The 121896-nt window shown below is 38.7% G+C and overlaps 3 protein-coding genes across 3 annotated transcripts; 1 reads left to right on the top strand and 2 right to left on the bottom strand.

Moving 5' to 3' along the window:
* Positions 1 to 638: 638 nt before the first annotated feature.
* On the top strand, positions 639 to 11782 carry rpain (RPA interacting protein). Its single transcript, XM_039756789.1, has 8 exons — positions 639 to 681; positions 773 to 853; positions 2501 to 2689; positions 3741 to 3813; positions 5608 to 5722; positions 8117 to 8180; positions 9088 to 9216; positions 10884 to 11782. Exons 2-8 carry the CDS (start codon positions 782 to 784, stop codon positions 10911 to 10913), a joined length of 672 nt encoding a protein of 223 aa, XP_039612723.1. The 5' UTR covers positions 639 to 681; positions 773 to 781; the 3' UTR covers positions 10914 to 11782.
* A 2563-nt stretch (positions 11783 to 14345) lies between these two features.
* On the bottom strand, positions 14346 to 21461 carry LOC120531402 (complement component 1, q subcomponent binding protein). The gene is made up of 6 exons (XM_039756788.1): positions 21057 to 21461; positions 20400 to 20550; positions 18423 to 18513; positions 17631 to 17726; positions 17170 to 17295; positions 14346 to 15239 (listed from the first exon to the last, which is right to left on the bottom strand). Exons 1-6 carry the CDS (start codon positions 21319 to 21321, stop codon positions 15090 to 15092), a joined length of 879 nt encoding a protein of 292 aa, XP_039612722.1. The 5' UTR covers positions 21322 to 21461; the 3' UTR covers positions 14346 to 15089.
* A 14087-nt stretch (positions 21462 to 35548) lies between these two features.
* On the bottom strand, positions 35549 to 73464 carry dhx33 (DEAH (Asp-Glu-Ala-His) box polypeptide 33). The gene is made up of 12 exons (XM_039756787.1): positions 73069 to 73464; positions 63799 to 63959; positions 61230 to 61451; positions 58666 to 58836; positions 52178 to 52363; positions 50189 to 50300; positions 49557 to 49716; positions 44916 to 45004; positions 44557 to 44684; positions 42163 to 42366; positions 41269 to 41355; positions 35549 to 37529 (listed from the first exon to the last, which is right to left on the bottom strand). The coding sequence occupies exons 1-12, from the start codon at positions 73274 to 73276 to the stop codon at positions 37221 to 37223; spliced, it is 2037 nt and encodes a 678-aa protein (XP_039612721.1). The 5' UTR covers positions 73277 to 73464; the 3' UTR covers positions 35549 to 37220.
* Positions 73465 to 121896: the final 48432 nt, after the last annotated feature.

The raw sequence follows: 121896 nt of genomic DNA, 5'->3' as shown, positions 1-121896 counted from the left end.
GATGATGATGGTCATGTAGACTTCTAGCTTTTAGTCCATCAATGTTGGAGCATCATGATGCTTTGAGTAGGAGGTAGTGGTGCAGGAATCAAGAACTTTATTTACATCCTAAATCAACTGAAACTGCTACGGACTGTTCTGTTTGCTTTTGTTTATTTTCATTAACTTTAATAAAATCAGACTGTTTCAACTCAATGGTTTACCATGTACATATGCATAGTATATATTTATTTTTATATGTATTAATTAGATCTGGTTGTTTTACTGTTAGCCTTAATGTATAAATATTTTAATTAGATAACCTTTTACTGATAAGAGTGAAGGTTTATTTCGCATTTTAGTGGTTAAATTTTACTTAACAATACCTGGTTGATTCCTTATTTAGTATATTTACATTAAGTAGAAATTATCATAATATTAATTAATGATGACAATCCAAGTAAATGTGGTATATTTTTGTTTTTGTTGATTAATCTGTGGAAAGTACCATGAGTTGCATGTAAATGTATAATAAGTGCTATATAAATAAAGTTATTATTATTAAATCCATAAAGGCTAATTAAATCGAAAGTAAAAGCGCCTTATCTAAAAACAGAACACGTCGCTTTTATAAAACATACAAAAGCCTACATCACCCACAATGCACTGTGGCAAGTGTTGCAGAATCTCTTCCGGTCAAAGGTAAATGCTTTGCCGTCCGTCACACCACGCTTAAAGTCCTGAAGTTTAAGTGTAACAGACGTGTTATTTGTCTTTTTCTTTTTCTCTTTAGTGTTCAGGCATGGATACTTTCCAAAAGCATCGGTCTCTGTATAAAGGAACAACTCCACCATGGAAGGAGACTTTTAGGAAGGTAAATATATTTTTTCAAACGTTTTCGCACTAATATAACGAAGCAGCCGCAACTTTGATTTTTTTAGCTTAGTTTATGATTCAGACTGCAAGTTATGGCATGTTTATTGCGCAGTAACTTTATTGGCGATACGGAATGCTGCTCTCAAGAGAATTAATGCAGTGTGCGAAAGGACTTCTGCTTGACTATATCAAGAATGTTTTACGTTAAAGGGACTCGTTATGTCTGTATTGTTTATGGCTTGGTCCCCTTATCGGGTGAAGGCTTAGCAGGTGTTTTGTTACTGCTTACACCCACACAAAACTCCAGTCGTTTCATTTCAAGACAAGACGATATTACGTAGAGTCCTCGGCTAGAAAACGGTCATTGCACTAATGACAATGTAAAATATTTTTTTTGTAACTGACATCGTTGTGGATAGTGGAGGTCATATTGAATTATTTTGGTGATGCCACAGGTTAAAACTCCAGCCGTTGTTGTGCCTAATTCACCCGCTCTCCCCTCTCTAAAATTTCCAGCGTTGCAGCTACAGTCAATTAAATTTGTAGGGCATCGTATACAGGCGAATAGGTGACTGCACATGAAATCTGAAGTGATTCTGACCTTTCAGTCTCTTGGGATTATTTCGGCAGGGGTGACATCGACATTTCTAAAATTCAATAGCAGCTACTAGTCGAATACTATTGCCAAACCTGAATGCAATAACACGCTAAATATACATAAATGTGATCTTACTTTCCCTATTGCTTCTCCTAATATGATGACAACATCAATCAATAGCTTACGAAATTACCAATTTACCTTACAGCAGCTAAAAAAAAAAAAATTTCTCTTGGATGTCGCTCATACACGCGAAATGGAGGTGAGGAGGCCGGGTATTCAGCACGACATCTGCAACATTTTGCGAGGTAATACCACGTATTAATGATATGAACGGTGTTTCGTTAAACCGGTCTATCTCAGTTATTCCTGCCCTTTAATTTTATGGATTACTTTTGTCCACAGTAATTCAATTAAATGTTTGTTACTTTTTAAGTTTATGGGTCAGTTGCAATTATTAATTTTTTTTTTGTGGTGACAGAACTTAAATTTAAAAAACGGATACTCCTAGGATGGAGCATTCCCCTATGTCCTTGAGCGGAGTTTGTGTGTGTGTGTGTGTGTGTGTGTGTGTGTGTGTGTGTGTGTGTGTGTGTGTGTCATGCATATTGCTACGAGCACGTAAATATAGGGAATTGTTTTGCAATTTCTGGTTTTATAGACCAATTCTGTGTATTTGGACATAGTTTTTATATGTCTATAGTCCTTACCAGTAAATAGTTTTAATTTTAAAATGCAAATACAAAAAAACAAAATACATAATATGCTTGCTCAAGACACAAATCAATGTTGCTAAAATTTACAGGTTTCTCAATACCTGCACAAATAGCTGAATACAAGCTGAAGTAATTTGTATTTTTTTTTTGTTTGATTATTTGAGTCATAGTGGTTATGTAAGTGAAACATTCCAGAACTTTTTAGTATGTATTCTTCATTTATTTCAGCAAAAGGTGTATAACTTATAAGCACATATTCTTAAGTATGTAATAATTGTAAATGCTATTAACTTGAATTTTGCTCAGTCTTTGTCTCTTACATTATCTATAGCGCTGTGTTGAGCGTTTGAGGAGCAACCGAGCAAGGCTCCTGGATAAGTACAGGCAAATGGGTGAAAGCATACCGTTCAGAACCCCAGGCTCGATCTTGGTACAGGAAGTGATGGAAGTGGAATGGTCAGAACTTAAAGCAAATGGTAACAGACTTCCTTCACTGTGGCAAAAAGATTCCTTCAGTGATGTGAGTGCTTTTATATCATAACATTTTTCAACCTGAATATTCAGAAACTGTTGAAGTGTTAAAGATCTATCATTTAGTCATATGTGAATTTTAAATAGTTGTGTGGGAAAATGTGTAAAATCAGTTTTTTTAATTAAATTTTTAGAAATCTTTACATGTGTGTAACGTGTACAAAGTAATTTGTGTGAGGACCTGTTGCATGACATGTGAAGCCCTATCTTTTGCTTTGAAATTGTGCATTTTTTATAGGGTTGCATAATATGGATGAAAATGCCTCTTGTGAATGTATATTGCTACATGTTATGTTTGGATTGCTGCTTGTTGTAATCCCTGGTTAATGTCATCTTCTGTGAATTGCAAGCAAGACAAACATTTTCCATAGTATTTTCTTCTGGGAATCTTAGTATTACCAGTTAATATTATTAAAAAAATTCTTTAAGGTTGTAAAAATAGACACATTTGGAATAAGCTTCATGTTGTTGGAAAAGTCTTGTGTGTATGTGTCAGATTCCACTGCCATACGATAAATATGCAACAGAGAATTTAATAAGACAGGAAAAGTGACACGCTATAAACAATGTGTCTTTTGTATACATGAATAGACCGGAACAGTGAAGGGAACTGGTGTCGAAGGCAGAATTTTGCGATTGCATTATTATTTATGTTTGATTACACTCTGTGTGCTTTGTAGATGCTTTATCCTTTTCCTTTCACCCACTTTAAATATTATGTACATTGTAGCCTTCTACACAATAATTTGAAACCTTCCTGATATTTAGAACCAAAGGAAGGTATTAATCTTGCTGTTGGCTAGTTATTTTTTTCATATTTTAAAAAAAGAGTACTTACACCATTTTTAAATTTTAATTTTATTTATGTGCATTAAAACATTAAAGACCAAAGAAATGTGTATTACATGACATAGATGTCAGAATTAAAGGTTGATAAGCATAAGGGACAAAGCATAGAACATGTACTTTTCTAACTTTTTGTTTCTGTGGTAGTAATAATAATAATAATGTCATAGTGCCATTGGCTTTATGATTTCCAGGTGTTGACAGTAATGAAAGAAGATGATGAGTTGTCTGTTTTGGAAGAAATTCAAAAGGAGCTTATCTCCCAAGGTCAGAGTTGTTTTACTTTAAAATCTTCAGCCTAAGCTTTAATTTGTTTCCAATTTTTAAATTCAATATTAAGATGCATTCTTTAGGCATTAAATAAGAGACTAGTTACAAACAAGACCTGTACCCACTGTGACCTTTCAGGATTTGCTTGAGTATTCAGAGGACCAGCAGTGATGGAGAAAAAAATGATCACAGTAATAGCTTTTATTTTTTCTATATTGTATTGTTTGTATCGCATCACCACGTCTGGGAACCTCTGGAGTGTCTTCCCTACAAAAATATGAGGTTAAACTGTAAATGTTATTCCAAAAAGGAAGAAATTACTTTCAGAAGTATGCATACGTATGGTCCATATTTTGTCTGAATACATTTTTATATACCACTTACTCCAAATATTTAGACAAGTTAATATGAGTTTATTGAATATTACATTTGCAAACTACAGTCCTGTCTTCAGAGTATAATTTTTAAGGTTAAGGAGCATCAAGTCTAGTCTACGAATGTGATTTGCATGTTTGGCAGCCTTTTTAAAAATTGAAGGCAGAAAAGTTTTGAATGAAAGGCCAGGTTTATACTTCATGCGACACATGCTTCAGCAGACACTCCTGCTACGCAAGTGTTTTACTGTTTATACTTGCACGCGTACATTAAATTCCAACGACACCTTACCGCAATATCTCTGAAAATGATGTTTAATGATTAAATCCATCAATCCAGGGATGTGTCCATTCCAGCTAGCATTGAGCACGAGGCAGAAACAATCCTTAGACGGGGCATCAGCTCATCGCAGTGTGAATACAAACACTCGCATACACTAGCCTCATTTTAGTGTCGCCAAATCTGCATATCTTTGGAAGGAAACCAGAGCACAGTGTGGAAACCCAGCAGGAAAACCTGTACACTCCAAGGAAGGGACAACAGCGACATGACTCCCTGCGAGACAGCAGTGCTACCGCTCCACCACTGTCACCCCCATGTGTGTAATTATTAACAGTATTCATTATTTAAATGAAATTAGCGATTTATCTGTAAAATGTAGCATACATACTTTAATACATTTCATCATGAAAGTGATATTAAGTTTAAATCTAAGGATTCTAAATGTGCAGAGAGTTGGAATATCATACATTTAATGTGTTCTGTGTGGTGATCTATTGCTGTTTGCCGCTGCTGTCGGGTCAGGAGGAAGACCCAGAAATAAAAGACGAAACAGAAGATGGTATGTGAGACTTTTAAAATGTATTGTGTCATTACGATCGGGAATATGCAATGCTTGAATAATAAAGCACCACAAATGCATCTTTATGTCAGCATTTTGCTTCACCACATTGAACCATTCATCAAACATCTAAGTGCGTACATCAATCCCGTAGGATCCGCATAGAGGCTTTATGTCACATGTAGATAGTAAACTGAGACTCTGATGTCATGTTCCGACTTTTATCACACTGCAAATCCCCCGTCCACCCACCCCAAAAAAACAAACGCATTTTGCTGGTACTTCAACTTGCGCACAAGCCACATTAGTTTCTGAGGACCTGCTCAGAGGACGCATCAAATGAACGCTGGGAACGCATGGCAGCCATGATGTGTGCACGTACGCGTTCTGAGCATTAAGTATAAACAAGCCCTTAGAATTTAATGATAACTTAAAAATTCCTAAAACAGTTGACCAATTTTCCTTAATAATCCTGTTTTTTTTTTATAAATTGTACAGTGAATTTTCTAGAACTCAAAATACGATTCTTTTTCCCCAATCTTATGTTAACATTTGTGATTTCTTGTGCTTTGTAGAGCAAGCTATAATTGAGGAGTATGAACGGAGTGTATTTTATGAAGAGCAGTGTTTAAATGCCATGGTGGAAGGAATTGATTCCAGTGACAGTCTAATTTGTCCACTGTGTAGCAAGTAAGTACTCTCTTGTACGTTTTCAGTGTATGAACCTGTGGAGCAGTTTACATTTTTGGACATAATACCAAGTTATGAAATTTCTACTCTCACTCCCAATCCTTTGAGAATGAATGATTTAACAATTTTGTGGCACCCTGAGATGCAAAATGGCACTCCTAAAGCCATTTTGTAGTTTCCTTGGAAATCATATTGATGCTTTGCAGTTCTGTGTTATTAACATTAAGACTTCACCATGATGATGATGATGATAATACAGTAATAATATTAAACATGACATGGTTACTTTCAAATAAAAGAGTGAGTCAATAAAAATCCAAAGAAGTTAATTAGCAGTAAAAACAGGTCACTAATTAAGAAAAGGGTTAAAATTAAAACTTACAGCCCTCCAGGGCCGGAGTTGGGGACCCCTTTCTACCTGTTGGGGGAAATATGTAAACTTGCTTAATACCTCACTTGTTTAAAAATTTGAGAAATGGATGCTTATAACATGCCCAAATTATCACTAGGATTGAAAAGAAAAGTTTATTAAAGCTGTGTGAGGAGTAGTATGCACATTTGGAGTGAGAATGGTCAGTTTAGATGGAGTGGAGCTAAAAAGAATGGAAATGAAAATGTGGAGCAAAAGGTAGAGGATGGTTAGATGAATGTACCAAGATGGTGATGGAAGGAATGAGGCCCAGAGAGACACCTTGTTAAAAGTGGTTTCTTTTAATGTGGGAAAAATGGGTCTTGCCCCAAAGGACTCGGGGACCACAGAGCTTGTAGAAAAAACATTTGGGAATAAATCTGAAAAATCGTCATTAAACCTGTGATCATGATGACCCAAAATGTTTCAAACTGACAGGTACCCAGCCAAAATGATAACATTTGTATTTTATCTTTGTTTTATTTGTCATGTTTTCTTTTTTAATTTTATTTTTTCCCCCACTACCTCTCTGTCCCTTAACCTATTTCTTGATGCTTATTTTTACAAATTGTACAGGCACTCTTGCTTTCTTGATAGTTGTGTTTTTTTTTTTTTTTTTTTTTTACAGTCTTCTTCACCTGTGCATGAATCTGTCATTATCTGGCCTTTCTTCCTTGTATCATAATCTTTATTAATTATGTTGTTTCTTTATTTGTGCTGTGTATCTTCCATATGTTGCGTTTAGTATTATTTTCCAGTTACTGGACAGCAGCACATTGACATAGAGGTTAGCACTCATTCCGCACATGTCCAGTTACTGTGGCATTTGCACAGTCTTATAACTGTGAGTTTTCTTTTACATCCCATCCCAGTGATGTGCATGTTAGTTAATTGGTGGCTCTCAATTTTTCTACACGAGTGAATGTGGGCTTTGTGACACAAACATTGTGTGTGTTTGCTTTGTGATTGTCTGGTGTTTCATATATGTTTAATTCATGCTTTGTGTTGATTCTGTCAGAATACATGGATGTGTGTTTGGTTTTTTTATTTTTTTATTTTTAAATATTACAGTACAAAAAAATAAGTTGTACCAGGGAGCAATAATACCTATGAATTGTATAAAATACCTTTATCTTTGCTATTGTACTTCAGTTCATTAATTATAATATTTAACTGAAAACTTTAGTTTGTGCTCCATGAAAATATAATACAATTCAATCCATGCAATATTTTTGAGGACCTATGGAATTTGAAAAAAATATAAATCAGATGTGTGGGAGGCTCTAGAGACCACCACCAACTTAAATTATCTTGAAGTTGCCATCACTGATGTAGAATGCACACAGTACACAAGTATATTTGATTTTATCAAGAAGGCTGTCCAATAGTCTCCCATCAGCATTTGCCAACTTCTATAGGTGCACAGCAGATTCCTTTCTTACTGGCTGCATATCATCCTAGTATTTAATGTGCTCATCTTCGATTAGAAAAGCACTGCAGAAAGCATAGTCGATTCCAGAGTATTACTGGTGCAAAGCTCCATTTTATGCAAGACATGTATGAGAAATAATACTTATAGAGGCCAACAATGCTATTAAAGATCCCTGCCATCCTGCAGTCCAGCCCATTAGCCTTTGCACCAATAGATTTAGCAGATAATATTCAACCACATGGGTAAGGAATACACCAGGTAATCGGATTTGTTTCCTTTCAAGTACAATGAAATTATCTGTTTTAATGTGGTTCTTGTTTATCAAGGTTTAATAACATCTTGTTTACCAAGTAGCGGTGTGTTGTATGTTTGTCAATTGTGTAACTAAGAATTTAACTGTGGCCTGTACAATTATATTAATTGTTGGTATTACTGCCTCTCCAGACAATTATGCTGTTACTACTCTATGTGGAAAATGTATAAATAAGATTCTTATTTTATCTTTTATACCTGATAACCACTTTTAATTTGTTTACCATTTGTTTTTCTTTAGGAATCACTTGACCATTACCAGTCAGTTTATTTCTTGTCGATGTGGAACTTATATCAACACTCAAGTAAGTGCCATTTTCAGTATATTTAATGCAACTTGTCACAGACTCCCAAGTTTCCTAGGCTCTGCAGAAATTATTTTCCATATTTAATGCAGAAATAAAAAATCTTGTCGTAACTTCTTTCGTAATATACTGACAGGTCAGGTTGCAATTATGTTTGTAGTTTATCGGTGTTAAAAGACTTGGTTTGACTAGACTAAGTCTATATGACAAGTGTTGACCTTAATATCCTGCAGCAGTGGTCTTACAGGCTTTTATTCCAGCAGGTTTCTTAATTGAATGTCAATTATTGCCATTAAGCCAACATATTTTTTTGGTGTTCATCTTAACTTACTTAGATTGCTTTAATTTTTTTTTTTTTTTAACCTGATGTCACAAGTTTTATTTGCTTCTTAACATTCTGCTGATTAATCATGAGATGCAAGTACTTTGTAAGAATGTGCATGGCACTTTGTCAGTTAATTTTGTTTCTAATTTATTTTTAATAAATTTGCAAAAATTTCTAAAATCTTGTTTTCTCATCGTCATTCTGGGATATTGAGTGCTGCTTGGTGGGGTGAATCTAGATGATTTTAGCACAGGGCTGTAATATAACATGTGAAAAGTGAAGGTGTCTGAATGCTTCCTCAATCTGCTGTATTAGATGTGTGTATTGAGAGAATAGAAGAAAAAGCCAGTAAGGCCAAGAGATAAATAGTAGCTTTCTTTAATAGCAAGAACTGCTTTTTAATTAAATTTAATTCAGCAAGGGAGACCTTGTCTTTGATTCAAGAGCCTGGCTTCTGTCTGAAAATACTTCTACTGAGAGAGTTTGTGGCCCAGCCTAACATTTTTAAATCTGCCCATGCACATTTTAAAATATGGAACCTTTAATTAATGAATTACTTATGTCCATGGCTTTTATGTTCAGAACAGAAACATCTCAAAGGCGGACCTCCGCTGCCAGCTTGAGAGCCGGGTCAATGAACATTGCGAGCTGTGTCCCCATCCTCCGATGTTCTTTGTAGAAGGATCATTCAGTCTGCTAATGTGTTGTCAAGTGAGTAACTGTGCTGTTTGGTTATTTTTTTTTTTAAGATCATTTTTTTTTTGTTTGTTCCAAGTATGACGATTAATGTGTAGTCCATTTAACCACAGATGAAGGTGACAGTGTTTACAAATGGCACAGAATCCACTTGGAATGTCATGTCATTTTAATCACATTTGTTTTATCTAAGTGTTTTATCATTTGTTTAATCTAAGCATTTGACACTGTCAGACATGACATTCTACTGTCCAGAATGGAGAACATGCTGGGTATCTCTGGCAATGCCCTCCAGTGGTTCAAGTCCTATCTGACTGATAGGCAAGAGTTTGTTAGTCTTGGCAACCACAGATTCAGCTCAGCGCCAGTCACACAAGTAGTTCCTTAGGGCTCTGTCCTCGGCCCTTTTCTCTTCTGTATCTGTATGGTTCCCCTTGGCCATATTATTCGCAGCTATGGACTGGGTTATCATCTTTATGCAGATGATACTCGACTCTATTTCAATGTTAAAAGTGGAACTTCATCAGAGCTTTCTCGGCTCACAACCTGCCTTAGTGAAATTAAAACCTGGATGGAGCAGAAATCTTTAAAATTAAATTGCAACAAAACTGAACTCCTGCAAATTGGGACTAAAATGCAACTCAATAAAATGAGCTCCTTCACAGTCCATTTTGACAGTGATCTCATCAGACCTGCCTCTACTGCAAAGAATCTTGGTGTCATTTTTGATTCCTCCCTCTCTCCTATTCCGCCAACATAAATCACATTAAGAAACTTTCTTACTTTCAGCTCCGTAACATATCCCGTGTTCACTCCTTCCTCTCCTTTTCTAATGCTGAGAAATTTGTCTATGCTTTTATCACATCCCGCATCGATTATTGTAACTCACTGCTGGCTGGTGCCCTTTTTAATCTTATATCACAGCTCCAGCTTATTCAAAACTCAGCTGCAAGAGTCCATACTCAAACCAGCAGCAAGCAAGCACATCATACCCATACTGCTCTGTCTTCACTGGCTCCCTGTGTCTTACAGAATAGAATATAAAATCCTACTAATAACCTGCAAAGCCTTTAATAACCTCGCACCAGAAACATCAGTGGCCTTCTCCATCACTATGTGCCTTCCCGCCCACTAAGGTCCTCTGATTCTGGCAATCTTGTTGTGCCCCACACTAATCTACACTCCATGGGTGACGGGACCTTTAGCTGTATAGCGCCCAGACTCTGGAATGACCTACCAAAATTTATCGGGTCAGCTGACTCCATGAATTCTTTTAAAAAAACTAAAAACTCATCTGTTCAGGAAGGCTTTTAGCTCTGCCTGACTTTTTACCCTTCTCTTAGTTTACCTCTCTGTCAAGATGCTCATGTAACCTGTGTGTGTGCGCTAGACCATCAATTATGTTGTTAGGCTTTTCTCTGAATTTACTATCTTAATCTTCTTTATTTGGTTTGTACAATGCTATATACTGTATACCCTGCCATTTTTTTTCTTATATTCAGTAAGTGCCTTGAGCATGGGAAAGGCACTATATAAATAAAATGTATTATTATTATGGGAAAGTGAGATTTTTAGACATCCCATAATTTGCATATTTAAGAGGTGCCACTAGTCATAATTTATTTTTGCCATTCTTACTATCATTTTTTTGATACTGTGTAATTTTTAATGTCTGCCCTTAGGGTTGTGATCATCTGGCTGTCATTGTTTAATAAACGAAGAAGGAATGGCTTGTGCGGAAGGGTTACCTCTCTGATACATTGAAGTTTTTTTAATCTTCCAAAGCTAAATACTTTTTCTTATTATAATTTGGCAGAAAATATTTATTTTTATATCCAGTTTTAAATGTTACCTTGTAATAAAGTGTCTTATCTAAACATCTTGGCTGGCTTTACAAGATTCTTCTCATGTGGCCTAATGACAAATAACAGAATTTAAGTAGTTGTGAATCTCAAATGACATTTTGGGAGGATAGTGTGGCTTTTCTGTTTTCCATTATGAAACAGGCTTTTAACTAGTTTATTTTAAATCGTCCAAAAAAAGGGATTGCAAGTTCTTATTTAATGTACAATTATGTCAACTGGTCATTTTCTAACTCGCTTTGTCTTGAACAAGATTTTTTTTTTTTTTTTTTATAAAGATGAGGGTTGAGAAGGAGTTTGAGATAACCACAGTGGAATATGCTAATATTAAAATCGAGAAGGTTTCAAATGTTTCTGTACATCTCATAATGCATTCATACCAGTGATTTGTTTAAATGCTTACAGCCCTCTTCATAGTTGTATTTCAGAATGGCTGGTATAACACATTTGCAGGGATTATTACTCGTATGGTGGAGACACCAAAATACACGTGGTATTACACATGCAGTATTTTTAAGACGACCAAAAAAGACACCCGCCTCAGGACTATAGGGAAGGCCAACATATCACTTTGTGAATCGAGCATCAGCCATCAAACTTTGGAGTCTAATTCTTCATTTAAACCCCCCTACACTTTCTTTTAAAAAGGATTCTGATATTTTAGCTTCTTTTCTGTATCGCCACAAGTTTAAAAAAAATAAAAAATAAAAATGAATGGAGCACAGTAGTGTTTGCACATGACTTAACAGCCAACCATTTAGTAACCATTTGTAATTGACGTGGTTTTGTTTGACCATTTTGGCCATTCTCACTTGTAATGTTTGGTCTCTCTGATGTGTTTGACTTCAGTGTCTCTCAGAAGTGATGAGCTGTTTTAGAAAGCATGTGGTCTAATCTCAATCCACACCACTGCTAAAGCTCATGCAAAAGCTGATGTAACAGGCACATTTTGGGCATTTTAATAGTGCTTTGACTTGGCGGCTGCAACTTTTTCAACTCTGTGACACTTGTGGCATTCATTTTAAAGAGAGAAGTATAATCAACAAATTTACTTTCCCACCAAATCCTATAAAGAAAATAAGAAGGCTAACTGAGAATATAGATTTTTGAATTAAGGTAAAAGTTGAAAATAGATTATAGAATGCAACGAAAAGAGCAAAACGGCTTATGATTATATTTTGTGATTACTTCAAAGGAATATCTTGGAAGTAAACCTGCCTCAAGTGTCAGGTGCAGTTTATAAGTAGGCTGTAGGCATGGCTTTTAAGCTGCACCGTGATAATTTATGCAAAAATTAGTGGCTTGCAACAAAAACATTTATACTTCCTTTGAGAGGAAAGACTACCAACTCTGACTTATTTTACAAAATTATATTAATTGTAAAAAAGCTACCAAGTCCAAAATGAGTGCAACAGTGAGGTGACAAAGCGGTAATATGCTTAAATTCAGCAAGTAAGCATCATCACTAATGATTTCTTCAGAATGAGTTAAGATGTTTGCAAATGTACAGGAATGGTGTAAATGATTGTTTTGTATGCAACTAGAATACATTAATCCGGATTACGACTAAATGTACCATAATATGTTGTCATGTTAAACAAGTAAATTACGGACTTGTGCAAAAATCTTGGGCACCACCCAAGGGAAAAATATTTTTAAAGCTAGGAATAGTGGGGTCAAGGTTTACTTTCTCAAACACTATATAACATTTGAATAAATACAAATGATCATTCATGCAATAAAATCTATTGATGGCAACCGAAAATAATACATTGACTCTGAGATGTATAGAAATGGCTAAGATGACACATTTTACCAGAGAAAGATCATTGTCCACAAGCAACAGCATACTCGCCTACATTTTCAAGATGTATTTAAACACGCAAAATCTAAAGAAACTGGGCAACAGTGATGTAAAAAAAAAAAACACTGGAATACCTGTCCACTTCCTAAAAGGGGACAGGGAAATTTAATAAAGTTCTTTCTTGTATCTTGAACTAATGTGTACTCTTTTTGATTATAAAAACAAGTCTTGAAAGAAATGGTCTGCAACTAAGAAACCATCCTTGTGGAAATTCAACAAGCACAAGCAGACCAGTAAAGTGTGGACCAATAACTCCAAATGTGATAGTTTTGGATCACAATGACAACAGCATAGCAGAACAAAAATAAATTCCTGTCTGCAGTTTCTCATGAGGCATGGTGGTGGCTTTGTCATGAACTGGAGGTGCGTTGCAGCTTGTGCTATAGGAGATTGGGTAAAAATTGCTGAGAAAGGTAAGTAGATTCTAATCTATCATATTGTATCTTTAGGATAGCAAAAAATATACTAACAACCTCTAGACCAACTGTAAACACAAGACCTACTGTACTTAGAACAGGTGTTTGCAGATGGGAGACTACTTGATGAGACTGTCCCAACCCCATGCAGTGAGTGAAACATAAAAGGTGATACAGGGTAGAAAACAAAAAGCAAAAGTAAAAAAAGTTATGGCAGTATTCATAAGAAACTTGGAAACATCACAAGACTAGTTGGGGGAAAAAAAAACAACAACAGGGAACCAAAGGTAATTGGTTCAGATATGCATTTTAAGGGAGACCACACAAACCACTGACTTGTTTTAAAAACACAAAGTTCATTTTTATTATATCAAGTGTTTACTTATGTTCTCATTTTTACTGTTTCTTTCAAAAAGCTGTTGTACATAGTGAAGCTTCATGCAACCAATTTCACTGGGCATATCGCAGCAGTTCGGTCGTATAATGCCATATCATGCATCAATTTCACTATTTGTGCCAACATTTAATGACCACTTAACATTGTCCGCACCATTGCTTGATTTTAAGCAATGATTCAGTTTGTGCTAAAACTATCTTTATGGCTTTTAATTTGCCATTGTTTTTTTGTTGAAGGCTCCACCCTACTTATGAATATTGATGAATTACAGTAGTATTACCATAAAGTGGCAGAAAGCATCAGATTTTCTTTTGGCAACATGTGATTTCATCCACTAGATGACAGCAAAATACTGTCCCAAGAGTTGTTTGGCATAACATTACATGCGACTTTAAATCACTTAAATGTCTTGTGTTGTACATTTTTCACAGTATGAATCATTTCCATCCCTTTTAGTTGGTTAACTATTTAGCAAAGGGTAAATAAAGTGCCATCTGCATTCATAGCACATTTTGCAAATAATAAATTGGCACTGAGATTTCTTATGTTTATTTTTTCAGATGTCCATATTAAAACAACATTGTTACTGGCATGTTTATAAAACAAAACAGGTCTGTTCACTAGACATCTCCGTATATTCAAAAGGCAGTTCTTATTTTTAAGTTATGTGATAGGAATCTGTATGTTGAAGGAATCATCATAAGAAGCACAAATTGCTATGGATGTTTGTAAAACAAAAGTAAACTGCACCACTGACTTTGCAGAGTTCTGCACAAAACACATCTATGGTACACTTAATTTTTCACAAGACTTTTTTTTTTATTAAATCCACTGTTGATCGAATAGAATAGCAGATGTTCACCTGGAATACAAGATCAATTTATTCAGATGTTACACTCCAATCATTTGTCCCCCAGTACAAAAATAAACAGAACTGACACTACACTATTTAGAGAGCAAGTGTGGTGATATCATTGCTTAAATCTGTTTGGACTGAAGATCAGGAAATAGTACCAAATGTCATGTCTTTCCAGAAACAGTTAGGATTTTACAAATGGCCTTCAAAGTATACCTTACATTTTAAATATTGTATTTAAATTAAAAAAAAAAAAACTGTAACCCCCAGAAATTGACAGTCAAATTGTCAGAACTCCAGGAAACACAAAACAAAGTCCTGGACGATTTCCTCACAGTTAGGAACATGATTGGCCTGTAAGCCTTTTTCCAAATTAAACATTTAGGCAATAAGCAGTTCTGATCCCTTAGCATACAGTGCTAATTTTCAGTTCTGCTTGGTTAAATGGGGAAAACAATGGTAAATTGCTTGAGAAGGACTACATTACTTGGACTTAATGACACTTGACAAATCTGTTCAACTCTTCCAGGAACTTGATATACTCCTGGTGCTCCAGAGCTGTGCTCAGTTCTACCAGTTCATCTGCAAAAGTGTTATCAACTCCTCGGTCAGCCAGGAAATCCATAAGGTGATCATACAAAGCCTAGGAAGCACAATATAAAAAGTTTTAATATAGCACATAATGAAGTATACAAGATTTGTAGAGAACACACAATATAATCCAAATGATGTAAAATTATGGAAAAAGACGCTTAAAATTTTACTTTTCCACAATGGTGTAATAAATAAATATATTATAGAAGCTGTCCATTTTTCTGGTGGTCTTCTCTCAGAGACACATGAATTTCTATGGTCATATAACATTAATGAATATCAATTTTTTTACATACGTGGCAGGTCTGAATTTCACTCTGGGTGAAACAGAAGTATGCAGTTTATTTAAAAAAATGTGGCTATGAAAGAGCAAATCTCATTTTTGGCGTATGAATGTTTATTCTTAAAAGTCCTATTTGTAATGAATCCCAATCCCCTTGTTAAAATAATCAAAACCTAAGACAGGTTAACTTGTACTACATATGCGGTGTAAATACAAAATGAATAAAAAGTTGCTGTGCAGCTTCTCTTGTTGAAAGCTGACAGAATAAATGCAGTTCTAGTTACAGGACATTCATGTGCAAGACAAGTGCAACATGTGTAGAGATATAACAGCTCTAAACTGAAAAATATTTAAGTATTTTATACTTTTTCAGAATCTGGAACAGTTTGAAAGAGTTTTGATTGGATACATTCCTGGATATCCCATTGGAAGTTTTGGTTTTGTTCTTTATTTCTCATTATACAATTTCTTGTGTAATTTATTAGTTTTCGTATACCCCTTGGGGTCAGAGCGCAGGTACAGGTTAATGGGTCTTGCGCAAGGGCCCATCAGAGTAGGATGTCTTTGGTAGCGACGGGGATTTGAACCGGCGAACTTCTGGATACCAGCACAGATCATTAACCTCAGAGCCACCACTTCGCACTTACTTTGCAAGTCTCCTGCAAGTGTGACAACCATACAGTTACTTACAAGGAGATAACCCACTTAAGGGCAATGTTGGGGTTTGAGGGGGGTGGGGGGGAGAGTTGTGATGCTGGGACAAAAACATAAAAACACAATCATTGCATGTGTTCTGCTTGTGTGTATCCAATGCCCGATTCATCCCCAAGGTGTGTAAAATGCAAAGCATACATTTTGAATATATTTGTTTTCCCAGTATCCTATGATACACAAAGGATACTAAAATGTGACAGGGCTTCTAATAATTTTTAAAAAGGCAGTCAAGCTTCCTACAATTTAGAATGGGTGTGATTATTGTGCTTCCTCTTAGAAATGCAGGAGGCCTACAAATGATGTTGTTTTTACAAGGAAAACATTTACCTACAGCTGTGCAATCAGATGTAAATGCAGAAAATACTCTCTCTCTACTATAAAAAAAAAAAAATTTTTGGAAGGAGACGATACGTGATTTTCTCTTAGAAACTTTAATGCCCCGCAAGACAAGGCAGTGACACAAAAGGACAGCTGCTGTACAGGCTTTTAAATGATTGCAGTGCGACAAGCAGAACGCACAGCCCGGCGGCAGCAGCAGCTGATCCAACCTCATCTCCTTAGCACGCGATCAATCCGACAACAACGTGAGTGGCAGAGATTTGAAGTGGCTGGCATGTAGCGCGCCCCAGGGGGACGGAGGGTTTGTTAGCAAGCAGGGGCAAAACCCCCTAGTATTTTATAAAATGAACCACAATTACTTGCTGCTCAATCCAACATTTTGCTTTTTATTATAATTTAAATAGTCCACAGCAAACTGTCACTGTTGACATCAAACATTATGGCAATTTTAAAAATGGATTATATATGGGGTTAAAATGTGAAACTATTTATTTACATGTACAGTTCTAAACAATAATCTCAAAATGGAATGTGAATGTAACTGTCTCATTCTGATTTATAAAAGATTAGGCTGAAATATATTTAAACTTCAAATCCACATCACCCATTACATTCCCATAGATGTACTGTATTTTGCACTTACCCAGTCAAGTGAGTCAGTGGTCAGTGTGTAGCTGGTTTCCTTCCAGTCAGATTCTCCAGGAGGCTGAAAGCTGACCTCTCTAATAGTAAAAATATCACTCTCCTCTTCTTCCTCACCATGGCCAACCTGGAAACAGACTCAATATTTTATTTCTATACATGACATCTTTATATGTCTATCAGAGTAAGGAACATTTTACTGTAACTTGAGAATTAACTTTTTTGCAGTGCTTTACAAATACTTGTTGCACAATACTCAAATTCTGACATGTATTTTGCTCTCAGTATAAGCATTTCAAATTGCCTTAGTCTTGCTATAAAAGCTTGTAAGACTACTGAGTTGAAAAAGCATCAGTCATATTTTTAACTAAATACAAATATTTTTTCACCCTAATTTTTATTATAATCTAATTTTACACAGTTTACTAGTCAAAGAGACAAACGGAAATAAATAAAACTTACCTCATCTTCAGGGAAATGACAATCAAAAACCAAAGACTGATTTGTGGCCTGCTTTGTTACCTCTACCACAAAGTTGGGAGTTGAAACAATTTCAGGCTGAAGAGAAAGAGAGACATACCAAGAAGAGTCGCAAAGAGGACTGTTAATATGTTAATGATTTTCATAGATTACAATGACACAACACATCTGACTGACGAGTTACTGCAATATTAACAAGCATGAAAGTTTACATTCAATGACAATGGGCCTTTTTCAAAAGGTCAGTATGTTCCTGCACATTTATAGAGTGGGCAGTATCACCATAGATGACCTTATCTCCCATCTAAAATAATAGCTAGCTAATGGATAATCTTCCTCAATCACATTATTATTATTAGACCATAGAGATCTTAGAGACCCACTGGTTACTACCAGTTCACTTTACTCAATTCATATACTCGTTTTTGAGTCATGGTTCAATTTGATTTTCAGATTTACAGAGAGGGTTCTAAGGGTGAATAAATTTACTATTAAAAAAATTGTATTGGCAAATATGTTTCTACTACCTAAACATTTCCCAAAGATTTAATTCAATTACTAGCCCTGTACATAAACCCTCACAGCACTAACATGAATGTGATAAAAACCAATGTGAAATATAATCATTGAAATGCAGAAATATAGAAGGCGATGTTAGACAATGAGCAACCTATTTTATATCAGAAATTTTAGAAATGACCATTACTTGCAGTAACTTTCAAACCACATTAAAAATTTTAATTCTGCCCAATCGAAAACAGGTTCAGATCTCACCTCATTGTCAGGATTCTTCTGACCATCTTGGGTTTCCTCTTCGTCAAATGATGGCGGAATGCTGTTGTTGATATTGAATGAAACAGAAATTCTGAAAAAGATGCCCATAAATAGTTACTTGTGAGAAAACATTTGCTATGTTACAATATTTAGTTATAAGACTAATTAAAAAAAATAAACATTACTAATTCCAAAAACCCCAAAATAATTTATTACATATTAGAGTGCATCATTTATTTTTGTTTAACAAATACTTTTGTCGCATGACTTGCTAGACAAAACTATTTTGTGCAGTAAAATACAAAGTGTTAAATTGTTTTTACCTCGAGTGACTTTTTTTTATTTGTGCAGCAATTCCCAAAAATTAAGCGGATATCAACAAGCTTAGAGTATTAAACCAGACTTGTCATTTTTCTATTATTCAACACAGTAGTTTCAACAAAATGAGACCTATCCTAAAAGCAACCAAACATCGACTCAAATTCATGTAAACTATAGGTAAACAGTTAACATAATTTAAAGTAAAACGTTCCATAATTAGATGCCTCACTAACATTTTTTTATTATTTTTGTTAGTTGGTAGCTACAATAAAAAAAAATTTTGTGCACTGTATCATTTGACTAATGTGCACGTCTGCCATAATCCTTATTTCCATCCTAAGTGACAGACTTAACTATTTAAAATTTTTTATGGTTCTTTACTGAGAAATATATATTATTTACTGTGTTGTATCTTGTAATTAAGAGTGTCTTTTTTACTCTTATGTACTAATATTTAAATGTTATCTGGCTGCGCTGGAGAGAAATGCCACCATTTTGTAAGTTTGGACTTTTAAAAAAAAAAAAAAAAAAACGGGTTTCTTACTTCGTTTGATCAGACAAGCTGCAGTAGACTGTGGCTGAACTGTGAACTTTGTTTCTCCCTCTGTGAATTTAAACTTTTACTCATGAAAATTATATATATGCAGCAATAGTCTTTGGGAATTGGCATTATAGCTTGACTTATTAATTCTAGGTGAAAATGTGCAGATGATTATTTTTTTTTTGTTTCAGTTTGAAAATCGCATGAAAACCTTAAAATCAAAGCCCATGTTGGAAGCCAGACATGTAGAAGATATGATGTTTTGCACATGCATTAATAATCGAGGCTTATTTAGGCCAGGCTGTTTATTATCATAGTAGTAATCCAATTATCTGTGTGTAAAATCATGGGGTCTGAAACCCCACATGGAAAGAATGGCATAAAGGACAATTTGCTCAAAGCTATAAAGGATATCCCATCCATATGGACGGCAGACATGCCATCTATGTGGCAGCCCGACATCTGATTAGAGCCGCCAGACAATGCAAAATTGTCCTCATACAGATGCATCTTTCATTACTACTAAACTCAACTTTCATATCCTTAGTGAAAGTATTTTTTTTCTACTAATTTGATGTATGACGCTTTTTGCCTTCAAGACCTGGGTGTATGGTTTTTTAAGGGCTTTATATTCAGACTTTGCTACTGTTCATATTTAATAAATGTTACTTTGCATTTCTTTACTTTGTCTGCACATCTTGAGTGACTGAAGTAATAAATACAGGACAACTGGGGTGAGCAGAGTTCCATTTCTCTCCCACTGGGTTACAAGCCAAGGAGGAAAGCCTCTAATAATGGGCAGCATGGGAAGAAGTAAAGCTCTGTTGATGACAGTCTCTAGTCTCTATCAGCTTGGAGACACCTATGCTAGCGAGTCCCTACCTTGAACACCAAAGGAGCGGTAGGCTGTGCAAGCACCACTCAAAACCACTGTCTGCACGTGTGTGTTAAGCTTAGGGTGCATGAGATTAGGCCAACTAATAGCCCATCTAGTGAGTCCTGTTCACTCTATGCGAATACACTTGGTAACACAAAAAGCAGCAGGCACAACAAAGAATTCCGATGTACTTGTTACAACTGGCAAAGAAAATCAACAAAGACAAAAACGTACTCACTTTTCTCCTCCAACGTGTCGTAAAATCTTGGCTTCTGTCCCGTTCAGTTCCAGCTCCCAGCCACCTGACATCTTGGGAAGGGATTTGTGCTTTTGGATCTTGCGCTCCTCTTTAATCTCGTCAGACAGGAATTCTGCAAAGGCCTTGTCTCCTACCCAACAAAGTTTGACAACCGCGTGAAATATGCGTCTCCAGATAATACAAAATACTGTACATTTGAATTACTAATAAATTATGTTTCGTATCGAACACACTTCACTGAGGTGTGTTCATCCATTTTACAAATAACGATTTTGTCAAACTCGGGGAAAGAGGATGTTTCTAAAATCAAACCCATTGTTAAAGAGTCATTCTCAAATGACAAGTGGATGGAGACAAAGACAACTAAAGACAGGCCGCATTACCAATGTACACAAATTTAATCTTTAAAAAGTGGTTAAATAACAGGAGATCTACCTGATCCTTTTTAATAGGCACAGTTAACATGGCTTCGTGTTGATGGCTGTCAAACCAATTGACCTTGTGTCTTTTACAGTCGGCATTCTACTCTCAAAGTTACTAATAAATTATTTTTACAAATAAATCCTTAAAAAATATTAACATAGATGCTGAAAACCAATCCAAAAATAACCAAGTCAATCAGTGAAGCTTCGTTACCTTCCGTGTGTAATCCACCACAGCCGCACGATAAATGCGGAGTCCTCCGTGTTGAGCCAAGCAGTCCCTGTCTGGGACCAGCCGTGGAGCCGCTGCTACACAGCATCCAGATTGTGCGTGTGAAAGGCCATACTGCAGGCGGGCAAGGTGCGATGAGGGCGGGCCGGAGAAGTTGTTCCAGTCCCCGGCACGTTGATGAACGTGGGGCTGTTTTGGATGTGAGCCGGCCCGCAGCATACAATGCACGACTGAAACACTTCAGCATTCTTTCCAGTTACACCGAAAATATGATGACAAACTCCGTATTGCAGTACAGTTGTACTTGAACGCGCTCCGCACAACAACCCTTTCAGAACACACGTGTGGAGGAAAAGGACACTCTGCCCTCCCAGATTCACGATGAACTCCCACCTCTGACCTAGCAATGACGCAGCTGGACGAGGATTTAGGAAGACGGGGCACCTCACAACCTGATGAACTCGTGTAACAAAATCATTTGTTAGCTCATTCGCTTTCTAAATACCATTTGGAAGGCTTTTATTTGGAAGAAAAAAAAATATAATAAGAATCTCTCACAGACTGGAGGAGGTCAGTGACGTAATAAAAGTGCGCCGCCGCTGTCTCTGTGGTTTACACTCAATTAGGACTCCAAGAAGCGTTTCAAACCGTATTTATATGCCCATTTTAGTTGTTCTGGTGTCAGATTAAAAAAAAAAAAACTTATATGCGCAGAAAAAGATGCCTGCTATGTGCATACATATTTGTAAAAGGAAACTAGACGAAAGAACGTACGTATATTTTGGGCAACTCTGACTCATCCGTACGCAAAATAGAAATTGGGGAAATGAGGACACCCACGATCAAGAAGGGAAACGCAGCCGAATGGCGACTCAGGCGCGCAGCAATTCATATCACCGAGAGTCGACGTGACAAACGTATTAAACCTCAAAAGAGTCGACGTGACAAACGTATTAAACCTCAAAAGAGATGACAATGATGTACAGACTCTATTGTAGTTGCCATTTAGGAGGGCCAAGACTGAAAAATAAACAACGGGGTTGTCCACTTTACTTGCATAATTTAAGTTAATGTAACTTAAGATAATAATGTGTGTTGATATTGTGTTGCATTTTCTAGTTATCCTCCTTAATTAAAGGATAAGTGACTGTGTATGTATCCGGTTGATATGTGTCAGTCATTCCAACAGATGATGCATTAAAAACATTTACACTGCTTTTATAAATCCCTCGCCAAATGATATATAACAGAGGCATACCCATTGCATTTGTCATTCCAATAGATGGTGTATCACAAACATTTGTAGTCATTATGACACATACAGTGCATTTTTTTCTTTTACTAAATACATTCAAGTAGATGAACACTGAGGTTTGCATTGATTATTAGATTGTAACCTGTCTTAGGTGGGTAGCACAAATAGTATTGACATAATTCTCTTAAATATTTAACACAGTTATACAAAACTATAAATTATTTTCTTTTAACAGAAGCCTAAACAGCTTCTGGGGTTGTCTTTGCTCGCCTGTTTTAAGTTAATCAGAAAGACCACTTTTATTAATACTCAATACATGGTATGCATATTTTCATAGTACATGGTTGAATTAAGTTAATTTAACTCCAAATAAACACATTTTATGTATGTGACTATCATGTATTTGTATAAAAATCTTCCCCTTTTGTTGACCTGTGGTTCCAGAGATCCCCACACCTTTGTACATTTAGAAAGAAAGGTAAAGACTTTTAGTAAATTGATTTTTTTTCTGAATGCCATGGGTAAATTATGAGTTTCTTTTGATATACTGGTAAGATGTTGCCCACCCTATGTCAGAAAAACATCTTTTCGTTGTCTCCTATAACAATAGAATTCTTAGTTTAAGTTGAACTGTTAATCTGCGGTGGGTTGGCACCCTGCCCAGGATTGGTTCCTGCCTTGTGCCCTGTGTTGGCTGGGATTGGCTCCAGCGGACCCCCGTGACCCTGTATTAGGATTCAGCGGGTTAGAAACTGGATGGATGGATGGATGAACTGTTAATATTTCTTATTTATCACTTTGAACATGATCTGTAAAAAGATTTAACAAATGATAATCAAGTATAACAGAATACCACAATACGTAATAGCTAAGAAAATGATGTGCATTTTCTTAAAAAGGTTAGGAAATAAATTATTAAAATTTTATATTTTATTGATACAAGTCATGTTGGTTTAGTATAATATAATTAACAGAACATGAAAAAAAATTACATAAAATATGTTGTTTCAGTATAGATTCAGTATTTTAAGCATAATTAAATAATTTTTGATAAAACAATTTTATGTTCTTTTTTATTTTAATCTAACATGCCATTTTTTTCAGTTAATGTTGCATATTTGCACTGAAGAACTTTTCTGTTTTTATTTTTTTTCATCAGTTTATCTCGGCTACTTGTGTCATTTCCTAGGGAACTGGCCGACAGCTCAGGAATATCTCAGCCAAGCCACACTCCTTCATGGCCACTATCCTGGAAGCCATTAACTGACAAATACGGTACAGATTTCAGTTTCAGTATGGTGTTTGAAATGTTTGCAGTGTCATTTAAACTTTTTTGTCATTTGTGGAAATGTTGTTGCATGTCAACTATTTCTTTTGACAGTCACATCACTTTCCATGACTCCTCTTTGCCTGCACATGTCATATAAGGGAATGAGCTGATGAAAGCAACATCTGGACTGTCCATATACAGTGGAATGCACTCTGGTTGAACAGCATGACCAAAACAATTGATGATAAACAAGTAATAAAAAACATGATAATCATTAATATACCGGTTTAAAATGTTAACATCTTAAATGTAATTAAATTATTGTCTTATATGCAGTGACACTGAGATATAAGTCATACTGTAAGGAAAACAGCAGTATTCCCTTTAACTTCAAAGGCCGTGCTGTGTAAGGTTTTTGAGATTTTATTAATTTTTTTAGTACCGTAATGGTAAGGGGCACATATAGGGGTAATATTGGAATAGTATTTTTAACATATAATTGCACAATAGTTAATGCTTCTGCTCTATGGCTGAAGGAATCCTGCATTCAGGTCTTGGCCGACATACAGTTATCTTTCTCTTGAAGATTAAATGACAATCTATATAATGTATACTCCACCAGATTCAGAATAAGCTTTTACAGATTTTCTAGGATGATTAAGTGACCCGGGCGGCATGGTGGCACAGTGGTAGCACTGCTGCCTCGCAGTTAGGAGACCCGGGTTCGCTTCCCGGGTCCTCCCTGCATTTAGTTTGCATGTTCTCCCCGTGTCTGCGTGGGTTTCCTCCGGGCACTTCGGTTTCCTCCGGGCACTTCGGTTTCCTCCCACAGTCCAAAGACATGCCAGTTAGGTGGATTCTAAATTGGCCCTAGTGTGTGCTTGGTGTGTGGGTGTGTTTGTGTGTGTCCTGCGGTGGGTTGGCACCCTGCCCAGGATTGGTTCCTGCCTTTTTCCCTGTGTTGGCTGGGATTGGCTCCAGCAGACCCCCGTGACCCTGTGTTCGGATTCAGCGGGTTGGAAAATGGATGGATGGATGGGTGGATGGATTAAGTGACCCATATGACTTGTTCACCCACTCATTCTCCAAACCCATCCTCTCTGCCACAGGATGGGTAAATGTATATTAACAAAACATAGCTACAATTATTTATTTGTTTATTAAGCTCAGCATCCATATCAGTCTTTACATACACACACACACACAGCTACACTTATCCACTAAACAAAGGTTTTAGTTCTGGCTGCCCTGTGACAAGACTCTCCACTTCACACCTCTATTTGAAAGCCCGTAAATGACATCATGGAGGACTGCAGCCTGTGCACAAAATGTAAAAAATATAATAATAATTTATCCTGAGCTCACTAAAAGTTATCAGCCTAATAATGTAATGCACTGCTTTTAATCAGATCTGATTCCTATCCTCCAATACAAAAAGGCAAAGCAAGTCCCAAAATGTAAAGTCATACTATACAAGTACTGTAAACAAAACACACCTACCATCACTGTAGAAACTTAACAGAATGTGGAATTTAAATTTGGAATTATGTGAGCTGTGGCATGTAGGTCTGTTCATCACAAATATCCTTAAAACATGTTATTATGCCATACTGAAGTGGCCTTCTACCTATTACTGCATACACATTATTACTTGGCTGATGACTTTATTCAAGACGACATACAACATTTGACAGATACAATTGGTTGCATTTATTTTTGCTTTTCCATTTGGAGTACAAGCAGATGAAGTGACTTGCTTATGGTCACAGAGTGTCAGTATCAGGATTTGAATTTAAAGTAGTGATCAAAACATCACGTTATTTACAGATGTTAATGTTTGCACACTTTAGAATGACTAGTCATGTATTAGGTGCCCTACGACTTTTTCTCCAATGTATAATAACTAGAACCTTTCCGTTTTGTGACAGTAATATGCTGCAAAGTTTAAAGGAACCATTCTGGTTATTCAAAAATTCCATGTAAACTGTTATTCCATTTAGAGAAACTGGGTTAACAGAGGTAGATTTCTCCACCAATAACCCAGTTATGTGGCCTTGTACAGTAACGTGAAAAAGAAAGTACACTCTCTTATAGTTCTTCGGTTTTACGTATCAGGACATAATAAAAAAAAAATCTGATCCTTACCAGGTTCTAAAATTATTTTAATCTAACCTCAGGTGTAAAACAACACATTGCACTGTGTCATTATTTAACAAACATGAAGCCAAAATGGAGAAGCCATGTGAGAAAAACCAAGTACACACCATGATTCAGTACCTTGTAGAACCACCTTTAGCAGCAATAATTTGAAATAATCATTTTCTGTATGACCTTTATCAGTCTCTCACATTGTTGTGGAGGATTTTTGGCTCACTTTTCTTTACAAAGTTGCTTCAGTTCATTGAGGTTTGCGGGCATTCATCTTTACACAGGTCTCTTAAGGTCCTGCCACAGCAGTTCAATCACATTGAGGTCTGGACTTTGACTGGGTCTTTGCAACACCTGTTGTAGATTTGCTGATGAGCACATGTACATATATAGTGCAGATAGTGCAAATGGCTCATGAAGTAGTGCAGGTTGTTCAATATTACAACTGTAGTGCAAGTTTACACTGAGGTAATTGTATTTATAATTACAAACAGTCCTACAAAGAGCACTTGATGGACTGATTGAGTGCATTTAGAGCTCTTGGGATGAAGCTGTTTCTGAGCCTCGAGGTCCGTGCAGGAAAGGCACTGAAGCATTTGCCACATGGAAGAAGTTCAAATAGACTGTGTGCATGGCTGAGGCAGCGAGTAGTGCACTGAAAGTAAGAATGCTATAACAGCTGTGGTATTTTGAATAGTTTGGCCATTCCGTGAACCAAGATTACAAGATGATTGCAATCAGATGCCTTAAACCAGGGGTCGGGAACCTATGGCTTGCGAGCCAGATGTGGCTCTTTTGATGGCTGCATCTGGCTCGCAGACAAATCTTTAATAGAAAAATAATAATGTTAAAAATATAAAACATTCTCATGTATTTCAATCCATTGATTTCCTACCGCTCATGTTCATGGTTGCGGGTGGCTGGAGCCAATCACAGCTGTCCTCCGGGACAACACCAAATTGTTATTGGATAATGCGTAACGTACACGGGTTGTTGTGAGGTCAGGAAGAAAACTTCCCCCCTTTTAATCAAGTAGTCAGCTAGCTAATTGCAGAAACCCTTTTATTGAAGAAGATGGCTAAAAGAAAAAAAGATGAGGAGTATCGTACTTTTCAGCTGGAATGGACAGAGGAATTCGCCTTTGTGGAGAGAGCAGGTTCTGCAGTGTGTCTAATATGCAATGATAAAATTGCATCTATGAAACTGTCAAATATAAAGCGGCACTTCAACACACGCCATACTACATTTGCATCGAAATACCCTGCGGAGGACAGCAAGAAGAAAGCATGTCAAGAGCTACTGTGCAGAGTGCAAGCTAGTCAGCAGCAACTCCATGTTTGGACCCAACAAGGTGACTGGAATTCGGCTAGCTTTGCTGGTGCTTTAGCAATTGTGAGAAATGGAAAGCCATTCACAGATGGGGAGTATGCCAAAACATTCATGCTTGATGTTGCCAGTGAACTTTTTGACGACTTTTCGGATAAAGACAAGATAATCAAACGAATAAAAGACATGCCTCTGTCGGCAAGAACTGTTCACGATCGTACGATCGATGATGGCAAATCAAATTGAGGCAACACAAGTGAAGGACATAAATGCAGCACCATTCTTTTCTCTTGCTTTGGATGAGTCAACAGACGTAAGCCATTTATCCCAGTTCAGCGTGATTGCAAGGTATGCTGTAGGTGACACACCACGTGAGGAAAGTCTTGCTGTTTTTCCTATGAAAGGGACAACAAGAGGGGAGGATTTATTCAAGTCTTTCACTGAGCTCGCTAAACAAAAAAATCTACCAATGGATAAACTTATTTCGGTGTATACTGATGGTGCTCCATGCATGATGGGGAAAAACAGGATTCGTAGCGCTTCTTCGTAATCATGAAAAGAGACCCATCCTAAGTTTTCACTGCATCCTACATCAGGAAGCGCTTTGTGCTCAGATGTGTGGCGAGCAGCTTGGTGAGGTGATGTCGCTGGTCATTCGGGTGGTCAACTGTATTAATGCCCGAACTTTAAATGATCGCCAGTTTAAAACACTGCTGGATGAAGTTGGGAATAATTATCCTGGTCTGCTTCTGCACAGCAATGTGCATTGGTTGTCAAGAGGGAAGGTGCTCAGCCGTTTCGCGGCTTGTCTGAGCGAAATCCGGACTTTTCTTGAAATGAAAAACGTCGAGCATCCATGAGTTAGCTAACACTGAGTGGCTTCTGAAGTTCTACTATCTCATGGACATGACTGAACATCTGAACCAGCTCAATGTGAAAATGCAAGGCGTTGGAAATACAGTCTTATCCCTTCAACAAGCATTGTTTGCATTTGTAAACAAGCTAGAACTCTTCATCGCCAACATTGAAACAGGTCGTTTACTACACTTTGAAAAACTGGGAGAGTTTAAAGATGCATGCACAGCAAGTGACCCTGCTCAACATCTTGATCTTCAGCAGCTAGCGGGCTTCACATCTAACCTCGTGCAGTCATTCAAAGTGCACTTTGGAGAATTTCGTGAGCGCACTCGCCTTTTTAAGTTCATTACCCATCCACACAAGTGTGCAGTGGACAGCGCCGACCTGAGTTACATCCCCAGTGTCTCCGTCAGAGATTTTGAGCTGCAAGCTGCTGACCTGAAGGCCTCAGACATGTGGGTGAATAAGTTCAAGTCACTGAATGAAGATTTGAAAAGACTTGCACGACAGCAAGCAGAGTTGGCGAGCAAACACAAGTGGGGAGAAATGAAAAAACTTCAACCCACGGACCAGCTGATTGTCAAAACTTGGAACGTGCTTCCCGTCACATACCACACACTGCAGCATGTGAGTATTGCTGTACTGGCAATGTTTGGCTCTATGTATGCATGTGAGCAGTCTTTCTCACATCTAAAGTACATTAAGACCAACCTACGATCATGTTTAACGGATGGCCTGCATAAAGTTTAACCTCACCAGGTATCAACCAGACTAAAAAGCCATCAGCAAAACCATGCAGCACCAGAAGTCGCATTAATGGTAAGAAGTACTTTATTCATCATTGGTTAGCAACAGCATAACGACATTATTAAAAATAATTCAGAGACTTATTGTACTTTAAAAGTGTTGGTCTTACATAAAATGCACACATTATTTTTATTTAGTTTTAAACATATTGTATGGCTCTCACGGAATTGCATTTTAAAATATGTGGCATTCATGGCTCTCTCAGCCAAAAAGGTTCCCAACCCCTGCCTTAAACTAATAAACGATATGCGGTTATTTTCAGTGTATTTGATAAAGCTGTGTCAGAAATGTGAATCTAAAGAACAAAGAGAAACCACACAGGAACAGTAGCACTGCTTTGACGCTGGGTGCCACCAGTTTGCAAAACCAAGCTGAAAACTTCCATACGCAATCGACTTAAGCTGGCTTAAAAATGGCTTTTGTTTTGTTTTTATACATTGAGGTATAAGCATGGAAACAGGCATACGCAACATTTCTGTGCATATGCACCGTTTATACTTGATGCCCCAGATGATTTTTTTTATTATATCCTGATATATAAACCCTTAGAATTGAAAGAGGGTGTACTTTTTTTTTTACATGACTGTAAACCCTTAACCGGATTATGTTTAAGGATTTTGTAGTTTACGTATGCTTGTTGGGTGCTGTTCACCTGCTTATCTTCACACAAGTTTTTAATAGCCACAGGCAAAATTGTACACAAAGATGAGTTTCCAGAGGCAAATCCTCGGGTGATCGCATTATTCCTTCTCCTTCTCAATAGTTCAGACATCGCTAAATTTATGTTGATGAAATAAAGATTCAGTGCTAAGCTCAACAGCACAATCTCAAGAACAGTGATGCATTAAAAGTAACGTGTGTTATTTAGTCTGATTACTTTTTAAAGTGATGAGTAACCAAATGCAATTCTTACTTTATTAAAGTAAAATACCTGCGTTATTATAATAGTAGCAGAAACTGGTGTAAGGCAAGAAGCAAATTTACCAGTAAGCCTCTCCTAGGCAGGTGTCAATCACACAGTAAAACAGAAAAGAATGTACTGCGTGCAATCTGGTAACAGAAATATATTAACAAAGTGTCAGATTAGTTTTCATTCAGCTACTGTATTTGCTATAGATCTGTTGAAATAGTGTAATTAGTTCACACAGTGGCCATTTTTCATACCGCAAATCTTCAGGGGCTCAGGTCAGAGATGTAAAAAGGGAAAGGACTGTGGAGGCTGACCCGGACACAGACAGGCGGACACATTCACGTCACCCACAACACGTTTATTATGCATTATTTACAGTGCACACAAACCCCACAAGTCCCCAAAGTCCTGGCCACAACAACACTGCCTTGCTTCTTTAGGCCGCCTCTTTCTCTTCTCCAGAGCTCCGTTCTACTCCACTCCCGACTCTTGCCATCGTACGAAGGGAGGCGGCCCCTTTTACAGCCACCAGCTGACTGACTCACTCACTCACTGAACTTCCCGTGTAGGTAGAAGGCTAAAATTTGGCAGGCTTATTCCTTACAGCTTACTTACAAAAGTTAAGCAGGTTTCATTTCGAAATTCTACACGTAACGGTCATAACGGTCGACAACGTCCGCCATGTTGAACTTTCTTATTTATGGCCCCATCTTCACGAAATTTGGTAGGCGACTTCCCTGCACTAACCGAAACCGATGTACGTACTTATTTCGATGGTATGACGCCACTGTCGGCCGCCATTTTGAACTTTCCAGCGTCACTAATTTTCCAACTTCCCGTGTAGGTAGAAGGCTGACCCCATCTTCACGAAATTTGGTAGGCGGCTTCCCTGCGCTAACCAAAACCGATGTATGTACTTATTTCAGTGGTATGATGCCAGTGTCGGCCGCCATATTGAAGTTTCCAATGTCACTAATTCTCCAACTTCCGGCATAGGTAGAAGGCTGAAATTTGGCAGGCTAATTCCTTACAACTTACTTACAAAAGTTAAGCAGGTTTCATTTCAAAATTCTACGTGTAACGGTCATAACGGTCAACAACGTCCGCCATGTTGAACTTTCTTATTCATGGCCCCATCTTCACAAAATTTGGTAGGCGGCTTCCCTGCGCTAACCGAAACCAATGTACGTACTTATTTCGGTAGTATGACGCCACTGTCAGTCGCCATATTGAACTTTCCAGTGTCACTAATTCTACAACTTCCCGTGTAGGTAGAAGGCAGAAATTTGGTACTTATTTCGGTGGTATGATGCCACTGTCGGCCGCCATATTGAACTTTTCAATGGTCTTTGTTACTTATGAGCCCATCTTCAAGAAATTTGGTACGCGGGTTCCCAATGCTAACTGAATCCTACTTACGTACATATATACGTCCATAGCCTGCAGCTCGGTCACCGTGTGAGGCGGCGTTGGGTCCCCCATCCCAACACCTCCCACGTTGTTGGCTGCCTGCCTATATAAGGCCGTCCGTCGCTCTGGTCTCTACATTCCCTTCCTTGCATTGCCACAGGATTCACGTCTCCCTGCTGATAACTACAGCCTTTTTATTTAATCCACGGCTTCTCTGCTGTTTTATTGTTCGTTTATTACGATTATAGTTATTGTTTAGGTATTTTAGACTTACTTTACATAGTTCAGGTACCCATTTCTGTTATCATTCCAACCGTACCCCCATTAACATGTCTATCGAGGTGATCACCATTGATCAAAGAACTGTCAAAGAACTGTCACTTACCGAGTGGTTTCCATGCCCGGAGATGGCACCTGCCTTTTCCATTCTCTGTGTTACATATTGCACGGCCATATCAGGCTCACTCTTGATATCAGGAGGAACATTGTGTCTTATGTATTGAATGACTGGGAGAGGTTCAAGGTGTGGACTGATGACGGTACAGGAGATAATTATACTACACAGGAGCACTATAAGAGTGAAATGCTTAAGCCCTTCACCTATGGTTCTGCATGTGAGTTGATGGCTGCCGCTGAATTGTTCAGTTGTCGCTTTCAAGTGTACCGGAATGGCCAAATATTTTACACCTTTCGACAACTGCCAGTGCCTCTTAAACATCTTAGACTCACAGGTGACGATTTCAGTAGTGGACACTTTGATGTTTATGAATGTTTAAAATATCAAAAGCTGGATGTGAAGTTATCGATGAAACCGGTTGTATGCTTACAACGCTTGACAGATGCCGAATGTCTCTTCAACACAAGTCCTACAAATAACGTCGTAATTGAAACAAACCATGAAACTCAAACCGATTATGACAGCAGCAATCCAAGCTGTGAGATTTGAGACAAGATTACTGTTCACATGGCCAACTGTACATTGCATGCTCAAGAGTAAGCTCAGCGCACAGCTTGGTCATATTACAACTGGAAGGCCGAACTCAAAATGTGGTATACAAAGAGATCCTTAACAAATAATTATTGGTATATTTTTCTTCAGTTGAAAAGGGTTTAATTTTCTTCTTAATAAAAATTTTAAGGTAGTACTTCGCCGCTGCGAAGCGTGGGTATTTTGCTAGTTTACTTATAAAATGCAAGAAATCATAGGCTTCATGCACGTGTTCAGATTCACAGTGGCCGATGATGACTATTAACTGTTTTTTGTGCAATTTAATGAAGTTGGAGCATTTTGACAAAGGAGAACTCCAGAAAATTACTTGCACATGTAGACATGGATTTTTAAAAAACCAGGTTCCTTCCATATCCCACTTATGTGTGCATTTAAATGCACAGATTTTCAAGGAGCAAAGGCACCAAATGATTAAATAGAAATTCTCTTTTTCGCATACCCCAACTTACTCAGACGTTTAGGGGCAGAGCCCAGGGTCAGCTATTTGTACAGTGCCCCGGGGCAATTGCAGGTTAAGGGCCTTGTTCAAAGGTCCAATGGAGTAGCATTCCTTCTTGTCCTGCCAGGATTCGAACCAGTAATCTTCAAGTTACAAGCCCATATCCTTTACTCACAGATCCACACCGTTATTCTAAAATGTTATTAATTAGATCTTGCCATATTTTAAAAAAGTTTTGAACAGATCATCCAGGTGAGAATTTGATTTTTTTCCAATATCAAACAGTATAAAACATCAGTTTCCCACTGCCTTAACAGAGGTGGGTTAAGATTCTTCCAGCTGAGCAAGATAAATCTACGCACCAATAATGAAGTAAAGGCAAATGCACTTTGTTTGTCCTTCTCCACTTTAAGCCCATCTGGATGTACACCAAATACAGCTGCTAATGGATTAGGAGGGATTGTGACACCAAGGCTGTCTGAAAGGCATTGAAAGAGTTTGTCCAAAATGTTGTTAATTTGGTGCAGGCCCAAAACATGCGGCCCAGTGAGGCTGCAGCTCGATTGCAACATTAACATTTAGTGTTTTGTTTTGTGCGTGGGCACTTACTGTACTTGTTTTGCCACTTTAAGAAAGAGCAGTGTGACGCCTTGCAAAGTACCATACCATACCATTTTGTAACTAGAACATGTATGAGGCAGAAGCCTATCGCAGCAAGCTTAAGCATACAAGGCCATCACAGGATGAACACACACACACACACACCACAAAAACACTTGGGCCAGTTTAATGTTGCCAGTCCACCTAATGTGCAGGCCTTTGGACTGTGAGAAGAAACTAGAACACCAATATGAGGAGAACATGCAAACTCCATTCAAGGACGACCCAGGATGCGAGGCCTGGTCTCCTTACTGTAAGGCACCAGCACTACCACTATGCCACAATCTTGCAATCTGTCAACAATAAAACATAAGTACATATAGAGTTAAGAAATAAAACTTCTTGTTAAAGATTGGCCAATGTCTATGCAATGTTAATGTTTGGCTATATATTACCTTTCTAGCAAGAGTTCATTCACGGCTTTAAACATGGTATGTGCAGTGTTTGGGAAAAGGTATTTCTTGGTGCTTCATGACTGCCATATGTGTCTTTGTTGATGAATGTAAGTTATTTCGCTATAAGTTCAGTTAATTGTTACATGTGTTTTATATTTTCAAGGACGGGTTGATAAATTTGTCAATACCAGTTTATCTCTTGCTGTCAAAGGCAGTCTAAAGATAATTGTACTTTACTCAACATTTGGTGTAGTCTAAATGCTCCATTTCATTATTTATTTTATACCACACATACTAATAAATTTCCTCGGACCAAAACACTGGATTTCTTCATACCTAAAAAATTAACAATAAAAGGATTAGTTACAATGCCACGCTCTGTGCTCTACTCTGTGGCTCTCAGACTGGAGTCTCAGTCCCTGAGGACTATCACCTCTATATCTGGTCATGAGCAACATTCTGTAACGACCTTTGAAGAAACCACGCAAGATACCCGGTAATTCTTTCGGTGGATGCCGGGGTACCTTGCTTTGTTAAAGGATAAGATTAGTATTTTTCAAGGTAAAGCCATTTCTTGAAAATCACTGAATATATTAATTTGTCACAAAAATTCTGTTTTGAAGTTTTAATTATTTTTTTAAATTTTAAAAATTCCCTGTCTGTTGTTATAGCTTACAATAGGGCTAAAGGGTATACGGGTCCATAGGTGAATGAAAAATCTTTAATACTTACCAAATATGTCGACTTTGAAGCAGCAATGATTTCACATTAAGAAAATATGCCTTATGTGTTTATGAGGTACCCTTGTGATAATAAAAGGAAACTAGAAATAATTATTTCACCATGGGTTCTTGGAACTGTTTTTCTTGAGGTAAGAATATGTTTCCCTGTTGGCTTGTCTGCTCACAGCAGCCACCATGGGTGAAGCGCCCAGTGTTAAGCTATATTCTGCTTGTATAATTCTTCTTTTGCTTCTGTAATTCTGTTTATTCTACATTTAGGTCCTCCCATGGCTTGTAATAATAGAAGCATGCTCACATATATTTTTACTTAATGGTGCTTACATTTTGCCCATTAGATTCTGTCTGGTTATTTTACAATGCCTAACAACAAAGTGAGATGCAAATCAAGTGGCAGCATAATGAAAAGAACACATGAGAGTTTCATTGCACTTTGTACAAATAACTAAATCTGAAATAAACAGACTACACGGCACTGTATTTTAATAATAGCCTTAATTTTTAGAAAGAGCCAAGCCACCTACATGTCACAGTTTCTGTGGTTTGTGCAGCACATGCATGATTAAAAAAATTAAAAAGGCAGAGTATGCAATAGAGTTGATTGAAGCGACACAAACCAATTATCTACTTTTTTAATCCATGATGAGTCATTTTTCTTGCTGAATATATGGTAATAAAAAGAACTTAGGAGAACATGTTTGAGTGAGTAAACTCACTGACACTCACTGCACTTAATCTGTAAATACATAGGAAGCACAAGTAAAACTCGTGCAGACCCAGGCACTGTGAGGCAGGAATGACAGCCCTGCTCTATCTGGAGAATCCAGCATAAACTTTCTTTAATGCAAGTTTAGTTTTTAAAATAAAAAAATATAGAACTCCTCAGGATAATGACCAATCTATAGAACAATTCTGCTATATTTGTCTCTACCCTGATAATTAATGAGAGGCAAGGCACAGATGAGCTCTAATATAGTACTACAGGAAGTAAGGCTGGGAAAAAGAATAACTCAAGTGATACAAAACTATTACTCAGTGCTGGCCCAGAAGGACCTCTGTGCTTCTCAAGTTTTTTACATTAACCAATTTTGTAATCAGATGGAGAACTCGGCATTTGTAGGAATTTCTTTAATTAGATTGCTTGTTTCTGGTCACTAAATGCCCAAGTGGGTTGGGAAATACTTTTTAGACGTATAGAAGATCTGTGCATGTGTCAGTGTTTGGCACACCACCACAGATTATGTTTCTCATATTAATTGATTCATTTGTTTATTTCAAACCATTATCTTACACAGATGTATCCACCATTGAATACATAAACAATTCCTGAAATTCTTAATAAAAGAGGCAGCTAAATAAAAGGAGGCACCAACATGCAAAAAACGTTAACACAAAAATATTAGTGCATTAGGAACAATTGCATTAGTCTTACCATACAAGGTGTAGTTTATATTCTACAGTACTTACTGCAGAAAATAAAGGAATTTAATCATTGAATAAAAAAAATGTTAACACAATGAAAAGCCACAAGAAAAATTGCAAAGAACACGAAGAAACACAAACTGATTCAATGCAGATATCTAGCTTACGTCTGTTACCATGCCAAGCCATGTTTAATACAAAATTCATACTAAATGACAGTGGATAACAGAAACTACAGTAAGATAAAGCAGGGAGATATCAGTGTGCTTCAAATCATGGAAAAGGATAAGTTTGGTGTTTTTAAAGTCCAAGTTATTTCTTTACAATTATATTTAAAAAAAATACCCAGCCTGCTCTTGTGTCTTATACTAGAAGTAAACAACATCAGAGTCCAATATGAACACAAAAACCTTTAAAACTTACTAAATACCTTCCAGCTTGAAGCAGCAAAAGTGCCTTCTGCATTTCTGAGGCATGCTTGTGAAGTAACTTTCCCATGAAAAATGCTTAAATTATCCTTTAAAAGTATGGTTTGTGTAGAGTTGGCACCGTCTCCCTGTATATTCTCCAGGTTCCTCCCAAGGATGTGTATGTGTTAAGTTGACTGATGACTCTAAACTGGATCAGTGTGAGCAAGCATATTCCACAAAGGACCTGTACCCACCCTTATTCAAGGCTCATTTCTCGTGCCCAGTGCTGCAGGGATGGGCTTCATTTACCCACTAATTGAGATTTTAAAGGCTGAGTTCAGTAAATGAATGGATGGATGGATAGGAATAATCAATAAAGAAATATAAATGATCATGCTCCACCTAAGGGTATTATTTATTAGATAGAGAAGTGTCCTCTGTGAATTGAGGGTAATAAAAGTAGAGCAATTATTGGTATGGATAAAATTTTACAGTGTTGACAAACAAGCATGGTAACAATACATGCATATTGTGGCAAAAAATAAATAAAAATCAAAATGACAAGTGGACTCTGTTCAGGCTTGCTATACCCATAACCCACATTTGTGTTCCTTTTTGTACATGAAGCACATTGTAGACGGTCAACGAACAGAGTCTTAATGCCATTAATCTATTGCTGTTCAGTTTACAAAGAAGTACATATGAATCATCTAAATAAACATTAAATAAGCAGTTCTTCTTTTGATTCTGCTGATTACCTTTGGACATATGCATTTCAACAAGTAAAACAGCAGAAACAATAATTGTTTAATTACCGTAATTAAACAGCATTTTTTAAAAAGTAAAGAAAGTCTTTTACATTATACTGATCTCCTTTTTAAATCAATATTACCAATTGTTAGTTATAACTGTTACTCTGTATAAATTCAAGAAACATTCTAATTACAGAAAAAATATATTCAAATAGTCTCCATAAAACTTTAAAAAAGTAAATCCAATTTTCTCTTGATAAACAAGGCATACTGCAACAGCAGCATTACTCACAATGGTTTCCAAATATCAGTACAAGTTGTGAACTGGTGGACAACTAGCTTTTGACCACACGCAGTTTTCTTCTAAAGTATTCGGGTGCTGCCTGGTGTAACCATTCTGCATCTACCAAACACAAGTCCCTCATATAACATTTGGAGGTGTGAAGCAGCTCATTGTATATGACATAGGAGGGTTTGCTGTTGAAGAACACGGAAGAAGGGTGAATAGCAACAGGCTGATGGGAGTCAAGAGCAAGATAGCTACCGTCGGGCTGGAGCTCCGCTGCATTCATGAAAAGGCCGTGTGCCAGGCAGCGACGGACATTTCCCGTGTCCATGCGGGAGGACTCCAGCGTCATTCCCAACTGTATAAGAGAAAGAATTTAAAAATTAAAAATAAGTATTTTCTAAAATACTGCACATTAATGTTGTGTGATGAATTACAGATTATATAACATGAATGACCGGGTATCTAAGTTACATTTTCTACTGGTAATAAACACAAAATATTCTTAACAGTTTCACCCACTTTAACTCTTTCAGGGCTAATTATCTTTTTTTTCTTATTTTGGCCCAAGGCTGAATATTTTTTTCAAAAAAACTCAGTTTTCTGAAAAGCACACAAAGTAATGGTTTCACACATAAATCAACATGTTTATTTATGACAAATGTCCCAGTGTTTTACGTTCCATAAGCCTCAGCACTATGTGAATTCACATACCTGTTACACATAGTCCTGCAAAGACATGGTAACATTAGAAGCAGCCAATGGCATGCATTGCCACATTACACTGCTTGCAGTATGTGTTACACTGGTGCTGCATACTGTGACTGCTGTGGCAGCTGGACAAAGTTTCAAGCAGCCGTCTTCACACAGATAGCGGAGGCCACCTTTGCACAGTCAGTGGTGACAGTGGTCACTGTATGCAACAACAGACACGTGAAAGAGCTGCATCACTGCTAGCAAATAGAGCCGAATTATAACTTAACAGTGGGTTTTTGACAACGTTTACAGTTGGTTTCCACCCTCTACCCCCCAGATGTTGATTAATGTCAACATCTGTCTTAACCCTATGTGTTGGCATAAGTCGACAGCTATCCTGGAAGACTTAAGACCATTAAATGTTTTTTTTGATGCTCTGTTAATATAATTGTGTTTAACTTCATTAAACTGATGAGAAATATCTGTCCACCACCTTATTATTCATTAAGGTTCACACAGTATGATTGTATTCATTACTGGCTCTTCTCCCTATATTTTTAAATTCTATATATTCAATATCAAGCAGATACACTTTTTAAATTTTGTCAAAATAGCTAAGATACCCAAATTCAGTTTCAACTACACCAGTAAGTCAAAAAGCATCCAAACTGTTTAAGAACAATTAATACAGGAAAAATGTATAATTGAGCATTGCCTTTTAACATTGTCTCCTAGATTATTAAAGGGTATGTTTGGTCATTTTCAAGTCAAAAGTTATTTTTTTCACAACCATTGTGCATATTAATTTGCCCCATAAAATTGTGTTCTAAAGTGGTGCTTTTTTTAAAAAAAAAATACATTTAAAAAACACCTTGTTTGGCCTTTCATCTTCCAATAGGGCTTAAGGGTACTCAAGTCCAAACATGGGAAAAAAAAAAAGGCTTAAACTTATAAATTTTGTCTGGGTTATCGGGTATTATTTCTGTGTCTTAAGATTGTACAAATATTGTAAAATATTGAATCTATGTTGCTTTATAAAGGAATGAAAAAAAGGACACAAACTATTTGTGAAGTTCTGACATTTTAAAAGAAAACTGGCTCTGATCCTCAACTTGCGAGTGAAACTCCCTCTGTGGTAACCTTTCAAGCCCCCAACAGTGTGGTTTACTCTAGTTTATTTTCATTTTGAGAAGGGACTCCTTATGGGTATGTTTTCATTCAGGATTTAGACAATAATATATAATAAGCAATCATTTTAAATCAGTAATATGTCCGACTATGAAGACAAGGATGCATTTAGCATAGAATGATCGAATGAACAGCATTTATTAAAGTAAGTTTGCTTATTGAACTTATTTTTGGAAGTGTTAAATGCTTATTTAGTGTTAACTTGTGAGAGATCCAAGTGACCTATGGAGATTGGAATTATTATTTATATGGATAACAGTCAGGCACACGATTCAATCCCATATCGGTAGATCTGTGAAGCAACATCAGTAACTACTGTTCTACCTTGCTGCCCTATATAAGAGCTACCCATCTGTACAGTATTCAGTTTGCTAGTAATACACACAACTTTTACTCATTTTAGTTTTCTAAAAATTAGGGTGCCTATTACACAAGAGATTTAGTTTTAAAGCAATAGTGTCTCACATAAATAAAAATAAAATGTTTGTTGCTGCGTGTTAGCTGTCTCTGGATGCAGCAGCAGCCATACTGTTTTCTGAAGAGCACACAAACCAATGGTTTCTCACAAAATTAAAGTAAAACATCTGTTGTTGGTTCTGTGGCCATTCTTGCTGCATATTCACAATCTGGCTATAGCAGCAGTGGCGGAGGTCACAGTACAATGTAATCTATGAGCATCACCGCACTGTGTTCAGGGACCGATCAGCTGATGCTGGTACCTCACTTTTGTTTTCAATATTAATCTCTAGATCACTTACAATAATAAAATGTACAGAAAGCGTCATCCACCGAGTATTTTGCTTTGCGCATTCACTTAGCTCTCTTGCCAGATGTTGATGCCATTTTTCCGTTGTTTGTTCTTCGCTGCTCACTCACACAAAGAAAATTTTGGGCTAAATCAGTGTGTACATTATAAACAAGTAAGAGCACATTATATACAAGATTTTGCAGTATTCTACAGCCGTACATTCGAGCCCACTGTAGTGCTCACAGCTGCTGTGAAATGACTCACCTGAAATATGTTTTTAAACTGCAGTTGGCTTCACTAATGGGCGATCAGGATGGAACATGTTTTAAATTTGTTTTCAGCTTCAAGTAGTCATCCATGGAGAAAAAGCACTGCACACTCACAGGAGGTTGATGGAAGCTTTTATTTACATCCTGAATATGTGCATTTTCGAACCATTTTCTCTACAGACAAAGTTGCTTCAAACACGTTTGTTTTTGTGCTAATCAACATCCGTATTTAAGTCAAAACTCACGGTGGTGGCTGTGAGCAGACAAGTGAATATCTTCAACAACAAAAAAAAAAACTACAATTCTAAGAATCTGTGTTAAAATAATATCTCTTTGTTTGTTTTCATAAGAATGTCACAAAAATGCAAAAGGCACATTTTCTCGAATTCAGACCTTTGCTGCCTCAAAGTGGATGTATTTGGTAAGTTTTAATTTTTTTACTATCAACTATTGGCTTCTGTACTCTTCAGACCCATTGTAAGCTGCAAGGACAAAGTATTTTTAAAATGTTTAAAAAACATTTCTCTTTACAACACAGTTTTATTTGGTAAATAAATATATTCCATGATTCTGAAAAAATAACTTTGACTTCAAAAATACCCAATTTATCTTTTAATATACTCGGTCTACTGGTCACATGCCTGTTTGCTAGGACCACATGACAGGCAAATTCAATACTGTCAGCAGCAGTGAATGAATGACCTCATAATTCTTCAACTGTGATGTTTCTGAGGCCACTCCTGAACTCTTTGTTGTACTCACAGACATTTTGCTGAAGCAAAACAAATGTCAACTATGGATTTGTGCCACTGATAAATAATTATCCCATTAAAAGCATGTAACTGTACACTTGTCATATTTGGTGCATATGTAAAGAGGGGTGGCAATTTTAACAATGGTATAACATTCCAGCAATTGACAAAACCAGTTTGGACCTGTGTTATACCAATTTAAATAAACAGTGCTAACACACAACTACTACTGCAGCCAACAGTGCAGAAAGTTAAAACACTACTCCTGAATCCTTTTTGACTTACCCTTGCATATAGGTTCTATGTAAGGAAAAGCTAGAAGAAACATTCTTAAAGACAAGGAGGTATTTATTTAACTTAAAATTGTAATCTATAAATGACCAATTTAGGAACATTATTTTGAAGTCTGTTGCCTAATTAGATGCTACATTAATGTGTACAAACCTTTAAGCAAATGTCCCTCAGCTGAGAACGTATCTCTGTCACTAGAGCCATGTTTCTGCTGTTCACAAAATTCTCCCTGCACCAATCCTATAACAAAGCATACTGTTAATATATGGGCATGTTAGGAATTTAAAAAGATTTGAATCATTGTACTTTGTGTAATATTTTGCAGCTTACTTGTAAACACTGGCAAAAGCTTGTAATCAAAATCAATTTTCTTACCTATTCAGCATCACATGTAATCAGTGGTTGCCAGTATGGACTAGCTAATATCAACTAGTGGCAATATTAAATTTGGAAAGTTTTTATATCTTGGTTTAAAAACTGTGAAATAGTGGATATTATTTATATTTTATAGAGTACATACATACAAAAATGAATTTCTTTTGTTAGTTTTTTTTTTTCTTGCTAAGGTACCTCTGAGAAATACTTCATATTTTTGAGTCTCCCATCTCTATTACAGTCAATGTGTACATGAGTAATAAGTAAAGAGAAGGAGACCTATGTTAAAGGACAATCATCAAGTGCTATCCTTTTTCATTTATACAAGAACTTCTGGGCTGAAGGGTAGCAACTGTCTCCTCACCATCAGATCCCTGTGACTGTTAACAATCTAAAATTGTTGCTGGGTGTCAATAAGTCATTTGGAAGTTCCATGTATTTAAAAAGATATAATATTATCCAGGAGGTGGGGATGCAGAAAAACATCTGTTGAAGAATAAATACCTAAATATTTCACTGCCTCTTCTATTATTATTCTAAAGAATAGTTAATAAGAAATGCACAATTACAAAAACATCACAACAAGCATATTAACTTTAGGCCTCAATTGCCATTGTGTAAATGGTAAGCTACTGTATAATTCCCATGTAAATGTAAAATTCAATACTGTACCTTATTTGCATTCACATTTTTGAAGGCCCGATAGATACTGAGAAGGCTCATGTGGTCACCTTCACTTGAGATGAATTTTCTTCTGGCAGAATGTACCTCATCACGTCGATTGGGTGGGTTGTAGAGGACACTGTCCACAGATAATAGTGAAACAATAGTCAAGACTTCCTCTGTGCAGTGAAATTCAGGCGATAACAGAATTGCCTAAACAGATGAAGAATATTTATTACATAGAGGGCAATTTCTGCACAGTCAATAACAATAGATAAAGAAATCTAATATTGAAGGAAAATAAATATACACTCAGCCACCCACCCAGAGTTAATTGGTATGTACAATTCCAGCCACATACTATAGATATAAGTTAATCTGTCTACAAATATTTTAGGTATGGCAGTAAAACAAGGTATGTTTTCATAGAAAGCACCTCTGCGTGGCAGCAAATAATGCAGTTATAGCAATATTATGGCAAAAAATTGTTATATAATACTAAAATAATCAAACACTGTATTACGTTCACAAAAGGGTAAATACATAAAGTGGGAACTGTGAGGAAAATGTTTCAAATTCAAATTAAATGCATTCAAATTCTGTAATGTAAACCACACAATATTTGTGATATAACATCTTCTGGAATGAAAAATGTAATGTATTACAAAAACCATTCCAATAGATGGTGCAGTGCAAATGTTAACATTGAATATGTCCAATAGAAAGCTGCCAGACTGCCAGAAACCAGCTTATTCTTTCAAATAAAAGAAAATGTGTATGTGTGTCTATATATGGATGTATGGTTGCTAGGGCTAGGCAGAAAAATTGAACAATTATCAAAACATGTAGACTTGGAAAAAAATATAATAAAATAACTTCATGTGATGGGCAATGGACAAGTGACAATAAACCAAGACACACATCAGGAAAACAAAGATAACTATTCCAACAGTGGATGTAGAAGTGGTCCACTCCTACAAGTACTTTGGGGTTCACTTTAATGAAAGGTTACACTTGTCTCGGAACACAGAGAAACTAATAAGAAAGAGCAGAGAGCAGTTTATTTTTCCTTATGAGATTACATTCCTTTAATATGGGATGGGACATTCTTCACACCTTCTATCACTCTGTGATGGCCAGTGTGATTTTCTACAGTCTGGTGTGCTGGGCTAGTAACATCACTTCAAGAGTGGCTCATCGAATCAACAAGGTAATTAAAAGGGCAGGCTTAGTTATAGGATGCACTGTTGACCCACTGCAAATAGTAGCAAAGGAGAGAATGGAAACAAAACTGAGAAGTGACATCATGAACAATGCTACACATCCTCTCTCTGACACACTAACACAGAGGACTTTCAGCCAACAACTTATTCAACAGAAGTGAAATGCTACTGGGACTTCTTTATAGCAACAGCAATATGTCGGCATAATGCCTTACTGTGACTGTGACCGCCAATACAGATCTTTTCTTTCTTTTTAATTTTCTTGCTTTGTAGTCACTCTGGTGTGTGCTCAGACCAAAGTGTGTGTGTGTGTTTATTTATTTACTTACTTACCTGGGGACAAACAAAGTTCTATCTATAAATTATACTCCATTTTGCAAAACCGTGTTTCATACATTATGCATGTTACAAATCCAATAGTCAAATTTAGTAGTCTTTAATTCTCTCAACAATTTAATTCCTCCAAATCCAGTTTTCAAGGCAGGTGTTTACCCCCAGAAAAAAACAAGTAAAAAATTTAGGATTTTTTTCAACAAGAAAAAATGTCACTATGTGTAATAGAAACATATAAAATAATACAGTATCAATATAAATAAAACAGGAAAGGCAAGTCTAGTGTCAAGAACTGTACTGAGGCAGATTTAATTTAAATCCTTCATGTGACATGTTTTAAAACAGTCACCATGCTTAGCCCGACATTACAATGGGGACAGTAGAAGCGTGTTTCTTTGCCCACTTTTCATATGTTTTTTTCCGTTGCTTTCATATGAGTTGATAGAATGTCAGTGCTGTATTATGAACGGTGCCTAGGGGCTCACATTCTTCTTGTCCTTCTACTTGATTGCAGTCATGTTTTGCCACATAGCTACTTGTATCACAGTGAAGCTTTATGCGGCCAAATTCACCACCCATATCGGATGGTTCAGTCATACAGTGCCATATGCATCAGTTTCACTATTCGTATCAACTTCTGATGAGCAATTCACAGTACTATTGCTTGATTATTACTAATATTTTAGTTTTAGTTTATTCTAAAACTGGCTTTACAACTTTTTATCTACACACCATTGTGTTTTGGTTGAAGGCTCTGCCCTACTCATGAATTTTGATGAGATACCTGATAGAAGCAAAACACATAGAAACATTCATGATTTTTTTGCAGACAATCCACTTGTCTGACCTTTGAAAATTTTGGTTCCAGAGGAAAAGAAGCCATTTTCTTCCCCAAGGCAGTTAGTATGACCTGATTGTCCTTCTGTTCTACAGCACCTAGCAAATCCAACTGCTCAATGGCAGCTCGAATAGAATCTGTTGGGAGGGAAAAAAAAATTAAATATATTAAATATAAAACATACATATCTTATACTGTATATTACATGTACACACAAAAAAAAAAGAAAATCTTCAATGGATTTGAAATTTGAGTTATAGAAATGCCCATAATAATTGGCATTCCAGTAGTAAAAGATATATATATGAGAATCTACTAAATTCCAGTGAAAAGCACAACCCTAAAAGAATAATAAATCAAAAATTCACCTGGAGATGGTTTGGAAATGAAGTCAAAAGCAAGGACATTTGGAACTCTCAGAGCCAATAGTTGTAATATCACACTGGCCAGATTGCACCTGACAAAAAGAACAGCAAATAAAAGATTTCTGTTTCAGTGATTTTTAAATTGTGACCTTTTCATGTGGTCATTTCTTCACACATCTATATTAATTGTTTTTGCTCCTTTTAACATTATCATTTAGTTAGACTGAATATTTTAATTTAAACACACCATAGAGAACTTGAGAATCAAGAGTTATACAATCTTAATGACAGGCAAACCTTATGTGTAGGCTTACTTTTGCTACTACGATTGACAAACATGAACAATACAGGCTACATTTCATAATACAACCAAATCTTATTTTACTTTAATCACAAAATTATAGTGTATGTGTCATCTGTTATACTGTTTGAGTATGGTTTTCACACGCATAAGTGATTGAAGAACACGAATAACAAAAAGTAAAAAACAAAAAATAATTTAAAAGAAAGTAACTCTGCTATACAGTATAACTCTATGAGTATTGCTCCTCTTCTGCCAAGGAAGATAGTTCAGCCACTAAATGCATTAATCCATTGCTGTAATGAGCTCTCAATTCTTTCATCTTTCTTTCTGTTTCTCTCACACGCAAACTGGTTTTTGTCCATTTAAGCTCACTTTCTGACCTAAGGAGTTAAAGGGTCAGTAGTGGGTCTAGAAAATTGCAGGGATACCAAGCCATAGTGTCCACTGTCTGTCCCAGGCATCACTACACTGCTATGCCTTCTGTAGACATTAAGGGGCCAGATCTCACTGGTACTCATACAGCCTTCAGTTAACAACAACAGCAACAACTCAGTCGACATTTGCATCCTATAGACTAATTAGTTAGTTTGAGGTTATAAAAAAAAAAGCTTGACACTTGAACAAAGTATAATTATATTAAAATGAATTATTTTGGTTGAAATGTGAGAAGATAAATGCATGCAAAGAGGGAGACAAAAAGCAAGACAAGACACATTCCAAGATGCTAAAATGTTGAAAGATCATTTCAATTGAAGAACACCGAAAGAAACTGACAGTAAAAGCTTATACTGATTGTCAGGTCAACATAAGTCTTAAGTGAATAAAGAAAAGATAATTAAAAAAAATCACTGCACCAAACAAAATACTCTAGAGTTATAATAATGTATAAACACAAATATCAGGCTTATGGGTCATTCCATGTCAAATCAGCCAATGGCACTTCAGACTCAAGAAATTCTGGAAAAATTACCAGGTGTACCCACATTAGTCAGGAGACACCCTGTAATTTTTTTGATGTATGATCAATACTTTCCAAGATACGGCCAGTTTACTGAGGTGACGATTTTATCCAGCCTCATTTTTTCATCAAAATTCACAAGTCCTTAGCTCAAGAACTAAACCACAGTCACATGCTCAGACTTTGCATGCTGCTATATTAACTGGCATAGTATGTGACGAAATTAAAACATTTGGTCCAGATGATCCTGCATGGTCAAAGCAGCCCCTTGAAATTGACCAAAATGTAATTAGAGTTTTTAGTTTAGCTATGTTTAGGCCTCAGAAACACATAGTTGTAACCAACACATAATTTGTTTTTTTTTCTTTGTTCATTTAACTATATAGGCTCTCAGAAAAGCAATAAACAGAAAATCAACCGTATCAGGGTTTGAACAGCGGACCTCTCAAATCCAAGAGTACCTGAATGGCATGTTGGAATGTGCAGATAATTTTTCAAATACTTTTCATTTATTCTACATTGTCCCTTCTTTCTCACAGCACAAGCCCTACTTTTTTGATCGTTCACGTTTATTTTTTATCCTAAACACAGGCTGAATGTGGCATGTGCCAATAATGGCAATTATTGTGTTTTCAATCAGTAAGTTATCAAAAATGTCAAACTTTTATTCATATCAAATGACAATGTCCTATCTCACGTTTCTGAACAGAGAATGTGATTCTAAATGGCCAAAACAGCACTTGGTACTTGAGAATACCACTGTTACATCCCTACAGAGGATGGCAAATTCAAAAGCAGCCGGATATGTGGTGAAGACAGTCAATTGAATGTCCAAATATTCACCACTGAAGCAGCAGCTGAGATTCGGCCCTCTCACAATCACACACCTGATGGATCAGATATGTCCCCCACATTAGACCAGAGTGCTATAGGAGGCTATGTTGGGTGCATGTATGATGAAAAATGTTGGATTGGTTTTATTTGTGACAAGAGTGAAGTGGAATCAGACATTCTGATAGGTTTCATGCATCCAAACTATCCTGCACAGTCTTTCCATTGGCCACCAAGAGACAATATTTGTTGGATGCCATTACAGTGTGTTGTTCCACTGCTTACTGCACCTACAATGGTCAGTGTCAGGCAGTACCATCTTGATCTCAAAGACAAAGATGCCCTACACTGCACTTCAATGGAAATAGAAATAAAATGGGTCACATTCCTGCTGCAGCGATCAATCGATCGATCGATAGATAGATATAGATAGATACTTTATTAATCCCAAGGGGAAATTCACATAATCCAGCAGCAGTATACTGATACAAAGAAACAATATTAAATTAAATAGTAAAAAAATGAAAAAATAAATAAATAAATAAATAAAAATAAAATTAATGTTAGCAATGAAAAAAAATAAAAATAAAATTAATGTTAGCAATATATATCAAGATGTTTACATTTCATTATAACTAGTATTGTATTTAATGATATATCAAACAGCTTCTGTTTGTGTGTTGGGCTTAATGTGCTTTTAGTGATTTCTTTTTTTCCATTAATCCTATACCCTTGTTAGTGATGAAGAACTTGATAATTATCATTACTGACAAATGGTAAAATTAACCCATGTTTAGAATGGAAAATAAAAAGGAAGGATTCACAGAAGAAAAAGTAAAGACTTGCTTTTTTAGAAAAAAGGGACCATGTAGGTACAGTAAAAATAATTTAAAAAATGTCTGGATATTATTCCCATAGTGCATTAAGCTGGTCTGAAAATTAGACACAAAATTATTTTTTTCACATTTGAGAGGTCTGCTGGTCAAACCCTGATGCAGTTTCTTATTTGTTTATAACCTTTTGAAAACTCTTTGCAGGTATCTAAACATGGAAGAAATTTCAGCAGGCTGTATTAGTTAGAGGTATGTTTTCTGAAAGACTAAACATGGCAAAGCCAAACCATTTTTGAAGATCAGCTCTTACCAAGTGGTGGTATGTGTCCCTGGACCAAACATTTTGATTTTGTTATGTACTATACATATGCAAAATTTGATCCTGCTGGGTGGTTTAGTTCTTGAAATATGGTCTTGTAAAACTGATGAAAAAATAAAGCCTTGTCAAATTTGACATCCCTCTCCCCATCTTACATCATAATAATTTTACAGGGTGTCTCCTGGATAACATGGGGAAACTTGCATTTTTTTCAGAATTTTTTGAGACCAAATCTTGGGATTTCTGGAAAAATTGGTTGGTTTGACTTCGAATGACACTTCTAGTAAGGCTGCCTTACTGTTTTATGTACATAATGCATACAGGCAACCCTCAAGTTATAGACAAATTCCATTCCTAACAACATTTGCAACCCAATTTTGTAGGTCGGTTGGAATTTACACTGGACATGTCCATTAATGGAAATCAGAAAAAATGCTTCATTACTTACTTTATTGAAAAAATTATTGAAAATGACTTTGTGGCAATAGTGCTGCAGTAATTATTAGAACTAATAAACCATGTGTAACTGTAATATGATGACCTCATGTTTAAACATTCTGCAGTTTATCATAATGAAACAATACACCTCATTGTTGAAAAGGCATAAATAAAAACCACCAATAAAGGAAGACTAAACCTCGGCAGAGACTTATGTCACTTCCACCCTCCAGAAGTTACAATTCCCAAGATGGCATCGCTGCCTGGTGTACTTAAGATGCAGGCGAGTAAAAACAGCAGGTCTTTCCTGTCCTCAGCTAAACAAACAGTTGCCTATCTAGCTACATAACTGAGACAAGGATTATTGTGTGGGACGCAGATGACACGTGCTGTCTTTGCTGAACACTAAGAGTGTTAACTTCCCCTCCCAGTATCTCTAATTACCTGAAACAATATGGCAGGGAAGTGAACTTAGGATCCTGTGAATTACAAGCAGCACTTTCTACTGTTAAACTAAACAATTCTGCTGAAAAAAAATTTAATTTACTTGCTCATTCATATCTGCAGAATTGTAGTTACCTAAGACCAACCATTAAGATTTTTATTTTTTCTACATGCATACTTAAAATTTGATTTTATTCTCAGCCTTAGGACAACTGAGATTTAATGTATATTCTGTTACATCTTGAACTGCACATCTTTCTACCTTATGATTATGAACTGCACAGCTTTCTTATGTTAGCCATTTGTCAGAGGTAATCATGATAAAGTTAACTCTCTGTTATAGTGGACAAAGACATATATTAAAATAATAAAATGTAATATTTTTCTGTAATGCGCCTCTGTGACAGTCCTCTTGCAAGCACATTTAATCTTAATGATTTCCTAATACTGTTTATATACTGTAGGAGATGGACATTTTAATTGTTGCTTAAAAGAACCAGAATGCATTATGACTTACCGCTGTATTTCTGGCACTGTCATGCTGTTGAACTTCTCAAATTCTTCCTCTGTGTACAGACGATAACACACTCCACTGTCTTCGCGGCCTGCCCTCCCAGTACGCTGCCATGCCTGTGCTTTAGAAATCCTCTGCACAGCCAAAACTTCAAGCCCACTGTCTATAGTACAAGAGACTCTATAAGCAAAATTGTAAACAGACAGTACCACACTTCCAAAATAACTAATACAGTCTATCTCTACAAAGGATAAATTTGATATTAACTTAAAATTAATGCCCAATGTTGAAGTCTACATTAAATCTGTTTTAATAAACTATGAAAGCACTTCCATATCCACTCCCTATTGACTAACTAAATGAGACATTATGTGCTCCTTTATTTCAACTACTCAGTGTTATGATTTTTCAAAATGGTTTGAAAAATCACTTTAAATCGTGAAAGTGCACAAAATATGAAAAGCACCAACATAAAGATGACATTTTTTGATAAGAAACAAAACATTTTAAACAAATCACAGCAGAGAAACCATTTACAATACTAATCTTTGCTTCCATGACTGCTGAACAGCAGTGCCGAGTTTGGTTTTATTTATTTTTTATCCACATCAAATTGAAGGACATAAATGACACACCTGGATTATAGCGCTTTGCCTTCACCATCCCAGTATCAATGACAAATTTAATCCCAGGAATAGTAATGGAGGTCTCTGCAATGTTTGTTGAAAGGATGACTTTTCGACAGCCCTAAATAGCATTAGGTACCAGAATAAACAAAAAGTTAGGTCTCCTCAGTCACAACTAATGAAAAATTACATACACATCATAATATATAGTAATTATGGATCATACTGTTTAAAATTCTGCATAAAATATTACTTCAGTGCAATATTATTGTTATCCTGTTGTCATATTAAAAAGACACCATTTTTATAAATGCATTTGCCATTATCTACTACCTTGAATGTTTCATTTGCTCCTGAGCAGGCCTAGACAACCCTCCCCGACACTCACACTGTAATGCAGGTTTCATTAGGAATTTGCCAGTAAAGTCCCAGGTTAAGGGCAAATTTGAATAAAGCATGAAAAACCTGACTCAGGGGAAATAAATGACAGGGTCTGCTTTTGTGCCTTGGCAGCTTTCAAGAATACTAAAAATGCAGTACCATATTTCTTCTGACCCGTACTGCTTTGAATTAAGATCTTCTGTTTTTAGTTTCCCATCTATGGTATTTCTTATATTTTCCTTATTTGTTCTTGAAGTAGGCGGCACGGTGGCGCAGTGGTAGCGCTGCTGCCTCGCAGTTAGGAGACCCGGGTTCGCTTCCCGGGTCCTCCCTGCGTGGAGTTTGCATGTTCTCCCCATGTCTGTGTGGGTTTCCTCCGGGCGCTCCGGTTTCCTCCCACAATCCAAAGACATGCAGGTTAGGTGGATTGGCAATTCTACATTGGCCCTAGTGTGTGCTTGGTGTGTGGGTGTGTTTGCGTGTGTCCTGCGGTGGGTTGGCACCCTGCCCAGGATTGGTTCCTGCCTTGTGCCCTGTGTTGGCTGGGATTGGCTATAGCAATATAGAACACATAATGGAAGTGTCTATATTAACCCAAACAAGCCAATATGTAAATAGCATATTCTAGCTTATTTTCTTAACAAAGATGCTTTTTCTGTTTTTGTTTTGTACTCTGTATCTGTAAGAATAATGTACACTAAAGAAAAGTGACACAATTTTAAACACAAAATGTAACTGAAGACTAACATAAGAAAGATAAGGTTGTAACAACACATAGAAGAAACACTTTTCCCTTTTTTATTGTGTGTGTTTGTGATGTTTTTCATGAATTTTTTATAATTTGTACTGTGAACGTTCACATAAGTATTTAAAACAAACTCCATTAGATTGTGAATTTTTCTTTTGCTCCAGGGGTGGTGGGGTGGGTATGAGCCTATCCCAGTTAGCATGGGGCACAAGCTTGAACAAAGAGAGGGGTACCAATCCATTGCAGGGTGAAAAAACACACACTAGGGGCAATTTAGCTTTGCCAATTCATCTAACCTGCAAATCTTTGGACAGTGGGAGGAAGCCCACACAGACATGAGGAGAACGTGCAAATTCAATGCAGGGAGGACCCAGAACATAAACCCTGGTCTCCTTACAATGAAGCATGCGGCACTACTAGTGCACCACCCAGCCTACCCTGGGTTAAAATTTGCCCAGTAAAATTAAATAACATAAAGATTAAACAGAATACTACTACAGCCTAAAAAGTAATCTCTGGAAGAAAATATAGAAGTGAAATGGATTGTACATATGATGAGAAGTATCCCTTTATAGATGGATCACATAAAGTCTTATGTTGAGGCTACATGGACACATCTCTCTCTTCCTCTCCCTCTGCTTACATGAAAGAACATAGAAATTATTCATCCTACCTGAGAAATAAGGCTGTTTTGCAGCCAATATAAATTTAAACATGAATAATTTTTTTATAAAAAATTAAACTTCTTTTTTCCATGCTCTTACAGAGAATGAAGAACAGTTCAGGTACGTCTGTACCAAGGAATAATATAAGAAAACATTTGCTGCTGTGTTTCTAGTATAACTTCTTTAACGTTTATGTTTATTTACCTTTGCAGCAACTTGGAAAACTTTCATCTGCTGCATATAGGGAAGAGAAGCATAGAGAGGGACGACAGTCATTTGTGGACAGCTATCAGGTAGGTGTTTAGCAATATCTCGGCATGTACGGGCCATGGCTTCAATTTCTTCTTGCCCTGTCAGAAACACTAAAATGTCATGCGAAGAAGGAGCCTCCTAAAATAAAAATAAAAAAAAGATTAAAAACAACATAACCTACCAAAAATAAAGTCAGCTGAATTAAATTTAATTACAAAATTGTTATTGTTATTTACAAGAAGCAGGGTCTGCTACACTATATTCGCAGATTACCCGAGTACTAGCACTAAAAGCTTAGATTTATCTCTGTGTTACATTCAGCTTTCATATTTATAGGTAGGCACCATAATATTTGGAAGTTTTCCATTAAGTATGCGTATGAAGGAACCAAGATGCTCTGTATATACCTTCCACATGTAATAATTCTTCTGAACAGTTTCATGCTGCCCCGCAGGAAATCACTGCAGACTGTGGAAGTAGCATGCGGATGACAATTTAAATTGGCAGAGAGATTCAAGTGGAGCAAAGAGAGTTCAGAGTACAGCAGTTGATTGGCTGCCATTACACACACAGCACAGATAACAGTATGGGTCCCCTAGATGAAGCAAGCTGATCAGTGCAGCCCAGAGTGAATGCAAAAAGGTTTGTATTCTGCCAAATGTTAGGACAAAAACCAAGTAGAGCATGCATAATAATAAAACTTTAAATCAAATAATTGGGAGTGTGAACATCCTGTCACTTAATTAATATCATCAGTGTTTGCATCAAGAGCAAAAAAATCTAATAATCAAAACTACAATCATTTTTATGTGTTTTATGTTGTGATAAATAGAAGGGTGGACAGATTGGAAACCTAACATGACATAAAGATAGGAATCAAATAAAGAAGAGTTGTGGACCTCTGGAACAAATTACGTATAGTTGAAGCAGAAACCTTGACAACCTTTAAGAAAAATCTGGATGACCACTGAGACAGCTTAGCTATTAGCTAAACAAACAAGCTTGATGGACTGAATAGTCTCCTCTTGTTTGTCAATATTTTATGTCCAAAGAAAGAGAGAAGGCTACAGAAATGTTACAGTTAAACTAACCACATTTAGTTAAATCTTAGTACAGTCGTATTTTCCAAGCCTTACTCTGTACTTGTGTATCCTTTCAATCTCCAGTAGACGCTTATGAAGAAAGAACCTTATTAGTGTTTCTTCATGTTACCTCTGAATAACCATCATATGGGCACAGTATTTTGACTGTATCATACTCTCAGAAAATACCTGTCGTAGATTGGCAGTGTAAAAAAAACACAAGAATGGACGATACAACATATAGTAGTGGACAGGCGTGTGTTTGAGTAGCTCATTGGAGTAATTTTGTTTTTTCTACTTAAATTTCTCCCAAAGCCTAAAACAAACCACTTAATCAACAAGAATATCTCCTAACAAACCTTCCAGCCAGTTGTAGAAAACATCTCACACTGAGGTGAATGAAGGAAGATGCATTGCAGTCTAACATATCAAATGTCTCCAAAGATAGAAAGTTTTTAATTAAGCTATTCTTTGAGCTTTCTTTTTCATTGTTTTCTCTTTTGGAGTGATTATATTATTCCTTTGGTTCCAGCTTTGATTTTTGCAATTATCCACTACAGGTATCCCTTGTTTAACGCGGTTTTATTAAGTGCGGGTTTTGAATAATGCTCTTATTTTAAATGCAAAAGTCCCTTGAATACAGCGGCTATTAATTTGACTAGTGCGGTTTTTAAAAATTGCGCAAGAGTGGAAAGGAGAGGTTGTGACTGAACGTGCAAGTGTCTATGGCAGAATGGACGTTTTCGTTGCATATTTTCGCCAGTTGTTCACTTTTTTATCCTTTTTTTTTGTTTTGTTTTTTCTTCAAAGCACTTGCCCTTTCCAAACATGAACAAGCAAAGGCAGAAATCCTCACTGGAACGTGAAAAGAAGAGAAAAAAGCGTATTACTTTAGATGGAAGCTTGAGATAATTAAAAGATACCATCGTGGCGAAACAAAAACAAACATTGGCAGGGAACTCGGCTTCAATGAATCGACTATCAGGACAATTTTAGCAAAGGCAGATACCTACCCACCAAGGAAAATTGACATCAAAGACTGCAAGCATGCAATCATTGCGTAATAGAACTTCGATTATGATTGAAATGGAAGATCTCTTAACCACATGGATAGAAGATTGCAATCAAAAACAAATTCTAATTTGTACAAATAACATAATGGCTAAAGCTATCAGTCTTTTTTCAAGATTGAAAGAAATGAAGCATAAGGATAACACCACAACATTCGTTGCCAGCAAAGAATGGTTTGAAAATTTTAAATCTAGAGCTGGAATGAAAAATGTTAAGATAACAGGAGAAGCCGCCAGCGCAGGTAAAGTTGCAGCTATAAAATTTCCTAAAGAATTACAAAAAAAAAAATCACAGAGGAAAATAATTATGACTATCAACAAATATTTAACGTTGATGAGACAGGCCTTTATTAGAAGAAGATGCCCTCTAGAACCTTCTTGACGAAGCTTCGCAACCTGGCTACAAGGTGTCAAAAGATCGCATAACACTTTTGCTCAGAGGCAACGCGGAAGGGGACTTCAAGTTGAAACCGCTTTTGGGGTATCGAACTCAGACACCACAGGCATTAAGAAGCTGCAACAAAGAATTTTTACCAGTCATATGGCGAGCTAACAAAAGAGGATGGGTTACAAAAACAATCTTTGAAGAATGGTTTAAATCGTATTTTTGTCTAACTGTTAAAAATTATTGCAGCAAAAACAATTTGATGTACAAAGCGCTTTTACTGTTGGATAATGCCCCTGGGCATCCTACATCACTCAATGATTTATGTGAAAACATAAAAGTTGTTTTTTTGCCATCAAACACAACTTCACTGTTACAACCGATGGATAAGGGTGTCATTTCAACCTTCAAAGCTTACTTTCTAAGGAAAACCTTTGCACAGGCAATCGAAGCGACAACTGGAGAAGAAACCATCACTCTTCAAGAATTTTGAAGCAATTCAACTTTAAGCATGTGATATTTAATATCAATGAATCCTGGAAGCAAGTTACATCTCACTATATGAGGTCTGTTTGGAAGAAAGTTTTACCCGAGTGCGCTATCGATTCTTGCGGCTTTGAAGAATCATTGATGCAAGTGATTGATATTCACCCTTGGAAAAAATCTTGGGTTCAACGATGTTGATGCTGAAAACGTCAGTAAATTACTGGCGTCACATTCAAGTGATTTATGTGATGATGACTTGATTGAGATAGAGCATCAGAAGGCTTTGCAAGAAAGTGAATCAACTGAAAATGAAGGCGAAGAAACCTAAACCAAATAAACAACATTGAAACAATTTGATGCAATGGTCTCTACATTTGAAACCCTTAAACATCAAATTACTAAAATGGATCCTGATGTTGGCAGAAGTGCGCTTGTCTGCCGCAACTTAGAAAGTCAAATTGCTTGTTACAGACGGATCTACGAGAGCCAGAAGAAAGAATGAACAGTCCAAACGACCCTCCATAAATTCTTTTCTAAAACATGATGTTAGTTTTAATTAATAAAGATTTTGTTTGCATTTTGACTTTTATTTTATACACACAAATACAAGTACTTTTTCCATGTAGATTTATCCACATTTTAAATGATAGATCAATTATATTTTTTCCCTTTAGTTTTTATATTTAATTATCGCGGTTTTGCATAATGCAGCAATATCAATGGATTAATTAATCGCGCTAATCAAGGGATACCTGTATTTTGAACTTCACTGTATTTGATCACCACCTTTCTTTACCATCACTGATTTCATTGGACTCCTGCTTTCTACCTGCATTGCCAATCTTGTGTAACTACAGTTGCTGTATTTTGGCAGGGTTGCAGTGTTCTGCTTGTCCTACCTTGGGCGTGCTGCGAGTATCCAGGTCTTGCGACTTCAACCGGCTTGACCTCCTGGAGCCAAGTGCTACAAAGCCTTTATGTCCACTCTGTGCTGTTTACATCCATGTTTATTACTATGTTATTACATGTGTTTATTATGCTGTATGGCCAAAAAGGGGCAGGAGTTTTGGAGGGGAGGGGAGGGGGAATCCATGCTTGTGTAAGACATGGGGTGAGGTTTTCAAATGTTATGACCACTTGGGTTGTACCAGAAGGCATACAAGTGTGGTGAATTTGTGAATTTCCCCTTGGGATTAATAAAGTATCTATCTATCTATCTAATGGGTGCTGATGAGGCTATTAGTTCTGTTTTGTTGATTAGTTTGGGGTTTTATGGGTGGTAATCATATGAGTAATTCTTAGTGCTTGGGCTACTTTGATGGGAAGCTGTAATGACAAAGTCATGAACCACAATAATTTCTTGTAAATTCCCCCCTTAGTTTTTACTTCTGCTTTGTCACTGGCCACTCTTATGGATAAATTAATGGTCACTTCCTGGAACATTTGTGTACTGGCTTTGATGTTAAAAGATTAGGCTTATCTCTGGCAGAAAAAAAAACTCAAAACAATAGACTTTTAACTAACAAAGAGGTGCTGCGGTCCACTTATTGCCCAATCCATTAGTAGTCTTCATTCTTACTAAATCTACCTAGTTAATTTTTAGGTTTTAAACACTTTAAAATAATTCTTGGTATTTGCAAAAAGTCCTATATGAATCCAATAGTAGATAAATTTCCTGGCACCATCCATCTGATTTAAATTTGATGAACTCCTACAACAAATAATTTTTGTGTAGCTAGCTATAATAGATACCGGTAAGTCTTTCTGCTGAGCTTCTACCAGCTTTCTTAAATTGGGTATCCACTGTAACCCATTTTTCTAGATGGTAAACATTCCCATTACAGCGAAAAAAATAAATCCCTCAATCTGGCAATGATCACATTTGTTTTAAAAATCAGGAAAGCATCCTTCTAATTTACACTACCACCCAATTTGTATGATAAACACATATCAGGCTGCTGGCAAAAACTCTTACAGGCATTTACAATTTAATTCACCCTAACCACGCTGGTTTTGTTCAGTCCAGTCAAACTGTGGAAACATCCACTGTCTCCTTTATGTTACCAGTACAACTTAATATTGAACCCCTTCGGCTACTGTATTCTCACTAGAAACAGAGAAAGCTTTTCAGCCTATGTATTGAATCTTTCTTTAGCAGGTTCTATATGTAATACGGTACAAGATTTAACTATATGATCAAGGCTCTTTAATTTCTCTCCTTCAGAAGTGATTTCACAAATCAGATATTTCCAAATCATGTCACATCTATTCTGGTACGAGGGAAGGCTGACCTTTATCCTTTTTAATTTTTTGTCTTCTTATTGAGCCTCTAGATTTTGCCTTTTGTAAGCTGGATTTGATCACTCCATTTAATATAGAGGGTGTGTCCCTTCAAAAAACAATATCCTGCATTTTTGGTAGTGCCCCCTCAAATGTCCCCCACATCCCTATTTGTTTAGTTCTTATAAGGTAGTGTCTTGTTATGATCTGGTCCAAATCCACTCTTCTACTCTTACGTAAACCTAGCCAGCAATCCTCTCTTCTGCTACCCTACTGAGAATTTAATTAACACATCCTGATGTAGACAGTTCCCGACTAGCACTATTTTAAAGAGTGCACAGTTATCTGTTTCCTGTTAGTCTCCTATCTTTCTGTTCTTGTTTAGCTATTATTAAAAATGGATACTGTTCCCCCAGTTAAATATTTTTCTGAAGTCAGATCCTCTCTCTCCCATTTTTTCTGAAATTCCAAAAGACCTTCCAAATATGCATTTTATTCTAATTGATAACAGGTCAGACAGGATGGAGTGTCCTTAGAAAATTACGAACTGTATCAATGGGTGTAAACATTCTGTCCAATCTACAGCTGAACTGTTAGTCCAACGCAAAGCAAAAGAGTTATAAATTGTGAATCAATTAAAAATGTATATGTTCTTTTTCTGGGTATGCTTTACTGTAATTTAATATTAAAAATCTGTATGTATTTCTTTTTTCTGTAAAAAGCCATTCCTCACATTATTTATTGCTATTATTATATATTTATAGCTGCTAATGTGATCAAAATATAAGGCAAGATTGACTTTCATGTTTTGTAATTCTTGTGACAGTCTCAAACATGATAAGTAATGGTAGGATTATTCTAGCTCTTCATTTGTTTCTGGCCTAACACTAGGTGAAAACAACCTTCGTTTCAAAGTGGAGGTAAGAGCCTAAAATATTTTTAAAAAATGATGGCACCCATTACACCACTGAGATATAAGCAACATTAGGAAACAAAAAAAAAAATAAAATCAGAAATGTGCATACAAGTAGAAACTACAAAATAAACAGCAGCAGATATCTGCACAATGTGAGAAAAAACATGTTTTAGACAAACTGTTAATGGTTAACATCAGTTTAGCACAGCAGAATTATTTACCTGGTGAATCTGAAACACAGATATTAGTGCTGCCTGGAGGTAGTCTGACTGAGTCTGCTTGGTATAAAATATCTGGATGGAGTGCTGCCTGCCTTCCAAATACAAAACCGGTGCGTTATTGAAGTACTGGGAAAACAGGTCTACATCCATAGTAGCTGACATAATGATCACCTAGAGCAAAAAAATAAAAATAAGAAAGTAAATATATTATACAAATGTAAATATACAGTAGTGCTTGAAAGTTTGTCAACCCTTTAGAATTGTCTGTATTTCTGCATAAATATAACCTAAAAAATCATCAGATTTTCACTCAAGTCCAAAAAGTAGATAAAGAGAAATCAGTTAAACAAATGAGACAAAAATATTATACTTGGTCATTTATTTATTAAGGAAAATGATTGAATATTACATATTTGTGAGTGGCAAAAGTATGTGAACCTCTAGGATTAGCAGTTAGTTTGAAGGTGAAATTAGAGTCAGGTGTTTTCAATTAATGGGATGACAATCAGGTGTGAGTGGGCACCCTGTGTTATTTAAAGAACAGAGATCTATCAAAGTCTGCTCTTCACAACACATGTTTGTGGAAGTTTATCATGGCACAAACAAAGGAGATTTATGAGGACCTCAGAAAAAGAGTTGTTGATGCTCATCAGGCTGGAAAAGGTTACAAAACCATCTCTAAAGAGTTTGGACTCCACCAATCCACAGTCAGACAAATTGTGTACAAATGGAGGAAATTCAAGACCATTGTTACCCTCCCCAGGAGTGGTTGACCAACAAAGATCACTCCAAGAGCAAGGCATATAATAGTTGGCGAGGTCACAAAGGACCCCAGGTTAACTTCTAAGCAACTGAAGGCCTCTCTCACATTGGCTAATGTTCATGTTCATGAGTCCACCATCAGGAGAACACTGAACAACAATGGTGTACATGGCAGGGTTGCAAGGAGAAAGCCACTGCTCTCCAAAAAAACATTGCTGCTCGTCTGCAGTTTGCTAAAGATCACATGGACAAACCAGAAGGCTATTGGAAGAATGTTTTGTGGACGGATGAGACCAAAATAGAACTTTTTGGTTTAAATGAAAAGTGTTATGTTTGATGAAAGGAAAACACTGCATTCCAGTATTAGAACCTTATCCCATCTGTGAAAAATGGTGGTGGTAGTATCATGGTTTCGTCTGTTTTGCTGCATCTGGGCCAGGACGACTTGCCTTCAGTGATGGAACAATGAATTCTGAATTATATCAAAGAATTCTAAAAGAAAATGTCAGGACATCTGTCCATGAACTGCATCTCAAGAGAAGGTGGGTCATGCAGCAAGACAATGACCCTAAGCACACAAGTCGTTCTTCCAAAGAATGGTTAAAGAAGAATAATGTTAATGTTTTGGAATGGCCAAGTCAAAGCCCTGACCCTAATCCAATCAAAATGTTGTGGAAGGACCTGAAGCAAGCAGTTAATGTGAGGAAACCCATCAACATCCCAGAGTTGAAGCTGTTTCTGTACGGAGGAATGGGCTAAAATTCCTCCAAGCCAGTGTGCAGGAATGATCAAAAGTTACCGTAAACGTTTAGTTGCAGTTATTGCTGCAAAGGGGGGTCACACCAGGTACTGAAAGCAAAGGTTCACATACTTTTGCCACTCACAAATATGTAATATTCGATCATTTTCCTTAAATAAATGACCAAGTATAATATTTTTGTCTCATTTGTTTAACTGGTTTCTCTTTATCTACTTTTAGGACTTGAGTAAAAATCTGATCTTATGCAGAAATATAGAAAATTCTAAAGGGTTCACAAACTTTCAAGCACAACTGTAACTGAGAAAATAGAAATAACTATTACAAGTGTTAACAAAATTACAAAATACACAATAGAATAAGAACATCTCCATTATTTTTAATCACTCTTAAAAAAGTACAAGTTACCCATAGTCTTCTTTTTGCATGCATCATAAACAATAAAAGTTGCAATGTTTGAATTTGCATGGTAACTGGTATAAAAGAACAAGTTTTGGTTTTAAAATTATTGTGAAATGTAATTAAGTATTTTGTGTGTGATCATTCTGAAGACTCTGCAATAGAATATTTCAAGGTAACACAAATGGAAGGGTTTGATGCTACGCTGGAAGTCACATGTCTCTCAGATTCCATCCCAACTATGAAAGTGCCCCGGTCTAGCGACGTCATCATCCCGCCCCACTCGCCACCATGTCAGGGCACACCGGTTTAAACGAAGGCCAGTGATCTTAACAGTCCATCTTAAGGATCAATAGCTTTTATACCACTTGTGAAAATACATGGAGGCCAGAATGATCTCCAACCTTTTTCCCTGCTGTTTCTCTTCTTTTCAATTTCTAGATTTCAGACATTGAAATTTGTGTGTTCCACAATACCAAATAAAACATGTAACATTATGCAGTAATAACCATGTACGGAATTCATCTTTGTTGTAGTGCATTACTTACAAATGAAAAAAGATGAAAATTCTGTCATTTTCAAAGACACTGGAGTGTGTAGGGTGCAATCAGAGTATAAAAATAAAAAAAAAAAAAATCACCTCTACCTTTAAAGGAAATTTGTCCTTCCGCCTCTCCTGTGCATTTTTTACCACTCCAAATAGAACATCCGTGTGAAGAGTCCTCTCATGAGCTTCATCAAGAATTACTATGGAATATCTTTGCAAAAGCCGGTCCCCAAGTGCTTCCCGTAACAGCATGCCATCTGTCATAAACTTCACCTTGGTTTCAGCAGAAGTAACATCTTCAAAACGCACGGTGTATCCTACCTGAAATGGAGACAAAGTACCAAGTGAACCTCACACTTCTAATTTATACACAGACAAAAGTGAACAGTTAAAATCTTGTCAGTCATTTTGTATCTAGACACAGCTTGACCGAACTGAAGAAATCAAACACTAACTTTATAACACATCCCATTGATCATCCTCTGAAAATACTGTTAACGATACACAAACAGGAGATATGCCCATTAGACTTCAGGCAAAAGTTCTGGCTGACCTTTTTGAGTGTAAAATGCCATTCCAGAATACTGAGTTTTGGAAAACAATTGGGTATCTATTAAAATGCAAATTAATCCAAATAAAATAAATAAATTGGCTGCTCGAGAGGAGTCAGATGAGGTGGCTCGGGCATCTGATCAGGATGCCTCGTGGACGCCTCCCTGGTGAGGTGTTCCGGGCACGTCCAACCGGGAGGAGGCCCCGGGGAAGACCCAGGACACGCTGGAGGGACTATGTCTCCCGGCTGGCCTGGGAACGCCTTGGGATTCTCCCGGAAGAGCTGGAAGAGGTGGCCGGGGAGAGGGAAGTCTGGGCCTCTCTGCTTAAGCTGCTGCCCCAGCGACCCGACCTCGGATAAGCGGAAGAGGATGGATGGCTGCTCTGCCAATTTTTGTCTGTAAACATTATTCTTGAAATATAGTAAACTACAGTATATTTTGTGCATTTTGGAAACCCCTTTGATAAAAGCAGTTAACATTTGCATAAAACTGTGCTAAGTAGTTAATAGTCCGATTGTCTTGAATTACTTGAGGAAGTGCTCTGTGGCAGTATCAGTGCATGTATACGGTTTCTGTTGATCACCAGGGAAATTCATTTGTATCTCTTAAGATGAAAGACATTAATTTCTTTCTTCTCTAGTAGTCAAACACAATGATATGTTGCATGTAGGTTGTTTAATAAATAATAAAACTTGCTTTGAGACGGGTGACAAATGACTATTAATTACTATTCTCAAAACTTCGTAATTAAATGCCACTAAGTGCTGCATTCAGACTGGTTACTTCAAGTTAAGACTCAAGTGAGAACCACATTTAAAAATGCACACAACTACAGAGTAGCTATCTACACTCACCTAAAGGATTATTAGGAACACCTGTTCAATTTCTCATTAATGCAATTATCTAATCAACCAATCACATGGCAGTTGCTTCAATGCATTTAGGGGTGTGGTCCTGGTCAAGACAATCTCCTGAACTCCAAACTGAATGTCAGAATGGGAAAGAAAGGTGATTTAAGCAATTTTGAGCGTGGCATGGTTGTTGGTGCCAGACGGGCCGGTCTGAGTATTTCACAATCTGCTCAGTTACTGGGATTTTCACGCACAACCATTTCTAGGGTTTACAAAGAATTTTGTGAAAAGGGAAAAACATCCAGTATGCGGCAGTCCTCTGGGCGAAAATGCCTTGTTGATGCTAGAGGTCAGAGGAGAATGGGCCGACTGATTCAAGCGGATAGAAGAGCAACTTTGACTGAAATAACCACTCGTTACAACCGAGGTATGCAGCAAAGCATTTGTGAAGCCACAACACGCACAACCTTGAGGCGGATGGGCTACAACAGCAGAAGACCCCACCGGGTACCACTCATCTCCACTACAAATAAGAAAAAGAGGCTACAATTTGCACAAGCTCACCAAAATTGGACAGTTGAAGACTGGAAAAATGTTGCCTGGTCTGATGAGTCTCGATTTCTGTTGAGACATTCAAATGGTAGAGTCATAATTTGGTGTAAACAGAATGAGAACATGGATCCATCATGCCTTGTTACCACTGTGCAGGCTGGTGGTGGTGGTGTAATGATGTGGGGGATGTTTTCTTGGCACATTTTAGGTCCCTTAGTGCCAATTGGGCATTGTTTAAATGCCACGGGCTACCTGAGCATTGTTTCTGACCATGTCCATCCCTTCATGACCACCATGTACCCATCCTCTGATGGCTACTTCCAGCAGGATAATGCACCATGTCACAAAGCTCGAATCATTTCAAATTGGTTTCTTGAACATGACAATGAGTTCACTGTACCAAAATGGCCCCCACAGACACCAGATCTCAACCCAATAGAGCATCTTTGGGATGTGGTGGAACGGGAGCTTCGTGCCCTGGATGTGCATCCCACAAATCTCCATCAACTGCAAGATGCTATTCTATCAATATGGGCCAACATTTCTAAAGAATGCTTTCAGCACCTTGTTGAATCAATGCCACGTAGAATTAAGGCAGTTCTAAAGGCGAAAGGGGGTCAAACACCGTATTAGTATGGTGTTCCTAATAATCCTTTAGGTGAGTGTATAATGCAAAGACCAAAACTAAGAATAGAATAAAAACTAACAAACCAGTTTTCCCAATTCACTCTTTTTTTCTTCCGATACCCTGGCTGCTAAAGAGATGGCTGCAACCCTTCGGGGCTGTGTGATGGCTACAATACCCTGACGTCCAATGCCAGCTTCATACAGATATTGGGGAATCTGCGTTGTCTTCCCAGAGCCAGTTTCTCCTGAAAAAAATGGAAATTACATTTGCTAAGACAATATCCACACATATCTCATGCCACCAAAAAGGAACTTACCAAAATTTCTTAAGACTTTCATCATATCATCATATATTTTTTTTACAAAGATTCAAGAATAATGTAAAATGGAGAAAAAATTCCAACCTGATCAACAAGCCATAATAACAATAATAATACCGTAATGCTCAAAACTGGTTAAAATTGGATTTTTATTTCTTAAATGCATTTCAGGGATCCCAGCTCCATTGCTTCCCTATTGTGGGATTACATTTTTTGAGTGTCAGCTAGGGCAAAGAGTTTAGTATGAATGATTGTATATACTGTGATGGGCTGTGATTATTAGTGCCTTGCACCCAGTGTTTGCTGGGATCGGCTCCAGAGAAGAAGGTTTAGAAAATGGATAGATGGATGGATGATTGTACTAAACAAGAAGATGTGTGTGAACATGTACTACTACAAACTCCAGTTCAGTTTGGCTTATGTGTATGAGGATTACAGAAGCAGATGTGATTTCCATCACGCAGTAATGGACTAAGTAGGTACAGAAAACAGACAAATTCGTTGTTAGATTGTTTTTAAAGAAAAAAAATGTAGAATTTTAGCATTCAATTCCTAGTACACTGCTATGGAGGTCATTTTAATTCTGTTTTAAATAAACTCAACAAAATAAATACACCAATATTAATACATGGGTTCACAATCTTTATTAATATTTTAATTCACACTTTGATTAGCTAGCCTTCAAGTAAAATATTATATATGTCTGACTGGAGTTAAAGCTGTTGAATCAGAGAACAGGCCCTGAGACAGTGGTGTAGGATGAATTAGGACCACCATCATGCTAATAATACAAACCAGATTCCAGAAAAGTTGGGACACTAAACAAATTGTGAATAAAAATTGAATGCAATGATGTGGAGATGGCAAATGTCAAGATTTTATTTGTAATAGAACGTAGATGACAGATCAAACGTTTAATCCGAGTAAATGTATCATTTTAAAGGAAAAATATGTTGATTCAAAATTTCACGGTGTCAACAAAACCCAAAAAAGTTGGGACAAGTAGCAATAAGAGGCTGGAGAAAGTAAATTTGAGCATAACGAAGAGCTGGAAGACCAATAAACACTAATTAGGTCAATTGGCAACATGATTGGGTATAAACAGAGCTTCTCAGAGTGACAGTGTCTCTCAGAAGCCAAGATGGGTAGAGGATCACCAATTCCCACAATGTTGCTCAGAAAGATAGTGGAGCAATATCAGAAAGGTGTTACCCAGCGAAAAATTGCAAAGACTTTGCATCTATCATCAACTGTGCATAACATCATCTGAAGATTCAGAGAATCTGGAACAATCTCTGTGCGTAAGGGTCAAGGCCGTAAAACCATACTGGATGCCCGTGATCTCCGGGCCCTTAAACGACTCTGCACCACAAACAGGAATGCTACTGTAAAGGAAATCACAGAATGGGCTCAGGAATACTTCCAGAAACCATTGTCAGTGAACACAATCCACCGTGCCATCCGCCATTGCCAGCTGAAACTCTACAGTGCAAAGAAGAAGCCATTTCTAAGCAAGATCCACAAGCTCAGGCGTTGTCACTGGGCCAGGGATCATTTAAAATGGAGTGTGGCAAAATGGAAGACTGTTCTGTGGTCAGATGAGTCACGATTCGAAGTTCTTTTGGAAATCTGGGACGCCATGTCATCCGGACCAAAGAGGACAAGGACAACCCAAGTTGTTATCAACGCTCAGTTCAGAAGCCTGCATCTCTGATGGTATGGGGTTGCATGAGTGTGTGTGGCATGGGCAGCTTGCATGTCTGGAAAGGCACCATCAATGCAGAAAAATATATTCAGGTTCTAGAACAACATATGCTCCCATCCAGACGTCATCTCTTTCAGGGAAGACCCTGCATTTTTCAACAAGATAATGCCAGACCACATTCTGCATCAATCACAACATCATGGCTGCGTAGGAGAAGGATCCGGGTACTGAAATGGCCAGTCTGCAGTCCAGATCTTTCACCTATAGAGAACATTTGGCGCATCATAAAGAGGAAGGTGCGACAAAGAAGGCCCAAGACGATTGAACAGTTAGAGGCCTGTATTAGACAAGAATGGGAGAGCATTCCTATTTTTAAACTTGAGAAACTGGTCTCCTCGGTCCCCAGACGTCTGTTGAGTGTTGTAAGAAGGGGAGATGCCACACAGTGGTGAAAATGGCCTTGTCCCAACTTTTTTGGGATTTGTTGACACCATGAAATTCTGAATCAACATATTTTTCCCTTAAAATGATACATTTTCTCAGTTTAAACTTTTGTTCCGTGATTTATGTTCTATTCTGAATAAAATATTAGAAGTTGGCATCTCCACATCATTGCATTCAGTTTTTATTCAAGATTTGTATAGTGTCCCAACTTTTTTGGAATCCGGTTTGTACTTTTAATAATTACAATATTTTGGAAAAAGACCACTATTTACAACTTCAAAGATTTGTGGGTGTGCAAAGCATGGTAAATAACATGAACGGTGGGGCTCTTTGGATTATGATATGGGGATTAACTCAACTGTTCCCGTTGCTCCATTTAGACTCGATATCCAGCAAGTTTTTAAGCATTTTTCCAGTTTCTTGCATCATTTTTATAATTTTTGGGAATTATTTTTGTGCCTGGTTTAATTTCTGCCTTGCACCCAATACTGGTGGGTCAGGCTCTGAAGGATTAGGTGGATTCAATCATTAATGGATGGATGGATGGAAAATGTTCAAAAATTAAGTATACTTCTGGCGAACAATAATTTTTGCAATACAGAGCTGTAATTTGAGGCAATTCTAAATAAAGTTTGAATACACTTTTACTTATCTAGTTGTACACAATACACTTTTAAAAATGTACACTATTAAATTATTTGTGCAATTTTTTTTTTAACTTACAGTAATAGGCAAACTTTCAGTATATCTATTCAGCTTAATACACAAGTAAGTGAATGAATGAACTGGTTTATGCCTTAATAGTTTAAAAATGTCATTGTAATAAATACATTTTCAAGTGTGTGCTTTAATGCATACAAATTTCAGAGTAGTGTGCATGGGGTACCTGGTGTTAGAGTGAACACTGCTGTTAACTGAAATTACATTGGTCAAAAAACCAACTTGGCTGCTGTCCTCTCACCTCAAACAGTTGAAAAAAAAAAAAAAAGACAGAAACTAATGTCTAGGAGACTGTAAGAATTACACGCCTTCATAAGATACTGTGAAGTGTTCGATCCAAAGCTTAAAATGCCCAGCGCTGCCAGCATAACAGCCTGTATCTTCTACAGATCCAAATTGCTACAATACAAGTGACAAACATTTTATAACACATACAAAAGACAATGCTCTCTACAGCTGGCTGGAACAAAAAGTTTTGTTTTTTTTTTATATATAAGTACATCTGTGCCTGGGGTACCTTAGTTACCCTTGGCAGACCCAAGACTGAATAAAGTGAGGAGGGTTAAGGTTGGGCTGGTCCCCCATCCTCATAAAAACTAAACTAACTATGGAAACAGACATTGATGATGCAGTTCTCAACAAGATCACTATAGCCTCAGCTGGTTGCAAACAGCACCACAAGGATACTTGTGGTGCGTGACAAACTTGAGCCAAAGCCGAAAGGAAGTTCAGGGTCCGATTAGTGTGTTTGCAACAACCACCGGAGTGTTTCCAGCTTACAGAAAAACCAAAGTGGGTTGCTGGAACGTACAAACTCTCAATGCACCTAGCAAATGTGCACAGGTCATTTCTGAAATGAAACACTACCATCTTGATGTCCTTGGAATTGGCGAGGTAAGATGGACTGATGCCAATAGGCAGGTTATCGATGGAATTACGGTATTACATTCCGGCAGAAAGGATGGCATTCACAGTCAAGGTGTTGCACTCCTCCTGCCAAATGCAGCATCGAAGGCCTTGTCACAATGGGAACCTGTCAACGAACAACTTAACCGTGCGATTCATCACAAGGCATGCCAAAGTATCCATCATCCAGTGCTACAGCCCAACTGAAGATGCCGATGAAGTATCAAAAGACACATTCTACTGTACCTTACCACATGCAGTAAACAGAATCCCAACAGCACAATATCAACCTGCTGATTGGCAATCTGAATGCCAAGGTCAGTTACAACAATGTTGGCCAGGACAGGGTGATGGACCCACACAGTGTTGGCACTCAAGATGCAAATGGAGAGCGATTTATGCAGTTCTGCCAAGTAAACAATTTGGTTATTGGTGGCACTAAGTTCCTGTGTAAGCACTGCCACAAGATCACCTGGAGATACCCAGACGCTAATTATGAAAACCAAATAGATCACATTGCCATTGGAAGGAGATGGACACGTTCATTACAAGACGTCTGTACATACCGTGGGAGCGACCATTACCTATTAGCACCCAAAGTCAAGATTCAGTTGAAAGTGAGCACCAAAGCAACAGCAACAACCAGATACGTTGTGAAAGGGCACAAAGACCCCTGTACCATGGCAGTATTCCATATAAAGACATCTAATCACTTCCAATTCCTCCACAGCTCTAGAATCACAATGTTCAGACTTTAAGAAGTTGGTATACAGAGCTGTCACAGATGTTCTTCGCACTACCAGTCAACTGAAAGAAGCATGGATCAGCGACACAACATGGTCACTCATAGAGTCATCAGAAAAATATCCACCTGCAACTGATATCAGAATGTGACTCAAATCATCAACAGGCCCTTCTCCAGGATTACGCAGACTGAAAACACGTCAAAAACAGTGCATGAAATAACAAACGGCAGTGGGTAAATATAACCAGGTAACCAAGGCTCAAAAGGCAGCATCGTGAGGAGAATTGTGCACCGTGTTCCAAGTCGTCCACACATCATCTGGTGAACAGGATTGGCACAATATCCCAGTCCTTGACAAAAATGATAAGATTATATTGGACGAGAAGGGGAATCACAGCAAGATGGAAGGAACACTTTTCCAATATCCTAAATAGACTTAAAACCAACCTCATCCCTTATAGATCTGGAGCTTAAACAGGCACTTTGGCCTTAAGTTACATCCACAAGTCCATTTATCATCAACTGTGATCCATTTACACTAGCAACTTACAAAGGCACCAGTGGCTATGGCGTTATTTCAGTGCCACTATTCTGAGCACACGTAAAAAAATATTGAGCGCACGTAAAAAAAGATTGCAAGTGCAAGTGTTGCATTTTGAAGAGAAATTTATTTTGAGCGCACAAAAGCTGAATTTGAGTGAACAAAATTCATTGCTGCGTGCAAAAATGTATTTCAGTGTTTGCGCTTATCCATATATACACACACAATAGCACCCTCTCGCCAGTTTTTTCATTTGCGCTTGCTCGCAATGTGTTGCTTGCGCTCACAACATTCTCTGCTGCTAGCGCCAACTCTCTGTACACCGTTATAAGTGTGCCACAAAACCAACCAATCACAGACTTGGTTTCAAAAATTCTGATTGGCCCTTACGGTCTCCAATCAGCTCGCTAGCTGCTGCATTCCGGACACCGGAAACACTGTCCACTCAGCCTCGCTTCTTGCAGATAGAGGGAGTTTTGATTTACTCTGCAGCCAAAGAAGAGATGGCAGATGTAATAATAATGTACAAAATGATTTTATATTACTTACATGTGGCCGGGACATGTTGTTTTCGTGCTGCTGTTCAGTATTCGACGACATAAAAGAGAGCTACTCAAATATAATTTGAGAGTCAGTTGGCATGGTTGTATAATGCAACTACATTATACTACACCAACGATAGTCTTAACAAATAATATATTTTAAAATAAAATAATTAAAGATATTATCCGCAAATTGGGGTTTAATTGAGTTTAGCTGGATTTAGCTACATTTCGGACTGTTTCCGGAATGCAGCAGCTAGCGAGCTGATTGGAGACCGTAAGAGCCAATCAGAATTTTTGAAACCAAGTCTGTGATTGGTTGGTTTTGTGGCACACTTATAACGGTGTACAGAGAGTTGAGCGCTTGCAGCAGAGAATGTTGTGAGCTTAGCAACACATTGCGAGCAAGCGCAAATGAAAAAACTGAGCGAGAGGGGGTGCTATTGTGTGTGTGTATATGGATAAGTGCAAACACTGAAATACATTTTTTGCACGCAGCAATGAATTTTGTTCACTCAAATTCAGCTTTTGTACGCTCAAAATAAATTTCTCCTCAAAATGGAACACTTGCACTTGCAATCTTTTTTTACGTGCGCTCAGAATAGTGGCACTGAAATAACGCCATAAGTGGCCTCAAGAACAGAAAATCTGCTGGCATTGACAATATTTGCGCTGAAATTCTTAAATCCATCTCCTCTGAGATAGCGGAGTCCTACATGGCTGCAACAACTGGAGAGGCACTTCTATCTGTCCCAAGAAAAGTCTTTAGCAGAATGATTCTTAAAAGACTCAAAGAATATGTTGACTCAGTCCTCAGTTGTATCGTAGGAGCGATGTTGTGCCAAATTAGACTTTCAAAATTCATGCTGCCTACGATGAATAATGCACGTGCAATGGCAAGAAATGACCACTACAGATATAGTCTGGACAAGAACTGCCTATCAGTCTCACACTACAGAAAAGACGCCTGGCTTGGTTTGGTTATCCAATATGTGTGGACAACAGGAGACTACCCCAACAGGCCATGGAGTGGACCTTTCCTGGAAAACACAGACCAGGTAGACCCAGAACGACCTGGGGCACAAAACATTAACAAAAACCTTCACTTATTGGGTATGAATTGGACAGAAGCATAATCAGTAGCCCTTGACAGATCTGTTTGGTGTCATCATATTTCTGCCTTATGTACCACTGGGCCCAAAAATTCATAAGAGACACGTGTGTGTATGTGTATATACACTCACCTAAAGGATTATTAGGAACACCTGTTCAATTTCTCATTAATGCAATTATCTAATCAACCAATCACATGGCAGTTGCTTCAATGCATTTAGGGGTGTGGTCCTGGTCAAGACAACCTCCTGAACTCCAAACTGAATGTCAGAATGGGAAAGAAAAGTGATTTAAGCAATTTTGAGCGTGGCTTGGTTGTTGGTGCCAGACGGGCCGGTCTGAGTATTTCACAATCTGCTCAGTTACTGGGATTTTCACGCACAACCATTTCTAGGGTTTACAAAGAATGGTGTAAAGGGACAAACATCCAGTATGCGGCAGTCCTGTGGGCGAAAATGCCTTGTTGATGCTAGAGGTCAGAGGAGAATGGGCCGACTGATTCAAGCTGATAGAAGAGCAACTTTGACTGAAATAACCACTCGTTACAACCGAGGTATGCAGCAAAGCATTTGTGAAGCCACAACATGCACAACCTTGAGGCGGATGGGCTACAATAGCAGAAGACCCCACCGGGTACCACTCATCTCCACTACAAATAGGAAAAAGAGGCTACAATTTGCACGAGCTCACCAATATTGAACAGTTGAAGACTGGAAAAATGTTGCCAGGTCTGATGAGTCTCGATTTCTGTTGAGACATTCAAATGGTCAGAATTTGGCGTAAACAGAATGAGAACATGGATCCATCATGCCTTGTTACCACTGTGCAGGCTGGTGGTGGTGGTGGTGGTGTAATGGTGTGGGGGATGTTTTCTTGGCACACTTTAGGCCCCTTAGTGCCAATTGGGCATCGTTTAAATACCACGGGCTACCTGAGCATTGTTTCTAACCATGTCCATCTCTTCATGACCACCATGTACCCATCCTCTGATGGCTACTTCCAGCAGGATAATGCACCATGTCACAAAGCTCGAATCATTTCAAATTGGTTTCTTGAACATGACAATGAGTTCACTGTACTAAAATGGCCCCCACAGTCACCAGATCTCAACCCAATAGAGCATCTTTGGGATGTGGTGGAACGGGAGCTTCGTGCCCTGGATGTGCATCCCACAAACCTCCATTAACTGCAAGATGCTATCCTATCAATATAACAATATTTTGATCTGTACCATGTATAATTAAAGAAAAAATACTATTGATGATATTTATGAGTAATATGAATGTCACAAACAGCATATAAAGATGAAGAAAATATTACTACCATCACCATTAGAACTGAAGAGAGCGTACCACCTATGTAGATTAAAAACCCTTGGCATCCATTTAGCCTGTTCTGGCCCAGTTTTACAGAACCATCAATAAGAACAATCTTTGATGTCTTGCTTCTTTAAAGCAGCCTGCTGTCCATGACTTGGAAAGATTGATCACTTGCCACCTGTATTGTTTTAATAACATAAAACAATTTCAACATAGAACAAAAGGAGTTGGAAAGATTTTCAGTTGTTCTTTTCCACCCTGATCAATAACCAATACTCAATTTTCAAGCCCATTAATTTTTTGGGGTTTGCTGGCTGCCAGATTCCTCCGTATTGGGCACAAGCCAGCCTCAGATTGGGTGCTAGCAGATTTCAAACCACACATACGCTTTTTCTTTATTCTTAGTTGAACAGATAACGAAAATGTAACATCAGTTATTATTTGTTGTGTTGTTTATCACTAATCTGACTTTAGGACTTGGTGAAAACTAGGTGATTGCTAGTCTGTTCATCTGAGACTAAAGTCGGAGAACAGCGATAAGCCACCTACTTAAAATGAAGGATTTCATTAGTTACAATAATGGCCATCAAAGTAGGAAAACTGCCTAAAAAAATGCCAGCAGTCAGTAGGACTCTCGAGGCAACGCCAGGCGCATCTGTTTTCACTGGATAATTGGGGATCGGCAAATGGGTGGATATTAAACGGGCATTTAGTACTTACGACACACACACGTTGCTTAGTATGACGTCAAATATTACTTCAGAATGGAACAAACGAGTGTTTCCACGATATAGTTAAATATAATGCTACCAATGCAATAAAACAAAATGAATTCGCATCATAAACTGACTGTCTGAAAGATGGGTCTTTATACTGTTTCCATTAATACGTCTTGACTTTCAACTTAAACGTTTATTTTTATATTTTGCTTATTAGCTTAAGACTGCACCCCAGATCGCAATAGTCATCAGCACGAGGCTGACATCCCCCTGTACTTACCTATGAGAATCGTGTTCTGAAGCTGCCTTAGCCGGTTTATAAGGTGCGTTCTGGCTTGATAGATTGGAAGATGTTTACGCTGTACCTCGATGGGGACCGAAGAAATTCCAGTCCTGGGAAGCAGCATACCAGGCTTTTTATTCAAAGCAAAAAGAGGCGATCCCGGCTTGAACTTCTTTGCCGGTGGAAGGTCAAGTTCTAGGGGCATGATCTGAAAAGGCAATACTTTGTTTCTCTACTCCCGACGACTCCCAACATTAAGTGAAATCCACATTGTTTAGAAGGGAAGCAAAACCAAAACAAAACTCCGAATTTCTGCTCCCCCCCATGTGGCTTCAGTGGCCTATTGGCGCAGTTCAATGACGTCATTTGAAGCGCCAACTTTATTTAAATGTTCGCGTAGTGTTAAACTACAGAGACGCGGTTAGTTGCTATTTAAAAGTGATTATTCCAGAATGTTACTATAGTCTGTCCATTTAGAAAACTAACGATGTGATTACTTCTAACAAAGGATACGTATCAGACACGCTTGCGACACAATCTCTGTATTACTAAAGTAAGTTAACAAAATGTGCCAAATGAAGTTGTCCGTCCATCTTTCCATCCATTAGCCAGCATTAGTCTCGGGGGTCCAGAAGTGATTCTCAAACGTGCGTGGTTAACAGTGACAGATCCTGCACTGCAAAGGCTACACCTGCTGGGCTTCTTCCAAAACACCCGCCCCTCATTCTCCAGTCTGTGCGTTTAAACCGCGTTTAAACCACCGCAGCGATACCGGGAAGAGAGCAAAAGATACTGCAGAAAAGACATAACACAGAGAGGAAATAACAATCTAAAATAGGTGTCATCCATTCAGGAGTTTAGCAGTAAAAGGTAATGGAGATATGATTATTAATGTGCACATTATCCTGGTGGGCCGCCATGACTGCAGGTTTTCATTCTAACTCTTTTCTTAATTAGTGACCTGTTTTTGCTGCTAATTAGCTTCTTTTGAGTTCATTTTAATTGACTTGCTCTTGAAGACACAGAGCCCTTCATTTTTTCTTTTTCCTTAATTAGAATTAAAACAATAATGAGCCTTCGGTTGGGGGGACGGGTCCTAAGTGTTGTTTGTGCGTATGTGCCGAACAGCAGTTTGGAGTACCCAACCCCCGAACCCCCCGATCTGAACCCAAGTGGTGTTTTGTTATTGGACTTCTGTGCTCATCACTGATTGTCCATAACGAACACCATGTTCAAGCATAAGGGAGTTCATATGTGCACTTGGCACCAGGACACCCTAGGCCTCAGTTCGATGATCATCTTTGTGGTCGTGTCGTCAGACTTGCGGCCACATGTCATGGACACTTGCGTGAAGAGAGGGGCAGAGCTGTCAACTGATCACAACCTGGTGGTGAGTTGGCTTCGATGGTGGGGGAGGATGTCGGTCAGGCCTGGTAGGTTCAAACGTGTTATGAGGGTCTGCTGGGAACGTTTGGCAGAGTCCCCTGTCAGAAGTAGCTTCAACTCACATCTCCGGCAGAACTTCAACCACGTCCCGAGGGAGGTGGGGGACATTGAGTCCGAATGGGCCATGTTCCGTGCCTCTATTGTTGAGGCAGCTGACTGGAGCTGTGGCCGTAAGGTGGTCAGTGCCTTTTGTGGCGGCAATCCCCGAACCCGTTGGTGGACACCGGCGGTGAGGGATGCCATCAAGCTGAAGAAGGAGTCCTACCGGACCCTTTTGTCCTCCACCGTCCGGCATCTCAGGAGGGGGAAGCAGTGCAGTGTCAACACTGTATATGGTGGGGATGGGGTGCTGCTGATCTCGACTTGGGACATTGTGGGTCGGTGTGGGGAGTACTTTGAAGACCTTCTCAATCCCACTAACATGCCTTCCAATGAGGAAGCAGAGCCTGGGGACTCGGAGGTGGGCTCCCCCAGCTCTGGAACTGAGGTTACCAAGGTGGTCAAAAAACTCCTTGGTGGCAGGGTCCCGGGGGTGGATGAGATACACCCGGAGTTCCTGAAGGCTCTGAATGTTGTAGGACTGTCTTGGTTGACACGTCTCTGCAACATTGCATGGACTTCGGGGACAGTGCCTCTGGATTGGCAGACTGGGGTGGTGGTCCCCCTCTTTAAGAAGGGGGACAGGAGGGTGTGTTCCAACTACAGAGGGATCACACTCTTCAGCCTCCCTGGAAAAGTCTATTAGGGGGTTCTGGAGAGGAGGGTCGATCGGATAGTCGAACCTCGGATTCAGGAGGAACAGTGTGGTTTTCGTCCTGGTCGCGGAACAGTAGACCAGCTCTACATCCTTAGCAGGGTCCTGGAGAGTGCATGGGAGTTTGCCCAACCAGTCTACTTGTGTTTTGTGGACTTGGAAAAGGCGTTCGACCGTGTCCCTCGGGGAATCCTGTGGGGGGTGCTCTGGAAGTATGGGGTACCGGAACCCCTTATAAGGGCTGTTCGGTCCCTGTACAACCAGTGTCAGAGCTTGGTCCGCATTGCCGGCAGTAAAGCCACTTTTCCACTGCATAGTACGGCACGACACGGTTCAGTACAGCTCACCTTGGTTCGGCTCAGTTCAGCTCGGTTTGCGTTTCGACTGCAGTTTAGTACCGCTTTAGAGTGGGCGGGATTATTCACGTGTCGTTATAGTTGCGCCGCCTCTACTGCAGTGACACCGTGGAACTTTTACAACAACACACAGACAACGACAACACTTTAGCTCGATGACGCGCAAGGTTAAGCATCTAAAAAAAGTACATCACTAGCTAACTTTTATCACTGTTGCAAAGCATAAAATGAACTTAACTGCCAGTGTAACATTAAAATGCTGATTCTGTATATTACAGATCTTCCACATTTTGCAAAAAAGTCGCCGCAACAGACCATCTGTTTGGACATTTAACCGTGCTTCAGAGTGGTGGGATGTGATTGTTCCCGGTTTTACAAACACTCAGTGGCTGGAGAACTTTCGAAACTTCCGCGTGTCTGTACCTTTAAAGAAAAGAATAGCCAGTGACGCAGTAATGACGATTTTCTCCGGCCAATCAGTGACCAGCAGAGTTTACACGTCACATTTTGGTAACGGTTCGGCACGCTTGGAACCTCGGCTGAGGTGGTACTAAAAAAAGGACCAGGTACCAGGTACTGTTCCCAGTGGAAAGCCCCGCAAAAGTGAGCTGAACTGAACCGTGTCGTGCCGTACTATGCAGTGGAAAAGCGGCTTTAGTCTAACCCATTTCCAGTGAGAGTTGGACTCCGCCAGGGCTTCCCTTTGTCACCTATTCTGTTCATAACTTTTATGGACAGAATTTCTAGGCGCAGCCAGGGTGTTGAGGGGGTCCGGTTTGGTGGACTCAGGATTGGGTCACTGCTTTTTGCAGATGATGTTGTCCTGTTTGCTTCATCAAGCCGTGATCTTCAGATCTCTCTGGATCAGTTCGCAGCTGAGTGTTAAGCGGCTGGGATGGGAATCAGCACCTCCAAATCCGAGACCATGGTCCTCAGCCGGAAAAGGGTGGAGTGCCCTCTCAGGGTTGGGAGCGAGGTCCTGCCCCAAGTGGAGGAGTTCAAGTATCTTGTTCACGAGTGAGGGAAGAATGGAGCGTGAGATCAACAGGCGGATTGGTGCGGCGGCCGCAGTGATGCGGGCTCTGCATTGATCTGTCATGGTGAAAAAGGAGCTGAGCCATAAGGCAAAGCTCTCAATTTACCAGTGGATCTACACTCCTACCCTCACCTATGGTCATGAGCTATGGGTAGTGACCAAAAGAACGAGATCGCGAATACAAGCGGCTGAAATGAGTTTCCTCTGCAGGGTGTCTGGGCTTTCCCTTAAAGATAGGGTGAGAAGCTCAGTCATCCAGGAGGGGCTCAGGGTAGAGCCACTGCTCCTCCACATAGAGAGGAGTCAGATGAGATGGCTCGGGCATTTGATCAGGATGCCTCCTGGACGCCTCTCTGTCGAGGTGTTCCTGGCACGTCCAACTGGGAGGTGGTCCTGGGGAAGACCCAGGACACGCTGGAGAGACTGTCTCTCGGCTGGCCTGGGAACGCCTCGGGATTCCCCTGGAAGAGCTAGACGAAGTGGCCGAGGAGAGAGAAGTCTGGGCATCTCTGCTTAAGCTGCTGCTCCCGCGTCCCGACCTCGGATAAGCAGAAGAGAATGGATGGACAATAATGAGATACAAAATGAGCACAAATATGACCAGCAAACTGTGTCCATCATACAATATGTGAAAATAAAAAAGATGAAGGTCTTAGAAATGTTGATCTGCTCAGGTCCCCAAAACATTTTAACAGTGCTCTTAGAAAAGAGAAAATCAGCCATTTCAGAAATGTATGCAATTGCACAATGAGAGTAGCAATAAGCCATGGAATTAAAGATAAGTTTAATTAACAACAGAAATTGGTGCCTAATTAAGCAACTGGCTGGAGTTTGAGGCCCTGACTTAGTTGGTTTTCTGTTGGCTCACTCACTCACACAGGTTATTTCTGTTTGGGTGCCATTTAAGGAAAAATGAAGCAATTTAGAGGAACGATGAAGAAATTCAGGGGAACAAATCTTAAAAAGCAAGTCAATTAAAATTAATCCAACAGAGGGTAATTAGCAAAAACAAGTCACTAATTAGGAAAAGGGTTAGAACGAAAACCTGCAGCCACGGTGGCCCTCCAGGACTAGAGTTGGGGACCCTGTTATATAACATAACAACAGTAAATAGCGTTTAAATAAGCATTGTGGTCTAACAGGTTAAAATGCTGCAGTTTTTTTGTCACGGCAGGTTTGTATTTCCAGTTAGGCAGTAATGTTACAGTTCTTTAGTTATTCGCTTAGATGTGCATTCAGAAGGTGGATGTTGTGTAGCCTCACCTGTGCACTTGCTGGTGTTGTTAGGCAGATTAGTTAATTTGGGTGTTTTGAGTTCTGAAATCTGCATCTTCTGTGGCTCTTTGTTATCACATCTCTTAACAGCAGTTCTTTTGAAGGAGTGTGACACACCATTTACTTCAAATGTATATTTTGCAATTTATATTTTCAAGAATATAGCTGCCAATTCTTTCAAGCTTACATTGACTCTTACACTGTCATCGTGATGCTGGACAACAGAGAGCACACACGGCACCTGTGGCAACATATTGTTCATGTTTACCATTCGGCCATTGATGCCATAGATTGATAATATATTATCTGATGCTACAGAAAGATTTTTTTGTTGCACCAAGATGTTTATTTTTGAACAGGTTATATTTATTTTGAAAATGTGCAATGTGCTTTCTGCACACGTGACACACATTTAGATAGTCTAATAGGTTTTTTTTAGGAGTCTTTTCTACTGTAGACAGTTCATCGTAAAAGAAGCTTGCTCTTTGTCAGACCATGTTAAGGAGTGCACCTCTGATGCTTGTAGTTCAGAATCACTGCTTCTTCTTTGAGTTCTGCTGTCGTGAGATGTTGGATTGGTTTAGAAATGACACACTAAATGAGCCATCAAGTTCAATCATGGTTATCTCCAGATGTATGTATATTATACGTCTGGCTTCAGTGAGACTATGTGAGAATAAAATGGAGTAGACTTGAAAAAAATACTACGAGTAAATGCAAAATATTCCTGCTCCACGCAGTTATAGTGGTCTGAGAATCTGTAGTGTATTGGTTAAAGAAAATGTATTTTTACCTCTGAGAAGCAGGAACATTTGAATCTGTGTAAATGTCACTTTCAAGTGCTATGTACAGTATAAGGCACAACAAATATAATCAATAGTTAGTATTCCAATGTGATTAATATCTTAACTGATTCTGCAGGTATATAAATAACTTGTGTTAAAATTACACATCATAATACCAGACCAAGGAGTAAGCCCCACAGGTGAGGTCCATGCAGCAGATGTGATGATTGGGCATGGAAAGGTGCCAGGGCAGCAGCCTAGCAAGACAGGGTTGCCAGGTCTTGGAGTGGGTTTGAAATCACCACCATGGGGAAGAAAATGGGAAATGAGTTTCATGGAGAAAATAAAGGAGGATAAAAATATAACATTTTTTAAAATGAGGGATTTTTCATGTAAATTGCTTTCCTATGGAAATAGGTTACCATACATTTTGTATTTTTCTCACCCCCAAATGCTCAACAAAATCATCATGCTGCAAAAACCAACATACTGAACATTGCAACAGCCTCCTGTCTTTGCTCCGCCCACCCACCTTGAAGCTCGTGTGTAATTGGTTAGGGGTTGGAGTAGTTTGGGATTGATGGTCATCTGATAGGGTCATTCTGGTAACCGCAGCCCACTCTGTACTCATTCTGTTAATTTTTCTGACTCTACTAATAAGAATTAGAGCTCCAGCTAAGCATGACATCAGTACCTTGAATTTGTTACTTTAACAGGCATTTCCTGTAACGTGCACAACTGGAATGTTTAGCAAGTGTTTCAAGTCATTGTCTTCTCAATGTTTAAACAAAGTCTCTAAATTGACATTTATCTACATTGGTGTGTGTCTCATTGCTATCATCCCGGTGCTTACTATACTGGTTTCAGAAGTGGGACAGAAGCAACTAACAACCCCAAGATGGAAGATTGGTTTAGCACAAATTCTGGTGGATTCTATGACCACACTCTTGATGGCTCACTTCAGACTGGTCAAACTAGCTTGTCTGGCATCCGTTGAGTGGAGTTTGTGTTACTTTTGAAGATGAGGATGTGAATAAGGGGGCAGTGTAGCGACCCTGGGTCCAGACCTGACAAAGACATGTTCTCCAGGAAGCCATCTACTGTATATAAGTTGCCCTTGCAAATTTATTCTTTATTAATGAAACCTATTTAAATCAATAATATAATTGCAGATACACAATTAAAAACATTCATAAGTAAATGGGAATATCTACAGTTCAGGGCACAACACATTTCTATATAACACAGCAAATTAATGAGTAGGCTAAGGAGGTAAGAAGAAGTAAGCATTATAAAAGAAATGAATTCTGTTTGTAATAAAACTATCTTTAAGTGAAAATGAAAAGCAAAAACCAATTTTACTTTGCAATCTACAGGATATTGCCATTTATATTAATAAAGTAATAAAGCAAAAGGATTAAATATTAGATTCAATTAAGTGCAGTTTATTATTGTATAGTTTTCTTTGTGCAGATGCAAGAATAATGCAACTATAATATGCAAGTATAAAATTTACAAATCACTAAATACAGAATTAGTACACATAAAAAGACAGATTTGTTAAAACCCACAGAGAACAGTATTGAAACTCATTAAAATATATGTAAACCAGCAACATCTCTAAATTAATTACATGTTGAACTGAAGAAAAGAGAAAAACAAAAACTCCTATGGGGAGTCCATGGTCAATTATAAGAGAGAAAATAAAAGACCAAGTCCGACACATTCACACTCCTAGAGACCTCAGCCAGCTGGCTACCTACCTCTCCTGGGCATTCTACAGTAGAGTCTGTACTGGGCCGATAGTCTGATGACTGATGTAATGATGTAATGATTCCAAGGCTCCAGTATCTGAGATTTTTCCTTGGGCAGAAGAACAGTTTGGCAGTAGAGCAGTGGAACCACAAGATACCAAGAAGAGAGATTAAATAGAAGAAGGACACTTAATGTTTTATAAATATTGTGTTACTTATATTTTTGTACACATGACCAACAAACATCACCATCAGCAACTCTAATCAGAGCATGCTAGACTAAAGTAGTGAGTGTTAAGCCTAGATTTGAAAAGTGAGATGGAAGGGGCATCTTATATAAGCAGGTGACCCTTCCACAGCTTCAGAGCCTGTAGCTAAAACTTTAACCTCCCACTGCTAATGTATTAACCCTTGGAGTCTTAAGTAGGTTGGCATCTTGAGATATTAATATGCACTCTGGTTTGTAAGTAATGATAAGTTCAGATAAGTAAGCAGGGCCTTGGCCATTTAAGGCTTTTGAAATCAGCCTAAACCTTAACTGGGAGCCAGTGTAAGGACTTGGGAACCAAAGTTAGGTGTTCATACTTTCTACTTCTTGTAATGATTCTTGTAGCAGCATTTTGAAATAACTGAAAGCCACATGCACAATTTGAACAGCCTGTGAATGATGCATTGCAGTAAATTGAGAGGTATGTGGCTAGAAGGTGGTGAAAAATGCTCAGCTTACTTATGTCGACTAAAAAAAGACAACAGAATTTTCCTGACTCAAAAAGTGAGACAATATTTTAGTGAGGAGGATCAGGAGCATTAGACAAGTCAAGTCAAGTTGGGGAGCATGCACTGGTAAAGTATGTTGCCGCACCCACTACAGGGCAAAACAACTCCTGATCCCAGTTTGCAACCCCCCCACGCAGACACGCGGTTCATTCCCACCCTTCGGAAATGACCCTCTATCTGCTGCAGTCAGGTGTTACGTGGGCGACCACTTGGCCTGGTCCAGCCCTCTGGGAAATGCACCACATGGCCGTAGTGCTGTAACTGATGCTCCCTCACTATGCAGGTAATGTGCCTCATTCGGGACTCCATGAGCAACCGCTCGTTCGACACAAAGTCAAACCAACGGTACCCAAGGATTTTCCGGAGAGACACAGTACCATAGGAGTCCAGTCTTCATCTCAGGTCACTGGATAGCATCCATGTCTCGCAACCATATAGCAAGACAGGAAGCACCAGGACACTAAAGACTTGGACCTTTGTCCTTTTGCATAAATATCGGGAGCGCCACACGCCCCTTTCCAGCGACCTCTTGACCCCCCATGCTCTCCAAATCCATCTACTGACTTCACAGGAAGAGTCACCAGAAACATTAATGCCACTGTCAAGGTAAGTAAACCTCTCAACAAGGTCAAGACTCTCTCTGCAAACAGACACACTGCTGATGGTCGTGCCCAAGAGGTCATTAAAGGCCTGGATCTTGGTTTTTATCCAGGACACTCACAAGCCCAGACACTCGGACTCCTCACTCAGTCTCTCAAGTGCCCCGATCAGAGCCTTCATTCACTCCGCGAAGATCACAGCATCGTCAGCAACAGACGCGCCCACAGTCGCTGGACCCCACGACCTTGCCCAACACCCAGTCCATACAAGCATTGAAAAGAGTAGGAGCAAGAACACACCCCTGACAGTGTACAGGCCGGGCATGATATCCAGCAACTTCGAGGGGATCCCGCGAACCCTCAGGATGTCCCACAGGACAGCTCGATCAACTGAGTCAAACACTTTGTGAAAATCGACAAAGGCTGCAAGGAAACTCTGCCGATATTCGCGTTTGTGCTCCATGAGAAACCTCAGTGCCAGGATGCGGTCGATGGTAGACTTCTTAGGCATAAAACCACACTGTTCCGGTCGCTGGTAGGTGAGCAAGTGATCATGGATCCTATTGAGGACGACCCTAGCAAGGGCCTTACCCGGCACCAAGAGCAGTGTTATACCCATGTAGTTCCTGCAATCCAGGTGATCACCCTTCCCTTTCCAGATAGGGACGACAGTTGGGATGATGCCAGTCTCCCAAATGGAAGCAAAGATTGCTTGCAATGCCAGGAGGACAGCCTTACCACCAGCCTGGAGAAGTTCACCCCAGATACCACAGATCCCTGCAGCCTTTCCCCCCCTCAGCTGCTGGTTCACCACCTGTGCAATCTCAGTGAGATTGGAGGATCAGCCTCAAGAACCATGGACTCAGAGATATCCAATCCTAGCTGGAGGATAAGCTTTGAACAAATGCTCAAAGTAGCCAGCCCAGTGGGTCACAACTGCAGTGTCATCCATAAGTATCGTTCCATCAGCCACCCTGACTGCGACACTCCGAGGAACAGATTCAGATGTGCGTAATGCTTCGATTCCTCTGTAAGCAGGACGTGGGTCACTAGACCATAGATGGTGTGTCACTTGCTCATAGATTCCTCTAACAAACACCTCTTTATCTGCCCTTAGAGCTCTCGCAGCCGTCCTTCTCAGCTCCTGGTACAGACCAGAGTTGCCATTGAACCGTGCGCTGCAACTCCTCCCGATGATATCCAGGGTGCCCTGTGAGATGAAACACCTCCTTCTGGGAACACCGGTAACACCAACACAACCCTCAGCAACCTTCAGGGTCTTGTCACAGAAGGTCTCCCACATCACATTAGGATCGGCAGTCATACCCAAATCTGAAAGTTCCTCACACAAACTGCATGCAAACTCATTAGAAACAGCCTGGTCTTGGAGCCTGGCCAGGTCCAGGCTCATTTTCCTAGTAGGTGGTAACCTACTGGACCTAAGCTGGATCCTAAGAGTAGCAACAACAAGTCTGTAGTCAGAATTTACGAAGTGAGCACTTCTGTAGACCCTGCAGTTTTGCAAGAGCCTCCAGCGTCTGCCCATGAGGATGTGATCAATCTCCTTCACCACACCACCAATATTGGAGTACCAAGTCCAACGATGCGGTTCAGGGCACTGGAACTCAGGATCCAGCGATTCGCAGCCCCTGACCTTTTGCAAAGTCACGAAACATGGAGCCACTTTCACCACGGTCACCAGACCCATTGAGGCCAAGACAATCCTCATAGGAAGCCCTGTCAGTGCCAGTTGTTGTATTGAAGTCACCCATGACCAGAGGAGTGTCACTTCGTGGGCACCCATCAACCACCGAGCAAAGCTGCGAATAAAATGTCTCCCTCGCCGAGACATCATTCACCGCGGTCGGAGCATACACTGAGACAACAGACAAGGCACACAGGGAGTGCCGTAATCTGAGTCCCATAATATGCTCGTTGAAAGGAGTGACATCGGTCACCATCGGAAGAAGCCAATCTGCTTCAGCAACAGCTACTCCCCGAGTATGAGAGCCATCAGAACGACCAGACCAATAAAAGGTGTATCCACCTACAGAGATCTGGCCAGTCCCTGGTCTGCGCACCTCAGAGAGTGCAGCCACTGAAATGCAGAATTTACGCAGCTCCTCCGACAGCAAAGGAGGATGATAATTTTGCCGAAGAGACAAGACATTCCATGCGCCCACCCGTATGGGCCGCCTCAAATTGGGACCCGAGTGCTGCCGTGCAGTGGGCAACGCCTTAGCACCACACCAGTTCAGATCCCCAACAGACCTGACCCTATTGGCTCTCCAACTATTTCGGCTCTTCTGGGGATGGGGCTCCCGAGGGCTTTCCCCCATCCCCTGCATGATGCAAGCAGCCTTCCTATGGGCGGCTGCAGCAGAGCTACTCCCACAGAGAGCAAAAAGGAGTCCTTACTGTAGTCTCGGAGCTTTGTGAAGTTTTTTTTTACGTTGGCTGGAGTGCCAATCCTGCCACCAACCCCTATGATTTCCCTGCAAGTTGGAGGACCGCTTGCAGGGCCAGATGCAGTTTAACGTCATACCCAGGACAATTTAAGCATAAGACGTTGTCAATAAACCAGATCACACTATTAGCCCAAAATTAAAACCCCAAAATCTTAAACAAAATACATAGCAAAAAAAGTTAAGAACCAGCAAGAATATAAACATCAATAGCAAATGGAGTCTTTTAGGAAATATTCACGAACTGACCGTCAATAGTGACCTTTTAAGTCTACGACCTGCATGACCACACCCCCTGGTGACGAGACCCACATCATGGCACCAACTTAAATGCTAATCTAACTGGTACAAAAATAGTTTCCAAAACCTTAAATACATTTTTGTCATAATTTTACTTAGATATTTGAAATTTTCTCATAAAATGCTTTTTTTATTGGAAACGTGATGACCATGATCAGATATTGAAAGAACTTTTTCCTTTCTTCAGTAAATTAGAGTGTGCTGTTCTTCCTGTTATTCTTGTGAAGATGCTAACTCCTTCTTTCTGCACATTCAAAAGTGGATTCCTAAGATAGAGGCGGCTGACAGAGGTGCCTGTTTCACAGATTCGTTACTGTAATTCCTCTGCATTCAGTGAAGGCTTTATTGTGCTTAGTCAGTTTTCATGTACCTTGAAGCGAAATGCTTGTTGGTCATTCTTGAGTCAGTTAATGAACATGTTGATGACATTATAAAAAACATTTTTTGGTCTGTTTGTCATTGAAATTCCTGTTATCAATTTTACTGAAGGTACTTTTAGATGCAAACTGATTTTCATAGATGACCTACAGCATGAATGTTAAATGTTACTTCCTGGATAATCAGTAAAAGTTACGTGATTGGATACAACCTCTTGTGGATCTTCATTAGAAAATGGAATAATTTAAGTGACACAGCTTATTCATTTGGAATAAAAGCAGAATGACTTCTGCACTACATGTTGCATAAGGAATACGTTTGACAGGATATGAGCAGATTAAGGTGTTTGTGATGTGAATGACTGGGTGATTAGATGAGAATGTCTAGGAATGGACTGGACTATAAAAATCTTAATAATTCCAGTCTTCTTTACCTTGGCAAAGTATTAAATTACACCCTTCTTAACCGTCTTATTCCAATTCAGGGTTGTAGGAGCTGGAGTCTAAATTTATTAAATTATGGAAGTAAGTTGTAGTCTAACATCTTCAGTCCTGTTTATCTCAGTCATGGCTCATTATTAACATTTACACTGACATATACTGTATTATGAGTTTGATCGTAAGTAATGTTTAATGCTTTTCTGTACAGTAGTAAGTGAGAGCAACAATGGTGGGTTAAATGTGGCAAGAGCTAAGGCAAATATCTGTCCATCCATTGACTTAACGTATTCTCTCTGTCCTATTCAAGGTCATGGGGAATTGAAGCCTGTTCCTGAGGCATTAGGTTCAAGGTAGGAACCAAACTGGGGTTTGGGGGTAACTGATATCCATATAACTGCTTTTTATTCTTAAGTCTGGAGTGGAATGGAAAAGTGTAGTGACACAGTAGCTTGTACTGTTTCCATCTTGGCCCCTGTCACTGCCTCTGTGGAGTTTACACATCCACCCTGTGTCTATGTGCGTTTTTCCCTGAGTACTCCACTTTGCCTCCTGTACTGTATATACTTATTAGGTGAATTACACTTCTTTGAATGCATGAGTGAATATTTCCTGTGAAGGGCTGGCACCCAGGGCCGGTTTTTGAACCTAAGCTGTAAGAAGCTGTAGAGGCCTGGCTTGGCACAGAGAACAAGGCTGTGTACCATCTGAACTGAGAAAGATTGAGACGAATTCAGGGGAAACATTTCTCCATTAACACATTATTATAATCATGTACAACTGTAAATATTTTTTAAAACATTGAAATTTGGAGTGTCTTTCATAATGTGAGACTCTATGCTTGTTTAGCTTGGATCTAAATCTGCCCCTGCTGACACCTCATTCAGTGTTGTGGGTTCTGGTAAAAAGTCCAAGCAACCTGTGACCCTAATTTTCATTAAATTGTCTAGCAATGGACAAATACTTGGAAAGTATCTATTCACTGGATATCAATTAATGATTTACATCTTTAAACTGGTTGCTTACTCTGACCTCCAAGTTGAATTGTACAGTTTCTCTTTGCCAGTTTTCTAGTTTTGGTTAAAGTCAGATAGATATTTTATTAATCCCAAGGGGAAATTCACATACTCCAGCAGCAGCATACATAAAGAACAATATTAAATTAAAGAGTGATAAAAATGCAGGTATAACAGACAATAACTTTGTATAATGTTGACGTTTACCCCTGGGGTGGAATTGAAGAGTTGCATAGTGTGGGGGAGGAATGATCTCCTCAATCTGTCAGTGGAGCAGGACAGTGACAGCAGTCTGTCGCTGAAGGTGCTCCTCTGTCTGGAGATGATACTGTTCAGTGGATGCAGTGGATTCTCCATGATTGACAGGAGCCTGCTCAGTGCCCGTCACTCTGCCACGGATGTCAAACTGTCCAGCTCTATAGGGTGGTCCAGATCTAATTATGCAATTTTCATTAAGCTATGTAACAGATAGGGGGTGCTATCGCTCCCTTGAGCCCTTGTCCAATACGCCAGACACCAGATAAAAGTCCAAAAGTTGACTTTATTCATATGCAACAGTGAACAAAACACCCTCCTCTCCACAATACTCATTAAATAATCACAATACAATCACTAATCAATCCTCAACTCCTAGACGCGTTGCCACCCTTCCACCCAGCTCAGCTTCCCATCTGGGAGCTCCCACAATCCTTTTATATTCCCTGACCCGGGTATTGGCCGGGATGAATGGCTGGCAATCTATCACAGTACTCCTCCCCCAGCGACAAATTATCTGGGAATTGGAGTTCTTTGGGCTTGAGGACCGGGTTGCCTTTTTCGGCGGACTGCGATCTGTTTTTATCAATTTATTTACAGCCTGATCAGTCTTTTCCCGGCCCTCCTTACCTTTTTGTGGGGTGAGCGGTGCTTCGCTCGCCTCCCCCTTCCCCTTCGGAATGTCCAAGTCCGTATGTTCGGCTACAAAAGCGCAGACAGCGGGACGCGGACCTCCTCCTTCCCAGAAAACACCGGGGTTGTTTACGTGTCCCTCGTTGGCCGCTGACATGCGGAAGTCTTCTTCCATGCTCACTGGCTCGAACAGGAGCGTGCCATTGTCTTCAGGTAAGTCTCCTTTCTCCTGCGGAGTCTCCAGGTGATCATCTCCGAGGTACATGCACGGGATAAAGTGTGTTATTTTAAACAGATTATCAATGACAGTCCCGGCATGTACCTCAGAGCGATCGTTGGTCTCTGGATGCTTCTCTAGACTTGTGAGGCCGCTCCGTAACTCCTCCTGAGCGTTGGCCATTACAAGCATGGCTCTCCCGCTGGCGATACTGCTCTGCTTACCCTTCTTCCTTCCTATTCCGGACTTGGTGAAGGCAGGTTCTGGCGTTGTTGCTGCGTGTCCAAACGTTGTCTTCTCAGGGTTCTCTGACCACAGAAAATTTAGATACAGGTCCTCTGCAAATGACGCTAGAGAATCCTGCCGACTACACCACTGTGACAGATAGGGGGCGCTATCGCTCCCTTGAACCCTTGTCCAATATGCCAGACACCAGATAAAAGTCCAAAAGCTGACTTTATTCATATGCAACAGTGCACAAAACACCCTCCTCTCCACAATACTCATTAAATAATCATAATACAATCACTAATCAATCCTCTACTTCCACCCAGCTCAGCTCCCTGTCTGGGAGCTCTCACAATCCTTTTATATTCCCTGACCCAGAAGTGTTTCAATCCCCAGTCCATGTGATCTCCTATCACTTCCGGGTCAGATAAAAAGTCCTTTTCTTCACCCCGGAAGCACGTCTTTCACCTTGTCCATGTGACTCGGACGTACTTCCGAGGCATAAAGAAAATAGTCACTGCTCCTCCCTGCAGTGCCTTCTATCAGCCACCATGGTATCAAGCAGGTCTGTAAAGGAAAACTCCAATGTCCATAATTCCCTGCTGGCATTTGAGGCCCCTACATGCTGCAGGGAGGGCTCTACCTGGCGGCGTGAGGGTATTGGCCGGGATGAACCATCTATCACAGCTATAACGTATTACGTTTATTACATAGAAAATCACCCGAAAAATCCCAGACCATCAAGAAGTGTGCGAATTGACGACATGAAGAATCGTCCCCGCATAAATCAAAGTGATCCAGACGATCTGGACCTGCATAATTAGATCTGGACCACCCTGTACATTATAGCAAACTGGCAACATAAAAACTAACGTCTGCGTCTGAAAGGATTGTTTATTTCATTATGGCTTGCATTGTATACTAATGTGGCTTTTAAAAAGTAGGTAATTTGTCATAAACAACCAATAGGTGGGCCTTATAGTTAACTGTTATGTTCAGCATTTTTAAACAATCAAAAGTATCGAGAAAAAGGGTTTATTTCGAAAATGGTGGAAAGAGGAGTGTTTAGCAATGTATTGTCTGTCTAATGTTTACTATACCATTTTAAGCCTGCTTCATTTACATTTATTTGTTTAGCAAAGGCTTTTACCCAAAGAAACTTACAAAAGAGCTCAACATAATAGAATAAACATTAGTCTGGGGAAAGATTAGCGAGTTACAGTTCCTTCATAATGAAAACCTAATAGCTAATATCAGATGGACAGAAATTCACCAAACAAGAATAAAAAACTGTGTCTTCATGCACTTCTTAAACACATTGAGGGAGTCCGAATTCTGAATGGAGATGGGCAGCGTGTTCCACCAGCTAGGAGCTACACATGAAAAAGACTAAAGATTTAATATCAGTGCTCTTCTTGCATAAACTGTATATTTTAACACATAATACCAAATTGTGCAAACTGATGTGAAACTGTGTTCACAAATAACGAGTTTGTTGTCTTAGAATTTAATTTCTTCATAAGGCACAGTTGTTAGCACTGCTACCTTACAGAGCTGGCATCTTACATTCACCTACCACTTTGCTCATTGCTTACATGGAGTTTATATATTCTCGAGAAATGAGTGTGGATTTTTCCGTGAGTACTTCTGTTTTCTGCATAGACATGATTGGTAGCTGTAAATAAGAATTGCCCATGCTGGTTTGTTTCAGCCAGGGTTGTTGCCCCATTTTTTTTTTTTTTTTGTTTATTTTGTCAAATGTTATTTAATAGTTTTATATATTGTGTTATTAATTCTGTTTATTAGGTTGGCTTTGTCTGTCTGAAGTTAATTCAATGTCATTGATATGGAATTGTAATTTACGGTTATGGTTCAAGTTAAGTATAGTTTTAGTATTTTTTGTTATCTGCCCTGCCTCCTGTATGTGGAGCCTAGGGAGACGAGGCCATGTAATTAGGAAACTGGTGTATCAGTCCCAGCTGCACTTAAGCTGACGCTAAATAGTGTTCAACAGCTTCAGCGCTGATTGTGGTTAATTCTTGAATCTTGCTTCATTTTTGTTTGGATTTTCCGTTTTTTACCCCTGGCTCTTAGTTAAGTGGATTTGGACTGGATTTGTTTACCTTAGGCAAAAACTATTTTTGATCTATGTTAGTCCAGTTTTTTCTGCTGTTCCCATTATACTCATTTTTGACTAATAACTTCTTTGATTGTAAAAGATTAAACTTTATTAATCTCATAGGAAAATTTAGAACTTTGTTTATTTAGTGGATCTGAGGTTTTACGTTTTTTCTCTTTTCTATTTTCTGTGTCCTGCTTAATTTTGAACTTTTACAGATTTCTTTAACAGCCTTGGCTCATTTTGTGGGCCTGTGCTGGCAGTAGTCTGTGTCACACACATGCGCATGGGATGCAGTTTCAGGGACCAATCAAAGGTAGTTCCACACCAGGCCAGGGGGTGGCGGAGTGCATTAATCTTTCCTCTTATATTCCTGCAGGTCAAAGACGGGAAGTTCTGCCTGAGTCCAATTCTGAAGACATCCTGCAACCCTAACAAAAATTTTGAATAACAATTGTTATGACATAAACCAAGAGGCACAAGTATTGTCGCTGTCGGGAAGAAAAGTGAAAACAATAAAAAAATATTAGAAACCTAATGAAGAAAAACTAAAAAATATTCTTCAAAGCCAACTTGCATATGCAGAAGGTGTCTTCAGTTAAATATTTATTCTTCTTTTCTTCCTAGAGGCCCAGTTGTCTGCTTTCCCATAATCAAAGTCCCCAGGATCTGGGCCCTCCAAGGAGATCAGCATGAGATTATTTAGCGTGCTTTGATTCATGCAATTTCTCAAACATGTCTTGATCCATTTAAGGGCAGAAAACCCCCTTTCACATTCAGCTGTGCTCACTGGGATCACTAGCTCAACATGAGCTAGTTTGGCTAAATTTGGAAACAACTCTTTGAGCTCTGATGTCGTTGCCATTTTAGTAAAATCTGTTTTGGACTGAAGTCTTTGTATGATTGATTTCTGATCATTTTTGATGCAACTGTCCATTCTTGCCTGCAACTTTCATATTTTAAAATTGGAGGGCTACCATTTTTGGAGTAATGATCAAAAAGAATTTCAGCAGACTCACTTGAATCGTGAGTTTCTGCATTGAAAACTTTTGAAAAGATGGAAATAATTGGGATGTCAGGGAATCTTGCATCTAGGTGCTTGACAACTGTCTCTAGGTATTTCAGTTTTGAATGACATTACATCACTCTGTGTATAAACAATGTGGAGATCTGACCATTCCTCTGCCAAACAATGATGAAAATATCTCCGAGGAGTGTCTTTCAACTCCATGATGGACAATTTTGTGGTGAGCAAATTTGGTTTAATTTCGGTAAGATTGACATCTTGCCTTTGCCAAGCTTTAGATAAGTTGGACAACAAAGGTAATACGTCTGAAAGCATCATCAGAGAGGAAACAAAATTGTACGTTTTAATACATCTGCTTAATCCTTCAGCTGTGATGTCATTTCGTTCAGTGGCCTCTCTTTCCAGCGCAGCTATGATACTCATCATACACTGTCGTAGTAACTGTACTACAAAGTCAGTCAGACAGCCATCTAGTGTCACTGGCCATTTTCAGCTCAATCTGGGGAATGTTCAGAGTATTTTTTAATTTCCGTTAAACCAGCTATCCTAACTGAAGAATTTTGGAAGAAATAGAACAGCTGCCCCCGTGACCCTGCAGTTAGGATATAGCGGGTTGGATAATGGATGGATGGATAGAACAGCTGCCTTAAGATATCATTCAGTTTTGTTAAATAAGGTACAGCAGCTGCTTCTTGGGCACTTGCAAGGGCCAGTCGGTGGTTTACACAGTGGCAGTTGACCAAGAGTCCAGATGTTTTATCTTTAAGCAGTTTTGCCACAGCTTTCTGTTTCCCAATCATAACAGCCACTCCATCTGACCCTAGTCCATTAGAAGTTTTCAATACTAGAGTGTCCATTGTCTCACTCAGTGTGTTGGTTATAGTCTCCGCTTTGCCATCAATCATATTGCGGTTTGATAACAAAACAAATTCTGACGTCTTAGTGACCTGGCAAACATATTTAATGTAAATAATTAATTGTTCTACAACTGAGATGTCTGTGGTTTCATCACACAGAATACTGAAAAAACTTGGATCAGATGGGCAAAAGTACAGACTCCTCGGGACCACGGTCTGCTACATCGTCGCCGGCTGAGAGCGAAAAGGGGAGCGAAGGTGCGATCGTGAGTGCAGATGTGGATAGCTCGCCGATTGGAGAGGATTACCTGAAACTGGAAAAGGCCGGGAGGTCCGCGGCTTCAGTTACGCAATTACGCGGGACTGGAGCAGCGGGGACACCGGCTTCAGCAGAGTCTGCTGCTTCATCTACGGCACAAGAAGGCACATTTGAGCTATCTGAACTGAAAGTGTTGCTCGCTGAGCTCACGCAAGATATAAAGAAAAGCGAGAAGGCTAATGAGAAAGCAACGGCAAAGGCACTTGAGAGACTGAAACAGGAATTAAAACAGGAAATCCAACAGGCAAATGAAAGGCTGCGTCAAGAAGTACAACTTGAACTTCGACAGGTGCTGGGTAAAATTGAAGAGCGCATTGAGAAAACTCGGTTAAACTGAGCACGCTTGCTGATCAATTGGAGCATCTTAGTGAGACATTCACGAATCGGATCGAAATAGCGAACATTAGCTGCCAGTGCCGAGGAAAGAGCAGTAAATGTCAGTTCGGAATGTAAAAAACTCGGAGAAAAACTTGGAGACAGACTGGCTGCTTTAGAAGATGGGAATAGAAGGTATAATGTCAGAATTGAAGGCCTGCCGGAGAATCGAGAAAGTTTAAACCCGGTGAAATTCGCAACTGAACTTTTTTCTAAAATAATCGGGGGCGACTTTAAAGCAGAATCTGAGATAGCAGCGGCTTACGCCGCTGGATCAAACACCGTCAGACCCCGACCAAGATCTTTTATAGTTCGCTTTGAACGATTATCATTTAAGTTAGAGGTGATGGAACTCCTCAGAAAAAAAGGAAGATATTATATATGAAAATTGCCACATTCGTCTTCCCTGACTTCTCTCCAGCAACAGCTATCAAACGCGCCTTCTATAATATTAAACAGCGCTACGGCAAGCCAATGTCAAATACGGCCTCCTGTATCCGCAAAACTGAAAGTGGAATGGCAGGGTCATTTCTATGTTTTCGCTAGCAAGGAGGAGGCAGAAAATGAATTAAGAAAGCTGATCCCGGGACTATTCTGATACATAATTGTGAGTCATGGCGGTAAATGATAAAGCTAGGATTAATAATCTACTGTCTGATCTATTTGTTTTAAAATACGGGTTTTTATCAGCATATATTCTCATATTCTTATATTATTATTACTTACTTATTACTTATCATTACTTAGTATTACTAGGGCGCTAAATGTTTATGTTTTATTGTGCTTAATTACGTTTTCCTCCTCTTTTTTCTTTTCTAATTATTTCATGTGTACCCTAAATGAGACTGTTCAATATCATACCCTTGGTTTGCTGTTATTGCTATTACTGCATTAAGACTTGTTATGCTTGTTTTGGACACATCTTTAACACCATCACCTGGGTTTATTATCTGGGGATATCATCTTAATGCACTAAAATTGATGAAGATTATATATATATATATATATATTAAGTGCAAAATTCTTTTTTTTTTTTTCTTTTTCCTCTTTTAAAGACTATATTGGTAACAGATATCTCTATCTTTTAACCTTAAAGCGCCACTGCATGGGGGCTTGATGTGCTTTGGACGTGCTCTGTCTCTGGGTATGTCAGAGGACTGGGACTGCATGAAGTGGGTTTTAGCCTCACCTGGGGAGGCAAAAAGGGAGGGTGGGGGGTTAAGGGGGGAAGAGAAAGAGAGCAGGCTTGATCTATATCTAATCTATCATCTCAATCTTTATAATTATAACTATCAACGTAATAATAAGCTGCATGGCAACAACTCTTGGGGAATAGGAAATTAAGACCTAAACTATTTCACTTCCAGTTAAGACTATAAATGACACCAAAAACTCAGAATCAGTGTCTCCATGATGGGACAGTTAACTCGTAAGCTGGAATGTTAAAGGCCTGAATCACGAATTAAAGAGAAAGAAAGTACTTTCTCACCTAACAGGTCTAAATGCTAAAATAGTATTTTTACAGGAAACCCACTTACTAAGTAAGGATCAGTTCCGCTGCAAAAGACTGGACTGGCCAAATGTTCCATTCTAGTTTTACAAAGAAAACTAGAGGGGTGGGAATTCTCATACATAGAACAGTACCATTTGTAGCATCAGATGTAGTATTGGATCCTGAAGGGAGATATGTGATGGTCATGGGAGACTTATCTAACTGTAAAATGATTTTGATAAATGTTTATGCACCTAATGTTGATGATAAGGAATTTATACAAAATTTATTTGCATCCATTCCCAATCTGAACACTCATAAACTTATAATGGCTGGGGACTTTAATTGTGTTCTAAATCCACTTTTAGATAAGACTTCCTCCACAGGGGGAACGGCAACTAACACCGCAAAGATAATTACAAAGTTTATAACTGATCACAACTTATCAGATCCCTGGAGGTTTTAAACCCAAATTCAAGAACATATTCTTTCTACTCACCAGTACATCATTGCTACTCAAGGATTGATTACTTCTTTATAGATAATAACTTCTTGCCTAAGATTAAATCTTGTAAATACGATGCTATTGTTATTTCAGACCATGCTCCATGATCTTGGAGCTGAAATTACTAAGCCCCATACACTCACCCGCAGATGGCCTCAATCCGCTTCTATTAGCTGACGAGAATTGTACTGAATTTATATCCAAACAAATTGAATTCTTTCTAGAGACAAATACATCCCCTGAGATCTCTGCAGGAATACTCTGGGAAACTCTTAAGGCCTTCTTAAGAGGACAGATTATCTCATATCTTTCCCACAGAAATAAATCCGAAGCAAGAAAGTAGCAGAGATAAAAAGAAATTACTAAAATAGATGAAGAACATGCCAGACTACCAAGCGAGACTCTACATAAGAGGAGGCAGGCTCTACATTCAGAATTAAACCTCTTGACAACTAAAGAAACCGAACAACTAATTTACAAATCCAGACATCATTATTATGAACATGGAGAGAAAGCTAATAAGCTTTTAGCGCAACAAATTCACAAGCAAGATGTAGCAACGCAATCTCGTAATTACTAACACGAACGGAGATAAAATCATCGAACACAAAAATATAATGTACACTTTTAGAGACTACTATAAATCCCTATATACTACTGAGTTTAAAGAAGACAATATACAATCTAATGCATTTCTGGATAAATTACAGATACCACAAATTGACGCTATTAGTGTGGAGGAACTCGATAAACCTCTGTCATTATCAGAATTACTGGATGCTATAAAGTCACTCCAAGGTGGAAAAGCAGCAGGCCCTGACGGCTACCCTGCAGAGTTTTACAAGAAATTCTCCGCTCAGCTAGCTCCCTCCTATTAGCAACATTTACAGAAGCCAGAGATAACCAATCTCTTCCACAAACCTTTCGCCAAGCACTAATCACTGTCTTTCCAAAACAAAATAAGGACTTATTACAATGTGCATCATACAGACCAATTTCACTTCTGAATAACGACGTTAAAATACTCTCTAAAATCATAGCTAGAAGGATTGAGAAAGTGCTCCCCTCAGTAATATCACAAGACCAAACTGGATTTATTAGGGGCCGACACTTATCTTCAAATCTTCGACGCCTGTTTAATGTAATATACTCACCAACTAAATCAAACACCCCAGAAATATTATTATCATTGGATGCAGAAAAAGCATTCGACATGATTGAATGGAAATACCTTTTTACTATTTTGGAGAAGTTTGGGTTTGGCCCGAACATTTGTGCATGGATTAAATTACTGTATACTAACCCAGAAGCTTCAGTTTGCATCAATAACATTTGCTCAGACTACTTTAAACTAGATCGTGGCACAAGACAAGGATGCCCTTTGTCACAACTGCTGTTTGCAATTGCCATTGAACCACTGGCAATACATTGTCGAAATACTGATCAGATAAAGGGGATTAGCAGAGAAGGACTGGAACAGAAAATCTCATTATATGCAGATGACATGGTACTGTATATATCGGACCCAGAAAATTCTGTGCCTGCAGTCTTAGCAGCACTCACAGAATTTCAAAAGCTCTCTGGTCTCAGAATTAATCTGAATAAAAGTGTACTCTTTCCGGTGAATTCGCAAGCATATAATATTAGATTAGACTCAATGTGCGTTTTACTTTTTTCATGGTTCAGCAAGCTTTCTTTTCCAATTCTTGTGTATGGCACATTTACCCAAAGTAACCCCTCCTTGGGGGGTGTTTGTTTGAATATTTCATGCACAATGAGCACCACATACCATTTTCTTTGACCATTAGCCGATTGAAATCTTTAAACCATTGTTTGTTTATGTCGGATAAGCGGTGCTTAGATGTATCAATTGGCAGAGTGTGTACTGAAGAGATTTCCCCTGTTGGACCAGCCTCTGCAGTGTCCTTGTCTGAAACTGGCACATCAGGAGTTGATGCTGCACCTTCATTAGTTTGTGGCATCTCTTTTGTGAAATAATTGAGCAGTGTTGTTTTCTGAACACTTTTTTTGCTCATGTTGGTAAAACGTTTGGAAAAAATTAAAAGTACCTATGAATAAGACTTTTGAGTGGGAAAGTGAGAACCTGTTGGATATTCAATGCACACTTGCACTACGACAGGCCAAGATCTGAACAAAAAAGGAATGGCAGATGGGCCACTTTAACAAAACCCTCAGCAATTCAGTGACAAAACCTTTGCTCAGGACCCAGTGTGTGCTGCATAGGTCTCTGCACACTTTTTGCAATATGGACGCATGAGCAAATATACAGATATAGATGGGGTCACTTTAACAAAACCCTCAGTATAAGCAAATATAAAAACGGCAGAGGGAGTCACTCTACCAAGAACCACAGTGAGTGCTACAAGGATTTTTGCACACAGGGCACACCTAATGCTTAAACAACTGTATATATATATATATATTGGTTTTCTATGTACTGAACAAGAAGAAAGCATCTGTATGCTTAGCAGCACTTACACAGACTGCACTGACTCTGAGAACAGAGACGTCACTTCCTGCCCTTTTTCTGATATTTGACGGGCTGGTTCCACTAGTCTTTTTTTATTTTATCAGTTCTCCTCTCGCCCGCCCACCTCCACGTTCTCTTTGCTTGTGAACTGCTGCTCCGCCCCCGCTATTACCATGTACACCCCCCTCTCGAAAGCCCACCTACCCATACTCTGTGCTTGTGAACTCCGCTCCGCCTCGTCCCCGCTATTAGCTTTAGCATCGAGTGATCGGCAACATACCGTCCCGCGCCTCTCTCCTTGCCACTTGCGATCCTGCTTCTAAAATATTGCCCACCCGCCCGCTCGTCTCTTGCCATCTGTGCAGGTCATTAGATCTGCCTGTGCCTGCAGATTTGCAGCTGTCATCTCACAGTGTCATGCAAGATGATAGCTGGGCGCTCAACTAAATTCCGCCCGGCTAAAAGACGCTAGGGAGAACACTGCTTCTGTATTGCCAAAGCTGCATTATTGCAGCCTTATTCAAGTACACAGGTGACTACCCCTAACCTCTTTCTGGTGTCAAGGTCTATTCATTTTACATCTGCTTTTTGAGTAGTGGTTAGCCTGCCTAGTTGGAGGCCAGATCTAGAGGCCTGGATCTGAAATGTAAGCAGATCTGGCTCTTTTTGGTGTGGGTTTTGAGGCCTGCTTCTATTTTTGTGCTTCATTTGGCAAAATTCATAAAACATATAATGGATTAATGTACTGTTTAGGGCTTTTTCCTGCCATACAGCCAGTGCTACTGGAGCAAAAGCTGTTCCACTCTGACCCTGAACCGAACAAAACTGGTTTAACAATGTTCTGTTATGGTACTGTGTATGAGTGGGTCAGGTGATGGACTGGTGTTGTGTTAAGGACTTGTTCTTGTCTTCTATTCTGTAGTGCTCGGATAGGCTCAGGCCAAGCCAATGCCATGGTCCTGAAATGATTATTATACAGGTCTGAGAATGATATATTATTTAGTTAAACTTTTTTTTGTTCTTTATTTTGCCTTATACAATTTTTTGTATCAAAAATGTGTTGATTTTCACATACCCCTTGGGGCCAGAGCACAGGGTCAGCCATTGTAAAGTGGCCCTGGACATTTGCATGTTAAGGGTTATCTAATTATTCATCTTCAACCAGGATTGCATAGAGCTAGGGACAGTGCCAACAATGCCAAGTACAACAGCAAATAAAAACAGCAGACACACATGTATCAATGATCCCACGGTGAGAAATACTGCTTTATAGGGTATCTGCTTCCCATGTCTCCGCCATGCACATGCTACAGCAGAAACAGCTGTCATTGTATAATGTCTTGGATGTAAAGCAAATTTTTTTACATCTTTTTCTTTTCTTTTTCTCTATCTTTGTGAAAGAAAAGAAATATCACATTTTCTGTATTCAAATCTGAGGAAAGAGATGAAAACAAATGCTGATCTCATCGGCCGTTTTCATGCTGGAGAACATCAAACTGTTTGATACAGTGCTGAGACTTTAAACAAGCAGACACTCACTGCAAATATACAACTCACAGAAGGTTTCATTTAAATCACTAAGCTGTTCTCACTTGAACTGGAGTGATCTGAGCCTGTTTTGCTCAGTTGTATAATTAATATTTTTTTCTTTTGACCTAAAGCTTCAAACATTTTCCAGCAGAGTAAGAATACAGAATGGCTAATTGTAAGTATAAATGAGGAGGAAGTGCAACAGAAAAATTAGACTATATGCTAAATATACAATAGGAACACACCAAAACAGTCAATCTGGGGAAACTCGGAGCCATACTGTAGTGTGGATCTGTTGAAAAGAAAATGCTGAGACCCTTCAAGACTGTATTGCTCTTGTAGGGATGTCCCTTCATGCACTCTCTTCTTTCTTTCTTTCTTTCTTTCTTTCTTTCTTTCTTTCTTTCTTTCTTTCTTTCTTTCTTTTTTATTTTAGACTCTGATAGAAAGTATGGGGGCTCAAGTCTGCACCAATATTGCCCCACATTCCACAGTCTCTCTGGAGATAAATATATAGAGAGAATTTAAGACTACAAAATTCTAGGTCAGAAAATAGGGTAATTTTCAACTCAATTTTAAATTAAAAAATTAAGCAAATGTACTAGGAATCTTTATGTAGGGTATGATCAGTAAACTGCTTTCTAAGCAAATTGATTTGTTATCCTCCTGCAATTATGATGCAGTCCAGAGAAAGCATTAACCTGTTTTATTGGTTTGAATCACAACAATTCTGTAATGGTCTGTATTTGGGACATTTGCAACTTAATTTGATTCTTTCCTGCACCATACACAAGGCATGTGGCTTTCTGTAAGCCATTCAATCTATATTTTTGTATTAATATGGAGACTGGCATGCAATGTTTTAATAATGGCCACTAGATGGAGAAGTTGTTCCTACTTAGTGCAGTGTTTCCCAGCCTCGGTCCTGGGGGATCCCTGTGGCTGCAGGTTTTTGTTCCAACCAGCTTCTGCTTTTAATTGAATCCCTGATATTTCCCAAGTTCTGTGTTTTGGGAACAATATAAAAATTTGAAAACTAAGTTTAAAAAAATATATATATTAAAATGTACCAAGCAGTTATATGGGAATAATGTATTTTTTTTTCTTTTTAATAACATTTTCATCTTGATTCTACTTTTCAAGGTCTTCTAATTGTTTAATTAATCCAATTTTTACTAATTAGTGGGTCTGATGCTAAAGTAGTTGCAGTGTCTGCTCTGCTCGTTTTAAATTGTCATTAATAAGATACAACAAAGAGGAAAAACTGCACAGAGAAAGGGCAAAATATAATAAAATCAACAAAAGAGAAAATACTTCTAAATGTCTTATAAATGTAAAAATCATGCTGCTATGCTTTTCTGAATGTAGAATACAAGAAAAATCATACCAGCTAACGAAATGAGATCAGTGCTATCAGGTGTTGTCACTGATTAGGAATCTGGTTGGAACAAAAACCTGCAGCCACAGGGAGTCCCCAGGACCGAGTTTGGGAAACACTGGACTAGTGCATGCAAAGACTGCAGTGATCCAGATAGGCCAAGCTGCATGTTCTAAGAGGTGTTAGCAATCTGGTATTATTTGTTGTGATTTGGGTTTTATGTTTATATTTTCTGATGTGTTTCTTTCATGATCTGACATTTGTTTTGAGAGGTTTTGAAGTCACAGATTTCAATTCTTACAGTATGTTTTCATTACATGATGTCCTTTATGAGGTGTTAAATGTTTGGTCTGTTTTGGCCCCCATGTTGTATTTTGATGATTGCTGTCATTCTGGATACCTTTCGTTTGGACCGCATGTCTCATTTTCAAGGCTGGGTTATGACCCACCAGTAATCAACTTGATGGGTTACAAGGTTGGTAACTTCCAAGTTGCAGATGCAAAAGCCTTTCTGCGTCTTATGCTTTAAGCTTTTCTCATTTGACTTTTGTGGTCCTGAACTTTTCACTTTTATTGTCTTGGCAATCATATCTTTTGATCTCCTGGTTTTGAACCTTTTCCTGTCTCGCCTCTCTCTCTTCTGGTGCTTAGTAAACTTATTTTTCAGCTTGTTGACTTGTGGGAAAGAGGGCTGATTAGAGCAGTTTTGTACTTTGTTTTGTCTTTGAAATTAATTTGTTGATATCTAATCTGTTGACCATATCTGTAACACTTAAATGAGCCTCACTAAGACTTTCACTTAGACCATCAGCCTTGGTTTATATCTAAGCTTCATATTTTGAGACTCTGCTGAGTTTTCTAAAGTCTTAACAAAACAGAAGATGCCATTATATTTAGATGCTTAAACAACAGGATCAGACTATAAGCTATGCCTACCGTAACTTATTACTGTGCTATGTGACATTTTCTTCTACCTCTATTCAACTTTCACCATGGGTATACAGTATGATGTCTAATAAACTACTACGCTGGGAATTGTTCTGATATCATGCAACATAAGAGACGTATGTTTTGGTCATAGAAGGTGCTGGAAGGACTTGCTGGTGCTTGAGCAGATCCAAGCAACAGGAAGCCCCAAGAACTGAACAATGCTTCCAGTCTTTAACTCTCTTTCTAACTTTTCTCTTTCTCATCTTATTCAGGAAAAGAAAACAATTTCATATGAAATAATCTCTCAGATATATTTATATATTCAGTAATCTCAATTAACTTAGGAGAGCAATAATAAATTCCTGTCACATACCAAAGAATGTTTTGAATATTTTCTGTAAATTGAGTTTCATTTTTCTAATCTGAGCTAAAATAAGACATCATATTCCCATTGTGGTATGGTGGCTAGGATAGAATTCTTATAATTCAGGGGTCTGTAAAGTATGGCCCGCAGACCACATCCAACCCACGATATGATTTTATCCAGCTCCCGGAAGAACTGTGCGGAAATGTGCCAATTGATCTAATTTTCCAATGAGAATCCGTAAAAAATAAACATGGGGTGTTGATAGATTTCAAATGTATTAATTAAAATTGTGCTCAAAATATATTGATATTCCATATTATGTTAATATTATTATTATTCACAACTTTATTTAATACTGAACCGTAATTGTATACTTTGCAGTATTACTTCGTACTTATTCGGCCTTGATCGACTGTCAATTCACGCCATTGTAGGTAGCTGTGGTGCTGTGACTAATCTTTAAATTGAATCTGGAAGTTTGTTACTAGTTGTTACGGTTAGTTGTCCATAAGAATACTTGCACTGGTGCAGTGTAATACTAAATTTGTAATTGCATAAATTTATATTTAAAGGTGCGTATTCACTTATTTACGTATTTGCTTGTATGGAGTTCTTGTGATTTTAATAATTTCATAATTATTTATAAATTTATTCTCTTTTATAGTTTTAACATGGATGGGAAAAAGAAAAGTTGATCATGAATGTTGTATGTTTCATGAAGAATGGGGAGTAAAATACTTCTTCATACAATCAAAGTCAAAGGATAAAGCTGTATGTCTCATTAGCGACTGGGAGCCCAATCAAATCGGGCTACAAATTCTACGTTTGTGAAATCCATACTTCCTCTGCAAAGATTTAATTGTTTTTAAGTACTTGAAATGATTTTGTTATCATGGCACTAATTTGTGCTTAAAATAGACATTCTCGGCTGATGTAATGAACTGGAAGACGTGAACTTTGCTCTTCACACCCCATTTGATTTTTTCCGGCAAATAAATTTTCAAAACAAACCGTATTTTATGACTCTGATCAGAATCGGAGTAATAATTATGTTGGCGTTGTCATTTTAGATCTGAGATCGGCTAAAATTTTAAACAATGACCGTTGTTAATACCCAGCCGTCATTACTCAGTTTGCCAATAGATGTCAGAAGGACAGATGCCAAAACTGAACTACCCAAAGATAGATTTCGACGTACCAAGCAAATGTCGATACGTTCTAAATTACTTACGGTTCCGGAGCTGTCGATGGGTTTAAGTCAGTCGACGATGTTAGTCCTGGAAAGTACGCCCCACCAAACCAACGTTCCAAAAATCAACCGAACTTGCTGTTATCTGCTCAAACCAACACTGACTTACTATACTCGGCCGTGCAGTGGCCTAACTGAAACATTCAAACATTCTTAGCAAATCATGTAATACTTTGTCCGCGTTTGCTACGTTATGTTCTAACTACAGTGGCAGAGTCCCATTGCATGGTTCTAACTTGTATTGAGTCGAGGTACTGACGTGAACACCATACATACGAGGTATCGACGCGAACACAATACATACTGATTGTATCAAATTATATATAAGGATAGCATTTTCTAGCAAGTTTTAGGTAAAGCACAATATTTTGGTCAGTATTTTCTCACACTGGATGAATCAACTGATGTTTGTAATACCTTGCAGCTCGTAGTATTTTTTCATAGCGTCAATGATGAACTTAATGTCACACAAGAATTACCGTTACTTCACAGCATGCATGTGGATGAGGATATCTTCAAAGAAATTTAAAAGATGCTAACAGGATATAATTTGGACTGGAATCGTCTGAAGTGCATGACAATTGATGGAGGAAAATAATGTCTGGTATAAAGATGGGTTTGGTTGGACAAATCATAAAAGCTTGTGAGGATGCAGGGATATCAAAACCAATATTTCTTCATTGTGTTATCCACCAACAATCACTTTGTGGAAAATACGTTGATATGAGCTGTGTCTTAAACCTATTATTTCTTTGGTAAATTTAATTTGCTCTCATTCACTTAATCATCTCCAGTTTTGGTCTTTTCTCGAGGAATGTGATTCTGAGTATGTTGACTTGACGTATTATACTGCAGTTCGATGGCTTAGCTGTGGATAGGTTCTTTCATCTCAGGAATGAAATTGATATATTTCTTATCGAGAAAAACTATTATGAACCATTTTTATCAGATACAGAGTGGCTTTGGAAATTGGCATTTTTTGCAGATCTGTTGAACCACATGAAAAATTTGAATTTAAAGTTGCAGAGTGAAAATAACTTAATTTGTGATTGCTTAACTTATATCAAGGCATTCAGAAAAAAGTTTATACTTTTGGAAGGCCAGGTGAAAGTTTGTAACTTTGCTCAAAAGGGTGAAGCAGAATTTCCTTTCTCATTCATAAATTTAGTTATTTCAGATCTTTTTTTTTTATTTTTTATTTTATTAATTTTTTTGGAATCCATACAGAGCAATCAAGTTTTTACAAAAAGAAAAATTAAGTTAAGAACAGATCGATCCCCACCCCTGAGAGAGAGAGCAAGCTAAATGGCATAAAATTTAAGGCTTGTAAACATACCTAAATTCATAAATTCTCTGTGCTTCATGAACTTATTTTAAAATATTACTGATTAGATCCTGCCATGTTTTGAAAAAAGTCTGTACGGATCCTCTAACCGAGTATTTGATTTTTTCCAATTTCAAATTATATAACACATCGGTTTCCCACTGACATAAAAGAGGAGAGTTTGGGTTCTTCCAGTTTATCAGAATAAGTCTGCGTGCCAAAAGTGTAGTGAATGCAATCACAATTTGTTTGTCTTTCTCCACTTTAAACCCATCTGGAAGAACCCCAAACACAGCTGTTAATGGGTTAGGAGGGATTGTGAGTCCAAGGCTGTCTGAGAGGTAATTAAAAATTTTGTCCAGAATAATATTTGGTGCAGGCCCAGAACATGTGACCCAGTGAGGCTGGGACTTGGTTGCAACGCTCGCAGGTTGGATCATGCCCTGGAAACATTTTGAGAGTTTTAGTCGAGACAGATGTGCTCGATATATAATTTTGAGTTGTATAATTGTATGCTTTGCGCATATGGAGCTCGAGTGAATTCTCTGCATTGCTATTTTACATTCATTTTCTGATATATTAATTGAGAGGTCTTTTTCCCAGTGTAAAATGATTTTATATATTGTAGAGATGGAGTCTAAGTCCTTGAGATTGAGCAATATTTTTCCAGCATGGATGAGGGTGCAAGATGAGGAAAATCTGGAAGGTTCTGTTTAACAAAGTTCCTGATTTGAAGATAGTGAAAGAAATGTGTAGCTGGAATGTTAAATTTGGAATGTAATTGTTCATAGGATGCAAAGACGTTGTCTATATAAAGATCTCTAAGCAAGTTAATTCCAAATTTTTCCAGATATTAAAAACTGCATATGTTTGTGAAGGTTGAAAGAGGTGGTTCTCTTGCAGAGGTGCCACAGATAGAAGCTTCTCCGTCTTAAAATGCTTTCTACATTGGTTCCAGATTCTAAGTGAGTGGAGCACAATTGGGTTATTTGTGTATTGCCGATAGTGTGTTTATTGGAGCACAGAGCAAGGAATACAAAGAAGTACTGCAGGATTTTACTTCTATTGCGGTCCAAGCCTGTGTATGTTCTTCTATTTGTGTCCAGGTTCTTATCACCTGTATATTTGCTGCCCAGTAATAAAACTGGAAGTTAGGTAGAGCCATGCAACCTTCTGCCTTTTGTCTTTGTAGGGTCGCTCTTTTGATGCGTGGATGTTTTGAATTCCAAATAAATGAGGTTATTGTTGAATCTAATTGCTTAAAGAATGATTTATTAATGTATATTGGATGTTTTGAAATAAAAAGGAGCTTAGGAAGAATATTCATCTTAACAGTGTTAATTCTTCCAGCTAGTGTGAGATGAAGGGTTGACCATCTATGCAAGTCTTGTTTAATTTTTTCCATGCAGACGCAAAATTTTGTTGATAAAGAGCTTTATGTTTACTTGTGATGTTTACCCGAGGTATTTAAACTGTTCTGCAATGATAAAAGGTAGGGTATCTAATCTAATATTATATGCTTGAGAATTCACTGGAAAGAGTACACTTTTATTCAGATTAATTCTGAGACCAGAGATCTTTTGAAATTCTGTGAGTGCTGCTAAGACTGCAGGCACAGAATTTTCTGGGTCCATATATACAGTACCATATCATCTGCATATAATGAGATTTTCTGTTCCAGTCCTTCTCTGCTAATCCCCTTTATCTGATCAGTATTTTGACAATGTATTGCCAGTGGTTCAATGGCAATCGCAAACAGCAGCGGTGACAAGGGCATCCTTGTCTAGTCCACGCTCTAGTTTAAAGTAGTCTGAGCAAATGTTATTGATGCAAACTGAAGCTTCTGGGTTAGTATACAGTAATTTAATCCATGCCAAACCCAAACTTCTCCAATTTAGTAAAAAGGTATTTCCATTCAATCATGTTGAATGCTTTTTCTGCATCCAATGATAATAATATTTCTGGGGTGTTTGATTTAGTTGGTGAGTATATTACATTAAACAGGCGTCAAGATTTGAAGATAAGTGTCGGCCCCTAATAAATCCAGTTTGGTCTTGTGATATTATTGAGGGAGCACTTTCTCCATCCTTCTAGCTATGATTTTAGAGAGTATTTTAACGTCGTTATTCAGAAGTGAAATTGGTCTGTATGATGCACATTGTAATAAGTCCTTATTTTGTTTTGGAAAAACAGTGATTAGTGCTTGGCGAAAGGTTTGAGGAAGAGATTGGTTATCTCTGGCTTCTGTAAATGTTGCTAATAGGAGGGGAGCTAGCTGAGCGGAGAATTTCTTGTAAAATTCTGCAGGGTAGCCATCAGGGCCTGCTGCTTTCCCGCCTTGGAGTGACTTTATAGCATCTAGTAATTCTGATAATGCCAGAGGTTTATCAAGTTCCTCCACACTAAAAGCGTCTATTTGTGGTATCTGTAATGTATCCAGAAATGCATTAGATTGTGTATTGTCTTCTTTAAACTCAGTAGTATATAGGGATTTATAGTAGTCTCTGAAAGTGTGCATTATATTTTTGTGTTTGATGATTTTATCTCCGTTCGTGTTGGTGATTACCGAGATTGCGTTGCGCACTTCTTGCTTGTGAATTTGTTGAGCTAAAAGCTTATTAGCTTTCTCTCCATGTTCATAATAATGATGTCTGGATTTGTAGATTAGTTGTTCAGTTTCTTTAGTTGTCAAGAGGTTTAATTCTGAATGTAGAGCCTGCCTTTTCCTATCTAGAGTCTCGCTTGGTAGTCTGGCATGTTCTTCATCTATTTTAGTAATTTCTCTTTTTATCTCTGCTGCTTTCTTGGCTTCGGATTTATTTCTGTGGGAAAGATATGAGATAATCTGTCCTCTTAAGAAGGCCTTAAGAGTTTCCCAGAGTATTTCAGATCTTAAAAATTTCTGAAGCCATTTGTTGATTTGGATGCCAATGTGAGGGAAATTAGATTGTTTTAAAATTCATTTGACTGTGACGTTGTTGATGTCCCAAGTGAAATTCAAATGGACTTTTCAAACTTCAGCCAAATGAACATATTAAAGAAAATACAAGGAAGGAGACTTGATCGATTTTTATAAATTTTTGAACTCGAGCAGTTTCCAAATTTGAAGAAATTTGCTTGTAAATTTATTTCCATTTTTGGGACAACGTATCTTTGCGAACCAACTTTTTCCTGAATTAAATATATCAAGTCAAAATACAGGGCAAATTTATCTGATGAACATTTGAAGTCGCTACTTGTAATTAGCATTTCAAAATTTGAACCTCGGTTTAATAAGATTTTAAAAACACAAAAACGGTTCCATCATTCACATTAATGGTTTTATTATAATTTGTGATGAAAATATGAGAATTCGCTGGTAGTGTTCCTCATCATTAATATACGATAATTTAATCTCACATACTCTGTAATTAGTTTATAAAATTTTCTGCTTTCAATAAAACTCATACATCTAGAGTTATTTATCTTTTTATTTTACTACAGCCCGCTGGAAAGTGCTGAAGTACCCAATGTGGCCCTCGTGGCAAAATATTTGGAAAATAAGAAGGTGTGCTTTCAGTGTACGGTAGGTTATTAAAAACAATTGTTTATTAACCATTCATTTCCCATCATTCTGTTTCTCCAAACAGAGTTTTGGGAGAATAAGGGATTATTTGAATACTTAGTGTTTGTGATAAGCAAAAAAAAGCTTTTATTCCAATAGATTTTACACAAGGGACATTTTCAAAATATGACCCAGGGAAACAGGTGTCCAACAGGTATGGCCTTGATCTCAATGCATTTCAGATACTCCACGTTAAGAGAAATGTGTGATGTGCAAATTTAAAGCTCAAGCCATAGACAGACACTCTCAGATCCTAGTTAACAGTACGTCAATCAATAGGATATTTTTTACAACATTTTGCTTTTTTTCTTAAACTTCAGTTGGTGTAAAACAAAAACAAAAAACTAAAACAAAATGCTGATCCCCATTTATATCCTGTTCATTGTATGTACATCCCTTTTACTGTCACACTTAAATGTTCCCTGCAGCAAAGCACATATGATTGTATCTACAACCAATGGAATAATGATCAGATTTACAGAGTACTTGACAACATTGTCTGTTATATTCACAAGAAATTTGTTGTTTAGATGAAAAGATGCATAATTTGACACAAGTACAGAATACCACCTTTTATTTCTGGCTGTTCTGCTCTAAGGCTTTAAAATGACATTTTATTGTCTTCCATATTCCCGTTTCACATTAATGATAAAAAGTTACATTGTGGTCCCTGTTTACATGTTGAAAAATTGTTTTTTATATTTATTATTATTTTCCTGTTCTGCAAGTGTGTCATTTACTTTGGACTGCAGTTTTGATAAGCCCATGGTCCCACCCCATACCATCTCCAGCCATCCCAAGTATACAAACAAATACAACCTTCTTGCCTACAACTTGTACCGTTCAACCTGCATTAACTGCACTAAATATCTGTGAAGATACAACAAACCAAGAAAGCAACAGGTCCAGACAGTGTCTCACCCTCTTGTTGGCAAATCTATGCCAATCTACTGACCTTCGTCTTTACACAGATTTTCAACTAATATTTGTGTTGTGTGAAGTTCCCTTATGCAACAAAGAAGCCACAATCATAACAATCCCAGCAAAAAAATCTCATATAACAGAATGGAATGGTTACAGGCCTGTTGCTTTGATATTTGCGGTCATGAAAACGGTCATGAAGAGAATGGAGTGTTGAACCCCCTTCAGTTTACCTACCGAGCAAATGGGTCAGTGTATGATGCAGTCAGTATGTGTCTCCACTACATCATGTAACATCTTGACAACACAGGGACCTATGTAAGAAGTCTGCTTGTGAATTCAACTTAGTATTTAACACAATCATACCTGAATTCCTCCACTCTAAACTTATCCAGATTTCTGGTGCTTTTTCCACCTGTCAAGTGAATTGCCAAATTCCTGACAATTGGGAAACAGCAGGCAAAATAGGGGAAACAAAACTCAACTCCAGCTCCAGTACAATTCTATCCCTGCTTTTTTCCCCTGTGGCTGCAGGTTTTTGTTCCAGCCAGCTTCTGTTTTTAATTGGACTCCTGGGCTAATTAATCCATCCATCCATCCATCCATAATCCAACCCGCTAAATCCTAACTACGGGGTCACGGGGGTCAGCTGGACCCAATCCCAGCCAACACAGGCAGGAAACAAACCCCGGGCAGGGTGCCAGCCCACCGCAGTGAGCTAATTAAGTGATGTGTTATTTCCCAAGTTCTATGTTTTGGGAACAATATAGAAATTATGTAAAAATTTGGTTTTATATATATATATATATATATATATATACAGTACATCCAGAAAGTATTCACAGCGCATCACTTTTTCCACATTTTGTTATGTTACAGCCTTATTCCAAAATGGATTAAATTCATTTTTTTCCTCAGAATTCTACACACAACACCCCATAATGACAACGTGAAAAAAGTTTACTTGAGATTTTTGCAAATTTACTAAAAATAAAAAATTGAGAAATCACATGTACATAAGTATTCACAGCCTTTGCCATGAAGCTCAAAATTGAGCTCAGGTGCATCCTGTTTCCCTGATCATCCTTGAGATGTTTCTGCAGCTTAATTGGACTCCACCTGTGGTAAATTCAGTTGATTGGACATGACTTGGAAAGGCACACACCTGTCTATATAAGGTCCCACAGTTGACAGTTCATGTCAGAGCACAAACCAAGAATGAAGTCAAAGAAATTGTCTGTAGACCTCCGAGACAGGATTGTCTTGAGGCACAAATCTGGGGAAGGTTACAGAAACATTTCTGCTGCTTTGAAGGTCCCAATGAGCACAGTGGCCTCCATCATCCGTAAGTGGAAGAAGTTCGAAACCACCAGGACTCTTCCTACAGCTGGCCGGCCATAAATCTGAGTGATCGGGTGAGAAGGGCCTTAGTCAGGGAGGTGACCAAGAACCCAATGGTCACTCTGTCAGTGCTCCAGAGGTCCTCTGTGGAGAGAGGAGAACCTTCCAGAAGGACAACCGTCTCTGCAGCAATCCACCAATCAAGCATGTATGGCAGAGTGGCCAGACAGAAGCCACTCCTTAGTAAAAGGCACATGGCAGCCCACCTGGAGTTTGCCAAAAGGCCCCTGAACAACTCTCAGACCATGAGAAACAAAATTCTCTGGTCTGATAAGACAAAGATTGAACTCTTTGGTGTGAATGCCAGGCATCATGTTTGGAGAAAACCAGGCACCGCTCATCACCAGGCCAATATCATCCCTACAGTGAAGCATGGTGGTGGCAGCATCATGCTGTGGGGATGTTTTTCAGCGGCAGGAACTGGGAGACTAGTCAGGATAAAGGGAAAGATGACTGCAGCAATGTACAGAGACATCCTGGATGAAAACCTGCTCCAAAGCGCTCTTGACCTCAGACTGGGATGATGGTTCATCTTTCAGCAGGACAATGACTCTAAGCACATAGCCAAGATATCAAAGGAGTAGCTTCAGGACAACTCTGTGAATGTCCTTGAGTGGTTCAACCTGAGCCCAGACTTGAATCCGATTGAACATCTCTGGAGAGATCTTAAAATGGCTGAGACGCTTCCCATCCAACCTGATGGAGATATATATATATATTCGCAGGCGGCTGGGCTTGTACCTCCTCCAGACCACGAGGGGGCTATATATATATATATATATATATATATATATATATATATATATGAATGATGTCTTTTTTTCTTTTTAACAATATTTTCATCTTGATTTTCATTCTACTTATCTAGGTGTTCTAATTATTTAATTAATCCTTTAATTACTAATTAGTGGGTCTGATGCTAAAGTAGTTGCAGCCTTTGATTATTTCATGTTGTTTGCCAGCGTGTCTGCTCTACTTGTTTTTAATTGTCATTAATAAGATACAACAAAGGGGAAAAACTGCACAGAGAAAGGGCAAAATATAATGAAATCATCAAAAGAGAGTTAAGCATTTAAATCTATAGCAAAAGCAGAAATATTTCTAAATGTCTTATAAACGTAAAAATCATGCTGCTGTGCTTTTCGGAATGTAGAATAAAAGAAAAAAAATACCAGCTAATGAAATGAGATCCGTGTTATCAGGTATTGTCACTGATTAGGAATCTCGTTGGAACAAAAACCTGCAGCCACAGGGGGTCCCCAGGACCAAGGTTGGGAAACACTGCTCTATACTAATGATTGGGGAGTCTGACAGAGGGGTTCTTATAACTGCAGATATGCAGACAACACAACCATCATTGGATTTATCAGAAATGGTGAGTCTACAAACAGATTGGAGGTCGAGTAGTTGGACCTTTGGTGAGGTCAGATCAATCTGAAACATGTTCAAAACTGTGAAGATGACAATGGACTTCACTAAAAGGAGGTGGAGGTGCACGTTGCCACACCCACTGCATGTTGAACCACCCACATTGTTACCCAAGTACAGCTGTACAACAGGTGACACCTCAGGGACCCTTCAATATTACCTCCCCTACCCATCCATCCATCTATTATCCAAACCACAGACCAGTAACAGGCCAGTTTTAGATGGATACAGAACCAAAGATTATCAGTGCTTACACAACAGGCCTTTGACATATGATAGTATTAGGATTCATTAACAACAACTTAAGACATATTACAATCAGTCCACCAAGTGGATCGCACTGTCAGTCATTGTCCAACCCACTATATCCTAACACAGGTTCACAGGAGTCTGCTGGAGCCAATCCCAGCCAACACAAGGCACAAGGCACGAACAAATCCCGGGTAGGGCACTAGCCCACTGCAGGGCACACACACACCCACACACCAAGCATACACTAGGGATGGTTTAAGGTCACCAATGCACCTAACCTGCACGTCTTTGGACTGTGGGAGGAAACCGGAGTACCCGGAGGAAACCCACGCAGACACAAGGAGAACATGCACAGGGAAGCAATCCCTGGTCTCCTAACTGCGAGACAGCAGCGCTATCACTGCACCACTGTGCCACCCTTCCCCTCCCCATACTTAATAATGTGTCAGTTGTAGAAACCTTTACATTTTTGGGATCTATAATCCCAGGGGACTTGACAAGAAAGGACAACATACACTCACCTAAAGGATTATTAGGAACACCATACTAATACGGTGTTTGACCCCCTTTCGCCTTCAGAACTGCCTTAATTCTACGTGGCATTGATTCAACAAGGTGCTGAAAGCATTCTTTAGAAATGTTGGCCCATATTGATAGGATAGCATCTTGCAGTTGATGGAGATTTGTGGGATGCACATCCAGGGCACGAAGCTCCCGTTCCACCACATCCCAAAGATGCTCTATTGGGTTGAGATCTGGTGACTGTGGGGGCCATTTTAGTACAGTGAACTCATTGTCATGTTCAAGAAACCAATTTGAAATGATTTGAGCTTTGTGACATGGTGCGTTATCCTGCTGGAAGTAGCCATCAGAGGATGGGTACATGGTGGTCATGAAGGGATGGACATGGTCAGAAACAATGCTCAGGTAGCCCGTGGCATTTAAACGATGCCCAATTGGCACTAAGGGGCCTAAAGTGTGCCAAGAAAACATCCCCACACCATTACACCACCACCACCAGCCTGCACAGTGGTAACAAGGCATGATGGATCCATGTTCTCATTCTGTTTACTCCAAATTCTGACTCTACCATTTGAATGTCTCAACAGAAATCGAGACTCATCAGACCAGGCAACATTTTTCCAGTCTTCAACTGTCCAATTTTGGTGAGCTTGTGCAAATTGTAGCCTCTTTTTCCTATTTGTAGTGGAGATGAGTGGTACCCGGTGGGGTCTTTTGCTGTTGTAGCCCATCCGCCTCAAGGTTGTGCATGTTGTGGCTTCACAAATGCTTTCTGCATACCTCGGTTGTAACGAGTGGTTATTTCAGTCAAAGTTGCTCTTCTATCCGCTTGAATCAGTCGGCCCATTCTCCTCTGACCTCTAGCATCAACAAGGCATTTTCGCCCAGAGGACTGCCGCATACTGGATGTTTTTCCCTTTTCACAAAATTCTTTGTAAACCCTAGAAATGGTTGTGCGTGAAAATCCCAGTAACTGAGCAGATTGTGAAATACTCAGACCGGCCCGTCTGGCACCAACAACCATGCCACGCTCAAAATTGCTTAAATCACCTTTCTTTCCCATTCTGACATTCAGTTTGGAGTTCAGGAGATTGTCTTGACCAGGACCACACCCCTAAATGCATTGAAGCAACTGCCATGTGATTGGTTGATTAGATAATTGCATTAATGAGAAATTGAACAGGTGTTCCAAATAATCCTTTAGGTGAGTGTAGATTCCATCATAAAAAAAGGCACAGCAGCAGATGTACTTCTTGCGACAGCTAAGAGAGTTCAGTCTACCACAGGAGTTGTTGATTCAGTTCTACCAAGCAATCATCCATTACAGAATCAGCAGTTCTAAGCTCATCCATTACAGTGTGGTTTGGATCAGCAACTAAATATGGAAAGAACACTACAAGAAATAGTCAGGACTGCCAACAAGATCACTGGCTCAAGTCTTGCCACCTTATGGGATCTGTACTATTCCAGAGTCATGAAGCGCACAGGGAAAATCAATAGCAGCCCCTCACATCCAGGCCACAACCTCTTTGAACTTCAGCTGTCCTTGCTCAGTGTTAGGACACATTTTGTAAAATTCTTACATATAGTTAATGCTTAACATAGTATTTATTTCAGTATTCATTACACTGCCTGGCACTTTGTATGCACTTGTTTTCAATTCTTTGTCTTAAATTTATCAGGCGTGTATTTATCAGTTGTGTGTGTGTGTGTGTCTGTCATGTAACTGTACTTGGAGAGTACAATAATACCATGAGCACTGAATAATTAAAATATTAAGAGTCCACAAATTCCCAAAGTACTGCACTAAATTTGAGTCTCAATTCACAACATGCTTTAAGGCTTTTAAAAACTTGGGCTTTTTGGACACTGTCTTGAATTTCCTCTATAAAGTAAAAACAAATGCAAGGTTAGCAAACGGTAACAAGTGGTAATCCCTCTTCAAATGATGGTTTAAATTTGAAACTGCAATTTTACATTGTATACTTGAAATATTCTGAATAATGAATATACGGTGTGGAGCTTGGCCCGGACACAGACAGGCCGACACGTTAATGTCACCCACAACATGTTATTATACATATTTACAACAGTTAAAGTGCACCTCAAAACCCCCAAAGTTCCCAAAGTCCTGACCACAATATAAATGCCTTCACTTCTCTTCAGGCTGCCTCCTCGCCTCCTCCCAGACCTTGTCTACCTCACTCCCGACTCCAGCCCTCTTATGGAGGGAGGCGGCCCCTTTTATAAGTACCTGGATGTGCTCCGGCAATCTCCCACCGTCATTCCCCAGTGTGGCGGAAGTGCCAGCTGTATCCCCAGAAGCACTCCGGGTGTCCCTGCATGTCTTCCCCACAGCACTTCCGGGTGTGGCGGAAGTGCTGAGGTCCAGGACTCCCAAGGTATCGGGGCACCCCCTGGCGGTGACCACGGGCCCCTACAGGGTCGAGCTTCAAAGCTCTGTACTTGTGGTCCCCATAGTAACCAGGGTGGTCGCCCCCACTTGGTCTGAGGTGGGCGTACGCCCTCTTCTGGTCCTCCAAGGCGTCCCGGCCGGGTCGCCCCCCCAGCCATCTGTCACAATGGTAATCATTTAAAGCAGTGGAGCCGCTGTCAAAGTAAAATTTTTCCGGAGAGCCGTACTGGACCTGTAGAGATATTCTTTTCTCTTTAAACCATACATTAGAACACAATGGTGCTGTAGCCTTATTGGTTTCACTGTCTCTTGAGGTTGCATATTCTCTTCAAGTGAGATTGGACAGGATCCAGTACACTAATTTCCTCCAACACCTTAAAACACTTGCAGTAATTATAACAGGCAACTATAAACTGGCCCATCTTGGGTACAGTATGTGATGGAGTGCGCATGTGGAACGCAATCCATTTAGGTTTGGCTTCTGTCCAACTCCTGTTGCTTCTAGATTAGTCTCAGCAAACAAGAAAACATATTGAGGGGAAAAAAACTAACATGCTCAGCTATTTTTAAACCTATATTGATAATAACTTTAAATTTATTTTGTTCTATATTTTTCCCAACTCCTTCTACCTTAATTACCCCTAAGCCTTTTGATATATGTTCCTTAAAGCTCACCAAATAATTTGTGCCATGTATGGACTCGACAATTTTCAGAGAGACAATATTTCTCTTAAAAAGAGAACCATGATTTTGAAAATAACATCCGTCCATTATCCAACTTGCTATATACTAACTACAGGGTCACGGGTGGTCTGCTGGAGCCAATCCCAGGCAACACAGGGCGTAAGGCAGGAAACAGACCTCAGGCAGGGCGCCAGCCCACCACACTGAAAATAACAATGAACTTGAATTAAGGAAAGGAGGCCTACTGAGAAAAGGGTATTCGCAAACAAAGAGTAACTTCCAGTGTTTAGTTTAGGACCTGAGGAGGCCTTTAATAAGAGCATGATTAGAGGACTGCACTGCTTAGCTCAATCTTTAAAATACAAGAAAACAAACAAAATACAGAATTATTACAAAAATTAATAATGAACTAGTAAACAGTCAGTCATTATCCAACCAGCTATATCCTAACACAGGGTCACAGGGGTCTGCTGGAGCCAATCTCAGCCAGCACAGGGCGCAAGGCAGGAAACAAATCCCGGGCAGAGTGCCAGTCCACCGCAGGGCACACACACACCAAGCACCCACTAGGGACAATTTAGAATCGCCAGTGCACCTAACCTGCATGTCTTTGGACTGTGGGAGGACACCCATGCAGACACAGGGAGAACATGCAAACTCCATGGAGGGAGGACCTGGGAAGTGAACTCTGGTTTCCTAACTGCGAGGCAGCAGCGCTACCACGGCATCACCGTGCCACTACTAGTAAACAATAGTTACTATTTAATAATCACATTGCTCAAAGTTAGGATGTTGTACCGCATTAGCCATTATGAATGCAGTAAAAGGTCACATCTAACATCTTGCCTGAAGAAGGGGCCTGAGTGGCCTTGAAAGCTTGCATATTATCATCTTTTTAGTTAGCCAATAAAAGGTGTCATTTAGATGGATAGATTGATAGATAGATAGACAGACAGATAGATCTTTATTGTAATTGTCACTTTTACAAAGGAACAATGAAATTGAAGGTGCAGTCGACTCAGCGTGAGGCATAAGAGTTAAAAAGACAAGGAGAGAGAAAATAATGACAAACTGAATAGTAATAAAAGTACTTTACAAATTTTACAAATTGCACTTATTATATATACAAATTGCACTGGCTGACATAAGGTCTATATTGCACATTGAGAGAATGATATGGAACAGTTTTATTCTGAGTTCAGGGCCATGATTGCTCTTGGGTAAAATCTGTTTTTAAGGCGGTTTGTCTTGGTTTTCATTGTTCTGTATCTCTTGCCCAATGGCAACAGCTGGAAGAGGCAAAGACCAGGATGCAATGAATCCTGTGAAATGATTATTGCTTTCTTGTGGCATCGGGAGGTGTAGATTTGTTCCAGAGTGGGGAGGGTACAACCAATTGTTCTCTCCGCTGTCCTGATGACCCTGTGGAGCGCTTTCCTTTCTGAGGAACTTCTCACTACATTGCTAAAAATTAAATACCAAACAGAACACTTTATAATCATTAATGCTAAACAAGGGCAACAATAATGAAAAAAATAAATGAAAGGTGAGGACAAAGCCCCAGATAATGGCTTTCATTAAAACCTAGAATTACATTTGTGTTGTGTTTCTCGAGAATTCCAAAGCACAAACTCCCAGACAAATTCCAAAAATGCCTACTAGAGGGGTAAATCATCAAAACCTGAATAGCTAGTATCATTGGCAATCACAAGTTTTGGTTTTTTTTGTCTAAATCCAAAGAATGGTCAAAAAGAGAGCACTGAGATACAAACAACACAAGAACAATCACTAATCCAAGAAACTCACCATTTCCAAGCACATTTGAATGAACTGCAAAGGACTGTGGGTTGCCTCTGGCTTCACAGGGCTGATGGCCATCCCTTGCAGTGATGGACAGGTGGCCCCACCTCACCCCAAAAACACAAGGAACATGGTTAAAGGTGCATGAACATAAAGAAATTTAATAATAAACAATGGAAACATAAACAATGAACAAAATAGACATAAAATTGCATTTGATCCCCAGCCAGGAAGTAGCCCTGGTTGAATCATAACTCTTTGCATGTCGTCCCTCATAATGTGAGACATCAGGTAGCCGTTAAGGCCATTTTCCGCTTTGATTGCAACTTAGAGAACCAAATAGATAAAGCATTGCTCACTGCGTGCACTCATACAGGAATGTTGCATGTTTGGTGATTAAATAGCTGAACCGATAGAAACACACTAGCATATACAATAAAATGGTTCAGACATTCATACAGGAAGACGTACATCATTTACAGTATGCCCTTCACTAAATGTTTATAATTCACAAGAGGGATTTACAAAGCCCATGACTGTCACCTTTAGTTAATGCGCTGCATTCTTTTGGCTATTTCTCTTTGCAACTTTTTAATGTCTGCTGTCTGTTGTCTTCTCCTGTATTTAAAAATCTTTTTAGTATCTTTCAAATATTTATACAATATGTCTTGTTAGTACTGTAAATTCACTTTCCTCACAGTACTGTGTGCATGACATTTAAACATGCATCTGTAAATCGTACAAAATGGCTCAATTCCAGAGTTAGTCTAATTGCTTTCGGTGAAGAATATTTTTTTAAATGTCTACAAAACAGAAAATCATCCATCATGGCAAACAAGGCCCTACCATTACTAATTAAGTACGCCAAAATAAAGGATCAAACAAAAAGAGTGTGGGATATTTCTAGCTATAGGACAGCAAACAAAGATGTATAACTTTCGATGTACAGGATGTTTTGTTTTTTTTTTGTAGTTTTAACCTAACATTTTTTTTGTTTAAATTGAAAGGGTATATAATATGGCTTGGTACTCTCAAATACCACCCATTCATAAACTTGAGCTTGTCATTTAATAATAATCGGTCAAAGTAGATACATTTTGTCTTTTATCCACAACACTTTGCTCTTAAATCATCCATGAATGTTTCCAGGAGTGAAGTGAGCAACCTTGACAAACGCCAGAGACCAGTGAATTGAATGCAATGTCACCAGGAGCCTAGAAGAGCGATGTGCCCATTTAACAGTTTAAACCTCGTTAAGTGAGCAGTAAGTGGTGAAAAGAGCATGCAGTTCATCTAATTCCTAATGCAAGATTCTTTAAATACATTATTTGTAAAATATACAAAGTATTATTCAGAAAGAATCAAAGTTGTAACATTTATCCTTGAACGTTAAGACACGTGATTTATTTTGAGGTCATTACCTATTTTTGAATCTAAGAACTGTTCACTATTCTTTTGTTGAAGCATAAAGTACATAGTTGAATCATAAAACCGCAGCATTCTCTATACCTGAGGCAGCAAATAGTTTATAGAAATGTTAGTAAAATCCATTAAATGACAGTGTTTATTGTGTTTCCATAATGTAAAATCTTCAAACCCTTTCAGTGTTGTGTTCAGAGCCTACCTCAGCTGGGACAATTCAGGAAACCATCAACTGAAATTAGTCAGTGAAGCTTTTGTGGCCGTCCATTATCCCTTTGATTGAAATATGAAAAATGGTTGGGATCCCAAAGGGAATTCTTCATTTAAGGAGGTGGCAGGCATATAAAGTAATAGATACAATGGCACACCTCTAGCAATTACAAAGACATCAAGTAGAGTTATTCATTTATAAATGGTGGAATATGTTGGCAGTCATATTAAACTGAAGTTCCTGTGGGTGAGAGCAGGAAGATAATTATAATCAGACCATGGCTGTTTTCCTACAAGGGGCTCACAAGTTTGATGGAGCTATCAAATCATATGGAGATAATCACTATGAAGCTAAAAATACTTGTTAATATTCACATTCCAAAGTATGTATCTAAACCAGAGATGGACAATGTCAGTCCTGGAAGGCCACGGTGGCTGCAGGTTTTCATTCCAACCCAATTTTTAATTAGAAACCAATCCTTGCCAGTCTCAGACCTTATTTACTTTTATGGCTTGTTAGCCTGCAATGTTAGGTTCTTATATCATAGATTTTTTTTCCTTTCCAAGGATATCATCGAAGTTGATTTAAAGCCTAAAACGGATAGTTTTCAGTCTGCCACATTTTTCTCTTAAATATTTTATTAAATCAAATAGTGCATGATGAATCCACACAAGTGTAAATGGAAACAAGTTAGGTGGAGAACTTCTGGCTCCTTTGTCATTTGCATCTTATTGCTAATAAGGAGACATTAAAAACAGAGACTACAGCTGTTTAAAACTGAAATAAGCAATTAAGGGTGGGGAACCTTAACATGCAAGACCTCTAGAAAGAAGAAGAAAAATGTAACTTGAGCAGTAAGTAATAATTAACTTCTCATTACGAGACTGGATTTGAACAAAAACCTGCAGCCACTGCAACACTCAAGGACCGACATTGCCCACCCCTGATCTAAACCATGCAATATTTCTGGTCATCTGGATGAAAATGATAAACATTTTCTTTAACAAGGGTCCCAATGTTTTTCTGATCATTTTTCTGAAAGGTTTCTGGTTTAAAAAAATTAAGCTTTCATGCATTTCTGGTCGGTATGTATCATTTCCTTAAAACCAAGAAGGTTTTCTATCCATAAGGCAATGTTTATTATGGCCTGAATTGAATAAAGGACACCCAGAGTCGACAAAGGTAGACACATGGACCAGTAGACAAAGAGCTAGAGCAGCGGTTCTCAACCTGTGGGTCACGACCTCGTCGGGGGATGACGATTTGCCAGGGGTCGCCTAAGACCATTGGAAATATGGGTTTTGTCTATTCTAATGTGTAAAACTTGTTATTGTACAAATTTTTTCCATTGGTAATTACCACGTTTTTAGTATAATTGTCATTCAAAGATAGATGTTGCAGACAATTGAATCAGAATAATTTCAAACATTTTAATTGTTGTAACTTTATTATTTTTAACTGTTTACATTAATGTACATCGAACGGCGTGACGTTGCGTAACATCACGCCGTTGCGGGGATTTACACACTTCAGCTTCCATTTCCAACAACATATCTTTGCAAAACAGAGTTTTCCAGCTTGTTGGTTATCAAGTCTAAATACAGAAGTAGACTTGTTGCAGAATATAATCGTCATTGTGTTCTTGCAAAGACTGCCCTGAGAATTTTTGATCTGGTGAGAAAGAAGCAGCCTCAACCTTTGCACTGACGTTGGGTTTTTACGCTTACTGTCGCAACAATTTTCTAGAAATGTAGTTTACTGTTGTTATATTAAGACTGTTGCTAAGGTGACCATCCATCCCTGTTTTCCGGGGACAGTCCCTTTTTTCGGACAACTATCCCCACTCAGAAACATGTCCCCATTTTGTCCCTGGTTTAAGATTTCGGCCCCGGTTTCAGCTGGTTCACTTTTTTGAATGTATCTCATCACCAAGATAATTTGAACTCGACACGCGTGCACGGTGTTTTGACGGAGGTCATGTCTTACCACATCCAGCAACTTTGGCAAGAAATCACGTGATAAGCTTTTGCTTTGTACTCTGTAGTGTTTAGAGTCCCTACTCGTGATCTGTAGATTCTACGCTCCTCTAGCCCTCCACCTGACCCATCAAAACCCCCGCCCGTCCCCACTGTCCCTGGATTGGCCCAAAAAATTCTGGTCACCTTACTGTTACCCATGCTACGCCATGCTTTTTACATTTTCACATAAGTATACAACATGAATACGGTTAATACAGTTCAATACACAATGAAGAAAAGCAAATAAACATAAGTCATAAAGGCAAAATTTCATTTATTTGTAATTAGAAATAAATATTTCACAATATATAATTACATATTGTTTTTGTTATTAATCACTACGCTTTAATTATGTTCAATTTGTAACAATGAAAATACATCCTGCATATCAGATATTTACATTATGATTCATAACAGTAGCAAAATTACAGTTATGAAGTAGCAACGAAAATAATTTTACGGTTGGGGTTGCCACAGCATGGGAAATTGTATAAAAGGGTCGCGGCACAAGAAAGGTTGAGAACCGCTGAGCTAAAGGAAAACTAATATGGGTCCCAGCTGGAAGAACAAAGAAGAGAGCAAGTGGCAGAAGGCGTCACAGAGGCATTTCATCACGTTCCTAGCAATGGAAAATGCAAACAAAAATTTGCAGTGATTAAAAAAAAAATACACACCAGCATCACAAAGTCTGAAACTAAAGTAGGGTCGCTAAACATAACAATTGAATACAATCAGTAATGGGGAGTCCATGGCGATTCTTTATATGAATAGCTAAAGCAGATGAGAGAATATGTATGTGGTGGTGTGATAAGTGCAGGTTATGAACATGGTACTTTTTTAAAACACTGGCTATGTTTCAATGTAAATTACTTGGACTTTATTCAGGTTAACATTAGAATTGCAAGGGGGCTTTGCTCGCCAACCCCCCCTCCTACGCTACGCGCCAGCCACTTCGTGTCTCTGTCGCTTGCAGTGTGAAGAGGGGGGCTGAACGCACCCCAAGGATGCCCAGTCGCTCCTCTGAAAACCCACCTCTTAAACAGTGATACAATGGGAAACAAATACAGTTTTTCTTTACCTCCTCTTTGCTCGATCAGCTGCTGGTTTTGCTGCTGCTGCTGCAAAGCTGTGTGATCTGCATCTTGTGTGGCACTTCAAACATTTAAAAGCCTGTACAGCAGCTGTCTTTTTGTCTCACTGCCTTGTCTCTCTTCTCCCCTAGACATCCTCTCCTCCTGTTGGGGGTCCTGCTCCCAAGGCATGCCCCTATGAAGAGGAAGATTTTCTGTTCTTTTAATTGAGAGACAGAACTGTTCCCTCCGACTACACGCGGAGCTAAATTCACTCCTGAAAGAGACCTGTTTGTTTGAAGTGTTTGAATAATGTTTCTGTCTCCAAAATCTCCTGTGTATCTGTGTAACTCTGTGACCCAAGCGTGACAGCGTATGTGGATTTCACTTTCACCAAACAAC

Source organism: Polypterus senegalus, chromosome 6 (assembly GCF_016835505.1).
Source record: "Polypterus senegalus isolate Bchr_013 chromosome 6, ASM1683550v1, whole genome shotgun sequence".
Lineage (NCBI taxonomy): Eukaryota > Metazoa > Chordata > Cladistia > Polypteriformes > Polypteridae > Polypterus > Polypterus senegalus.
The sequence above is the reverse complement of the archived record's forward strand: the minus strand, read 5'-3'. Positions and strand labels throughout refer to the sequence as shown.

What these genes read in the sequence shown, in the direction of transcription:
- dhx33 (XM_039756787.1), bottom strand. Translation starts at nt 73,276, where the DNA reads ATGCCCCTAGAACTTGACCTTCCACCGGCAAAGAAGTTCAAGCCGGGA. An exon ending in CTGTGTTTCAGATTCACCAG is followed by an intron (nt 52,364 to 58,665) that starts GTAAATAATTCT and finishes TTTTTATTTTAG; the next exon opens with GAGGCTCCTTCTTCGCATGA. An exon ending in ACAGTGCCAGAAATACAGCG is followed by an intron (nt 45,005 to 49,556) that starts GTAAGTCATAAT and finishes TCTTTTTGTCAG; the next exon opens with GTGCAATCTGGCCAGTGTGA.
- rpain (XM_039756789.1), top strand. Translation starts at nt 782, where the DNA reads ATGGATACTTTCCAAAAGCATCGGTCTCTGTATAAAGGAACAACTCCA. An exon ending in AAAAAGATTCCTTCAGTGAT is followed by an intron (nt 2,690 to 3,740) that starts GTGAGTGCTTTT and finishes TATGATTTCCAG; the next exon opens with GTGTTGACAGTAATGAAAGA. An exon ending in ATTTGTCCACTGTGTAGCAA is followed by an intron (nt 5,723 to 8,116) that starts GTAAGTACTCTC and finishes GTTTTTCTTTAG; the next exon opens with GAATCACTTGACCATTACCA.
- LOC120531402 (XM_039756788.1), bottom strand. Translation starts at nt 21,321, where the DNA reads ATGCTGAAGTGTTTCAGTCGTGCATTGTATGCTGCGGGCCGGCTCACA. An exon ending in TGGTGGATTACACACGGAAG is followed by an intron (nt 20,551 to 21,056) that starts GTAACGAAGCTT and finishes TTTGTTGGGTAG; the next exon opens with GAGACAAGGCCTTTGCAGAA. An exon ending in AGAAGAATCCTGACAATGAG is followed by an intron (nt 17,727 to 18,422) that starts GTGAGATCTGAA and finishes CTTTCTCTTCAG; the next exon opens with CCTGAAATTGTTTCAACTCC.